At 41.0% G+C, this 132,500-nt stretch overlaps 3 protein-coding genes across 6 annotated transcripts in view; all 3 read right to left on the minus strand.

The window, feature by feature from the left end:
• Window positions 1-35,655: 35,655 nt before the first annotated feature.
• phf2 (PHD finger protein 2) lies at window positions 35,656-81,965 on the minus strand. 3 transcript variants are annotated; one of them, XM_085161073.1, is made up of 22 exons: window positions 81,316-81,965; window positions 66,397-66,482; window positions 66,151-66,265; window positions 64,001-64,161; window positions 61,723-61,864; window positions 61,423-61,609; window positions 61,127-61,289; window positions 59,587-59,674; window positions 59,197-59,303; window positions 57,943-58,034; window positions 57,753-57,842; window positions 53,363-53,707; window positions 52,792-52,908; window positions 51,309-51,424; window positions 50,924-51,102; window positions 49,188-49,255; window positions 45,540-45,706; window positions 44,444-44,730; window positions 40,936-41,031; window positions 40,737-40,846; window positions 40,348-40,660; window positions 35,656-37,995 (listed from the first exon to the last, which is right to left on the minus strand). In XM_085161073.1, the coding sequence occupies exons 1-22, from the start codon at window positions 81,411-81,413 to the stop codon at window positions 37,907-37,909; spliced, it is 3,216 nt and encodes a 1,071-aa protein (XP_085017199.1). In that variant the 5' UTR covers window positions 81,414-81,965; the 3' UTR covers window positions 35,656-37,906. The 3 variants fall into 3 exon arrangements, with proteins under 3 accessions (XP_085017199.1, XP_085017198.1, XP_085017200.1); XM_085161072.1 differs by having other exon boundaries at window positions 44,444-44,751; XM_085161074.1 differs by lacking the exon at window positions 35,656-37,995 and having other exon boundaries at window positions 40,547-40,653; window positions 40,729-40,846; window positions 44,444-44,751; window positions 81,316-81,964.
• Window positions 81,966-85,569: 3,604 nt separating this feature from the next.
• On the minus strand, window positions 85,570-116,684 carry LOC146519199 (constitutive coactivator of PPAR-gamma-like protein 1 homolog). Of its 2 annotated transcripts, none has more exons than XM_085161080.1 (17): window positions 115,818-116,684; window positions 114,456-114,702; window positions 114,289-114,371; window positions 110,501-110,629; window positions 108,739-108,829; window positions 107,920-108,008; window positions 107,592-107,842; window positions 105,534-105,621; window positions 105,220-105,441; window positions 104,942-105,113; window positions 100,635-100,884; window positions 100,391-100,505; window positions 99,607-99,816; window positions 94,590-94,788; window positions 94,339-94,477; window positions 93,890-93,986; window positions 85,570-87,361 (listed from the first exon to the last, which is right to left on the minus strand). In XM_085161080.1, the coding sequence occupies exons 1-17, from the start codon at window positions 116,289-116,291 to the stop codon at window positions 87,044-87,046; spliced, it is 3,174 nt and encodes a 1,057-aa protein (XP_085017206.1). In that variant the 5' UTR covers window positions 116,292-116,684; the 3' UTR covers window positions 85,570-87,043. The 2 variants fall into 2 exon arrangements, with proteins under 2 accessions (XP_085017206.1, XP_085017204.1); XM_085161078.1 differs by having other exon boundaries at window positions 85,570-87,364.
• Window positions 116,685-121,746: 5,062 nt separating this feature from the next.
• cass4 (Cas scaffold protein family member 4) overlaps window positions 121,747-132,500 on the minus strand; it is a 24,051-nt gene continuing 13,297 nt past the window's right edge. Inside the window, 7 exon segments of the mRNA XM_085161082.1 lie at window positions 121,747-123,817; window positions 123,950-124,030; window positions 125,056-125,799; window positions 125,801-126,349; window positions 127,494-127,592; window positions 127,689-127,772; window positions 128,429-128,836. Of these exon segments, the coding sequence (XP_085017208.1) occupies window positions 123,407-123,817; window positions 123,950-124,030; window positions 125,056-125,799; window positions 125,801-126,349; window positions 127,494-127,592; window positions 127,689-127,772; window positions 128,429-128,836 (2,376 nt within the window). The 3' untranslated portion in view covers window positions 121,747-123,406.

The following is a 132,500-nucleotide window of genomic DNA, read 5'->3' on the forward strand; positions in this document are numbered from 1 at the left end:
ATTCATAAATGTCAGCGCTATTTATTCAGGATCCCAACATTCACATATCATAAACGTATTAGCACGCAAACGTACAAACAGCGGTTCCGATGGTTAAACGAAAGATTTAATACGTAAACATAACGCCGCTTGTCCACATCATCATATTACGATATATAGTCTGGTTTTGAGAAAGCACATCATAAATTTATGAAAAATGTCTGTTTATAGTGAGTCATTCAGACAGCAATACCCCGACATGTGATTGCAGTCATGGTTTGTGTTTGTGCAAAATAAACAGGTCTGTGTTTGTTTCATTGTTTTTAGTGCTGCACACTTCGCTGACATCCATCAGCCCTGACCTCCTCATTAAGATGCTTTGCAGTGTTAGAACAACATCACACTCGGCCAGCTTTTGTTTCATCGATCATAAATCACACGGCTGTTATGTGTTCTTACTTGTCAGGTAAATCAAGGCAGGGATCTTTCCAGGATTTTTTAAATGGGGTATCACAGGAAGCCCCAAGAGCAAGGCAGGGTGATAAAAAAATATAATTATTAATTATGTTGCAGCTGAAGATTATTTTATTTACTTCTGTGTTACTGAGCACTTTATGTAGAATAATACTGCATTATGTACTGAATATAACAAGTTACTAAAGTTTTAAAAGCTTCAACATGAAGAAAGTGCAAATACTTTTCATGCTTGCACAATATTTTCAGTTCCTATTGTGACTTATCAACAGTGTTGGGAAGGTTACTTTTAAAATGTATTCCATTACAGAATACAGAATACATGCCCCAAATGTATTTTGTAAGGCTGCGGTCCCCAATCCCCGGGCCTCGGACTGGTACCGGTCCGTGAGTCGTTTGGTACCGGGCCGCGAGAGTTGAGGCTCAGCTGTGAAATGTATAGTTTTCAGGGGTTTTATCGGTTTTCAGCGTTATTTTGTTATCGTTTTTAGCGTTTACTCGGTTTTCCTTGGTCTTTTCATGTGTGTTATGAATAAATTTTCTTTTTTTCGGTACTGGTACTAGTTTTATTTTGTTGTATTTATCCGCGACACCTTAAAGGCCGGTCCATGAAAATATTGTCGGGCATAAACCGGTCCGTGGCGCAAAAAAGGTTGGAGACCGCCGCTGTAACGTATTCCGTTACGTTACTCAATGAAAGTAACGTATTCTGAATACTTTGGATTACTTAATATATTATCATGCTGTTTACAACTACATGAATGTACTATTGCTGTGATTTAATAGTATTACTGAAGGTCCGCGGCTCCGAACCGTAGTAAAGGGACCTCTGGCTAATACTGTGGGTTCTGTGTCGGGCTCGTAGCCGAAAACTAGCTTTACTTTGTTGTCTGGGTCAACTCTGCCAGCGAGAGACAGAGAGAGGCGTTGAAAGGCTGCTCCAACGGAGCTTATTGTTTTTGGAGGAAAACACGAACACGGTGTACAGTCGAGTCTTAATAGCTTACTTACAACTGGGCTCGTCAGGCTCTCTTCTTGGCTGCAGTGGTTATTATTATATTTACATGCTTCCAGCTCCCGTTTTTGCTCGATGACAGCTCGTACTTTTCCTTTTTCTCCCTCCCTCGCTCACAGACACATAACAGGTATGGCAGTCCATTCTCCCTGCAGCACGGACTACACTGCCTATGATGCTACATTCTTTAGAGCTATACCTGTAGCATTCTGCCTATTAGCTTAGCACAACAACAACAAAAAGGCCTCTCTCACCCAGGAAACACGCAGAGCAAGAGCGTAACACTGTAACCATGGCAACCGCAACGCTGCCGCCTGGAACAACAGAACGTAGCTGTCAAACAAAACCCAAACAGTCCTGACCCGCCACAATATGAAACAGGGAAGTACCGCCGTGTAATCCATTTATTTCAACAAAGTAACTGTATTCTAAATACCACCTTTTTAAACGGTAACTGTAACGGAATACAGTTACTCATATTTTGTATTTTAAATACGTAACGGCGGTACATGTATTCCGTTACTCCCCAACACTGCTTATTAACCATACATTTAGTACATAAATCGGGTTTGAGTAAAGACAATAAGTCTTGAGTGGTGCTTCAGTTGTGATTTGAATTCCAAATTAAAATCAAACTCTTGGAGAATAAGCGGGTAAAAAACAATGTTCCGCTTCAGCTGATTTAGCTTGTTTTACTTTTCTCTCTTTCATCTCACAGTCGCAACTTTAATTCAACCGCTGATGCCTGATGGATAAGTGCAACAGGCCTGATTATAGAGCTGACAGTCAGAAGAAGACATAATGAAGGCAGATCTCATAAGGCGAAAGGCTGTGCTCGCAGATGCAACTAATTAACTGTCCATCTCTCACAGTATTACAGTAACAGTCATAAGGTGGAACATGTTCACAGCTGCACCCAGTGCAATGCTCAAATTGCTCAAAGCTGCAGAGCATTTCTTATTGTCCTGCATGCAAACTGCAAAAATGCACTACATAAGTGTCCATGTCAGTCTGAAAACCTGATCAACAAGACAGAAATCCCACAAAGGCTCATAACTGCATCTTGTTAATCCAAGCGTGGAAAGCAAACACCGCATTAGCTACAGAAACTGCGGTCGTGCTAAATTAGCCGGCCTGACAATCACACGGCTGCATGGCAGACTGGGAAGATCCACGTGATTCTCCAGTTGACTTTGAGTCAAACGTTTAAAAGGGCAGAAAGATTTATTTTGATAAGTCGGCACATGTCAGATGGCAACAGCTTGCCTGGAATTGCACATTCAATACTGTCTAATAATGCGTGCAGGGGTTTGGTGAGCGAGGCTGGGTGGAGTTTGAGAAGGGGCATTCCAAGTTTTCAAGGCCTGATGAGACATTGTTAGCCTCAACATAGCTTCAAAGTGATATCACTTCTTTAAAAAGTTAAAAGCATAAATGATGATCTCAAATGAAATCATCACAAAACCTGCTTGCAAAGCTGTTGCATTTATCCCCACAAAAAACTGCTGGAGACGTGGAACAGATGCTTTTTCGCTGAGGATACTTATGAGTGTAAATCATAACATCTACACTGGCTTAATTCAATAATTTGATTTTATACGGTTTACTCACTGTCGTGGCTAAGCTGGACACCTGACGAGAAGAGAAGCATTTACACATCTTTAATGTCTGTTTTGTCAGTGGAGCTAAACTGATGACAGAATTTGCTTTGTGTATACCCAGCATCTATGTGAAACAAAAATTTAAGGGATGCAAATCTCTCTCTATGCTCTTTTCCTGGATAATTGATCATTTCTGACAACTAGTTTTTGTGTAATGGACCATTCTGCTACCTGCAGCTAGAGGCAAGGACATAAAGTGTAGCTATATAAGCCCCGGGGTGTCAGAAACATGTGAAAGTATATCCTGCCAGGGCTTCAGGACACTGACTCTACCTTAAAAAGGGAACAATGCACTTTCTGGAACCATTCCTCCTCTCTTACCGTACCACTGTATAACCTCCAAGATATTATGTGGTCCAGTGACCTTTTTGTTCAAGCGTAATATCACATCACTAAAATTACATCACCACACACGCCTCATTCATTCACCAAATCCTTACATAAATGCTAAGTGATGCGATAAATAAACTGTCTATTAGCGGTTTACACGCTGCTTTAGCTAACGACCTCGTGTCGCTAACATAGCATCTATTAGAATGAAAAAGGTGGCTCAAAGTGCAGCTTAGCATTTGCTACTATCTCTGTTTTATCTTTAGTAACTACATCACTGTCTTCACGTGTGTCAAAGATTTCATATCAGTTAAAACTTTCATTTCAGTCTTTTCTCCCTGATACTGGTTTAGCTCTATCACTACGGCCATTTTTCCTCTGCATGCCCACAACTACATGTCCAGTTGGTTAGAACTCAACAAGTTGTCCGTCTGTATTGGAAGTCCCACAGGATCTTAGCTTGACCATTCTCATCCATCATAGAGTGCGTATCCCATTTTGACCTCCTCTCTCCCCAACTGGTCACAGCAGATGGCCCCGCCCCTCCCTGAGCCTGGTTCCGCTGGAGGTTTCTTCCTGTTAAAAGGGAGTTTTTCCTTCCCACTGTTGCCAAAGTGCTTGCTCATAGGGGGTCAAATGATTGTTGGGTTTTTCTCTGTATGTATTATTGTGGGGTCTGCCTTATAGTATAAAGCGCCTTGAGGCAACTGTTGTTGTGATTTGGCGCTGTGCAGTTACATTGAATTCAATTGAACTTCCAGGCTATACTCTATATGGTTAGGCTACATGGTTTGGGAGATTCAGGCCTATGCAGAACAGCAGTGGATACAGAGCATCTCCTTGTGCAGTTGGCTTGAAGTTGGCCTTTAGTAGGCTCTTAGGATCCTGTTGATCTTGTATAGTTCTAGGCATCCCAGGATCCATGTGTGAGGCATTAAGTCAAAGGCCTTCTTGTAGTCAATCCAGGTGGTGCACATGTTGGCCAGTCTGGTCTCAACTGACTGCTCTATCTACCAGGCGCTGGCATTTTGCCCCTCTGGTGTTTGTGTCAATTCTTTTCTGGGCTTCTGTGTTTTGAGCCATGTGTTCGTCTTAGCTGGTATGATACCTGCCAGGAGCTTCCATGTGGTGCTGAGGCAGGCTATTGGGTGGTAGTTGGAGGGGATGAGTCACTTTTAGGGATCCTCGGGGGTCATGACTGTCCGGCCTTCAGTTAGGCATTTCCGATGTGCCTCATCTATTAGCAGTTGGTTCATTTGTGGTGTCAGGAGCTCATTTAATGTGGTTAGCTTCTTTAGCAAGCAGGTGTGAATCATGTCAGGGCCTGGTGCTGTCCAACTCTTCTTTCCTGAAACTCTTTCTTGGATGTCTGCCACTGCAATGTTTACTGAATCCTGTTCAGGAAGATTACTGTGGTGCGTTCTTAGGTCCACTAGCCACTGAGCATTGTTGCTATTTTATACAGCAGGTAAAACAAGTACTGATCATGTCACCAATTTCATACCCCACCAGCTGCATGTCTTTGGACTGTGGGAGGAAGCCGGAGTACCCGGAGAGAACCCACGCAAACACAGAGAGAACATGCAAACTCCACACAGAAAGGCCTGGTGGTGCAATCAAACTCTGGACCTTCTGTCACTGTGCCACCGTGCTGCCTATCACCAACTACCCAGTTCCATACTGCATGATTCTCATGGGGGTTATTGCAGAATGAATTTGGGGCCAAAGGGTCATCTGTTTGATAGTGTTATTTGTATTTAAGTGCCTACAAATGTTTACACCATCTTTACCAAAATATGCAATCAGTAGAGTGAAATCTCGACATATTGATGGAGACAAGATGTGATCAAACAGTGCTTCAAATAGGTCCATAACAGTCAAAAACCTTCAGTCATTTCAATTTGTCTGTTCTCTCTTTCAACTGCTCCACTTCCTCTCAGATAAAAGAGAATTTAGACCAGCTGAATGCTCATTATTTTCTAACATTTACGTGATTGTGGACCATGGATTTATTTCCCAGGCTAAGACTGTCAGAGTTCTGCTGTAAAGCCCTGACGCGTCTGAAGGAGAACATTTAGTGGGAACATGTGCCGTGCTACGTAAGCTAGGGATGTTTCTATTTAATGGATAGGGTTAAATATTCACTATTTAAGTTTAAGATTAACATCCTACAATATTCAAATGTTGTTTTAAATTTGGTGAAGTTTATAGGACTGCAGCGGGCCAAATGTAAATCTGGTTTTTAACTTTTTTGATCACCCCTCACATATATAAACTTTTCTACATCATTAAAATCACTGACAGGTAACATAATTAGACCCGATCATCACATTATAGTGTAACGTTCTGGAAGTTCTTTGGTTCAGTGCATCTTTAAATGAATACACAAAAACATATTTGCATGAAGAGAAAGAGACTGGAAATTTCCCCGAGGCTGTACTAGCCTAGATACTGTTGCAATACAGATCATTTCAACAAAGAGATTTTTCACCCATTGACCTCAAAAACAGACACACTAAAGCATTTTAGCAACAGGTTTGTGTTTGAATCGTGATTATTTCCTCATTCATCACTGGCGTGACAGGTTTATCCAAGGAGAGGATATGCCTTTTGAAATAGTCCTATTCACTGCTCGTGAATCATAACGACAGATACAACACAGTCGCTTCACGAATGATGGTGCTTGTGTGAAGCAAATGGCCCGTGGCGAAGTTCAAACACCGACACTGGAAAGAAACTGGTTTGTGAGTGTGTCATAAATCTCGGAGATACCGCGTGTGGTGACACTGTATCCACATTTCACACTTAAAGAAATCACAGGCGCTAAATAGCTGGTTATCATTCACCCTGTTCAGCAATTAACTCATTATTGGCTGTGTTTACCGAGGCTCTGGTGTGAAGGAATTCCCCTGGAAATAGTGATTTCTGTGCGCTCTGGGAATCATTGGAAGACTTTGTCCACCACAGTTAAGTTGTCTTCTGTCTTTTTTTGTTGGGGGGGATTTTAGCAGCTCTGCAAATAATATTTCATATGTGGCTTCAGATTGCATATAGCTTCCCACAGGGAGAGCAATACAAACACAGCAATTACAACTGCTCTAGAGAATCAACATTACAGCAAAAAAAAGGAAGCAGACTCTAGTCCCCACCGTGTAAGCAGTGCCAGAGGTTATTGTGTTCCCAAGCTTAATTATCCAAACTGCTGCTGAACTACACTGTAAAGCGTTTTGTCACTCAGATTTAAAGTTTGTGAGAACCTACAACGTCCCAGTGAAATCTACATGTGATGGAAAACAATGCAGCCTTGGCTTCCCCTGGTTATACGCTTACAAACTGGATGTCTTTTGTAATTTCCTAAAAGCATAAAATCTTATAACCACACTTGGAAACTTCACGCTGAGCTTTCGCTTGAAAAGAAGAAAGAAAAAAGTTTGTGTGTAATCATGTGTAGCTGCAGTAATTTCTTAAAGTCCTTCAGACTTGAAGCTGTCACTGCAGGCCGTATTATTAGCATACAGCAGGCATCTTGCCGCATGTTATTTTCCTGGTGGGTGGTCCGTGCTTTGCTCGATGTGGAAACTGAATTAGCGCCCGGCCAATTTTGTCTGCGATCTGGAAACATTCTTTACCTTCCAGAAATGAGCTTAATATAGAGCTGTAATAAAACACCTCCAGCCTCTGGCGTGTTGTTTTACCAAATAACATCTAACTGCCCATTACTCCCCATTAAGGCTAATGGTCACACTAATTAGGATAATTCCATAAAAGGCCCTGTGTTTAGACCAAACTGTGGATGAGTATTAACTTAATGACAACAGTGACCACTCTCAAACGCTGCCAGTATGCCCCTTTTGTTTTTTGTTTTTTCAAACCCTGCTTTTGGTCGAGTCAGTGTTGAGAAGCGCTCGCTCAGCTCTGTGAGGTTGTTGCTGCTCGTGAGGTCATGTTACACTTCATTTCTCTTCATAATGTAACAGTCAATTAAACTGGTTTTAAATGCTAATGATGTTTGTGTAAACAGCAGGATTGTCATGACAGGATCTTATTGAAGTGACAATAATGGGAACTGGTGCTCGAGATGTTTTGGCTGCTTGTTTGCTTTTTTTGCACATTTATGATGCATGTAGTGACAAAGTCACAGCTAGGTTTGTAAAGCGCCTCATTTTGCCTGACCATCTCACACCCTTCATCTGACATCTTGCAACTTGAATTTTTATTTCAATAGATGAACATTTGTTTATTTATTTTTACCAGTTTTGGTACAGTTCTCGAAGTACACTAGCTGTAAGTTTCCGTCCCCTTCCATGATCAAACTAGGGCTTTTTCACATGTTACCCATGATGCCACTGTGGTAGGATCCAAATTTGTCAAGTGACCAAAATGATTCCAAATGAAAAGTAAAATCGATGTGTAAGCACACAGTTTACTGATGTTCAGAACAATGTTGCGATGGAGGTTTCTTCCTGTTAAAAGGGAGTTTTTCCTCCCCACTGTCGCCAAAGTGCTTGCTCATAGGGGGTCATATGATTGTTGGGTTTTTCTCTGTATCTATGAAGCGCCTTGAGGTGACTTTTGTTGTGATTTGGCGCTATATAAATAAAATTGAATTGAATTGAATTGAATGGACAGGTGGGGTTGAAAATCTTGGTCGTGTAACCCGTTCTATCTGATGAGCCAACAACTCTTTTTTCTGAGGTCCTTGCTATGACTTAATTACTGTGACACTTAAATAAAAATAGGGTAGCCACTCACATCCTGTTTTGCATCCACTGATTGAAGACAACTGCAAATGACCTCCTGGTCCATGAGGTTCACATACAAATACCCGTGCAGATGCAGTCGTGCCCAAAAGCTTGAAATTTGTTGATTCAGGTTCTCTTAATCTATTCTTAAGATTGTACTTTAGGACCAGTGTTGGTCAAGTTACTTGAAAAGAGTAATTACTGATTACGTCTCCACTAAAGTAATCCTGTTACTTTACTGATTACTTATTTTCAGAAGTAATTAGTTACTTTATTACTTAGTTAATTTTAAAAAGCATGATACAAAATCTGAATGCGTAATAAAGCAACAGACATTTCAGCCGCGTTCTATTTTTTCTGCAGCGGTCATGTCAGTGGGAGGATCCGGGGTTTCTCTGTGAACGTCACATTCCCGTGGCAGCGTGCTCGGTATTTGCTCAGATTTGAAGTTTAATTTTTCGCTGTATAAAGAAGTTTTCTTCCCACGCAGAGTGAACAGTGGACGCTGATGTTTTTGTCACTTTTCACAGAGTCAAACTCGAAGTAATGTGAGTACTTCCAAGCTTTACAAGCTGCACAGTCGTACTCTCGCTGCACTCCATATTATCCATTGTTGATCTGCACACGTCTGTTGCTGCCACGGACGTCACACGCTTGTTTGTCATTGTCACGAGACACTCTCACAAACAAAATCCCGGTTTAGTAACACAGTGTGCTTACGGGAAAGTAACAATAATCTAATTACTTTTTTTGCAATAGTAATCCCTTACTTTACTTACTGGCAAAAGTAATCGGATTACAGTAACACGTTACTGCCCATCTCTGTTTAGGACTCATGATGTTTTCTGGTTATAAGTTAAATCAGCCCCGTCACAAATTTGACTCCAAGAATATTGTCACGGTAACGCAGAGGCTGAGGTCGTCCGTTAGCCGTGATGCCAAAATGCTACAATTAGCTGCTAACATCCTTAGACGCTTTTCTGCTCCCCACACTGTCTGTGTCACTCAGTTTGATCAGTTTGCCCAAAAGCCTCCTGCAGCGACGGTGTGACGGAGCGACCCTGAGCAAATTCCAGACGATGTGTTTTTGTCGAACTGAAACACAAGAAAGTAATTGACTACAGTGGAGCAAAGAATGCTTTTAACACTGTTTGGATTTACCCCCCTCTTTCATCCAGTTTCCATGCAAACTCTTTGAAATCCTTTTAGCAATCAAGGCGATTTTCTCTGGATGTGCAGCACAGTTTTCCCCAAATGTTTAGAGCAGTTTAACGCTGTAACTTTTTGTTTTCATAAGCGAAGCAGCATGAACACACAGAGAGCCAGCATACCGTATTAATTGTATTTTTGCGGGTAGTGCTGATTGCCAGTGTGCATTGCCACTCATTAACACTGGCTCTGGAATGGCCGCTGTTGTCCCAGGTGCTCTGTGTTTGGAGAGAGAAGGCTTCCAACATTAAATACTTCTCAGAGGAAGTCTCTCCCAGGGCCAAGGCTGCGCAGCCAGACCACATTGAAACACTTTCTGTGTGCTTTTACTTCCTCCGCTTTGTGTTGTTAAATGTTAGGATTTATGTAACGCTGATCACAGCAAGCACTGGGCTGAAGTCACAAGATAAATTTGAAGGCTGAGTCAAGAGCTGGAATCGGGAGGCAAGTCAGAACAATTAGCATTGTTTTTTTTTACCAGAGCATCCAAGGGTAGTGCAAGCGAAGCACGCTCCAGACATTTGTTTGGATCTCTGCTATGTAGCTTTCAACATACAAGATTAACCTGAATCGTTGTCAACTGATTGGATGGAAATTGTCGGATTAGTGCTTTGCTGTTTAGGCTACAATTGTCATATACAATAGACACAACAGCTGCTGCAGACTAACAGGCCCAGCAGAATAATGCGGCACCTCCCTCTCCTACAGCACGAGCAGATGATTTGCAAGAATCTCCAACAGTCTCGCCGTTTCCATGCTGTGCTCATTTCGACTCGTGTGAGGCTGTTAAATGTTGCTGGCAGCGCTCCAGCAGGCCTAATAAAATAAGTGTTATTATTTCTGACTGGACTTTTGAACGGCGGCCTGAGCCAATCGTGCTCGAGTGTATGTGTGTGCGTGTGCTCGCCAGGGCTCAGCGCGGCTCAGGTCTTCGCCAGCTGAGGAGCCGCTAAATGGAGTTGATTAGTGCAATTGGAGTATTCAAGAACAGAGCAGCTGCTTTGATTCGGCCTGATTGCTGTTTGAAGGAAATGGCCAAGAGAGGCACTGTTCTGTCAGGGACTGTTTGGAAGACTCCAGATGCCCCTCCCCTGCTCACACACTCACAAGGACACACACACACTGCTCGCAGACCTCCCACTCACATATTTTCACTTCATACTCCTCAGTCCGCTCAATTCAACTCGTGCCATTGGAATATTAGCCGTGTGTCAAACTAACCATGAAATAATGAGAGCAGTGCTCCGACATTAGCCCATCGACTCATGACTCATGCTGGCTCTGAGCGCTCCGCAACCAAAATGGCACAAAGAAACACACATGCTGTGGACTCAAACTTGCTTTTAAGTTCATTTATACTACTTTTGAAAGTTTACTGAGTTATCTGTACTTCTGCTGAACTTTTCTACCAATTTATAAAAACCAGTATTCCCAAAAATTGGAATCACTGTGTGTTAAACTGTAAGTATTGTTTGCAGCGAGTCTTGCAGTCCAGAGACTCCATGAAGTGGAAGATTTGGTTTTGCTTTGCAGCCACAGAACCTGTACATTGCAGTTGAGTCAAATGTGAGGCCATAAGCTAGAACGTGGTCATGCAACTGGACAATAATCCCAAATATACCAGCAAATCTACAACAGAATGGCTGAAAAAGAAAAGACTCAAGGTATTGCAATGACCCAGTCAAAGCACAAAGCTCAACCTGATTAGAATACTGTGGCAGGATTCTACAAAAGCTGTGCATAAACAAAAGCCCCGCGAACCGCAGTGTTGTAGAGAGCGGGCCAAAATTCCTCCACAACAATGTGAGACTCTGATAACGTCATGCAGAAAATGATTACTTCAAGTTATTGCTGCTAAATGGGTTTAGCTTTTCATGGGACTGCAGAGTTTTTGTTTTTAATGTGTTTAACTTAAAACAGTTCTTCTAATTTATTTAACAAATCCTTCTTTAGCACAGCGAGTAAAATCATATTGTTAGATGCAGATTGCAGATTTCAGCTGCATTCAGTTTTCTTAACCTTCCCAGTTCAAGTGCATCATCCCAGCTACGGTAGCCAGTGTAGGACAAACAAATATGCCAATATGCCAGGTATTCACATGTATTTACCTTGTAAATCTTTGTGAAAGGAGTCTTTTTGAGGCTTACTTGTGTCCAACGACAGCGATAATGAGTTATTGAGAATATCTTATTTAGTGTTACAGACCAATCAGTGTATATTTAAATACCACATTCTTTTTTTTCTATTAATAAACCTCAAAAAATTACTTAATGAACTTTTAAGTAGTTTGCACTCAAAATGGAAAAGTTCACCAAGTTAAGTTGATGTTACTTAAATTTACTGTATACACTTTAAATCAATCCAAATAACAACCTCACTTGATCTAAAGTGCCTCTAATTTGATTTGTATGATTTTTTAAAGTTTAATCAAAGTTGTGTATTCGTACCGGTGCAAACGAGAGCCTGCTTCCCTATTTCACATGTTCTGGGCATGTCCAAAACTGGGTAGCTTTTGGAAAAGCATATTTGAAACCATGTCCAACATATTTGGTGTTCCAATTGCACCCTGCCCGTTTATAGCTATTTTGGGGGTGACGCCTTGTGATGCCAGTCTTTCCAAATCACACTCTGATCTTCTGGCCTTTTGCACTCTTTTGGCCCGTAGAATGATATTATTGAAATGGAAAGAGCCACTTCCACCTGTATATGGGCAATGGGTTAAGGATGTCATGTACTATACTCAGCTGGACAAGATCCGCTACACTGTAAAAGGTTCGGTTCGGAGGTTTTATGACACATGGCAACCTTTTCTTACTTATTTTGAAAGATTAAGTCCAGGTTAATGTGCGTGTGAGTGGGTTTTTTTTTTTGTTGTTGTTGTTTTTTTCCCTTGCTGTTGTTCATTTATTTTATTATTTACTTTGTATCTGTAATTTTATTTTATTTTATCTCTTCTTTCCTCTCTGGCTGGGTTTTAGTTACACTGTTCTGGATGGGTGGGGGGTCACGACTGTTTGTTAATATTGCCGTAATTGTTGTTGGAAGCAATTCTTTGTTCAAAAAAAAAGTTGTGTATTTGTTGATTGCACAGAAGTGCATAGTTGTACTTGTTTCATTTAATAATTTGTAGTTGATTTTTCTGAATACAGAACACTTTTGGCTAGACTCATGGGACTGTTGGTTTAACTTTACATCCTCGGGTTAGTAGGGCTGTCATCCATACTTAGGGTATGTTGTGTTTAGAGTTGACGTTTTGTAGATATGTGCCAAAGAACAGTCCGACGGTTTAGCTAGCACTATGCCACCATGACTGAGACTCGGACTTCCAGTCAGTTTTCTTTGTCAAGATTGCTGTTCAGATGTAAACTGTCACTCTGAGGTTTTTTACACAGGACTGCCTCGTGGTTTTTAGCTTTCTGTCTCACTACATACGGTAAATACTACAAATAAGTACTTAGCTTTTTAAAAAGGCAGTCATAGTGATGTTTTCTGATATTACTGTTTATAAAATTCTTAAACTGAAGTTAACCTAAGGTTACTTTTAAGTAAAGTCAACTTTTTTTATACATTGCCACTCTGAGCTGTCTAAAATTGATTAAGCAACGTTAAGCTATAGCAGGGGTAGGCAACTCCAGGCCTCGAGTCCTGCAGGTTTTAGATCTCACCCTGGGTCAACACACCTGAATCAAATGATTAGTTCATTACCAGGCCTCTGGAGAACTTCAAGAAATGCTGAGGAGTCATTTAGCCCTTTAAATCAGCTGTGATGGATCATGGACACATCTAAAACCTGCAGGACACTGGCACTCGAGGCCTGGAGTTGCCTACCCCTGAGCTATAGAAATACATCCATGCATTTTAAATCATTAACACAACATTAAGTAAAAAATTTAAGGTAAACTTTATGGTTTCTATGGAAGAAGTGTTATTACACAAATTAAGTAATGTTTTGGTGCAATTTAAAAAATTTGAATTAATTAAGTTCAGCAACTCAAATCAACTAAACCGTATACGTGTACATTGTTTGCATGCACAGGGATGCACAGTATTCTTATATGCTTCCTAAAGCAGACACCTACATCAGCCACTATAGCAGTGACCCTCTCAGTCCTGTGATTTTCACCCGAGCAGATCTGTGCCAGCGCGGCTGGACAATATCAGTCAGGCATAGCGATAAGGATCACCTTCCAGATCTGCTGGGTAGATGCTCATTTTTCCCCTTTCTCACTGGCGCTAATTCTTAAGTGATGAATGCTACGCTCCCGATAAGCCATTTCAAAAGACGAGAGAAATGAAGCGAATGTGAAAAGAATCGGGTTGTGCTGTACTCAGGTGTGGCTGCTTCACTTTTCCCTGCTAACTGTTTTCTTAATCCTCAAAAAGTATCCCATAAAAGACATGGGAATTCATACACTGCGATGATTTTGTCACACAAAACTCTTGCTCAGACGTTTCCACCGACAGCCACAAACTCACCAGAGGCAACCGTGCAGCAGTGGAGCTGCAGTACTGTGGTACTTTGTTCTGGCAGTCACTCACCGAGCTCAAACACATTACTTCTCCAGCCATGCCAAGTCTGCAGGAATGAATGTACATACATGCTGCTGTTTCCTCTGCCTCCCCTGCTGCTGTTGAAACATGAATGACTCAAAAGCAGTTCGGCGCATATTTCACTAAGCTCGCTCCTTCTCTCAGAACCAATCAATCAAATGCCATTTATGTAGAAGGGTAACATACAGTGAGGTAAATGCAGTATTATTGTGTAATCACTTTTATCTGGAAATTACCCTCCAGTAAAGGGAATGTCAGGGGAGGAAACAGATTTGATATTCCAAAACTGACATTAATTTGCACTTAATAACAAAGTATCCGTTATATTTCTATTTATGTTTTCTAAAAGGTCAATAAGAAAAGATTTTATGTTCACATAAATTCTTTGTGAACTCACCAGGAGAAGTTTAAAGGACCATTAATGGAGCTCTACTTGTTCACTTCCTCTAAATACACTGCTATTTACAGGCCATTGCTGGTGACAGGCAGTACTGCTGGGTTAAATATGCCTTCCTTTATGCTCATTACATACATGTCAAGTGCACAGGACCTGCCTCTAATTTACATCATTAGGCCTAAAATTATTGCTTCCTTCAGTTATGGCAGGAACCAGATCTAGCAGGGAAAATGCAATTATCATGCTCAGAGTGATTCCAAGTGGAGAAAAAACATGGATTTCTGACAGCAGTCCTTTAACCTCACAGAATTTGAAGCTTTTCTGGATATTTTTCCGAGCTTTGGCTAAAATATAAAATCTGACTCAAAAGGTGTGGACTGTGGAGCGGCAAAGGAAAGCCAGACCTTCTTCAGGAGATCACAGAGTTAAATGGAGGCAAGACTGAAAAAAGTCTGGAGTAGGTTGTTAGGTGTGCAGGAAACAGGGGGCTGGGCACATCTGAGAGCAATCCCAGCATGTGACAAAACGCAGACATAACAGTCTGCTCAGACACTTGTTACCCCCACATAAACACTTGCCTGAGTGAGATAGCGGTGGAGGGTACAGCAGTGGAGGGCTTGTGTCAATCTGTCATTTATCAACCGCTAATTAACTGTTAATTTGCCAACCTTTGGGTTCAAGCATGCAGTCGATTTATTACTCCCAACAAACAGTCACTCCTGAGGGGTCTGCTCACACCGACCGTCTCACGGCCTTGGAGAGCCCTGCGTGAACCATCTGCTCCCTTTGTTCACCTCTGCTACGTCTTTTCAGTGATGGAGGTGATGGAGTTGTAAGGCTTGTTGTTATGTGTGTTTGTTTATTGCTACATTTAAAGCGATGGCTTTTCATTTCCAAAGATACAGCAAATACATAACACACAATGTAAACATAGCGTTAGACTCTATTTTTTTAAATAGAGTTCAAAAAGTTGAAAGCTCTCGTACAGCTGTTCCAGATGTTATCACGAAGATATAAGAGAGAGGTGGTTCTCTCAGAATAATACAATACAGAATAATAATCAATTAGCAAAGATATAAGGGCAATAAAAAAGGCTGAAGTAGTTCCAGTCTGCCCAGAAAAGAAAGATAAAAATGAGCTATACATGTTGTTGAACTCACCTGTGCTCACAACAGTTTTAGCTGTGTGGTGGTCCCATTATCCACGTAGAGACGGTAATATATGCGTCTTTGTGTTTTTTGTCTTACAGGATCCATAATGTACATCAACACATTATTGTTTAAGTGCTCAAACAGAATAAGCCAAAGATGTTAGCTTAGTCCTTTTCAAAATGAAAGCTTTTAAACTGTAAAATAACTACCCAAAGGCATTAAAATATTGGCTGTCACCAGATGATTTTGCTTTTCAGACTTGGCAAGCTAGCGAGGAAATATGTACTGTATGCTAACATGTTAGCACTTAGCATGTTAGCATGTAAAAATGTACATTTATATGCTAACATGTTAGCACTTAGCATGTTAGCATGTAAAAATGTACATGTTTATATGCTAACATGTTAACACTTATAATGTTAGCATGTACATGTTTATATGATAACATGTTAACACTTATTATGTTAGCATGTACATGTTTATATGCTAACATGTTAACACTTATTATGTTAGCATGTACATGTTTATATGCTAATATTTTTAGGACTTTGTGCTCTGTTACAGTAGCTATTAAATACTTAAATAACTAAAAGTATGCTAGCACCGGCCCTAATGGTAAATGCAGAAACATGCATGTACGTGTTACTTTTGCACTATTTTAAACATAGTTTATATTTATTTTTGGGTCCAAAGAAGGTTTACTTTGCATAACATAACAAATAATCAAATTAACTCTGAAGCTAGCATGATGCTTTTTTAATATTATTACTGCTATTTACTTATAAATTTGGTAATGTTACATATTAGAGTTAATGTGCCATGCATACATCATTTCCTTAGGGAGTATTCTGATTCATATTTTTGCTAAAGATTAACCCACGATCCCATAAGTCCCATTTTGATCACTTGTCAAACACAAGCATGAGCACATTTTGGGTAATCCTTTTCGTTCTGATACCTAGACTGACCAAAATTGATAAAACTGCCTAAACTGCTTATTCAGTCTGACCCAAAATTAGTGATTGAAACTACAAATTCAGCAGGAAAATGTTTACAAAGGTCAAGTGAGATCATCGTTTGTGGTTGCAAGTCTTTTTGCACCTCCCCCGGTAGCCTTTAAAAAGAATGCACTTAAAGAAGGCACTTCAGTGTTTTACTTGTCAGAGCCATCTGTTATACTGTAAATACCTGCCAGCTTGTCATGTGGCTGATGGTATTATGTCTCTCCCATCAGGTTACTTCTTTCATATTTACCATCCAAATGTTCATCAACAATATAAAGACACTGACAAGCTTGCACACTAACTGTAACATAAATATATAATACTGTCATATTGAAAGCTAAATACACTGTGCATGGCAGCAAAGAAAACACACTCTTGCCATTTAATAGTGATATGTGATGAAAAATGTCTTTGACTTTAGAGCCAAGTCTGTAAATTATTCTGGTGAAAAGCTGTCAGCGAGTGAAATATTCAGAATCCGGTCCATCCTGATCGTTTTCTTGGCAGACAGCAAAGGGGGGGTGTTGGTGATATCTGAGAGTGGGTGTTCTCCCGAGTGTGTGTGTGTGTGCCAGTGCAAGAGAGTAAAACAAACATGGGTCTGCCTGTGTCCATGTGTGTGTGTGCTGACAGCAAAGGCTATTAAGCCAGCAGATGGAAGCGCCTACCACACTGAGGTGACAGCACATGTCAGAACGACAGAGGAAATGCCCCCATAAAGCATCACTGTTGACAGCTACAGCTCGGGCTGCCCGACACCCGACATGAAGCTCTGCGCCTGGCCAGGTCACGTCTGCTAACACACACACGCACCCCTCACAGATCAAACCATTCTAGCGGGAGGACAGTTCAACAGGTCTCCTCAGAACCACCACAAAAGCCTCCAGCCTGCACAGGATGGTCGGTGTTAGCTTCAGCACATACATCATACATGACAGCAGGCCAACATTAGAATCCTCATTCTGTCTGCTGACAGCGAGAGGAGGGAGATACGCTCTTGCTTGTTGTGCAAATGGAAAATAATTCCAATAATAAAACCAACTCTCCACACGAATCTGTTCCTGAGCATGCTCCACTTAAACATAATTACAGTGAAACAGAATGCGTGGGGCTAATCCCTTTAAAATGAATCAGAAACTCAATGATAAATCTGCAGCTCATGTAAACAGAGGAGTCCAATGAGGGCTATTTGAAATCCTAATTTCTCAGGCTAATCACCTCTCGGAGCAAAGACAGACTGGGATTTCAGCGGTTATTACGGAAAGGTATGCCCAGAGATAGCAAACTCAAGATTGGATTCGGGTGCCCCTCCACACACACACACACTTTCACCCACTTCAGCAATTACGCTCACTCAAGCGCACAAGTTTGAAGCCTGGTGCCAAATGAGACCGTTTTGCAGGGATTTCACTTCCTTCTGCAAATCTCGGAGGCACTTTTGAGAAACGACAGACTATTTACTAACAGTCTGATTGCATGTGTTGTGGGGCAGAGGAGCAGCACACCTGTTGGACACACACACGCACGCACATACACAACGTGAATGACAACCTATGTGGAATCAAAATAAAGTAGCTGCAGTGAAAGCTCATAAATTTGATCCGCCCGTCCGTCCCGGCGTGAAGGCTTTGAACCTTTCCGCACTGTATTTGCCTCACCCTTACATTGCCATGTGATGATTAACATCTGCATAAGTAATTAATCCTCGTTCCATGTAATATTTGTGAACCAGGTAAATGAAGCCTCTTTTGCCTAACATATTTGTCTTGGGATTAAAGTGGCTGCATTTAGCGGCTGCTCAAACATACTGCCTCAGTGTGCTTACCATTAGACTGAGCATGCCTGATTGAAGGACAGGGCATGCTCAGTCTAATGCGCCCTCTCACAGTCCAACCAGAGGATTTCCTTACAGCAACACCCTGGCCGCCGCTCGCTTGATCAGACCCAGGACTCAGTGCATTCATCCCCTGAGCGTACGGAGGGGAGGGGGGCGTCAGCGTGTGAGAGCTCACCTCGGTGGTAATGACAGCCCACTGAAAGCAGACCTGCGGTGCGCTCGAGCTAGCCAGATCTTTTCAAGATGCCTGCAATCAGGTGCTCAGGACCGTGTCATTGCACTGGCACACAGCACCGGTTCGAGCCCACTGACGGGCGACGCTTCCTCAGACTGTGCCTCGGTGAAAGCGCGTGAGTGGGCGGCTTGGCTGATGGGGATTCAGAGTGATTCTTGTTCTACTCCTGGATTTTTTTGGCCTCTTTGCAGAACTCCCACTTTGCCAACCGTACTTTTCACATCCAGCTTAATTATAACTGAGAGCTGCTGGATATTGCTTTTTCTTTTTGAGTGTTCAAAGCTTTGAATGCTAACTGTTGTAAACATCAGAACCATTAAATGTGCTTTACATAATCTCACTCAGGGCAACGGTGAGGCGCATCTCTCTGAAGTTTATTTCCTGTAACACATCATTTAGGGCCAAGCGTTCCCAACAGGTCATTAAAATCCCTATATAAGGACAAAACTGCAAATGTTTGTGCCACAGGCTGGAAAAACAGCGTTCAATCAAAGCACTTTAATTTTAATCACTCATGTTTCCCTTGCAGTTTGGTGCCCACACTTTGAAACTGAAGAAACAAAAAATAAACACGGCGTTTCTGGTAAAGAAAACACGGACAAATTTACCCCACTTTGTCTTTCTGTCTGTGATTGTTCCATGTGCTGCCCACTCCAACACACCCACTTGTGCCAGCAGAAACATACCGCTCACCCACGCACACACATACAGGTCAGATATGGAGGGAAATAGTGCTACCATTTTCATATTTTCCCACATTTGTAAAAACAAAGTTAGATTTTGAGAAACCTTGACACACAGTTTTTCTCTGCCCTTCGAGATGACCCACAGGAATAATCTTTGATAACTTTAGGGAAAGTTCACGGTCTCCGTTCAGGTTAAAGCACCTTTGTCATAATGGTATAAGGTGTCCAGCATTTTCCTTCTATCCTGTCTTCCTTCTCTCACCCCAACCGGTCGCAGCAGATGGCCCCGCCCCTCCCTGAGCCTGGTTCTGCTGGAGGTTTCTTCCTGTTAAAAGGGAGTTTTTCCTTCCCACTGTCGCCAAAGTGCTGCTCATAGGGGGTCATCTGATTGTTGGGTTTTTCTCCGTATCTATGAAGCACCTTGAGGCGACTTTTGTTGTGATTTGGCGCTATATAAATAAAATTGAATTGAATTGAATAGCATTTGACTGACCCATCCATCCACCCGGATCGCCCTGAGGGGGTCGCAAGACGGAGTCATTCGACATTTCTTTTGCTGAAATGACTCAAGAAGCCACATTTCCTCACCTACATGCTCTAATCATGGATGTAGCTACAACACTCAGCCGTGCTTCTATTACTGGTCACTCTTTGTATTGCAGTCAAAAAAAATCTGTTTAAACCATCCTTAAATAATTCAGTTTTTATTTATGTAGCAACAGCAACACTCAGCCCAGGGAGCTTTATAGTACGAGCTAAAGAGTCGACAAATGTAAAAGTGTTAAACCTCTCTGGTCACAATATCAGAAGCTCTGGGCTGAGTGTTAGTGACGTGACGTTGTTTTCTGGGTTAAATCAAGACAGCAGCCAAAGCAAAGCTTTAAAAAGACTTCCCATTTATGTCCCAAAGGAAAGGAAGGAAACTTGTCTTTTTAAACTACAAAGACTAGTATGAAAAACAACCAGAACTTTTGAAAGTTTAGTCGACCAGATCAAACCAACAGTTCTTCCAAAACACGTTTTTGATGTATTTGACAGATTATAAATAATGTTGAGCTCACCTGTTCCCGAGGAGTTTACGAAAGTGTATTTTGGACAAGACTTAGACATAAAAGGTCTTTCCAACATAAGAAAACGTTTTATGCTTTAAGCCAATCTCAATGTTGTTTAGATGTCTGACAAAGTTGTGTTCAGTAAAGATGGCTGTGGCTCAGGAGGAAGAGCAGGTTTGCTACCGATCAGTGGTTCAAACCCTGACCTTCATGTTTCAGTTACCCTTGGGCAAGACATGCAACCCCAAGTTGTCCAAGTGCACGAGTGTGTCTATGAGTACAGAGTATTAGTGAATGAGGCTTATACTAAAACGTGCTTTGAGTTCCCAGTTTGTGACATGAAGACACATCTTTTTAGCAAATTAACCAACTAATATTTCAAATTGTACAAACCACCGATAATCCTTCTGAACTTCGACTTTTTTGTATTATACTTTTTTATCGAATAGAAGAAAAAGAAGATGAAATTCTCACCTGACTAACAAAGAAGAGTCGAACATGCTGACATCCATTTCTCCTCCTACTGAGCTCACGGTCTTCATCGACCTTACCCCATTAGGCAAAATCTCGTATGGAGATCCACACCGAGGGCGACTGATGGTCATTTTATTTTTCTACTATTTCCAACACCAACAACTGTCACCTTCTCACCAAGCTCCTTGCTGATGGTCTGGTAGCTCATTCCAGCCTTGCACAGGTCTTATTCATGAGTGGACATGTGCGCTTTTTACCTTGATTGATTGTAATCTGTGTGCCACATCCACATCCAGTCTGTGGGGGGCAGAATTCTGGTTCGGTCACCAAATACTTATTTCGCTCAATGACATGCAAATCAATTCGTAACTTATATTTTGTATCTCTCTCCATTGAAATGAAATTACCATAAAAATGACTGTTAATTTCATTGTAAGTGAGCAAACTTACAAATTCAGGTTCAGATACATTTGCCTTCTTTACTGGAATAATATGACCAACATAACTTGCATTGAGATGGTCGGACAGACATCTATTGTACGTGTACACAACTTTAACGTCTTTGTGATTGAAGAAGAGTTACACACGTGACCAGTTTTGACTGAGGAGATGACCTCAGTCATTCAGTTATGTTTTCTTGGTGTCCAGTTGTATGGAGGACAATATACGCACTATTTGTCCTCCATAGTTTTAGGTCTGCCATACGAGGTGTTGCCGTGAGCCATGTGCGGACACTGTGCAGGCTGCTCTGTGGTGCAGCCTGCTCTGCAGCCCTCTCTGTATTATTACAGCTGTAAGTGTGCCAGCCGGGGGAAATTTGTCTGCAATTCACCTGAATTAGAAGCGCTAACCCAGCTCTCCCGTGGCATGCTGTAATGGTTTGTTTATTTTTGAGGTTTTGCTTTTAGCAAATCATTCCTTATCTGTCATTTGCTTATTGTCCCATTGAGAAGCTCCAAAGGGGGCTTGACGTGGGGGCGGGAGGTCGTTAGCGCACGGCCCACGAAAAACCCCACCTTTACACTCTTTGGCTAAACAGAGCGACTCTGTATGGGTAACACATCCATCTAAGTGCCTACATGATGTTTTCTCTGCTCCACTCACCCTGGCTTTTTGTTTATCTGGCTTGTTTAAGATTTCCAACAAAGACAGACTTTGAATAAATGCCACTGTTATTCTAAATGAAAGATTCAACCTGCCTAAAAATAGATCTTGATTATAAAGAGTTTCTCTCTGCTCACGCTGACTGCAGCACACATTGTTTTAGCAGCGCAGCTTAGTCTGTAATCAGTGAGGCGGGCTCTGCAAATCCCCCTCAGTAAGCCACATGAATGAGGCCATCAAGATGTAAATTATCACATGATTGTCTATAAATCATGTCATATGGTGCACAAATATGGTAATGTGGTGAACATCTCAAATCACTGAAACGCTATATTTTCTTCAGACAGCTCAAATGAGCATGGGATAATGTTATGCTTATCAATTTTCCATTACGTGTTTCATTTTCTGGGGTCACTCAGAATTTGCTTGTTTCCATAAACAACGTTAAAAAAGAAGGATGAGGACGATGTGAAATCGCCCAAAGGGGAAGAATAATTAAGATACAAACAGCCGTTCTAAGAGGGTTTAACGGGAGTGACACAGCGGCCGAGTGCTCCTTGATGTGTGGCTAAGTGTGTGTGTAATGGTCCTGCAGATGTCTTTAGCTTTCCTGCCTATTGAGATGTGGTTGGTGTGGGATGTGGATTGTGTTGGGTTTTTCTTTTTTTTGTAGCCGGGTTGAGCCGGGCAGCTTTGCTGTTCTAAATCAGCGCGTCACACACCACTGCCTCCCTGTCAGAGGCCTATCTGCTACCACTTACTCAGAAATGCAACAAATTTTCTTATAATTGCTTAAAATGTTGTCGTGCTTGTAAATACTTGTGCTTTGACAGTTCATTTATTTTGTTTGATTGCTGCCGACTATATATAGCGCAGCGCCGCCTGCATGCAGATTCCATGTGTCATCCAAATTCTGCAATAAGACAAAAGCGGCTGTGATGATTATCCGCTGGTTTCGGGGTGTTTATTTACTCACTGAGGTCGAGGAGAATTCGGCTATAATTGACATGTGTTCGAGCTCGGGATGGCATCCCTTATGGCTTTCTATGGGAGTGTCTGACAGAAGCATAGAAAGCTCATTATCTTGCTTCTCGTCATTTTCTAACCCCATTTACTGTCAGATGCGATCAGGTTTGGGAGCTGGTGCACAAACGCAAACTAGTGGGACCTTTCAGACAGAGAAGTGTTAAGTACTGGATCTTTATCGAACCTCTGAGTTTAATCAGGACATTTTAATTTAAACCCACGTGTGCAGCTCATGTGACTCTCTGAGCTATGAAAACTCCAGAGCTGCATTAGTTGCTTTTGGGGTTTTTTTACACACTGATACTGAGTTTTAAACTTATTTTGGGCAGCTTTTATTTTCTGCGTGACAAGAATAAAATGTTCCGTTTTGTATTTTATTAAATTAAAGATGCCAGTGTAACAGGGTCATAAATCACATTGTTATAATTACACAAAATGTGTTCTAAACCCCCAAACCGTTCCTTTTATACCTGACTTTTAGGACCTCCAAGCCTGTAGTTATGTTCATTATCAGTTAGAGCCCCTCCTCATTCTTTTCTTCTTCTTCTTTGGTGCAACCCTATAAATACAGTGTACCCCTTTTGCCTCTCCCCTTTTCTACAATTCCCCTGTGGGAGAGGTGGGTGTCATTTCTTCCCAACACTGTAAAACACACATATAATGCATATTTAGCCACCTGGATGTTTCTGATTGTGATTTTAGTTCAATTATTGTCATCATTAAGCCTGTTTTTTGTTAGATGTTACAAGTGTGTAGTATGTGTGTATCATAAATGTGTTTTAGGCGCCATAAATGCTAGCATGAATATATACTTCTTGCTAGCTTGGAAGTTGTGGTGGGTTGAGCTAACCCTCTTCCCCACTGTTTGTATTTGGTCGTAGGAGCTGGAGTGGGCAAATGATTTACTTGGAGGCCTTTCTTTCTTTTACCTTTTTTTATCAGACACAACGCAGAATCACACCGGTTACACCACAAACAATATTTAGTATATAATTTAATTTGCTTCAACATAAAAATGTTTCATGGAGCATCTTTAAAATCAGTGGTGGATTTAGAACATTTTACATGGGGGAGGGTAGAGGAGGGACACGAGCTCTAGGCAGGGTGGCAGACAGCTCTTCAGGTAAGCATGTGGAAATCTGTTATGTGTAAATGTAAATCTTCTAAGAAAACAAAGCTTTTGGACAAAAAAGCAATTAGCAAATACAAGTATATTAAGGACATAATTTATTTTATTTTGGGGGGGGGGGAGGGGGCAGCTGGGGGAGGGCAAGCCCCTCCTTGCTCCCCTGTAGATCCGCCCCTGTTTGACAATAAAACATTATCCTGTGGACATGAACACTGTATAAAGTAAAAATAAATCCTGCAGTTCCCCTTTGCTCAGTCAAGTGTTTTGATGTCATGTACTTTCTTGATTTGCTTTTGTTGCTTTTATTGCCCATGTCATCAATCTTGTTTCCACCCACATAAAACTGGTTTTGGTGGGAAACCTCAGCGTGACCTGTGCTAAACAGCAGACAGACTGAGGCTGGTAACCAGCTGATGAACACGGTCGAGCTCGAGCGTTAAACATGGTAGAGATGCAAAAGTGAGCCAAAAGAATAATTTCCATTTAAGGTTAATTTTGACTTATTCGTTGAATCTGTGGCTACATAAGTAGCTGACGCCAGTATTTACACCCCTGTGGCTGTGTAGGTACATTTCTATGAAAGGCGCACGTTAGGGATGGACACACACACACAAAGCTGCCAACAAAGAGAAAAACATTGTGTTGTTTTTGTGTAAAATAAATGCAATGTTTATTCTGAACCAATTCAATTATTTGTCCATTTCCTAAAAGATCATTTAAAAAAAAACATGGGAACAAACATGTTTTTTATGATTTATTTTATTTAAAAATGAGTGAAACAAGATTACATTGTCACTAAATGACCTTTTAGAGGCTTTTTCTTCGAAGGCTCTTTACTCTCCGTCTATTTTCTGACACTTCTATCCAAGAATTTGTCCACCAGTGACACCAGCTGCATCTAAGCCTCATCTCTGCTTCTCCAGCACACGGACAATTAAGCACAAAGGAGTGACAATGTGGCTGCTGTCCATCCCGAGAGAGCCTCCAGCGGCTGCCACGCTCCATTTCAGCTCCACAAACACGCAGTAATGTTGTTCTGATTAAAGGCCTGATAGTGTGGCTGTGGATGAACAGCAACTGCTCTGCAGTCAAACAGGGTCACTGATTCTGTGGGAGTCAAGACTCCTTCAGATACAATCAAATATGTTTAAGGGATGCTTCACTGATTGCACTTTAGATGGATTACAAAGATGCCACTCGCTTTGACAGATCTCCACAACAACAAGCTCTAAGTTGTTACAAGTGATCCTAATGCAACACAGAGCCTCAGGGCTCAATCTCAACTATGGAAACGCCTAACGAAAGAAAAGTAAAAAACAAAATCTCTAAATGTGGGATCATTGGTCTGATGTAGGAGATCTAAAATGAAAAACGGTGGCAAAATTGGAAAAATAGTTATGAAAAAGTTATGAAATTAAAAAACAGTCTTTAAAAATTGTCACGTGAAAAAGTAGAAAGATTTGATGATTTATATTATGTAAACTATGTAAGGCAAAAAAAAAATTATTTGAGGCAAAAAAATTAAAATTATAAGAGAGAAAGTGTAAAAACATTTTTATTATGTAGTAAAATATGAAATCATGTTGAAAAATACATAAAAATATATTTTTAAACTTTGATTTTTTTAAATCAAATAAAAAAGATCAAAACTTAATATAATTACTGACCAGTGAAAAACATTTGGTCACATTCTCAGCTTAAATGTCACGTTAACGCTCAGTTTAAATATCAATGTTGTTATTATAAAAACAGGTCTCGTTAAACACAATCGACTGTAAAAAGAAAAAAACGACTCGTTCAGTCGTTTCCATGTCAGAGTCAGCAGGTTCATACAAACCTTTAAAAGTCATTTGAATGCATTTTCTCTCGTTGGCCTAGCATCACGTGGCGAGGTTGCACGCTGAATGCCTCTTAAACCATGGTGGCCTTCTCTCTTCTCTTAAACCAGTGCCTGCAAGATAACTGCACAGTATTCATCTTCATAATAAAGCCTGGCTGGATTTGTCCCCCATTTAGCCGGGCTAAAGGAAAGCATTACAGCCAGCAGGCATGTGACCACATAATTTCAGCCAGAGAGGCCTATGCTTCCTCTGTTTGCTGTCATTATGCCCTCTGTAAGCCACATAAAGGCCCAGCCATCCTGAGGAGATCGCTGCACTCCTCGCTGCTCGGCCTGATTGGCTATTATCTAAATGAACCAATGTTCTATATCAGGACTTCTGACTACATAACTACCCTGTTAATATTCAGAGGAAGTGCTGGAGGTCAGGGAGCTCTCAGTCGCTTGACCTCGGGGTCGCAGGAACCTGAGCTGCAGAGTGGCACATGGCAATGAATGAGCCCTAATGGTTTAGATGGTATCTGTTACACAGCCGGGAGAAAGCCAATCTCTCCGGGCAATCTGACTGTGGAGAAAAAGCAGAGGCTCGAAAATAAACCCCACTTGTTTCAAAGTAGGATAAAGCTGCTTCACCAGCGCCCCATTGAAATGCCCATCTAGAATGACGAATAATTACACACAGATGAGCGAACGGCGGCTTCAGATGCGGCGCGCCCGTACGCGCCGTGTGCAGCCGCAGTTGTTTCGAGAAACTCGTCCAGGAAAAGCAGTGACTGATTTGGATTGTTTGTTTGTTTGCTCAGTGCTTAAGTGACTTCAGCACCTTGTTAAGGAGGCCACATGCTGTCTGGGGGCCACTCTCAGGAGCCTGTCTGGAAGGATTAGGTGAGCATTTGCTTCGTTTGGGCTAAAAACCGGGCCTTTGTGCAGACGTTTAAGATACTTGTTGATGCGTGGCGGAGCTTTGAGTTCCCTTAAAATACTTTGGTAAACATTGGGCTTATCCGCAGCAGCAAAACCATAACCTTAAAGAGCGCTTTCAAAAGCAATTTCCCTCCCATACTATTGCGTGTAAACAGAGTAATTGTACTTAGGAGACTCCCACTGTCAGCTGAGTGTAATTTAAATCCACATCATCCACAATGAAATCAGAGCCACTTAAATAGAAATAGCAGTGTCACTCAGAAATATTCTTAGTACTGCTGCCACTGCTTATGTTAGAATGTATAGTAATGGTATTATTTAAGGTTTTTCTTAGTTTTCTACTAAAATTGCAAAATAAGCTACAATTTTCTTATTACAGATCCATGTGATACTTGGATAGCAGAACTTTTGAAGAAGAAAAATAAACAAAAAGAGCACTGAGACATGCTCAGATGCCTCAAGACAGTTCATATTTTAAGGTAAAGATCCTGCAATAGCAAAACCCAAACCCTCGGCGACAGCAGGGAGGAAGAACTCCTTTTTAACACCATATATCTCCAGCCAAGACATGTATAGAGACACCACAAATGACAAATATGATGTCAACAAAGCTTCTTTAAATATTTCTGTACTCTTTTGTTTACGGTGGCCCTGAGAGGCCAAATGGACTGCAACTTAAGAAAACACAAGCAACAAGAAAAACGCTGCAAAAGCCCACAAAACACAACGGAAACAGATTTCCAAAGCACAAGGGAAGTAACCCGACAGACCAGCTGCAGGAACCAAAATATGCTAAGAGTTGTGCTGGGAGACAAAAGAAGTGGAGGATCTGTCGGTTTTGTGAGGAAAGAAAAGATGAGCGGTAAGTGTGTTAGCCTAATATTAGCCTAAAAATCCGTCATCAGTATCATATGAATCATGATAAAACACACCTACCATGTTTTGGGTTCCTGCAACTGGTCCGTTGGGTTATTGTCTCCCCAGAAACACTTCCCTTGTGTTTTTTCCTATTCGGTTGTGTTTTGTGTGCTTTTGCAGTGTTTTTCTTGTTGCTGGTGTTTTCTCATGTTGCAGTCCGTTTGGTCTCTCAGGGCCACCGTAACTTTTTCTGTATAATATTTAAAAAGTGCAATACTGTAATTTTCTGCTGCTCATTCCTGTGCAACATCCCATCTGCCCTCCCGTCATATTTCTTTTCAAGATTTTCTTATTTAATCACTAGTGTACATATATTTATATTTAGAGATACATATATATTTAGTCATCTTTTCTCTTTTACCATGTCTCTCTAATATTTAGCTCCTTACTATTTTTCTATTTTTTCATTATTTTATTATATTTTATGATATTTTATTATATTTTCTCCTACTGTATCATGCTGCTGAGTGACTGCTGCTCGTCAAACACATTTCATTGCAATGTTGACCCTGTGCTAACTTGCATATGACAAATAAAAACTGAAAACTGATAATGACACATCTGTTATATTAAAGCTACTAAAACTACAACAACATTACCATTGTGTCTTGGTAATAATAACAACTACACTAACTATCTGTTTGCATTACAAGTCATTACCTCTAAGGATAATAATGAAGTGCTTGACTGAGCTGTTCCCAGCGAAGAAAAAAACCTCTAAAAACAACTGGTCAGCTTTGCTAACACATGTTTGCATTCATACATTTCAGAGCTAAACATGTCGCATGTGTTGTTTGGCTCCGCTGTTTACAGGGCATAGTGGCAGCGTATAACCTCGCCCACCCCCGTCCACATCCCACACACACACATAAAGTGTGTTAACCTCTGAATTTATTTACCATGTGCTGCTACATGTGTCCCGAGGTCGGAGTTGGATACAAATGATGTGGAATGAAAAAGACGCAGGAGGTCTTTTCATTAGAAGAGGAAAGGCGTTTATCCACGGTCCTGTGGAAAGATGTAAATGTGCTGCAGCTACCAAAATATGGATTTACAAAACGTGGCAATAACAAGAAAAATGTAAGAAGAAATTTCAACTCCATTTGTCATTCAGAAGGAGATAACTGTTTTTTATGCATTTTAAAAATATTTATTAAACTGAACTGGAGTTAATGGTTGAGCTTGTGTGGTCCCACCTGAGGAGTCATGATTGTGAGTATAACAGAATCACATAACCAGCTTAGTAAGAGTAGCTGGTTAGCACATGGTTAGCTGTAGCTGTTTCACAAAGCAGCTGCTCAGATATGCAGTTGTAACATATTTTTGTTTACCATTAGCGTCACCGCGGAAACAGGATCAGGATTTTTCCTTTGGCATTCTGGATTATTGGAGATAATAAATTGTAGGATACTTTAATAATAAATAAATAGACATGCTCAAATTTGGCATCATTTACTGTTTTTCACTGTAGCCGACCAGAATTTGCCGGAGCTTCTACCTAATTGAAATCATTTTAATATCTATAAAACTCACAGCCAGCTGTGTTTGAACAAGCCTACAAGCACATTATATTTATTTATTTATTTAATCAGGGGCCATTACTATTGCACCTGGCGCTTAAGTCAGTTGTTACAGCTGACGGGAAACCATCTTTGAATAATTTATAAAGACAAGAAAATATTTTCCCTTTCTGTCAACATCACACAAATTCAGTATCAAAAAAGTGGCACCTGCAGCTCAGCGTGGTTGTTTTTCATAGAAATAACCCACTGCTGCTTTATATAATGACATCTCACTCATATCTCGAGCGCTGAGTGTGTGGTGATATTTTAATAAGTACGATTCTTTAATGTGGCGCCGACTGAGACAAAAAAGCCAAATGAACCAAAACTGTCACGTCTCACTGAGACGGCTGCTGATAGACGCTGTGACCACTTAGTGAATAAAACAGGCTTTCTGCGGAGGCCTTGATCACGCTCACATTAATGATACTTTCCTTTGGGTGGGCTCTTGCTTCACTTGTGACAGTCATTTCCTTGATGGGCAACAAAAATTAGCGATGACGTGTTGTTTTCCAGGTCCAAGATTTTAGGCCTGCCAAAGGTTAAGGAAACACGCCGCCATAAACGTGAGCCTCTGTGTTTGTCTTGAAACTGGGCAGCGTTTGCTTGCACTTCTCGAGCTGTCGGACATTCGTCTGCTGCCGAGGCAATGCTGTGTTTTGTTTGACAACGGTTTTTACGTCTCAGCTTCCTCTCAGTGCTCGACTGCAGGAGAAGACTTTTACAGTGTGAGGCTTGTTGTTAGAGCAGGAGGATGCCAGCAAACCTCACCTGCTGAATCAAACATGTACCGTGATAATCACTGATGGTGAGTAATGAAGTATATCTGCTCAGGCTGCTCTGACATAGTTATACTTTGTTTGACAACTTTCGTTTTTTTCAGTTCTCCTGGGATGAATTGTATGAATCCGTGACATGTTAGAGGCACCGTTTTATTTATCTTCCAGTTTCAGGATCCTTTTCAATTAAAGCTTGTAACAATATTTGACATAAGAAAAAGATTATAATCTGAAAGACTGATTAAATCTGTGGTTTCGAAATAATACAAAAGATCTTTAGGCCTTTTTGGGTTGGCTCATATAAAGAAGGGCTGATCCATCCATTCTCTTCCACTTATCTGATTTAAGGATAGATAGATAGATAGTAGGGGTGCAACGATACACAAAATTTACGGTTCGGTTCGATACTTTGGTGTCACGGTTCGATATTTTTTCGATACAGAAAAAATGTGCATGCTTTTTTAATTTGTCATTTATTAAAATTATAAATATATATTTTAATTCAAAAGTACAGTTTTTAAATTTAATGTTGCTGAAACAACAAAGGGATAAAATAATAAAATAAATCTATCTGATTGAGAAATCACTCATCTTTGGAAAAGAGAGTTTATTACAGAGAAATGTCTCTTTCCAAAATAAAAGCTATACTATACGCTTCTTCTGGGCTATATTCTCAGCAGCATATTAAACATATCAGGTCCCCATAAGGAGAATCATGTGCTAACGGCTGTCTAAATGACTCGGGTAAAGTTTGCAGCATGCCTGCTTGTTGTTTTTGTCTGCTTCCACTTGTCTTTGCACTAGGATGCTGTCAGAGTAAATGTGCAGTCATATTCGTTGTGTTCCCACTAGTGCTGTCAGCGTTAATCTGAAATGACGTTAACGCCACAACGCGGCGAATCTCCGTTAACTAGCTACCGCTGATCGCCCCGTGCGTGGGGCTGGATGGCGTCAACACGTTAACAAGCTAACTGTGCTAACGCACTAGTTCCCACCCATGTAATTGAGCATTGCGTGGCACATCCAACATACTGTTTTACTTTAGTCCATGACGCGCTTACCTTCAGGGTCATACGTCACATGAAGACCAAAATAGTTCCAAACGCCAGATCTGAATGAGGGTGGGGGAGGTTCAATTTGCCATGTTGCAACGAGCTTAACTTGTCTTGCTAGCTTGCCCTGCGCTCAGTGAATCTGCGTTCGACTACTCCGCCTAGGCTGCACTGTCGAGCGCAGATCCACTGAGCGCTCAACACAGACAGCATCGTCCAAAGGAAAGTTGATAAAATAAATTAAAAATTATTTATTGTTCGATACATATGCGTACTGAACCGAAAGCACTGTATCGAACGGTTCAATATCGATACGAGTATTTTTGCACCCCTAATATATAGATAGACAGATAGATATAATAAAAATAATAACAGTAGTGCCCGACACATGCATGGACATGGGGAGGGTCTAACTGTAAAAAAATGATACAAAATGAGCACTAAACATTAATTTCACTAATATGTACTATCGTTAGACGGCCTGTCATATAAAACAAGAAAACACAAATATTTTAAATCCTTTAAAACCTTTTTTAAACCAAATGTTTATGTGACAAATAACAAAATGCATTCACGTTTGTACACCCAGATTTAAGCTGGCACACTGGAAATGAGTCAAGCATTCAGACCCTGTACAGAACTGTAATTTGCAGTCTTAACATATGAAAAACTATTAATGTGTGTTACTGTTTATCAGCTACAAACTGTAAACTTGGAAATGTATGGATGCTATGCTGCAATAGACAATGGCTGCTGCACTGAGCACCTCTACTCACGTCTTTGTTCATCGCTGCTGCATCCTGTTAACTTTTGTGTGTGTTTTGTCCTCGCCTCCCTGAGCCACAGGCAGATCGCTGCCTGCTTCTGTTGGGGTCTCTTCCTGTTAAAAGGGAGTTCTTCCTCCACACCGTCACCGCCAAGTGCTTGCTGATTTCGATGGGGTTGTCTCCCTAACATGAGCCTTGAGGTGATTCTTGCTATGAAGTGATGCTTTATGAATACAAGTGTATTAAATTGCAATAACATTAAAAATAAAAATCCATGTCTTAACATAGAACAGGCACTTAATTTTGATACTTTGTTATTTGCTGATGTTAGTCTTGGACTTATTTTGAGTTAATAGCCACAGGGGGTTGTCGTTCTTTCACTGTCAAGGTTAACTTGACAGATTGTTTTTTAGGAAGCGACCTAGAAAACCCAGGAAAACGGTGTATCTTTGTGCGTTTGGGTGTCAGCAGAAGCCAGACATCTCTCTGCACCTCTAAGCTTCCCGCCAGCAGAGGAGTTCCTGCTGGCTGACAGAGCGGTTAATCCACGCAGAAGGGAGCAGCTCCAAACAATTGCTGAAAATTGCAAGCGTTGAGTATGCCACTTCTCATCACGAAAACAGGCTCTGTAAGCTTTCCCAATGTGTTGGTAGAAGAATGACTGCACATTATTGCTAATGACAGGCCTGAACTGGGAAGAAAGGGATGAATAAAAGGCAAGAGGAAAAGTGTGGTCGCCGTGGTGTTTGAGGGGTGATCCTGCATCATTGCACGCCCAAACAAAAACAAAACTTAACCTGACATTCCTGCGTAATTTACACATCTGGCACATTTGTCTTGACCAACTGGGACTTCCGTACAGGACCGAGGGGGTGTTCAAAGCAGCGCAGGGCAGCACATTCACATCTGTGATCGCTAAGGCGCCGCGGCACGGCCGTGAGAGCAGTTACACTGTAACACTCTGCAGGCATTGTTTTTAATACGCTGACATTTAAATTGTGATCCCACTTGCCCTCTGGAGGGGACAGATTTTGGCAAAGAAACAAGTGAGGAGAGGTGTTCAGGGAGCCGAAATTAAACGAGGGAACTAAGATTTTTGAGCATGAACAAAGATGGTCTGGGTGCATTTGAAAAATCAGTTTTTCCTAATTCTACATTTCCTACAAGTGAATTGTTTCCTTTTGTATCAGCTACCCTTAACAATGACTAAATAATAGCTCAATACTGACTTGGTTCACTTTGTGCAAATAATCACTGCAGGTAAACAATCGTTTGAAAAACCTAATGGTAAAGTCAACTTGTTGCCCTGTCGTGTGCGCAGCTGTGGCCCGTAATCAGCGGGCTGATGATGCTCGGCGGCGCAGCACCGTCTTCTCCTCCCGTGTGCGAAAAAGATCCTGAGAGGACAAACTGTGCATGAGATGCTTTCATTTGTCAGAGCACTTTGGCATTTTTGTGTTAACAATTAGCTAACAATAACAACTCACTTTGATGCTAACCAGGGTGGAAACGGGGTCACGACCTTTAACAGCCGCCTTGCTTCGCTACACCCGCAGATCTCCTTCTCTCTCTCTCTCACACACACACACACACACACACACACACACACACACACACACACACACACACACACACACAAATCTAATGGACAAATTCAATAAAACACCAGTGTGGGGAAATGCAGATTCCCATGAAGGTTTAATTTTGATTAAATCAATTGTGTCCAGATGTGCTATTAGTCCGGCTTAAAACGGCAGGAAAGAAGCGACACAACGTACGAGGGCCCAACTTTCCTATTACTGCAATCAGCGTGTAATTACGCAAATGAAGAGTCCATTGACTTGTTTTTGTTGGAGACGCTTGTTTTAAATGTGCTGATTAATTTTCTTATGATGTCTTCATTCATGGTTACGTCGCTCCTTCTCTTTGAGATCGGCTTTCTTTCCTTCTCGGTGAGAAAAATTTGGTTAATATGAAGTTTGGTGCAGAATTTTTACGGTGAGAATCCAAAGAAAGGATCTTTAGGATAGGACACATTGTTAAAAAATGAGAAAATGTAAAAACTGTACAGCATGCAAAAACAAAACTCCACTGTCAGCGAAATGTGAAATGAAATGACAAATGTTTACCTTGAATGGTGAAGCCTTCAGATGAAGCACATCCTGTCATCTGCCAATCAACACTGCTGTGTTTTTATTTGAATCCTTCATTTTTCCAGCAGTAATTTTACTCCACTACATGTACTCGACTGCTTTAGTTACTTTTCTGTTTAACAGTGCAAATTTATTCTTAAAACAAAACCAGGCCAAAGTCCACAGCGATCACATCAGCTAACAGCCAATATTTTTCTAGTATTTTTACTGACCTTTACTCAGTTTAAGAATTCTTCTTACTTTTAAGTTGTAGTTTAACGATACAACGTTTTAAGATTTTACATTAAAATAAAATAACAGAATAACTGATTTTACTGCCCTACACACAAATAATCATTGTTGTTTCAGGGCTTCACTGCAACTTAACTATTAGTGTTTTTTCACATCTGTGGGGGAAATATCAGATGTAGATGGTTACCTTCAGGGGTTTCTTCCCGAAGGCAAAGCCACAGTTTTATTTTTTTTAGTTACAACACAAACTGTAACTAAGTGTTTTTTTTAATCAAGCAGAAAACTGAAAATAAAACAAACAAATAAACAAAAACATTTAGCTTCAAATCTCAAAACAATGAATCATAAAAGTCTATAGTTACTTTCAGATGTGGCACAGACATCAAGAAGTTCACCTTTAAATCCTCATCCTCAAGAAACAAACATCACATATATATATATATATGATGTATGATGTTTGTATAAATAAACAAGTATAAATAAATAAATATATATATATATATATAAAGATTTTCAGATTTCTTTAATTCTACAATAGGATTATTGCATCAATAATCCTATCATTATGAATTATCTAGACCTTTTTTTAATTGTATATATATTCTATAATTTGGAAAATACAAAAACATATTTTTTAAAAATTCCCACACATCTGCCTTACTGGCACAATATGAATATTGGATTTTTTTATATATATATATATATATTAAGCTTAATGTCAATGCATCAACGTAACCATTTTTACTAACATCCTCTCTGCTGGTAAAAATCTGCACCTATTTCTTGTATTTCTCCACGTGCTGGACTTGAAAGCTTCCTCTCCATAGACACATTTTTTGACACCATCTAGTGGCACAGACTCGCTGTTGCTCCACACAGTAAAGGTTTGATGTAGCTCTCTTCGCTGAGCACATTCTGCGTCTTCACTTCTTGCGCACAGCACATTTAACCGCAGCCACACCTGCTGTGAAAAAAGTCGAGCACTTTTTATGTTAATACAGTTTTAATGGTGTTGACTTTGGCCTGGTTTTAATTATTGACTCGGCTAGAGCTGTGGGAGGAGTCCGAGAGCCGTTAATCGATGATGTGCGTAGTGCTGGATTTGACTTTTAAGCAGGACAGTGTCAAGCAGGAAAGCATGTTTAGTGTTCACCACACAAACTGTCATAACGCAGGTGGGACAGGAACACATTACAAAGTCGGTTTTCCACAGTAACTGTATTGCAAAAGTAAACAAGGCGGACAATCATATCATTCAACAACAATATGTTTGTTCCTCGGAGTTGAAGTTGCCATTTCTCCATGTCTTAGAAAAGTGAGCTATGATCTCCAACAGAATCGTCTAAATACAGAAAAATATATTTCAGGTCAAAAAGGATTGTAAATACTTGGTAGTACTGTGAAGAACAGTAAGGGAAGACAGCTACAACAGGTATCATTCACTGTCCTGGCACAGTGGATGCATTTAATAGGTCGGACATACAAAAATAAACCACAACAAAGCAACACACGTATTGTACAAAAGAAAAACCTGAAAAGAGTGTTTGATCAGAGCGTTTCGGAGACGAAAGCAGAGCGCACTGAGACCGAAAATGTCCTGACCAAAAATAACGTGGAGAAAAAAAACACAACCCGAGGTGTGATGGAGGTGTGGACGCGGCTGCTTCGAACCATAATATCAACAACAGTAATGATAATCATGTCACATTGGAAATGGTTGGAGACAGGATGTAGATAAAAAAGTTTGCCAACGTGGGTTCTAGTGTGTCAAATGTCCGTGGTGCCCCCCCAAATACACAAACGCCTAAAAAAGAAAGCAACAAAAAGTAAAGGGTAAATTCACAACTTGATGAAATATTCAAAACCAAAAGAAAACAAAAACTCTTTAGAATTGTACAAGTATAAAAAAGCTACAAACATTAATAAATTACATCACTGACACATAAACACTTCACAAGGTGCTAGTAAAATAACTCCAAAACCCTTCAGGATACTAGAACTCGAACAAGAGGCTGGTCATAGAAACTTTAAGTGTTGCTTTTTTTAATCCTTTTATGTAATTTTCCCTCAAAGCTTCGTCTCTCGTTCGGACAGAATCACAATACAATTAGCTTTGTGTATGTAAGGCCATATGACAATAACATGTATCGTGTCTTCGATTGTTTTCCAGGCAACACCCTTTACGTCTAATGACAACATAATACTACTAATAATAAAAGTGAACCTCTGTTATTAAAAAAAAATACAAATAAAAATTAGGACTATAGTGTATATCCATATATATACTTTTACTCATTTATTCTTATTAGCAAAACCGGTAAAAATGCTGAATGAAGCCTTAAGGGGAAAGGATACAAAAAGTAGTAATTTAAAAGGCTATGTACAAGCTACATTCTATATACTGTGATGTGTGAAGCTATAAAAATGCAGAGATGTTGTCGGTGCTGCCTGGGAAAGCAAAAGAAGAGAGAAAGTATCCCCATGTAACCGCAGGCGTGACGTGGATGAGGCTTATCATCGGCGGCAGGGCACGATCTGATATCCTCGTGTTGGTGTTGTTCCCAGATCATCATACTAAAGGTTGTTCCCAGATCATCATTGCAAGTGACCAATCAGAATGTTGTGATGTCATACTTTTGCGACTTCGGGAAAAAACGGCGTAAAACAAAAAACTGTACTTAAGCTGCGAGAAACCGCCTTTGTCCGCCGATCAACGGACCCTAACCCTGACCCTTTAATAAACGCTAAGCAGAATTGATATTGTCCTTGCAACATTGGAATTTCATAAATGCGCGAATGGGTTGGTGCGCAAAAGAATAACGTCACAATAATGTGATTGGTCACTTGCAATGTTGAACCTGGAACAACATTTTCATGATGATCTGGGAACAACACCAACACGACGATATCAGATCATCCGGCGGCAGGTCCCGTGTAGTGTCAGCAATCCTATGGCCGATCCTCCTCCGTCTGACTGCGTTCACTTCGACAAACATCTGGACGGCGCTTTTTGTGCTTTATAGTCGCTCCTCATTTGCGATCCACGGCTCGGCACAAACGAACAAAGGTTCCCGCCGACAGAGACGCACGCGCGCTGATCGATTCTGATCAAACACGTTGGGAAAGGAGGAGGTGAATTTTCCCAGTTCAATCGAGCGTGGCAATGATAAGCCGCATCCATTTAGTAGGAAATAACCCCCACCCTCAAAAACAAACAAACAAACAAACAAAAATAAACCCTGACCCAAGCGCACATGCAACTGAATACATGCAAGGGATACTTTCAAATCTTGGAATGACTGCAATGTAATTCTACTTCATGTTTAGCAACCCCTGATAAACTCACAGCTGTAGTAAAATGAGACACGTTCTCTTAAAAAATATTTATAGTAGGTTCTGTACACTTTTAATATCTGAAAGTTATAAAGTATAAGTAGAGGCAAAAACCTATTTGACTGATGTTCTTCTTAGAAATTCAAAAATGCATGATTTTCTTCTTCTCCCATCTCGTTTCAGTCTTTTATCTCTTTTCCACGTCGTTGGCTTTAATCGGTGAACGGGGGGGGTGAGGTTGGGATGGGACCCAGCTCGTGAATTCCCAGTCCTACGACAGTCCGCTGCATGCTACAGAAGGAGCTTTCCATTTCGATGGATCTTTAAAATCTTTCCAAGTCTCTGTTTGGCTGTTGCCATGCCTTTCTTTAGCCGCTTAGCTGCAGGAAAGACAAGAAAAGCCAAGAGGTAAGACGCCGAGCCGGCTTACAACACTTTGGTGATGCATCCTGACATGTTCGCACCAATATTTGCTAGCTTAGTGGCCTTTATGCTGGAACATGTTCATTGGCCTAATAGCAAAAACATGTTTAACATACTCAGACCCAACTTTTGTTTTATTTCTACAGCGCCAAATCACAACAACAGCACCTCAGGCGCTTTATATTGTAAGGTAGACCCTACAATAACACAGACAACAATCATATGAGCACCTATGAGCACTTTGGCGAGAGTGGGAAGGAAAAACTCCCTTTAAACAGGAAGATTGTGATTTTTCATCAACAGTGTCTGAACATGTTGTACCAGACTTTTGCTTGTGTCCAACAGACAGTGGAAAGACTTACGCTCACCGCATACTTTGTTAGGAATGTCTGGTCCAGCTACGAAAGACAAATATCTAATTACACAGCCACATGTCACCACATGACCTTTTGAAGTTCAGTCCAAATAGAAAGGGGAAGGAAAGGTGATTTAAGTGCCTCTGAATGGACTGGTCTGAGAAACTGCTGACCTACTGGGATTTCCCCTCACAAGCATGCAACCATCATTAACACAGAAGGGCTCAAAACAGAGAAACCAGTTGGTGGCAGTTCTCTGGGTGAAAATGCAATTCAGTTCAATCTTATTTAAATAGCGCCAGATCACAACCACAATCGCTTCCAGGTGCTTTATATTTGACGGTAAAGACCCTACAATTATACTGATAATAATGCCTCGTTAAGGGCAGAGGTCAGAAAGGCCAGACTGCTCTGAGCGGACAGGACAGCAGCAGCAACTCAAATAACCATCTCTGAACCCACGCCATGTCAAACCTTGAAACAGATGGTTACAGCAGCAAAAGACCACATGTGGGTTAGTAATGGAGTCGATCAATAATGTCATGTTTGCATTATTGATTGATTGATCATACTTGTGAAAAATTGGGTTTATATCGGGCCAATGTTTATATTAAACATTATAACCGTTAAACACACAGGAGTGGCTGTAGCTCACGAGGTAAAGAGGTCATCATTGACTTTACCTCTGGGTGCTGCAGTCTACACACCAACTATACTTGATAAGATACTGACCCCGCGCTGTTCTCTGATGCTTGTTAGACACAAAGCGTAGCACAAAGTGCCTGCGTGAGTGAGACTAGTTTTACTGAGCGCTCAGGTAGAAAAGTGCTATATAAGCATTTGCATTTGTAATATTACTACTTTGCCAGTAACATTAGGCAGCATGCAAACTCATGCAGCTCGCTGCTGCGTTAAGTGTTTGTCTAATCAAGCCAAACTGGGCTGAATGGGACTTTGGCCACGAGGGGATAACTACAGTAAACAACAGGTGGGATCTGCAGCAGAGGGACTGTTTGTGCTTTGGCATCTTTCTTCTGGCTAATTTTAGTTAATGCCAGTGCTGCTATTTCTGACCAAATGGGCACTTTTAAAAGTTAATGCCAAATTGTAGCATGTTGTGCTGTGGCCAGCAGAGGGGAACAAGACAGATCGTTTAAAATTCTGTTAAATAACATGTCTAAATGTCATTTCAATACTGGCGGGAAATGCAAATGTAAGTTAAACAGCAATGCATTAACAAGAAGCAACCTAAAAGGATCCCTAGAAAACCTTTAAGTGAGACGCATTTCCTGGAGGAGGGAGTCACTCCCACTAAGTATCCATCATTGGCAGTTCACGGCAGTTCACACAACTGTCTCTCATTACAATAGCGTTGCACTTTGCATGCTCGAAGAGCAGCGGCCGCCAAACCAAACTGTTATTTGCTAATTATTATTGATTACTAGTACGGATGAAGCTTTAGAAATTCTAAAAAAAAAAAAATCCTGGAAAGAACTTTCATTTGGCACGATGGAAAACTTTCATTTCCCTGAAAAACTGCTCAATTTAAAAGCCATTAGATATTCATTCATTACTGCTCCATTACTGAAAAGCTGCTACAAGAATCTCTGCGTAAAGAAGTGATTCAAATTTATTCACAGGAAGTGAAATCTTAATCCCACAGATTACTAAAGCTTTAAAGACTTTACACGCAGCATTTGAAATTTTCTAATGAACAAATCGCCGTGCCTGTGCTTAAAGGGGACCTATTATGCTTTTCCTTTTCCCCTCTCTCGGAAACACACCGTTACATCGGCGTTAAATCGCTGATAATAAACACTGCAATGGTTTAAAGGGAGATATATTTACAAGTCATCTCTGTGAGGTCTTGTTTCTGACCAGTGACGGTTGCTCTGAGGATGACCATCTGTTGTGTATTTCCTTCTGCACACTCCACACTCTACACGTGCTCACCTTTGGCGTCTGCTGAGCCCACACGGTCACCCTTCGCCATGCCGCTGCTGTTGGTGCTTGTGGAGTTGGTGCTGTTGGGAGAGGACATGGACGGCCGTCTCTGGCTGAGGAAGACCCCCGGCGCCATGGGCTGCGGCCCTCCCGGTGACTTGACCGTTCCAGTGTTGAACTCGTGGTCTGTCAGGCTGCCGTCCTGGGAGTCCAGATTGTGCTCCGGCGAGCTACTGTCCTGAGAGATTTTCGGGGGCTCCTCTATTACTAGCGCCTTCTTTTTGGTGCTTTTCTTCTTCTTCTTGGTTTTTTGTTGTTCCTCCTTTTGACACATCGTTTTTTGTTTGAGCAAAATGATCAGAAATATCTGCTGTTGTGTAAGAGTGTAAGTAACTTACCTGGTGGGAAAGCTTCGCTGCAGCCGCAGCCAGGCCTGTTTCTATGGACGCCACCCGGGCTCCATCTCTGGCTGGCCGCTCGTGTCGGGGAACTGATGGTCCTACGCGGGCTGCCAGGACATCCATATTGGGGTTTAGAACATATTTCTTTCATAAAACTCTGAAGCCAAGATGCTTCTTAAACAATGCCAGTGTTCACCTGTGGGGCTGTACGGAGTGTCGTCGCTGCTTTTCCGTTTCTTTGATCTCGATTTGAACACAGGATTATCTTCTTCGGACTCCAGCGAGGGGTAAACTAAAATCGAAACGTGGAACAGATTACTCACATGTCATGCATGTTAGCTCATTGCTGAGAAGCTGCAAAGAAAAGCTGCAATTACTTCAGTTTTCTGTAAAACGGAGGAGGTGGCAGCGTGCGGTGCAGCTGCAAAGCAGCTGTTGACTGTCGGTTCACAGTGCAGCCATTCCAATCTAGACCTTTTAATATCTGATAATTGGATGATCAAGATAAAAAATGACCTGTTTATAAAAGCAGAGCAGAGAGCCAGTCTGCGGGAGAAGCTTCGGGATTTCAGAGCGAGAATGTTCGTGCTAAGAACAACTAATTGAACCAATTAGAAGTTCAAAAAGCTTGTAAAATAACAGTTTGGAACGCGTGTTAATCGCTTATTAACAAGCTAGGAGGTTTGGATGGGCTTCACAGGGAAAGCATTTTGCAGGAAAAAAAGATAAACTGGAGCAAAAAAACCAAAGAGACGCACGAAAAGTAAACACAAGCCCGTGTCACGTACACGTAATGAAGGGTTCCAGCCAAATTGAGAAATTAAGCTGCACAAGCAGATACAGAAGGGGCCAATGTGTTTTTAAAGCACCTGTTAGCAGTAGTGAGGATCAGACATGGCAGATACATTATTTTCTCATTCATATGCTTGAAAAATGACACCAGACTGAACTCACAGAGCTCAGATCATCTGCACTGTTTTTAGTTTTTGAATAAATCAGCTCTCCTGCGCATTCAACTTTGTTGATGTAAAAAACAAAACGAAACAAAAAAGCGCAATAAAATAATAGTGAACCACTAAAAGTACTGCGATTTAAAAAAAAATGTGTTTTAAGGTCCTTTAAGACCCAAATAAATATAAATGATAAAATATAAAAAGACATTGCAACTACTGTGTTTTAGATTTATGCATTTAGAAACAGCAAAACGTGAGAAATCTCAGTGAGGGAGTCTTTTCATTTTTAGTTTTTCCAACAAATCCTACAAAATATTTTTCAAAATGATTAAAGATTGCACTCTTAAAACTGTTCAACTGGTTTTGATGCCACGCACACGTCCTAAAATTGGCAGATTGGTCTAACAAAGAGCACCGTGTAGAGGCAGAGCTCCTTAATAGTAAAAAAGGGCAAAAAAATGCATCTTCAAATAGCTGAACAATTTCAGAATAATGTTCCTGAATGTAAAGATGACGATGTCATCGTGTGTCATCAGAAGAGTCGGATAATGTGAAGAAATCAGTGCTGATATCTGTGATCTTCAGGCTCTCGGGGAGCTCTGCAGTAAACATGGATGTGATTCTCTCACTGAAATAACTGCACAGGTTGGACATCCAAGTTTGTGATTGTGTAGATTTTTCAAATCAATACCATGGTTGCATCTACTGAAAATCTCTGTGAAGCTTAAATCTCAGTGACCTTGACTTCAAGGTCAGAGGTCAACTTTTGTGAAAATCGGAGGAGTTTCACATTTATAACACAGGTACGTCTACTAGGAGGCTGAAGGGTAGCACTATATATTTATAAACAATCAAAAACAACAATTTATTTCCAATTTGTATGGAATTTATTTCTGTAAACATGGTGTTTTAGGTCGGATTAAAGGACTGATGTGATGGGAAGGTGTCCGCTGCTCTGCTTTGAATATTGGTAGGCTTTTGGTTGTCTGTGAACACAGTCGCCTTTACTTTAGTTACTTTTAGGATCTTCTGATTCTAAATCCTTTGTATCAAAACTAAAGTAGGATTATGTCTGAATATCTGTTTTCCCACTTAGCCAAACAGTTATTCACTTCAAAGCAATTCTCGGTCTCTTGTGTGGAGCTACTTTTCATGTAATGCTTAAAGACAATTATTGGTGCATTAATATGAAGGTGAACAACAGAACAGTTCCAGTACAAACCTCCATGAAGCTCGTTTTTAAAGCGTGTGTTTGTTTACATTTTGTCAGATTAAGTACACAAACCATCTCTTTGAAGCTAACAGACGCAATGACAACATCCTGATACATTCCCATTCCTGATCCTGATTACAAGAACGTTTTTCCATAATTAAAGTTATCCCACTTCTAATTAGAGAAATCTCTTCACGTCTGCTCTCCACAGTCATTCATCCTACGCCCTTCAAAGCTGGTGGGTGTAATCGGGTGTAGCGCTGAGTGAGAGGTTGTTTGGATGAGCTGTTGTAATATTTTGGTTAAAAGGTGTTTTCTGTTAGAGTGACGGCTTCCTGCTCCACTCTGTGTGTAGGGGGAGGAGCACACGTAAACATGTTTTTTTGGAGACATTTTTAAGATTAATGCAATCCCAAGACTCCAGCATATGAAATGTTTACCTAGTTTCATCACTCTGATGGTCTAAGCTTAGAAAGACAGCCATCTTTATAATTACTGGGGAAATATATTTAAAGCATTATCTCATATCAGTGCGCAGAACTTAGTGCTTGATTTCCTCATTGGCATTTTTGGAGTTATGCCATCTCAATACAAAATGAGTAAATCTCAGGAAAATGCCATAGCATTTGCTACATTGCTTGCCCGTAGACTTATTCTATTCCACTGGAAGTCTGATAAGGCTCCTTCATACATACAATGGTTAAAGGAGGTGCTTTTCTTTTTACCACTGGAAAAACTTAGATACAAAGTTCTCCCATCACAACAAAAATTCTCTGCGACTTGGAACCCATTTATTGACTATATAAAAACGTATTTTCCAGATGTGTGACGTACATTTTTTGTTTGTTTTGTTTTGTTTCTCTTTACATGAGCCTCGGGTGGGGAGGGAGGGGGGGTTTCTTTTTTTGTTTTTGTTTTTGTTTGTTTTGTTTTGTTTTTGTGTATAATGGCAACGTTTCCATTATGTATTGTGACCCTGATTTGTGAAAAAAAAAAAAAATTTAAATAGAAGTTTAAAAAAAAAAAAAAGTATTTTGGTACTCCATATCCATAGTCTATATTCTTCTGTAAAACATGGCAGGGGCTCTGTCATGGTTTAAGGCTGGTTTAAGAAAAACAAGATCTCTCATGTTTAATAGTCAATGCAATAAAAATGTGTAATTTTATGCATTTGCAGGCAATCCAGAGCCTAGCACCTAACCTGCTCTGAATGACAAAATAAATGTGTTAAAAAAAAGAAAGAAAAGAAAGACAGCCATCCAAAAACACACTCTATCTTTTCGGTTCGTGTTTTTGTCTCATTTTCAGCATTTTCTTGGTTTCCTGTGGTTCTGCACAGGCACACAGACAATAGGTAGGTGTGACTTATAAATTCATAAAGTACACTGTAGCTGAAAAAACACAACCTGGGTACAATAGAGCAAAACAGGGAATGCTTTGGAACTTGACCAGCACCAGTATCATGGAAAAATGACACTCGTTACCCCACGATGACTGGAAAATAAGGAAACAACAACAAGTTGGCATTTGTCGCTTACCGTAATCCGAGTCCTTGAAACACGCATCCATGTGATCTTGGTCGTCGTCATAATCTAGGCTCTCAATACTGCTGCTCTTCCTGGGTTTCTTTGGGAGACGTTTAGTCGACCGCTTGCTGTTGCTTCCGCCTCCTCCTCTGCCGGCCTTCTTGCCGGCCTGCGAGCTGTGCGAGTTGTTCTTCGACTGGCCGTTGTTTTTGGCCTGGCTGTTGCTCCACGGCTGCTGCAAGCTCTCTGAAGACGACAGGTTGGCCATGGACAGCATGCCCTGAATGGCCTCCTGTGTGCTGGGAGATGCAGGTGGCTGACTGTAAGTATGTCAATAAGAAATACACAACAACACAGCCATTACATGGTGGTCAACATGCTGGCAGAGGTCAAAGAAAGAAAGGAAGAACTGAAGAAGGCTCTGAACCAGATCTCGGTGTCAGCTAGATTACAAACGGTGCCTCAGTGGAACAAAGAGGCAGGAAAACTGTCAAAAACAAATATCCTCTTTAAATGAATCCACACACCCATTAAGCTATCGCCTGCTGAGCTGCCACAAGAAACAAAGCGACTATCACACACCGCTGTAATGACGCTTCAATCCCTCTTCAAAGCACCAACGATGTGAGAAATTAACATATTTCATCAATGTTTTCTTTCTTTCTTTCATTGCTCATTTGTAGCTTTCAGTGTGGTGGAAATAGACCATCAAGAGCTCGCAAACAGCAAAAGGCAAAGGGAAGAGCCTGGAGCCACGCGGCGTTTGATAGATTAACACGGGATGAAACAAACACTGACTTAACACAAACTGCTGACAGAATCGGTGTAAACTGTTGCTCCAGCCGCTAGCTGATTTTTCAGCTCTGAGCGAAGCTGTAAAATTCAGCTTTTTCATCCAATTACGTCGCTGCCGAGTAGGCCATTTGTTTGTCAGTGCCTCGGTCCATTAAGAAGAGCTGAAATTCATTTACTGAAGGAAAAGGGGGCCCAGCGGGAGCCATTTAGAGATTAATGCTGCGCATGTACTCAAATGAGTTTAGAGGTCCAAGTTCTGTTGGTGTTGATGGGAATGCAGCAGAAAATTGACATCGGGGTTAGGTTAGTCTACCTGTTGGTGCCGTAGTCGATGCCACCCACTTGCTTGCTGGCCTGCAGCAGGTCCAGAATTCCTGCGGCGCTGCCGCTCTTTTTCTTCACCTTGGAATTGCGACTTTTGACCTCAGGCTTGGCCTCCGTGTCTATGTGCAGCGTCTCTTCATCTGAGGAGTCTGTGCTCTGGTGTTGAAGGAAGTGAACGTACAGGAAAGAGATATGAGAGAGACTTCAAGTTTCTTTTCTGGCAAAAAAAGGAAAATCCATGTTCGCTTTTCTTGTAACGGCTTCTTTACTGCAGTCTCACTGTTTATCATAGGACTGCCGCCAGAAAGTCTCAGTAGGAGGCCCCGGGGCACAAATGAGCCGTCAACCCCCTTTTTAGTTATTCACTTTAACATAAATGTTTTTAGAACGATGCAAAAACAGGCAATATTGATATTTGATTCTCCTGCTGTCGACTACGTTCTCATTTACTAACCCCACACAAAGACACTCTAAGCAAATGTAGAGCACTGGCAGCCCCTCGGGACTGGACCCCTGGGATATTTGCCCACTTTTTCCATCTGCTGATCCAGTATGGAACTACAACCTCGTTTCGAAGAATAGATTTGTGAATAAAAACCCCACATTTTAATGTTAATAGTGACAGTTTAGTTTTGATTGATAGAGTTACTGAATTTCACTTTTTGGGTGTAATAGTAGATGAAAATTTGACGTGGAAATCACATATTGAGTATATTAGAAAGAAGATGGTTAAAAACATTTATATTTTGGGAAATGTAAGAGATTTATTAGACTATAAAACAATCCGCATTTTATATTTCTCATTGTTTTTCTCATACTTTAGTTACTGTATTGAAGTCTGGGGGAATACATATGAGAATACTATAAAACCTCTAAACTTATTACAGAAGAAAGTGATACGAATGATTCATAGTGTTAAATATAGAGAACATACAAATAAATTATTTATAAAATCAAAATTATTAAAATTAGGAGATTTAGTGAAATTACAGACACTATTAATTATGTTTAAGGCTAAAAATAATATTTTGCCCTTTAAGTTACAAAGAGTATTTTTATTGTGTTCAGGGGGAGAAGATAGCAGAAGGAAATTTTATTTTAAGCATCAGTTAGCTAGGACTACACAAAGATTAATGAGTCCAACGGTTAGGGGTATACGACTGTGGAACTCACTTCATTATAATTTAAAGAATTGTATAAATTTACATTGTTTTAAAAAGTGCTACAACGATAACTCAATATGAAGAATGTGAATGAAATTGGAGTTCATTGAAAAAGGATCCATTATAATTTTTGTTTTATTTATTTTAATTTTAATTTTTCTCCTTGTTACTATGTGGAGTGGTATATTCTGATTGTAAATTTGTTGTTTGGTTTGGGTTAGGACCGGAGATAAATGTTAATGTTGGTTTGTTCCCTGATTTTTGGTGCCCACTTGTAATATAAATTGGATTGTAGATAGGGGGCGGGGTTTAATAAGAATATTTTCTTCTTCCTGCTGCTTTTCACACATGGTTGTAGTGTTTTTGATAGAAAGTGTGGTTGGTTTGTTTGATTTTTTTTGTACCAAGTGTGAAATAAATAAATAAATGAAATGAAGTTTATCTAACAGCTCTATTTTAATGCCGACGTGCTTTTTTAGTTGTGATGGGGCATTTTTTAAAATTTCAACTTTCTGTGTACAACACTACAGAGATTTAGAACGACACCAGTTGCTTTAGTGTTAAATTACAACATCTTTTGACATCATTTCATGAAATGCCAATTGTTAGTGGGGGACAACACCCAGCCACTTCGGGGCTCTTCTTCTGTGGTTCTGTTCTATTGGGATGTGTAAGTAAGTAGTTTGATACTGTCTTGCTAAAACATGTAAGGCTGAATATGTTGTTGCCTAAATGGCAGCATGTGCATTTATTAAACCTGAACATATAATTTAGTATTAATGGTGCCTTCACAGGTGCACTCATGCTTCTCATGCCATCAGAAGGCAGCATGAGCAACACTTTCCACTTTAGTCTTTTGGAGCTCAGACGCAGAAAAGAAGGCAGAGTTTCTGATTTCTTCGTTGTGTGGGGGTCTTTTAACTTCTTCTTAAAGCCTTGCTGCCTGAGGGCTTTCAGATAGTGATAATCTAACACTGGTATTCAGTCTTGTCCCTTTGCTACACAGATTATTTTATATTCTCTTAATCAAGAATTAATTGCATGAACCACAAAAAGAAGTCTTAAATCAAATGTCCTCCTCATCGTGATGAACCTCGTCATATCTTCTATTTTACCAGAAATGTTTAAGCTCCTTTCTTTGCACAGCTCTGTCACAGCAGGAATAGTATACTGTTACGCCCCCGTCTAGGGGTACGGGAACGCAACATAAGTTTGAAAAGATTGCCCCGCCCTGGTCCCCAAAACCATACACAGAGGGAAAACCAATTTCTTAGTGAATGGTGGTTTATTTTTCTACACTGCAAATTAAAGCTCCGGGGTGAACAAAGGCCAAAATAACAAACAAAACAAGCTAAGTTAGGAGAAGGTGCTATCTAAAACCCTATGTGAAATCAAACATCAAACAAAAGACAATACACACGCTTCATTTAACAGGTTTCATGCTCCCAGTGGATGGTGTCGTGTCTCCTCCCAGGATCAGGAGACCTGTTCACATGTTGTATGAACCACTACAATCATTATATTTACCTATATCAAGTGTGATTAAATAAAAATGTTCCTAATTAATCACATTAGAGCTAAAATGTTTTTTTCCTTTTTTCAGTCTTCTGTTTTCTCGTCCCAGCTTCTTTGAAACATGTTGTTAATTTTTTCATTAAAAAGACAAAATTCAGTTTTAACATCTATTTATAATCTTTCATGTTAATATGTATTTAAATGAGTTGCATGGCATCACAACAACACAGAACTTGAAATATCCGGGGAAACTGCAGCTCAAGGCTGTGATATGGTTTCTAGTGACCTCTCATTAGTAAACTTTTTCTTCCTCTTCCTCCATTCATGCCACAGCTATTCCTCTCATCAGTGTGTGTGGCTCCACAGCACAGGAAGTCTAAAGGAGCACTGCAGAATTTTCTCACAGTCTGTTTATGTATCACATTAACGTCATAACTGCTTAAGTTTTATGGATAAAACGCCAAAACATTAAATTCTCTGTTAAGTGCAAAAACTTTACATTTATCGAGTGTGTGCGCCTGTCCAAAGTGATTCCACCACACAGGTCGTGTGTTTGATTTTTTGGAATTATTAGTATGCTTCATCAGCACATAGCAGGCCTTGAACTTACTGTAGGTGGGCAGTGAAAGTTATTTTACAAATAATAAATAAGTATAAAATATACATTTTTACATTTTGTCATTCTGTTTGAATTTCTCATAAATACTGAAGTTCACATGTTAAAGCTTAGTTTAAAATGTCATCATATATAATAAAACAAAGGCGCAGAACTGGAGCTTACATCTTACTGCAGTTTGCAAAAGGACAACTGTTTATTGAGAATCAACCTAAACAAAGATTTAAGCACTAAATCCTAATTTTGTATTGATTATTTTTCTCATTAAAGGTGGGAGGCTGACGATTTTCAAGCTGGGCCTCAGTGTTCCAACGTTAGCAGATACAGGTGATGTCGTACGTACCTTAGTCACCGAGGGTTGAAACTTTGTTTTTTTGGCTGGCTGAATAGGTTCTCTGATGTCTGATAAGACTAGGGAAAAACAAATGTAACAATCAGCAACATAACATCAGAATTAGTAACATTTTAAGACTAGTCTTCCAATAAGACTAACAACTAGGGATGGGTACCGGTATCCGGTACCATTATGGCACCAGACCGAAAAGCAGCGCACATTTCGGTGCTTTTTTTTTCCTGAGATGTGATACACTTTGGATTCTAGCCAATCATTTTACCTTTGCAAGCGTAGTAGGCGAGGCCAGGTACGTACGTTCTTTTAGAGCAGAGCTACAGATTAAAAATGCCCAAGGCGAAGCGGTCAAAAGTCTGGCTGTACTTCACAGCAAAAGATGCAAACTCAGCAGCTGCAACAAGTGCTTTAAGCTGATACTGTGATACTGTCAAAGGAGGTAACACCTCGAATCTGATGAAACACCTGGCGACGCATAGCGGGTTTTTTTTTTAAAGCCGAGAAATGCACCGTATTTGATAGCTTGCTGCGAGACCTCACACCGAGCACATCTACTGCAGGTGTGGTGCCTGTTATCGACCCGGAGTTAGCAACATCCCCCAAAAACCCGAAGAGGAGAGTCCTGGCCCCTAGCCCTGCCAGTGTAGCAGAAATGATGAGGATGATGATGCAGCAGCAGCCGTTCTTCTCTGCGTGAGTAGCTTAATGTTGTTCGTGTGTAATTTACGTTGAGTAGGCTAACCACGTTATTACATTAATGCATGTAAGGTGAACTAGCAAACATCATCATAGCTACATGCGGCTGTCTTCTTGTTTGATGGCAGATACTCCCTTCACCCTGGCCAAAAAGGCTAAAATGACCAAAGAAAAAGTGGAAAACAGTTAAACATGAGAGGTTTTTGGACAAAGTTTGTGTTTTTTCCATTGTTTAAGCACCGGTTCGAGCACCGTTTAAGCACTGGCACCATTTCAAAAGTATCGGTTTGGTACTGGTATCGGATAAAACCTAAACGATACCCATCCCTACTAACAACAACAACGCTGTGGTAACTCGTGCTACCACAAGTTAGAGATTTTTAGAGTTAAAGTGGACACTTTTGTTAGTCATACTTCGTCTTTAGCTGAATTTCCTTCAGCTACAGTCACAAACGAGCTGTATATACCAACTCGTGACAAAACAGGGCTCGTTCTTCTTTAACATCACATTATGTAAATGCAAGTAACTCGACTTGAATTGCCGAGATTTTTTTTCTTTTTTGTAATTTTACTGAAAATTTAGTCGATCGTCTGATAATTATGTCATTAAAAAAGTAGTAATTTTACAGTCAGGTCAGCAATCAAAACAGCAGTGATGCTTTGTGTAGGCTGATGTTGTCACAGTTCTTAATCTCTCAAACAAAGATTTTTTTCCAGATGTTAAGCAAAAACTGAAATGTCAGAGTGGTTGAACAAAAGCCCGACTTTAACCGTTATTTATGTACAAAAACCGAACTGTTTAATGCATCTGCCTTAAAAAATCATTTTACAGCTAAAACATGCCCCTAAATGTGTTTTTAATTTAGAACAGGAAATACCAGATCAAGAGTATATCAACTTCAAGTCTAACGCTGAGTAAATCTTTGGCACTTTTCGATACATACACATTGAAGCTGATACTCTGAAAATTGCCCCGTCTAACTTGATAATTTAAACAAAGTGAAACACGAACCAAATAAGCCCAAAATACTCACAGGAAAGATCTCTCTTAACAGTGTTCTTTTTCCGCCTGATGGGGAATTCGTCAATCTTCAGCTCGCCTTCATCTGAGACGTACTCATACTCGTCTATCACTGGCTTGGTTTTGTCCTCTTTTAGGTTTTGTAATGATCCAAAAACACTTGAGTTGGTCTGAGGTTTCAGGGTCTTGGAGCTGAAAATGAAACCGCAGGAATATAAGGGAGCGATACGAGGCGCTCGCAGCGAGAAGTCCTTGAATTAGCTCTAATGGATATGCTGCTGATAGCCACATGGCTCTACAATCACCAAAACACACCACATGAGAAAGCCGGCGTGCTCGTCTCTTCAAAGACCTGAAGTCGAACACTTACGTGGCGATCGCAGCCGTTCCATACATACCTCAGCAGTTTCCTGTGAGACATAGTAAAGCTGAATCTGTCTTTATTGCTTGACAGCAGTGTTCTGTCAAACTTGCATTCCTCCTCCATCTTCAGCAGGGAATCGGGTTTACTATTCTGCAACATCCAAGGAAAATAATGTCAGAGAAGCTAAAAGTAATCAGCGTTATGTTAAAGAACAGAGAGGATGACAGATATCTTGGTGTCACTATTTCTGGTTCGCTGCATTAATGAGAACACTTCATGCCAGTTTAAACCGACTCTGTACTTTTATTTCAAAGGAAAGATTAATTGCATATAGCTACGTTCCCTCAGTTCTGCAGAGCATCTGAGCCTCTCTTAGCTCACTGTTTTGATTCTAGCTGAAGTTTAAAGGAAATCTGTCTCATGCCTTCATTTTTACACTTCAATGTAAATGTAGCTAAAAAAGTAATCGTATAAATGAAGAAATGATCTAAAACTTGGCACATAAAGATTCTCGGTCCTTGTGTACTTTAGGAAACCTGTTAAACAATCAGAATTAAAAAAAAGAAAAGACGCTGTCATTAACGGTTTCATCAACTCTTAAAATAAACCTTGCTGTTAAAAGAGTGAGTACCTCATGATGTCAAACCCAACAGGTCAAATTTTCTGACCCAATTTTCACTAAACCAAATCCACAAAGAGGAATGCAGAACGACTGCCATGAAAGTCCCCGCTGATCACGCTGTAATTAACTGAAACCCAAGAACATCCATTTTCACATTTTCAAATATTCACTCCTCAGCTGTTTTTGTTTCCTACGCGCTATAATCTGAAGCAGAAATTTCACACTGCCGCACGACACCGATGAGCTTTCTGGACCTAACAGAGAAGCTGCGAGCCGCTTCACAAACGAACAGCGATCGCAAGTGAAGATGTGGTCGTCGGTGACCTTGGTAAAGGTCTAACGGGGTCTCTTCCCCATCTGTAAATGTTTGGCCTGATGTGAACGAGCAGCAGGTCCTTGGAGGGGTTTAATACATTCCACAGCAGTTTGGCATTTTATTTTCCAAGAAACTAAAGCCCTCTAATGTCTTCCGTTCACCAAAATTACACTTTCTTTTTCTCCCCGCTAAAAACTTCCTCCTGTTGTTCTACAATAACGACACAACACGCTTTAAAAGGAGATGGGGGCATATGTAAATACTTAGATGGAATGCACTGGATATGGACATGGCGTAATTCCATTAGGTAAACTCTGGGAGGGCGGACGTTTCTGGAGAAGCCCTGATGAGGTGCAGGCCTCAAATGTGCGACTTGGGCCACATCATTACTTTGGCTGATTGCTTTGAAGTGAAGTGTTCAAATCCTTGTTGGATGGTCCTGCATTTTTTCTATTCAGCTGCTCAACTTGTAACCTTCAGAGCTTATTGCCTAAAGAATTTCAAACGCATTGGCTGTTGCAGGCCAAGGCAAAAGTCTTCACCGCCATTCGTTTAAAATAACAGCTCCGGTAAACTTACCTTGTACTTCCATTTCGCTTCAGTCTTGTTTTTATTCTGCTCTCTGATATCAAACTTTTCCACATTGTTCTGCTTTGACATTTCCTTCTCAGACATGCTCAGGACATTCTTAACAGCCTGGAAAATCAAAGCAATTACAGAGAAACAGAACAGAACGATCAATCGGTGAAACTGTTCTGCAAAGGCAGAAAGAGTTTAACTGAACTGTGTATCACATGTCTAATCTATAAAATCTTAATTCAATGCTTATACATACAATCATTTTCACAGATGTTATGTTACACCTCTGCAGTTAAAAAACGATGACCTGGTATATGACCGAGCGACGGCCACCCTTACGTAGACATAGACGTACTTCTTTGATTACAAAAAGCCTGTTTAACATGTGCACCAGTTAATGCATACTAGCAGGGAAAGCTGTGCAGCCAGTTATATATGCTAACACTTTACAGCTGCCTGCAGGCAGCAGCTGAACATTTCATAGCATAATCAGATACAGAACGGTTGACCTACAGTGAAACTAGAAACCATCATTTCTATAAAAAAAGTGCTAACATAACTAAATGCTCACCTTAGGCTTTTTTGGCTGGTCCATTTTACTCAAAATGTCCTTTGCATGGGACTCCAGCGCAGCAAAACTGGAGGGTTTAGGAGGTGGTGATGACTCCTTTGCTGACTTTGCTTTCTTCTTTCCTCCTTCCTTGACCTTTGGCACCTTTGAAGGCTTGGGCGTCTTTGAAGGTTTGGGAGGCTTGGGGGGTTTAGGGGGTTTTGAGCTTTTCTTTCTGGACTTCTCTCTGCTGGGTGAGGGGACATGTGCTGGAGAAGCGGCTTCTTCGGGCTCGGACTGGGTGGACAACGGTTCCTCAACTGGTACCTTAATTGGAGCTTCGCTTTTAATGGCTTTTGTTGTGTTCTGTAAAAGAAATCAAGGTCAACTTTTGACTTTGTAACCTCCCGTTAAACCTTCTGTGACTTCATTAAACCTAAATTAGGATTTTGTTTTTATTATTTAACTTTAACACTGGTGTGATCATTTACAACACAGACACACCTATGGGCAATTTAGAGCTACCAGTTAACCCAACCCCACTAACCGCATGTCTTTGCATGACAAACTCCACACAGAAAGACCCCAGCCTGATGGTGGAATTGAACTCTGAACCTTCTTGCTGTGAGGCAACAGTCCTAACCACTATGCTGCCCAAAGCTTACAGCACCTGGGATTCCCAGGCGGTCCAGGTGCTCAGGAAGTGTCATTTGATCAAATTTAAAGTCTATATGTAATGTTCTAATTCATTTCAAAGTTTTATTATTCAGATACTGGATCTATAGATGTGATAGATAGATATCTATAGATGATGTGTTGCTGACATAGGGATGTTTCATATTCCAACATGTTTTTAAATGACAATAATTCCATGTTCCTCAATATTTTACTAGATATTAAGAGCAGGTCGTTTGCAGTGTTGTGCTCTGGTTTTCAGTGATGAACTATGTTGGATTGATGCAGGGCAGACTGTGATATCCTTGGTCACTGGTGGGTTTTGTCCCGGTAAAATCTGAGACACTGTAAGAGAAAGATATGACCCTCAAGTCTAAACTGAAACCTATGAGAGAATTCTGGATAGAACGAAAGTTTTATGAATACCAGAGGAGAAGCTTTTAAAATCCCATCTGTGTGAAAAGACAGCAAACTCTCTGAATATTCGATGCATAAATTTTGTGTCCTGCTGACCTTTAACATGAAAGCTAATTTAAATAATGCTTCAAGGTAAATGCAAATATTAGTGTTCAGATGCTTTTTAATATGGCTGCTAAGTAGCTTGTAGATAGGGTTGCCAACTCCCTGAGAAATAAATAAGGGACACCTCGTGGCCAGGGCCGGGCGACCCAGTTGTCTTCACCCTTCCCAGTGTGGTGAATTTTTTAGCTCTTTTTTTGTGTGTGAAATTATTTTTTTTAACCATTTGACTTGAATTTGATTTAAGTAGATGCGTATTCTTTGTGATATCAACACATGGGAAACAAAAATCATTTAGCCATTTATTTTTAGCTCAAAATGACAACATTAACACAATAAAACAGGTCTCTTTCTTAAACAGAAGCCTGTCATGCTTAACTTTTGATAATAAAAGTAAATCTTTCTTTAAAAGAACTCTGTCCTGCTTAACTTAAAATTATATAAATTAATAGAAAACAATAGAAAGAAAAATATTCTTGTAACAGTGCACATTTAGTGCATTTAGTGCAATTGGCTTCAGCAGAGGCATTATTTCAGCTTTTGCTCCCGTTTGTAAACCCACTTGTTCCCATGATTACGCGTCATAACTCATCATCATTATTCATATATGTATTACTTTTATGTATTACTCATCTATTTGTTGTAATCATCTATCCTTGCAGTTGTTTATTACACAAAATAAATTATATTATCACACTTCTGGCCACATAGCGCTGCACATGCCCATTTTAACCTTAACCAGAGGGTTTAAAAACAAACAAACCAGTGTTTACCATATCTGGTTCTGCCATGGCCTGGTAGACAAAAATTGGTTAAGGGTTCCCCGAGCTTTCACGCCCCTCATGTTCTTCATGTGCCCACCATTAGAAGCACGCCTATGGAAAAAGTGCGCCGGCACACAGTGCAGTGCGCTTTATAGGTGTTATCGTGCACTTTTCCAGCCAGGTGTTTTCCTTTTCCCATTCTTCCCTGCACTTTTGCAGCCTTTTTTTCTTTCTCTGAGAGGAACAAACATTGCTGGTCTAATGCCTGGCTCACACTGTGCGATTTTTTGGCCCATTTTGAGCCGATTTTTGAGTCGTGCGACCAATTTGGTGATCGGCCCGATTTTGGCCTTCATCGTGCATCGTGTAGTATACGTGGGGTAACGAGAAGCGATTAACACCTCATGACCAGCTCCCGATCATCAATCGCTCGTGAGGGTGTCACCGCAGCCGCTCACACTGCTCACGCGCAAACACGTAAACGTCGGTGAAAAAGACGGAGCAGCACGGCTGTGCAGCGTGTGATCTGGACTCAAGCGATGGAGGCACAACTTGTAGAACTTTGGAAAGCTCATCCGAGCCTTTTCGATGTGGCATCACCAAATTATCACGACCACAACAACCGTGAAAATAGTTGGATTTACATTGCTGCTCAATCACAGCTGCCTGATCATGTTTGTCATTAGTAATTTAGCAAAGTTGATGGTGGTGTGTGTCTGTGTGAGTGAAAGACAAAGAGGGAGAGCGAGCGACAGATTTTCTGTTATAACATTCATTTTATGGAGGCACAGTGTGACTCAGGTCGCATCAGAGCATCGGGCGGTATAGTGTGAGACCTGCATCGTGACCTACGAACTTCTAACCCCTGCGAGCCAATCGTGCAGTTTGAAAATCGCAGTGTTTGCCCAGCTTCAGGTGTACTGTCGTCTGAGACTTGCACCGCAGTGTCGGCGTTTGTTTCCCTGTTGGCCATGCTTTTTGTTGTGGTCATCTGTTGTCTTCCGGTATTGTCTCCGCAAGCGACCTTTCCTCAACCAATGAGATGAGCGGTAATCTGAATTGTCATACTCGAATTGTCATAAGTGTGCTGTCAGCTCATTGGTCACAAAGCAGGGGCGGGGCTGGGAATTATGTTTTCAAACAAAGCGTTAATTACATTAAAACTTATAGACTACTTTTGATTCTCACTGTATTACGGGACAAAGTGCGTCCCTTATTAGCTCAATACGGGACGTGTACTTTTGTTTCTAAATACGGGACGATTCCGTTTTTTAAGGGACGGTTGGCAACCCTACTTGTAGAAGATGTCATTGATTTAAGTGTATCATGTTCTTTAGTAAAAACTGCAGAATTCCAGCTTTATACTGTCAAGAAGTTACAAAGCACCCGTAATGGCAAACGTAACAATAGCTTATATATATGTATAGGAGGATGTAGTTGTCTCTGCTACACCTGAACCTAGGGACCCCCACCTGGCAAATCCTACTTTAACCACTGGGCTAACTGTATGCTCAACTAAGACATCCAAACAAAACATAAAAACACATTCTTTCTATTCACCATTTGGTTGCAAACACAATGCCACTGTGTGTTGCAAGCTAATCTTTTAGTAACAAGTTATCTGAACAACAGCTATTCATAGCACTAACATGGTATTTAATGCTAGATAAGCTAGCTAAATGTTAGCTGTCAGCTAAATGTTAGCTGTCAGCTAAATGTTAGCTGTCAGCTAAATGTTAGCTGTCAGCTAAATGTTAGCTGTCAGCTAAATGTTAGCTAACATTTAGCTATCAGCTAAATTTAGCTATCAGCTAAATGTTAGCTAACATTTACTGGAAATTAATTACCAGTAGCAAGAACTAACTTAAGGGTTGTTTACTGTCATGCAGCATTTCTGAGACGCAAAGCAAGGCAGATATTGTGGTGGCAGATAATGTTAGCTAACATTTAGCTATCAGCTAAATGTCAGTCTAAGTGGAAAGGGTTAATTTAGCTATCAGCTAAATGTTAGCTGTCGGCTAAATGTTAGCTGCTAAGATTTGGTTTGCTTTTAGTTGCTACCACATGTAACAAAGGAATAACTTTTTGCCAAAATTAAGTTCCAATTTTAAAAGTAAAGAAAAATTTAGTAAAGTATTTTTTATCATTGAGATTAGCGGAAAGACGAGGGCTTCATAATCTGCAGAACATCAGCCTTCTTTGATGGCAATAAAATGTTCATTTTTTCTGCAAATCTGACATTTGAGAGTTTATGGAGAGGCCTGAGTGGAAAGGGTTAATTTGCAAAAACCAAATATGAATATTAAGCTTTTTGATTAGCAAAAATAAGGCATCGTCCTCTAGATTTTTGACAAACCTGGTCAATAAATATTAATGCTATATGGCATAATATGAAACATTAATTTCTCCTGGAGCCAAAAAACTATGAAATTACCACCTAGAAATAAAAATACCTCTGACAATCTGATCTCTTTGGCAAGATCCTTAATGAGTTGTGATGGCTTCATGTTCTCTGGAAGCTCATCTTCATGTTCCAGGAGAGCCTGTTACAAAAAACAAAACAAATACAGAAAAAGTTCCTAAGAAGATAGACAGACACATGACACTAGATACACTCTATTTTGTATTTAGTTGCCTCCATACCTGCTTTTTAGTCCAGGCTCTAAAGGCTCCATTGATGATTTTGGCACCGTGTATCAGGTATGGAGCTGGCTGCTTATTCGCTTTATGTAAACCTACAGAGCAAAGAATGCAAATTTTATCACTGAGTGAATCGTGGCCTTTGAACTGTGAGCAGCTGGGACTACTGTAGTTAAAATGAGCACGACGGACAGAGATTTACAGGATCTAACTGAAATAAGCCTTTTGATAAACAGGAGAACAGCTGAGAGAAGATAAAGCTACTGCACTCCTCAGTGTACAGAAGAGGGACTCCCATCAACAGGGCGACTTTGTGTTTAGACAACACTGTCCTGTTACCTTAATTCAGACGTGCAGATCAACCCCAACACAGCCAAGCGGCATGTTAAAGCTCTTAAGGTGCAAGCCACCATCATCTTGCTGCTTTACTCTGGATATTATCCTCTACTAGAAGCTTTTCATGACTCACAATCCCTATTTATCTCATGCTGAGCCTAGCGCAGCTCTGTGTGAAACAAGCCTCTCCCTTTAAGGCCACCGTTTCTGTAAACCAACTTTCCTGTGACTGGCTGCCCCTCACAAACAAAGGACTAGTGGGTGGGGCTTCTGAGATTACCATATTGGGGTGTACTTCCTATCTTTGAGGAGAGCAGAAAATCACTGCCTGAGAGAGCCGTCTGAAGGATTACATGCAAATACACTGAACTCTATATGTGTGTCCACGACTGAACCGTATACTACATATGACAGAAAATAAGGAAAAGCATAATAGGTGGCTTTTCAAAAGAATAATGGCATATTAATGACAGAGCTTTATAGTTTGGAGGTGCCGTGCACCACACAAAATCACAATCTGGATTTAACACATGAACATACACAGAAAATGCTGGAAACATAAACAGTTGGGCCACGCCAGCTGAAGGGAGTTTAAACACAGGCTTGTAATGGAGCAAGTGATTCTAGCTGGGCCAAACCTTTTGAAGCTAATCATCTGTGAACTCTGCGATTCACCGATTTAATGACTGAAATAATATTAGAGCATCCAGCTCCTCATCTGCGCTGCAGACATGCAGCCACATGCCGAATGTGCAGCCCAGAAAAAAAGATGCATTTCTGACAGTGTTTGTGTTTTCTCCGCATTCACGCATTCCTCTGGAGAAATATCGAGTGAAACGAGGATGAGTGTTGACATTAGAGTACCACACACCGGGGCAAAGCCGGAGTCTAAAACTACACCGACGCGATTTGAGACTTCACCTTTGAATCGTTCGAGGAGGTGTCGCCCCACATACCAGCACGCCGTCTCAAAGTTGGGGAAAGGAGTGAGAGTTTTGACCTTTAGCCGTTTTTCAATTTCATATGCCCTGAGGAAGATAAAAAAAAGTTTCAGCTAAACATCATCACGGATTACTAACAAAGGATGGAATTCACAAAGTACTTCCAAAGAGGGAGAATTCATAAACAGATTAGGTGGAATTTGGAGCAGGAAAGAATCGGAAACTACTGAATAATATCAACCGAGGCCTTTAAGGTCACACTAGATCGCCACAGGAATGTCTGCAGGTGGCACGGTGGATCACATTATAACCCAGTGCACTAAAAACAAGCGTAAAGAATAAATGTGTGTGAAAAAGAAGGTGCCCAAACCTCATCTGCATCTCCACACTGAGGTTGTGGACAAAGTGTCCAGAGAACGCCAGACAGTCGACAGGTGTCAGTATTGCATTGATCCAACCTGAAGGAACCAGATGAGACAAGATAATCATCCAGTATTTACAAGAATAACATCAATGCAGCATTCTGGATGCAAACAACAACAAACACATTTCTTGCATTTTCATTGTTAAGGAACTATTACCTATATACTAGAGCTGTCAGCGCTAATCTTGCTAAAATGACGTTAATGCCATAACCGCATTAACGCGGCAAATCTCTGTTAGTGAGTTAACGCAGATCGCCCTGTGGGAGGGGCTGCATGGCGCTAACGTGCTAACGAGCTAACCGCGCTGATGCGTTGATGCCGTGCAGCCCCTCGCACGGGGCGAGCCACGTTAACTTGCTAACAGAGATTGGCCGCGTTAATGCATCTATGGCGTTAACGTCATTTTAACGAGATTAACGCTGACAGCACCAGTATATGCATGTTTTATGACTAGCCACATGGCGATCTGTCCTCACCGGTTTTAAGTCAAGATAAGCGTAAAATAAGAGAGTCCAATTTTAGGCTACGTGGCAAAAATATTGGTCACTGCAGTTCAGTATCAGATCAGACCAAGTAACAACAAGTCCTAAACAACGTGAAAAGGAGAAGCTGCTGAAAGTGGACTGCAAAGCGGCTTGCAGTTTACTTTGGGAAGTGCAGCTTCTGAGAAATGTAACTACACGTCGGGGCTGACACAGTCTGCAGCTACTGTGATCGGCCTGTTCTGGACCACTGATTCCTCTTGTGCATTTCCAAATAATTATTTTTGAATTCATCAGTGAGAGAACAACAATAATCGTTTCAGTATAAAGAACAATAATCACAGCATCGATACAAGAATCACAACTGTCAGCAGATTCCTAGAGGGAGAATAGATGTGAGGGAATGTACAAACCTGAGGGACAATTATATTTGCTTCTGGGGAAAAACAAAAAACCCGAAGATACAGGCTCTACAAAGATTCTCCGCACAAGTGTAAATCAGGCCAACGTCATACATGATGCACCAGCTGAAGATAACAGCTGAGCTATGAGTAAAAAGGGGCTCATACTGACTATCTTATTAGCTGTTACTCAGCACTTAGCTAAGTTAGCTTCTTTTCCCACATGTTTGCACTGATTAGGAGATGCTCTGTATCTCATTTTACATCTGTATAGTGACAATAAAGGCATTCTATTCTATTCTATTCTATTCTATTCTATTCTATTCTAGCTGCTGCTCAGGAAGAAGAGCAGGTCGTCAGCAGATCAGAAGGTCGGTTGCTTGACGCTCAGCTACACCTCAAACTACCCTTGGGAAAGAAAAAAAACTGGCAGGCATGTCCGCATTGGCCTTTGTGCGACCAAAGTGGACTCACGGACACAGGAAGTGTGATTCCTGCTTGTGATTGAGTCAACAAGGCTTCTGTCTGTCCCGTTCATTCATGAGAACAGGAAAAGAGCGAAACATGTTCAGCTAGATTCATGAGAGGAGACCAGCTCTGACCTGATGGGATGAACAGGGACTGGCCTTGCTTCAATGTGCATTTGTAACACTTGTCCACCTGGTCAGCAAAGAACATTTCGCTGTGATTGGACGACGACCTCCAGCGCTCGTACAGAGACAGGTTGGCCGAGGTGGGCTTAATGAGGAAGAAGATCTTTTCTCCCTGCAAACATAATCACATTTTCCAGCGTCATCGCCATCATATGAGCAAAGGAGTGAAATAAATTCCTGTCAAAGACTCAGAATCAGTGCCGAATATATTTTGACTTCCCATCATCCCGACACACTTCTCTAACCTTGAGAACGTGGTACCAGACAGAGGCGCCACCGCACTCGATGTGGAAGTCTGTGTAGCTGTCTTTGACACAGATTAGACAGTATTTGGTGACTTTTGGCTTCCCGAGCAGAGCGTCATCGGGCCAGTAGTTTTCTACCCAAGATAACCGCCGCACAATCTGTGGACTCTCCACTATGCTGCTCATCCTGTCCCAGACAAACAGAAAAAGAAATCAGCACTGTGAGTTTTCCATGCAGCCGGCATCTTTAGAAGCCAGATCTCATTTTTCAAACGTTGCCTTCGGGCAGAGAGCTAGTACCTCGTGTCAGAGAACTCCAGGTTGATGATGTTTAATACTTTCTTTCTGTTTGTGCTGTAGTAATAGTCGACAAACTCTTTGAGCTTCATCTTGCTGTCTGTCTGCTTCGTGACATCCACCACATCCACGCTGACGTCGGGACCTGAGACAAAGGCCGGGGGTGAGGAAGACACAGTAAAACGAGCTGAAGGAAGAGTAACCACCTACAGGCTAAACATTTTCTTTAGGCGGAAAACTGTTTAACAGAAAATGTCTGCAGCACAAAGAAGACAAGAAGAACACACGCGCCCCCTACTGAAGCACAGAGAGCAGTGTACAGCTTTTTGTTTAATCATGTTATTTGTTTTAGTTGTAGGTCATCGACCAAAACAAATGACATTAGTCATTCGTTGTGCCAACATTTCCCTCTCATATTCACACACGTGCTGCATTTTAAAGCCACAGCCGGTGTTGGCTTCAATCGTGTTTGTAAATGAAGAAGCTCTTATGACTGTTAAAACAGGGGATCTGCACGCTTTGTAAAATGTTAAGAGTAGAAGAAGATCTAATGTCAGCAAACAAAACTTTTCTCAGCAGTGAAAAACGCAGAATTACAGCAAAAAACATTTATACTTGTTAATGGATTGGATTTATATAGCGCTTTTCAAGGCACCCAAAGCGCTTTACTATTCATTCCACTATTCATTCACTCTCACATTCACACACTGGTGGAGGCAGCTACAGTTGTAGCCACAGCTGCCCTGGGGCAGACTGACAGAAGCAAGGCTGCCATATCACGCCATCGGCCCCTCTGGCCAACACCAGCAGGCGGTAGGGTAAAGTGTCTTGCCCAAGGACACAACGACCAGGGCAGAGAGCTCGGGGATCGAACCAGCGACCTTCCGGTTACAGATACGCTTCCCAACCCCCTGAGCCACAGTCGCCAAGGCTGATTTGTTAAGACAAATCAGCCTTGGCCTTAAATCATCTTCGGACTGTGCAGAATGCTGCAGCACGTCTCTTAACAGGCACCAAGAGAAGATCGCATATCACTCCAGTCTTGGCCTCCCTTCACTGGTTGCCTGTAAATTTTAGGTTTCATTTTAAAATTTTAGTTCTAACCTTTAGGGCCCTACATGGTCAGGCTCCTCAATATTTATCTGACCTGCTGAAACCACATACATCTTCTCGGGCTTTAAGGTCATTAGATCAGAGACTGCTGGTGGTACCGCGCACTCGTTTTAAAACTCGTGGTGATCGGGCCTTTCAGACTGTGGCTGTCTCTTCGCTGCACGGACTCCATTGATTCTTTTAAGAAACAGCTGAAGACATTTTTTATTTAGAAAAGCATTTGATTAATTTCTTCTTATGCTGTTTTTATAGTTTTATTGTTTTACATTGTTTTATTTACTGTTATATTGTTTTTATATTTCCATTTCCTGTGTTGTAAAGCACTTTGCGATTTTTATCTGTGAAAAGCGCTATATAAATAAATTTTACTTACTTACTATAATATTAACATGGATCTCTTCCAATAATAATATGCATCTCCATCCAACAACAAGAAGCCAAATCACATTAAATTTTCTCAAAAGATAATAATCACAATGTTTCATGCAGTGAACTGTTTTGAACGTTTGGAAACAGCAGCTTTGAATGGCTAACAAATGCTATGAGCTACGCTTCAAGACGTTTGTTCTTCAGTTAAAGTGAGTGAAGTTCCAGTATTCTTTAGCTGTTACTTAGCACTTAGCTAAGTTAGCTAAGCTGTACATTAGCTAACATTAGCTGACAACTTAGCAGTCCACCTTCTTGTTCAAATGTCGATTCTGACATGTGTAACCTGGCGTCAGCTGAAAGGTTAACGCTCAGCCTACACGTTCAATATTACTGTTAAATTACCTTTAATTTTACTACACTACAGTTTTTTCTTAGCATATTTTTGTTTTGTTTCCCTTTCTCTTTCCCATTTGGTTTTAATCAAGTATTTTGCAAGTACTCACAGTAAGCTTTGTGTTTCCCTTCTCCTTCGTGGACTTGCACGTACTTGTCCTGAGCTGTTAGATATCTTTACTTATAATTCTTTTATATGACTTGCAGGACATACTGCAGTATGTCAGCAAGAGCAGATAAAGTAGTAACAAACAGATGCTGTTGTAATGCACCAGCAGCAGAAGTTAGAAGAGTAATAGAAAGAGCAATAGCGGCTGCCTCAGTAGAAGTAACTGTGAATGCAGTGGTTGTTATTAGTACTAGCTTCAGTCATAGTACTGTATGGTTTGGTGACAGATGTTCTTACCAACATAGTTCTCCACATCACTGATGTAGAAGGTGGGGGCGGGCATGGACATGCCCAAACCGTCTTTCTTCTGAACCAGGATTGGTTCGTTGAAGCCGTTCTCCTCCAGGTAATCCATGGACAGCTGACTGCCACTGAGCTTCACCACTATGTCATCAGCACTAATAAGCACACACAGCCAGATAAGGAGAGAACATCTTTAATGTGCTCTGAGCTGAAGAAACAGAACCACATCTGAGCTCTATGTGAGCAGCATGTGACCCTATCTGAATGCAGGTCTTTGAAATGTTACCAGGCAGTGCCCCCTAGTGGAGTTATTCAAACCCGGAACAACACACGCAATATTCCTTCATCAGTTTGAGTCATAAATATGATCACTTCAATTATAAAGAAAGCTTTACTTTCACCATTTTAGCTCATATTATTTAAGTCGAGCCACATATTTACAACAACCACCTGAGCACATCTGATGGTCTCAAACACATTAAAGCAAGAAAGTCAATTTGTTCTTTATAATAAACTGTACCAGGTGATGGTCTTATGAAGCTGTGGTTAAAATAAACATGACACACACTGACTTGTTTACTCTTTTCACATTGCAAAATCCCATGTGTGATGTTTTATAGGATGAATGCCTGGGTCAGTAGGGGTGTGGCCAGATACAGTCAAGGAATCAATTCAATTCTGTTTTGTTTATGCAGCGCTAAATCCCAACAACAGTCACCTCAAGGCACTTTATATTGTAAGGTAGACCCTACAACAATAGATACAGAGAAAAACCCAACAATCATATGACCCCCTATGAGCAAGCACTTTGGTGACAGTGGGAAGGAAAAACTCCCTTTTAACAGGAAGAAACCTCCGGCAGAACCAGACTCATCTGGTTTTAAGTTTTCATTTTTTTTTCATCTCTTAACGTCCACCAGTTGGTTTCACAGTTTCACTTCTAACCCTCCTTATGGAACTGTCCAGACCAGTGTTGGTCAAGTTACTTGAAAAAAGTAATCAGTAACTAATTACTGATTAACTAACTAGTATTAACTAGTTATTAACAGTAATTAACAGTAACTAATTACTGATTACTTCCCCCCAAAAGTAATCCCGTTACTTTACTGATTACTTATTTTCAAAAGTAATTAATTACTTAGTTACTCAGTTACTTTTTAAAAACACGATTTACAACCTGAATAGGTAATAAAGTGATAGATCTTTCAGCCCAATTCTACTTTTTCTGCATAATCATCATACAAAATGTAATCAAATGGAAAAGTCTCTTTTTAAAACTTGTTTTATTAGTTTTAATCTTTTAACTTTATGCATCAAGCAAAAATTTAATTATCTGCAACATTCTCTGACTGGAAGAAATTTGTTTAACATTTAAACCTATTTTCTGCACATTCCAGCACATAAAATATTTTTTGTGTTAACACTCAGTCTTTCAAATAGATGCAAGTAAAACACAGCAGAAAATAAATAAAGTCACAGACTAGCGGTCCTGTTGCTCTATTTTCACCTGTAAAGCAGGAGTGGGGTAGGCGGAGGGTTACCCTGGTGCAGGTGTGCAGCGGTCAGTGGAAGGATCTGCGAGTTTCTCTGTGAGTTTCTCATTACGTCGTAGCTACTCGGTGCTTGTTCGGAAGTTTAGGGTTTTTTTCGCTGTAAAAAGAAGTTTTCTTCCCACGCACAACGGACACTAATGTTTTTGTCACTTTTTATGGAATCAAACTCAAAGTAAGGTCCACGCTTTAAACGCTGCACGCTCATACTGTCTCTGCACTCGATATATGATCCATTGTTGATCTGCACACAGCTGTTGCCACGAACGTCACACTCGCTTACGTCACTGTCATGAGACATTCTCGCAAAAAATCACGGTTTTAGTAACACAGTAACGCAGCGTTCCTACGGGAAAGTAACGGTAATCTAATTACCGTTTTTGCAATAGTAATCCCTTACTTTACTCGTTACTTGAAAAAAGTAATCGGATTACAGTAACGCGTCTGTTTAACAAAGTGTAACCCAAAATAAATTTAAAAGATACAAAAAAGGAACTCACAGAGGCCTAAAGTTTTCTTACTGTAGAGGAAGAACATGAAAAAAGGAAGTGTAATGTGATTGTTCTCATGTCAGGAGTCGTTCTGTGTTTTTACCTCGGAAACGTTCTGCTGCGGAGCTCCTTGATGAAGACCTGACTGCCGTTCTGAACAGCTTTGATATCTGTGCTTTGGCCTGTGTCATGTTTGCTCCAGTTCTTTTTCTTTTTCACTAGAGAGCAAACAGAAAGAATCGGTCAGAACTTGACAGCAATCAAATCTAAATTGTTCCAGCAAATGAGAAGAGGTGGAACGATCACACCACAGCAAATTTCAATCATTTGAATCAGTGCAACTCCTCACGTGTGGATTTGCCGTGGGTCTTCTCGCAGTTTGGACAGTGATAAATGTCGATGTCTGGAGCATCGTCTTCATCAACATCGACGCAGCTGAAATGAGAGAGGAAATACTTTTTAATGGCGAGGAACAGCCTTCTGCACATGAACTAAAGTAAAAGTGTGATTGGCTGCGGCCAATGCCTGCGAGGACAAAGCTTGGGTAGATTATTCATCTTGGAAATGTAAATTTTAAGAATTAGGATTAAATCATCCTAATTCTTAAAATGAAGTACAATTTCAACAACTGGTCTGTTCTTCCACATTATAAAGAACTGCTTGTGCAGCAAATTTAGCTTTCAGCGTTTTCAACTGTAAAAAAAGAAAAGACGGGATAAAATAAATAGTAAATTAAAAAGGAAATTTTTTGCTATTTCATGAGATGTTAACATTAAAAAATGCCAGAATTCCTGATTATTTATCTATTACATACTTAGGTCTATGGGAGGTCATGACATCTCATGGTGGCGTCTTTTTCAGTAAAAAGACTAAAAGTGAAAAAAAAATTCCGTTAAAAGTAAAAAATTTGAAGCTGCCTTTTGAAAAAACCTTAAATTACTGAAAAATATTCAAAACTTTTCTTCTGGCTCTTTCTAACAGCATATGCATATAAATTGATTTTGTATACGTCTACAATAGAATTTGCAGTGACATGACAAGAACAGATGTCAGTGTCTGGACAGAGGAGGAAAGAAAAATCTAACTCCAGCGTGGTCACCAACCAAAGACCATCAGCATGGTCCTTTGAAGTGATGCATGGTCTACGCTGACAGACAGCAGAGGGCCATCAAGACCTCAGGACTGGTAGCCTATAAATATCCATCTACACAGATGCAGACGCAGTCTATATTGTAGTTCTGTGGTTTGTAGCACGACTGTAGTAAAAGGAAATGTTGGTTGAATTAGCACAAAGGCAAATTGCTAGTCGTGAGAAAACGACTGTTGCTGTTGCAAAAGTTGCACTTTTGAAGTGAAGAAAAAAACAAGATTTTTGCAGCTCAAATGCAGCGAAGGAAAAATCACCAAAACTGAAAGATATTTCAAGACAGCATTAGTGTGGTTTGTTATGATGACAGTGATGCGCAGCTCTTCCCTTCTCTCTCTAACTGCTGCTATCCCGGACTCCTGCAAGTCCAAATTCCTCCCGTTTGGAGCCGCTGTTCTCAAACTCGGTGAACTGGGAGTTTCTACACAATGTATTCTTTTGACTCTTTGTGGGAGCTCCACAGCTTTACTACCAGGCCCTCTCACGTCCACTAGAGTCACGCAGAAGAGTGGGTGGGTGTGTTTGGACAGAGGGACACTTGGCTCTTCATGACATTTTCACATCAGTGGCTTTAAATCCATACTAAATGTGAAAAGTGCACAATTTTCAGTAACAAGGGGAATTATAGACACGTCTCACAGTGACAGACTGAATTCATACTCGTGTTACCTGTTGCTGCCTCAGTTTACAAAGTGATTGTAACAGAGCAGGATGTATTTTTAAACCTGGGTCAGGTCTGGGCTACACCAAAGTTCTTTCATCTCTTTGTGAGTGCTGTATTTGAGCAGTTCTGAAACTGACTTTGACCTTTTACCCTCCTGTGTGAGGCACAGCACTGATGCTTACAATATCATTCTTCATTTTACCACAGGTTCACACAATTCAGTGCACAGTATGTATCTCACAGTGGTCAAGTGTATACTTAAGATAGAATATAAGACAACAAGGATTCCTGTGTAGTAGGGCTGGGCGATATGGCCTAAAATCCATATTGCGGTATCATTTGAAGCATGTGCGGTAACGATATATATCGTGATATATTCTTTTCTTCTGTATACCATATTTTCTGCACTATAAGGCGCACTTACAATTCTTTAATTTTCTCAAAAATCGACAGTGCGCCTTATTTATAAATTCTGATTTTATGTGGTACATGGCGCTCGAAAATCTGTCTAAAACTGTTTTAGTACGACTTTGCTAAGCTACGAAGCCGCACCGCTTGATGGATTGTCAGAGCATGACGGTAACGGAGTTAGAAGTTAGCAGGAAGTTAGCTCGCTAGTTTCCACCTAAACATGATATAGCATGTTATGACTGAGAGATTTCTGAAACAAATTAAACGTACAGCTCTGCTATCACTTCCAACATAAATGAAGACAGAAAACTAAACAGCAGTGACGTTTGTAAGGTTACTAAAGTTGGGCTAGCTGGTATATAATGATGTGCTACGTGATCGCTAGCGACACAGCTATGTTAGCGTAACATAAACACAGTGAAGCTGGAGGATGAGCGCTAACTTTTTTCCACTGATAAAAGTTAACATGAGAGTTCCTGATGGTTAGAGACAAATGCAATCGCATGGCAGGATGCTATACACGGACCAAACTTCAGTCAGGAGAACAACTGAGAAAATCCATCCACAATACGAGGTTAGTTATTAATATACTGCAACAACATGGGAATAGAGAGAGAATTCAGCATTAATGAATCAATGTTACGGAAGTGGAGGAAGCACAGTTTTTGGCTTTTCTCATATTCCAAAACGTGTTTCGTCTCTTTGCTTTTACTGTCGCCCGGCATTATTTGGAGATGATATTGTTTGCAGCTGCTGCAATGCTTTCGCCCAAAACAGGTGCAAAAACAGGCGCAGCTTGATGACACCATCAACATGCGCTATTGCGGTAGAGTGGTATAGTCAATATCTCTACCGCTGGCCAAATTCATACCGTTTATATCGCCCACCCCTACTGTGTAGTGTGATTAATGCAAAGCTATTTTAGTACAAACCTACTAAGGTTGGGCGATATGTAAAATTTTGCAAACAACAATGGTCAGTCCAATAGCCGACGATAGGTGATATATTCGTGCACGCGCAGACTTTTCGATGGGCAGAGTAATACAATCATGCATGGACTTTGTGCGTTTAGAACACAGAAGTCCAAACATGGACAAACTAATTACCAAATTGCACACTGGAGGAGAAATGGACTGTTATCTCAGCGAGATGGTCATAGATGGAGAAGACAATCAACTGGTTTGGTGGAAAATGAAAAACATTTCCCAATGATGTCACACATGGCACCAAAATATCTGCGTGTACCAGCCACAAGCACACTTTCAGAACGCGTCTTCAACACCGCTGGTAATGTTGTTAACCACCTGTGCACACTGCTAAAACCTGAGAAAGTAAACATGCTTGATTTCCTGTCAAAGAATTCATGCATTTTGTTTGGAGGGAATATTTGACCTTCTTTTCTTGTTTGTTTCAGTATTAATGTAGCTACTTTTTGGATTATTTATTTATTTGAGATGCGCCAAATCACACAAAAGACTTATGTTTATGTTGGAGGTTTTTTTTTTAAATGTTTGCTGGAAGAGACATTTTGATTTTTAGCTAATTTGTTGTTTGGCCGAGTGTGTGTCGAGTGACAGATACGTTTTAATTTAAATAAAAGGCTTTTTTTCTGAACACAGGCTACTGCTGGTCTTTTTTCTGCTATGAGTTTGAGTAAATGAATCACTGCTGCATTTGAGTGCACTCTGAGGAGGGTGCCGTTAAAACTGCGCTATTATTTATTTCTGTTGACTGCTTCTGTTGGCTTCAACCAACATTATCAAAAAAAATTACTCATGGACAAATAAATAAATAAATGGCCCTATCTATCTAAGACAGGGCAGCCCATCAATGATAGTTAATATATTGCCCAACCTTAAAACCTACAATAAGCAAACTGGAAATGAGCATAGGTTTCAGTAAAAAAGTATATGAGCTGCTTCTATAAAGTGCTTTTCTACTCTGAGCACTCAATACAATATGCCTCAGTCACCCTTTCACAATAGAACTTTTTTCTATGCGTTCAAACTGATATTCATACACATTCACTTGGGTTAGTATCTTGCCCGAGGATATTTGGCATGCAGTCAAGGATCAAACCACCCATGTTCCAACTAGGAAGCAACCTGCTCTACCTCTTGAGCTACAGCCACTTGTTATCAAAGTCCCAGACAAGTGAAATGTTCGAGCATTTAAATGGTTAGTAAGAAGAAAAAGACGGTTAGATAAAGAAATACAAAATAATACATTTGTTTATGATTATTTTGTCATGACTTTTTTTTAGTGTAACAAACAAAAGCGAGCTACTTTACAATGAACGACACTCTTGAAGAGGGTGTCCTGGCACAGATTCCAATCCAGCACACTGGAATTGGAAAACGTGAGCATAAATGGCATAAATGTTGGGTGTTTCCTACTGATAAGGACCTGACACATGGCCATTCATAAAAGATGAAAGTAATTAAGTTTTAAACAATTAAATAACAGAAACATTACTGGGTTTTATACAGCCCACATGAGACCAAAGCAGGGTGTATGTGGTTCAAGACTAGTTTGACATCCCCTTTGCTCTTCTGAGTTGCAGAGTAACCTTAAGAAATCAAGCTGAACATATTTAAAAAGCCAGTAATGTTCATTTTCTGAATACAAAATGCTTCCTCTCTGTTGTCTTAGTCTTATATATCTTCTAATACCAAGAAACTTTTGGATATCTTACTTTATGTGTAATACAGAATGTAGCTCTAGACCCAGCAGTCTTAGCTAATTATAGGCCAATCTCCAACCTTCCTTTCATATCAAAAATCCTTGAAAGAGTAGTTGTCAAACAGCTAACAGATCATCTGCAGAGGAATGGTTTATTTGAAGAGTTTCAGTCAGGTTTCAGAGTTCATCACAGCACAGAAACAGCTTTAGTGAAGGTTACAAATGATCTTCTTATGGCCTCTGACAGTGGACTCATCTCTGTGCTTGTCCTTCTTGACCTCAGTGCAGCATTCGATACTGTCGACCATAATATCCTATTAGAGCGATTAGAACATGCTGTAGGTATTACAGGTATTGCACTGCAGTGGTTTGTATCATATCTATCTAATAGACTCCAATCTGTTAGTTATGGAGTTCCACAGGGTTCCGTGCTAGGACCAATTCTCTTTACATTATACACAATTCCCTTAGACACTATTATTAGAAGGCAGAGCATACATTTCTACTGCTATGCAGATGACTCCCAACTTTAACTACTGTAATTCATTATTATCAAAAGTCCTAAAAACTCCCTGAAAAGCCTTCAGTTAATCCAAAATGCTGCAGCAAGAGTCCTGACAGGGACTAGAAAGAGAGAGCAGATTTCTCCTGCTTTGGCTTCCCTTCATTGGCTCCCTGTTAAATCCAGAATTGAATTCAAAATCCTGCTCCTCACATACAAGGTCTTGAATAGGAAGGCCCGGTCTTATCTTAATATCCATATCACCCCATTAGAGCTGCAGTCTGCTCTCAGACTGCAGCTTTACTTGTGATTCCTACTATATTTAACGGTAGAATTATAGGCATAGCTTGCAGCTGTCAGAGCCCTCTTCCAGGTTCCAATTTGGATTCAGGAGACAGACACTGTCTCTTTACTTTTAAGATCAGGCTTAAAACTTTCCTTTTTGCTGGAGGATATAGTTAGGGCTGGATCAGGTGACTGTGAATCCTCCCTTATTATGCTGGAATTGGTCTAGGCTGCTGGGGATTCCATTGAGTGTTTCTTCTCCAGTCACCTTTCTCACTATGTGTTTATACACCTCTCTGCATTTAATCATTAATTAATTATTTAATCATTCATCGTTGGCTCTCTTCCGCAGCATGTCGTTTGCTCTGTCTCCCTCCCCACACAGAGCACAGACGTCTGTGCTGTCAGAGCTGCAATTAAATCTTAAATGTTCTTCCACCTGCATGCTCAGCAAATTTCTTCAGGCTTTTATTGTGAAGCAGTTGCAGGATGTGTTGAATTCGGCTTGTGTTATGTGCAAGACTTGCTGACAACTGTTTCTGTACTATGCAAGTCCCCATACATCCAGCTATGTGAGCTTTAGTCCTGTTTTAAATCTTTGTTTAGCTTTAATAGTGCATTTATTTTACCACAGTCAATCCAGCAGTAAGAAGTTCATATAAACCTATTGTACAGCAACTCCCCAGTACCCAGTGTGGTCAAAGGGGGCCTTCCCCCGTGGCTAGTGTGGGAATGACACATAATGCAACTGTGGTTCTAAGCAATGACCACACCACAAGCTTTTTAGTTAAAGCTTTAACACAGTCAACCCAAGGATGCACTGATGAAGCCATTCTGTGAAAGAAGACGTTATAAAGCAAACGTTTACAGGTGGCATGTTCTTGAAATCAAGTCTCCATCACCAGCTCGCAGAATCTGTTTTCTTACAGTACATCAAAATATATAAACATTAGGGGTGCAATGATACAGTGCTTTCGGTTCGGTACGCATATGTATCGGACAATACAAAATTTTTAATTTATTTTATCAACTTTTCTTCTGACGGTGCTGTCTGTGTTGAGCGCTCAGTGGATCTGCGTTCGACTACTCCGCCTAGGCTGCACTGTCGAGTGCAGATCTACTGAGCGCAGCGCAAGCTAGCAAGACAGAAGTTAAGCTCATTGCAACATGGCAAATTGAACCTCCCCCACCCTCATTCAGATCTGGCATTTGGAACTATTTTGGTTTTCATGTGAAGTATGACCCTGAAGGTAAGCGCGTCATGGACAAAAGTAAAACAGTATGTTGGATGTGCCACGCAATGCTCAATTACATTGGTGGGAACTAGTGCGTTAGCGCAGTTAGCTCGTTAACGTGTTGACGCTGTCCAGCCCCACGCACGGGGCGATCCGCGGTAGCTCGTTAACAGAGATTTGCCGTGTTGTGGCGTTAACGTCATTTCAGATTAACGCTGACAGCACTAGTGGGAACACAATGAATATGACTGCACATTTACCCCGACATCATCCTAGTGCAAAGACAAGTGGAAGCAGACAAAAACAACAAGCGCGCATGCTACAAACTTTACCCGAGTCATTTAGACAGCCGTTAGCACATGATTCTCCTTATGGGGATGTGATATGTTTAATATGCTGCTGAGAATATAGCCCAGAAGAAGCGTATAGTATAGCTTTTATTTTGGAAAGAGACATTTCTCTGTAATAAACTCTCTTTTCCAAAGATGAGTGATTCCTCAATCAGATAGATTTATTATTTTATTACTTTGTTGTTTCAGCAACATTAAATTTAAAAACTGTACTTTTGAGTTAAAATATATATTTATAATTTTAATAAATGACAAATTAAAAAAGCATGAACATTTTTTTGTATCGAAAAAATATCAAACCGTGAATTTTGTGTATCGTTGCACCCCTAATAAACATATATTTTTATTAGGTAAAGTGTCTGCCGCTGTGAGGATAACATCTATCTAATAAGCAGAAAAAAGTTTTGTATCTTGTTCCATATAATAAGTCACACTGAACATCGTCCAACAAAGTGCAGATTTGCTGCAGGGCATATTATATATTTCAATAAGTTAAACAAAGCTCAAAGTCATCAAAACTTGCTTTTAGTGTTGAGACTTGTTTGCTCTGAGGAAAATTGCAACCATTTGGACACCAGTTTAGCTTAGTGGGTCAGCAGGCTGCTACCACATGACCAGAGTCTGACCCAGCGCTGCATCTTCCCCACTATCTCTCTCCGCTTTCCTGTCTATCTCCATTATTCCTACACCAGGGGAATGTGTGTGTGCCAGGGCAGGGAGGAATGATTAAATACAATAAGTACATGTTTATACAATCATGTTGGCTAATATGTAATTGCTATTAATTCATCAGATTTCAAAAAGCTGCCAGATAATTGCTAAATTATCAAGTTGCCATACATTCTTTATTTAATTTATGATGTTACTTTATGCTGAAGACTGCTGAAGCTCCTAACTCATTTCAATGCTCTGTGTTCAATGACAATAAAGATCTAATCAGAAAATGTTTTTTAAAAAGTGGGGACATAATTATTTGATGTCCTGCTCAATTTGTAAATTTGCTCACTTTGAAATGAACAAAGTGAGCAAATTAAAAAGTAGACTGTTCAAAGAAATGAACAGTCTACTTTTTATTGTGGCTTTATTTGAATGGAGAGAGACAAAATATCCACTTAAAAATCCATAAAAACACATTACAGAAAAGTTATAAAATGATTTGTATGTCAGGTATTTGAGTAATTGGTGAAAAAGCCCTTGTTGGCAAGAACAACAGTAAGAACATGTCTTGTAGTCGTCATCGGGCTTCTACACATCTGTGGAAGGATTTCGCTGCTCTCCTCCTGCGTCAGACTCTCTAAATCCTTTAGGTTGCTTGGCTGCTGCTTGGCAACTCAAAGCTTCGACTCCCTCCATAGATTGTCTATAGGATTGAGGTCTGCAGACTAGCTACGCTACTCTGTGACCATCTACGACCCATCTTCAGTGCAGAGGGAAGGAGGTGCATGTCCAGGACTGAATACTACATTGACTCGTCCACAGACTTCTTAATGCGGTGAACTCATCCTGTACCCTAAGCAGAAAAACAGCCCCAAAGCACTTGACAGTAGGTTTAGTGTTCTTTACGTCATACTCTGCATTTCTCTTCTTCCAAAGCTGATGGGCTCAGTTAGTTTCATCTAACCATTTCATTCATAGCATTCAATCATTGTGAATCACTGGCACAGGTTCAATGGCACAGGTTCACAGGTGTGTACATGGGCCTTCTTGAGTGAGGGGAACCTTGCAGGCACCGAGAGACTTCAGTCCATCCTCATGAGGCAAGATCTTGTATGGCACTCCAGACTGAGGGCAATAGATGGTCATTTCATATTCCTTCCACTGTCAAATAATCGCACCAACACTTGTTGGTCGTGCTTCCAGGCTCGTGCAGGTCTACATCTTGTCCCTGATGTCCTTTGATAGCTCTTTGGTCTTGAGCTGGTGGTGGAGAGGTTGGAATGGAAGAAACTGATTCTGTGGACAGGTGTGCTTTATACACATCAGCTGAGATCAGGAGTATCTGTAATTGATTGATTGATTGTAATCTGTGTGCCCATGTGGCATACAACCAATCCTTTGGGATCAAATACTTATTTCACTCAATTGCATGAAAATCAATTTATAACTTTGTGACGTTTGTTCTGGATTTTTGGTTGCTAGTCTGTCTCTTTCCATTAAAATGACATTACTATAAAATTTGAGACTTTGTGTTTATAAGTGACCAAACTTACAAAGCTGTTTCCGCCAATGTAAACACAAACACATGATATCCCCTTTCCTGATTTCTTTCCATATTTGTTAAGATTGTCATACTAATTTAAACATACGCACAACGATAACACAAGTAAATACAAAATGCATTTTAAAGGAAAAATAATATCCAAATCTACCTGGTCCTGTGTGATAACGTAAATGCCTTACATATATCTAATCATCATTGATAGCGAGAACTCTAATCAAGCATTTGCAGTGACTGGCAATGAGTCTTTCACAACGCTTTGCCTCACTTATATTTGTAGAATTGGTTTAATTCAGCCACATTGGAGGGTTTTCAAGCATGAAGGACCTATTTAAGGTCATGGCAAAGCATGTCGACAGGACTTAAGTTGGACTTTTACTAAGCCACTGTGTATTTTGGATCTTTGTCCTGCTGCACAACCCAGTTGAGCTGATGACATTCTCCTTCTAGATTTTCTGGTAAAGAGCAGAACACATGGATCTATTAATTACGGCAAGTTGTCCAGATCCTGAAGCAGTGAAGCAGCTTCAGGCCATCACACTACCACCACTATGACTGATAGGATGTTCGCATGATGTTCTTTTTATGAAATGCTGTGTTAGTTTTATGCCAAACATCCAAAACCCGAACTTTTATCTTTTCACTCCACTGACACTAACTGAGGTAACTGACCTTCTGGATGAGCTGTCGATACACTTATGGAGAAATTCTGGTAGGCCAAAGATACACATGTGTTACGGATGTTCCTGCTGATTGCTTTGCTACTTGTTTAAACATACTTTAAATAGACAAAGTTCAACATTGTCCAAACAAATACACTGTGTGCATTTTAGTGAACTGTATGAAACCATTAATTATCTTCCCTGTTAAACAATTCATGTTTTAAATGTCGCTCAGTTATGTAACACTTCGCGCTGTGTATAACTTTGCAAACGCACACAGTGTCAGATTAGTTTTCAAAGTCTGCTAGCTAAGTAAGTAAGTAAAAGTTATTTATATAGCACATTTCACAGATAAAAATCACAAAGTGCTTCACAATAAGATCAGACATACAAGTTAAAATTAATTAAAAGCCCGTTTGTATAAAAATGTCTTCAGCTGCTTTTTAAAGGAGTCAGTAGAGTCTAGACAGCGTAAAGACAACAGCAGAGAGTCCCACAGCCTCGGTGCCTGAAAAGCTCGATCCCCACGTGTTTTAAACCCAGTACGTGGACCACCAGTAGCCTCTGACCTGAAGACCTAAGTGCTCGGGATGAAGCATGAGGTTTCAACAGGTCAGAGATATACTGGGGAGCTTCACCGTGCAGAGCTCTAAAAGTTACAACTAAAATTTTAAAATGAACCCTAAAATTTACAGGCAACCAATGAAGAGAAGCCAAAACTGGAGTAATGTGTGACCTCTTATTTGTACCAGTTAAAAGTCTTGCCGCTGCAATCTGTACAGACTGAAGGCGATCCAGAGCTGATTTGTTGAGACACGTAAAAAGACCGTTACAATAATCCAAACGAGAAGAGATAAAAGCACGAATCATCTCAGGTTCTGCCTTTGACACCAGTCTGAGTTTAGAAATGTTTCTTAGATGATAAAAACAGTTCCGGACAAGTTGTTTAGAGTTTCTCAAGAGACATCGAACTGTCAAATATAACACCCAAGTTTCTGAGACTCGACTGAAATGAAGGGTCTAAAAAACTGATATGCTGCCTAATTTCTGAGATCATGTGATCAGGTGCAATAATCAAAGTTTCTGTTTTATCTGCATTTAACTGAAGGAAACTGTCATTTAACCATTGTTTGATTTCTGACAGACAATTATTTAAACAAGACAATTTATACAACTCAGAAGCTTTGAAAGAACAGTACAACTGAATGTCATCAGCATAGAGATGATAAGAAATATTATTGTAATGTCTGATAATGTGGCCTAGAGGGAGTATATACAGCAAAAAGAGAATAGGACCTAAAACAGATCCTTGAGGTACCCCAGAAGGCAGAACTGATGTTTCCGACAGCACATGATTTATACAGACAGTAAAGGATCTCTCAGACAGATACGACATAAACCATTTTAAAACAACACCAGTAATCCCAAACAAGTCTAACCCCAGCAATGCTAGCAGTCCTAGCCTTGGCTTCTTCAGTGCTGGTGTCCACACATCTTAGTGCAGAATGTGGTTACACCTGGTTTCAGTTGCTTGGTTTTATTCCAGTTTGACAGCCGTTTGTTTAAGTAGAATAGAACAGCGCCAGTTAAGACACTGTCCTCTGTTTACTTTCCCTCTGCTCATTTACAACTTCACTACACCATGTAAATGCAGAGCATGGTTAATGCCAGTGTTTCACTCATTCACACGCATTAACTCACCGTGGCTGCTGGTCAACGCACAAATTCAAAGTAAAGAACATTTTTGTTACTAATTACCACAAGCATAAAGTGAATTCATGCAGCGCCAAAATAACTGCAAACATCAAGTGGGAAGAACAATTGCTCAAAATTGTAATAAGGTAATATATAATATGTATTACAGTATTAGTTTAAACATTATTTACCAATACCTGATAACAAGTCACATCACAGCCATGTTCAAACACTCTTCTCTTGAAATACATATTAACATGTTGTATTTTAATAAAGAATTATCCAGAAATATTTGGTTAAGACAGCTTTTGTTACAATTTGACAAACTTTAAATACATAAATGTTGGTGTTAAGTAACATATCAGTTGTCTTGGACAGGAATGGCCTTGTATAGCATTTTTCAGTCTTACTGACTCAGAATGTCACAACATCAAACATTTTGTAGTCAGCGCCAGTACGAAGAAAATTAGATGATTTCAGCCATAATTATTTATTAAAATGTGATTTAAGCCACTGACATGGTGTTGGTGGACCATTTGTTTAAACATTATACTCAGTTGACAGAACATAGACTGAGATGTTAGGATGACTGACAGGCAGCCTACTGACAATCCTATAAGACATAACATTAGTTATGTCATGTTAGCTTCAGCATATATAATGTTAACCACGGAAAACATTTTAGCCTTTGGATCATAACTGATTTTACAAAAGCAATGACAAGTGTCTCAGACAAAGTGGTAAAATGTATTTCATGATAACAACACAAACTACTTCCTGATATAACTCTTACAGCCCTTCTTATCAATAGGTCAGGGCAGAGTTGTTGTGGCAGCTGCACTAGTTGCGATCTTCAGCTTATAGTTTTTGCTGTTCAATGTGTTGTTTTTTTCTGTGCTGGTGGGCATGTTGCATTTTCAGAATTTTGGTATTCTTTTATTCTACGTGAACACCCGTCCAGCTCACATCCATGGGTAAGAAGATCCATGGGTGGGCAGAGTGCAAACATGCAAACTAAACAGAAAGGACCTAGCTGAGGTCTGAACCAGTTATTTTTCACTGTAACAACGTGCTCTAAATCCTTATTTTTACTTTTTTTCTTTTATCTAACAACTGGTCACCACCTCCTGAGAAAAATATTCCAACTACTGCTTTTTGGATAAGCCATCACCAGCTAGCTTTGTCACTAATTGTGTGTTTATTGTAGCTTATTTGTTGAAAACAGCTGCTTGCTTTTTGTATCAAGGGTTGATAAGTGCAGTGAGACTGAAGCCAGGTGGTAAACTGAACTCCCACGAGTATCAATAATGAACTAAAACAGACTAAAGCAGTGGCTAAAAAAGCAGCCTTCCTCAATAAAGACACTTTTATTATAAGGTTGATTTTTTTTTTTTTTAAAAAGTTGCCATTTTAAAAATTCAACAAGTCCGAGGCCAACTCGCTTGGTTTTGTTCATTTAACATGAAGATAAAACAGAAATGTACAGTGAAAACCAGACAGTGTGGTTTTAGGAGCAGTTAGCGTTTGAACTGTTTCCTGATCAACAACAGCTGGGTGCCATGACTGCAAGCAGCATCTCCAAAGCGCTGTCCTGAACACTGCAGTGACTCAACTGTGGCCCAAACCAAAATGACTACAGGATATAAAAGCGAATGCATAAAGGTTGTAGGAAAGTAGAGTGTTGTCAGACATGGCAAAGCTAGGCTGCTGCAGCTCTTTGTAGAACGATTGTTTCTGACTCTAACAGCCAATGTATATGTGATACCCACACATGTATGGATCAACATGTGTATAAGTCCCAGAGGATTCAGTGATCACTTAGATGATGATGATTAGATTTTGTTCAAGTTTCTGTTACACTGGATCATCGTGTGTGGACTCGTGCTAAGACTGTGAATCATAATTATATTGATGATACGTGTGAACTTAACACATCCGCTCCTAACAACTGAACATGTACATGAATATTATTTTCAAATGCAAGTATTTATCAGTGGTCTATCGCTAATATTAATTTGAGAAGAAATGCATAACTCGGTCCAACATTTGTTAAATTTTTTTTTAAGGGACCCTGATGTTAGTAACCTGATTTATTCCTCATGATGGTCCACCTCAGGGGCCTGAATAATTGGAGCGCCAATGTACGGTGTGTGCAAATCCACTTTAAATATACTTATGGTTTGAAAAATGCAGTTGCTCTATTTTTATCAGGATCATAAACTTACAGAATGTGACAGGTAAGTTAAAATGTGTGATGCAGGTAATAACACAAGCAGAAATACGATGTTCCGGGCCGGGGGGGGGGGGGACATGTATTTTGCTGGTGGTTTGGCTCGTAGGTCTTGGACTATTCACATCCCTTAATTCTCGAATGATTTAGACAGTGTGATACAGACAGCGGGCAGCCGGCCGGCGGAGGAACATTAAAGGGTTAACGTTCAGGCGCGTAAATACTGTTCAATGCTCTGAAGGGCTTGTTCACCGAAAGAAACGCGATTAACAAATGACGGGTTAACAAAAAGACAGGCAGTGAGCAGCCGAACAGCTCTAAACACCCCAAAGCAAAGGCCAGTCCAGACACAGACTCGTGTAAGAACAGATATAACGACAGCAGGCAAAAACGAAAAGATGATAACTGGGATTTGGTTGAGACCATTACAGTGTGTGTACAGCAGGGAAAGTGATGAGCAGCGGCGGGCGATACGTTTCGCACTATGCTCGGGGAGACGTATGAGCTAACAGTCGTAGTCTACACTAGTGACAAACCAGTCAAACCAATACTAATAATTATTTCCCCTCCGCTGCTGAAGCTTAGGACATCCAGTACGGGCTATTGTCAGCCATAGCTGCCGCCTGGCAGGAAGGCTGCGGGGCTGAGTTCGGGAAGCTCGGACTCGAGTCGTGATTTTCCACCGCGCTCGGTTAACACGGCCGGTGAAAACTGGAAGAGCGACTCGAATGTGACAATATTTCCCGGCAATACGCACGAAATGTTGCCCTTAACGTGTCTGTAAGGACGAGCATTTGTCACAAAAATGAGCGGCGAGTTTGCGGAGGCTTCCCCCGCTGTCGCCCGCTCCTTACAGCGGGAAGGCAGGCTGGGGCTATGCGGGGATGTTAAAGAGCCGTTAAGTGCAATTAATAGCCGAAGCTCACACCGAAATCCTCCCATTAACCACCGTATTTATTCCAATAAGGGAAATCTGTTTTGTGTTATTCGCGAAAAAATGTCACAACCCCGGTCGGCTATATATAACTCCGCCTTCTTCTTCTTCTCCAAGCGGCCTCTCTTCAGATGTAGACGGGCGACTGAGAGCCACAAAGCTGTCAAACGCAACCGAGACCTCGCCATTTTTGTTTGTTTCCCACAAATGCAAACCGCCCCAAAATACAGTACGGCGAACAATCGACACTTACCTGCCGTGGAACCAGTCCTTGCAAGCATCGCACTCGATCATAAACTGGGTCACGTCGTAAGGTAATCTGCAGATGCAATATACTGGTACAGTCGCCATGTTCAATTCACAACTACGTCGGGATAGACTGGGGGGGCTGCAGGAGGAACAACGTCCTGCAAACAATATGATCCAATATGATCTTCCCCAGAAAAAAAGCCAGGGGCAGTCCCGCCGGACACATGAACCTAAGCGCACAGCTCCATCACGCCGCGGCCGGGCTGGCGTTTGTGCGGGGAGCTAGAAACGATGGAGGCTCGTCGTAGCAGGCTTTCCTCAAATGCATTATTATTGTTATTATTACTATGTGCATGCCCCCTGGTGACTGCGCGGCACCGAAGCGCTCATATTAGGAGCCACAAGAAAATGTAGTCTCGATGTCGCTGCGAGGTAAATAAATAAACAAATGTAAGTTACGTCAGGGAGCAGCTTTAGATCCGATGAATGAGCGTAAAGATCGATCTAAAATGGACTTGCGGATTTTTTTTTCCCCTGTGGTGGAGCGCTCAAATGCCGAGAAATAAACGCTTTCTGTTCCCAGATAGTTTATTGTTAATCGATGAATACAATTTAAATGCTGCGTTCTTAGCCGCCATTAGGAAAGATATAATTGTTTAATTATTACATAATCTGTTATTACGAAATTACACACTATTTCCCTACATTATGATATCCTCTCTATAAATACAGTTGTTATTATTATTGTTGTTATTATTATTATTACTACATTTCATGTATTTGGAACTTAACAATAATAATAATAATAATAATAATAATAATAATAATAATACAATCATAAAAATATTTCAACATCATCTCAGCAAAACAGAATCGAAATCAAATGACATTTTGTAATAAGGTAATTGAACTATAAACTTGCAAGAACAGATGATTCCCTGTCAGACACATGTTGCATTCTTCACAAGTCCACTGCCCTTCCTGGCTGACTGATTATAAACCAGCATGAGGTTTTGTCCATGACACCAAATGGTAAATGGTAAATGGACTGGTTCTTATATAGCGCTTTTCTGCTCTTTCTGAGCACTCAAAGCGCTTTATACAACTAATTCATTCACCCAATCACACCCATTCACACAAGCACTTTTTTCTGAGGTCTTTAGCGCTAAGTATCTACCATTCATACACATTCACACTCCGATGGATGCATCGGAGAGCAACATGGGGTTAGTATCTTGCCCAAGGATATTTGGACTGGAGCAGCCTGGGATCAAACCACCAACCTTCTGGTTAGTGGCTGATCTGCTCTGCCACCTGAGCTACAGCCACCCCACCCACAAATCTCACTCTGCACCTTTTTATGTATTAAACAAGCCATTTTACAGTGGTGTGAAAAAGAGTTTTCTCTATGCAGCCTCACCTCTATGAAAGCAGAAGAAATTCACCCCCAATCAAACCATGTAATCTTCAGGGAAACTGCAAAACCCCCGCTACAGTTAGCATGTTAAACATGTTACATTTAGAAAAAGACCAAACAACTATGGCTTGTCTGAAAGCCTTTTGTCTCTAAAGAAAACATGGCAACATGGCTTTGGTTTGCAAAGTTGCTTCTGAAGAAACCAAAAGATTACTGAAATAATGTCCTTTGGATAGACAAGACCAAGGCGAAGACGTTTGCCCAAAACCCCAACACAGCATATCAGCATAAATACTGCATACCATCTGTAAAGCACAGTGGTGGAGATGGGGTGATGATTTGAGCTCGTTGTGCAGCCACAGGAACTGGGTACCTTGAAGACATTGAGTTGACCATAAACTCCTCTGTCTACCAAAGTGCTTGAGCATCAAATATGAGGCCATCTGTCCAACACCTAAAGCTCGGTTGAAGCCGAGTCATGCAACAATACAGTGATGTCAAGCACAAATCTGCAACAGAATGGCTGGAAAACAAAAGAATCAAGGTGTTGCAGTCACCCAAAGTCAAGAACTGAAATGCTGTGATGGCACCCTAAGAGGGATGATCTGATATCGTCGTGTTGGTGTTGTTCCCAGATCATCATGAAAATGTTGTTCCAGGTTCAACATTGCAAGTGACCAATCACATTATTGTGACGTTATTCTTTTGCGCACCAACCCATTCGTGCATTTATGAAATTCCAATGTTGCAAGGACAATATCAATTCTGCTTAGCGTTTATTAAAGGGTTAGGGTTAGGGTCAGGGTTAGGGTCCGTTGATCGGCGGACAAAGGCGGTTTCTCGCAGCTTAAGTACAGTTTTTTGTTTTACGCCGGTTTTTCCCGAAGTCGCAAAAGTATGACATCACAACATTGTGATTGGTCACTTGCAATGTTGATCCTGGAACAACCTTTAGTATGATGATCTGGGAACAACACCAACACGAGGATATCAGATCGTGCCCCTAAGAGAGCGGTATATAAATGAATGACATCAAACGTCAATGAAATGAAGCAAGGTTGAAATGAAGAGTGGGGCAAAATTTCTCAAGAACGATGTGAGAGACTGATAATGGCAAATGGAAAATAATTACTTCAAGTTTTTGCTGAAGTGCTTCTACGAGCTATTAAATCATGGGATGTGTACTAAGGTTTTCCCATAGAGTGAGGGTTCCCGATGGTTAGGGACAAATGCAATCGCATGGCAGGAAGCTGTAAACGGACCAAACTTCAGTCAGGAGAACAACTGAGATAATCCATCCACAATACGAGGTTAGTCATTCATATACTGCTGCATGGGCTGGGCTGTAGTTACATGTAAGGTTTTAAAAACTGAGCTTTAAAACATGCTGCAGATGAATAGTGATAATAGAAACCGAGAGAGGCCGACAGTGATCACTGACTTTTTTTAGGGGCTTGTTCAGATTAAATAGAAGAAGATACAAAGCATTAACACATGTTAAAAACACAACAGCCTTAATAAATGCAGAGTAGGAAACAGAGTTCATCAGGTCATCACTTAAAGACCGGATGACAACTTTGTTTGACACAGAGCTGTGTGGGAGATGACCACAGTGTGTGGTCTCTTCTCTTTCACCCAACAAGTAGTTACAGCATACGGCTGCACCTCCCCAGGTGTAGTTCTGACACAGGTTTCTTCCTGTTAAAAGGGAGTTCTTCCTCCCCACAGTTGCCAGGTGCTCGCTCTCTGTTCAGTCTCTAATATTGTGGGCATTTTTGGATCACATGGTAAATACACTGACCTTATTATCTGAAACTTTGGCCATGCTTAATATGATCATCCACTCCTGGACAGTTTATGTATGATAGACAGTGTTGGGGAGTAACGGAATACATGTACCGCCGTTACGTATTTAAAATACAAAATATGAGTAACTGTATTCCGTTACAGTTACCGTTTAAAAAGGTGGTATTTAGAATACAGTTACTTTGTTGAAATAAATGGATTACACGGCGGTACTTTCCTGTTTCATATTGTGGCGGGTCAGGACTGTTTGGGTTTTGTTTGACAGCTACGTTCTGTTGTTCCAGGCGGCAGCGTTGCGGTTGCCATGGTTACAGGGTGACGCTCTCTCTCTGCGTGTTTCCTGGGTGAGAGAGTGCCTGTTGTTGTTGTTGTGCTAAGCTAATAGGCAGAATGCTACAGGTATAGCTCTAAAGAATGTAGCATCATGGGCAGTGTAGTCCGTGCTGCAGGGAGAATGGACTGTCATACACGTTATGTGTCTGTGAGCGAGGGAGGGAGAAAAAGGAAAAGAACGAGCTGTCATCGAGCAAAAACGGGAGCTGGAAGCATGTAAATATAATAATAACCGCTGCAGCCAAGAAGAGAGCCTGACAGCCCAGTTGTAAGTAAGCTATTAAGACTCGACAGTACACCGTGTTCGTGTTTTCCTCCAAAAACAATAAGCTCTGTTGGAGCAGCCTTTCAACGCCTCTCTCTGTCTCTCGCTAGCAAAGTTGACCCAGACAACAAAGTAAAGCTAGTTTTCGGCTACGAGCAGAACCCACCGTATTAGCCAGAGGTCCCTTTACTACGGTTCGGAGCCGCGGACCTTCAGTAACAGTAATAAATCACATTCATGTAGTTGTAAACAGCATGATAATATATTAAGTAATCCAAAGTATTCCGAATATGTTACTCTCATTGAGTAACGTAACGAAATACGTTACAGAATACATTTTAGGGCATGTATTCTGTAATCTGTAATGGAATACATTTTAAAAGTAACCTTTCCAACACTGATGATAGATAATAAGGTAAAGTACAATAGGCAGCTTCATCCTGGGCATCATTTATTCTCCCTGGGGTACGCAGCTCTCTTCCCTCCTATGATGTTGGGAGGTGGGGGAGTAAAAAGTGTGATTTCTTGTGCCAGTAGCTTGCTAGCTTTTGCAGTGTATCTGCTTAGCCTCGTGGAAGACGGGCAATGGGTGTAGGTGCAGAATCTTTCTTTTGACTGTCTCTTGGATATAAAAAAATAAAACTTTGTGTAAACTTAGCAGCCCACCACAGTGTGATGACGACATGTCCCAGTGTTAAGAGAGATCAATAAACCACCAACAGTGTGTACTAAAAGAATATAGTTTTATTAAGCATTGTAGCTAAGTTGCCTTCAAGTACACCACACCAAAATCCACGAACATTCAACCAAACCTCTCAGCAGTTCATTCTTTTACAATCCAAGAGTTAGGCGGAAACTCTGATCAACTTACACAGAAGGTAACTCATTTAGCTCTTGCGAGGGGGACGGGGGTAGGAGATTACACCATCTCTCCAATCACTAGTGGTAGATGAAAAGCTTTGGCAGTATTAAGTGAAAACATGAAATGATGATTCTGGTGAAGAGGAATTACAAGTGTATAAATAACACTAAAGGAAATCTCCCTAATGATTACTGGTTAATGGCTAAAGTTTTGATTTAAAGGTGGAGCACGCTGCCTTTTAGCTACACAAAGGGTGAGTTTCATTTCTTTGACTAAAACAGGAAACAGTAACAGAACAATATAGCATGAATACACTACTCCAAAGTGGCTAAATAACCTTTTTTTAATGCAACAGGTCAATATCACAAGAAGATTCCAGGTTAGAACAACTACTTTTTGGGACTTTTGTTGGTATTAGATGTTTCATTAATTTGTAATTGGGCACCGGGAAGAATGGAAGAAAAAGGACATCATGCATAATAACTACACACTGGTTAGACTGCGAACCATGCAGAAGATTTCTATCAAAGTGGTAACACGACAGCTCTACATCTTCGAGTACAGCTCAAAACCCAGATTCAAGCTTTCTTTTTTTGCGTGTGATTCGAGAGCTGTTTCTCGAGGCGTTACTTACAGTTAAATAAGCGAAACAGCGTGGAGGGACAGAGCTGTTTAAACATGAACACAACTCAAAGTGGTGACGGAAGCACAACATTATGCCTCACTTGTTTCACTGAGCGGTTACAATGACAACACAAAATCCATACCTGCAACACGGTAAGTACTAGAAGCAGATCAAACATAGATGAACTCATATTTTCAAATTAAAGCGTCTTCGAGCAGTAACCTTCTGATTTGAAGTGACGAGGGAGCGAGTGACTCCAGGTTACCGGTGTTAGGATCTCGTGTGTTTAGAGAGAGGGATCCGAATTACATCTCGTTTCTTTGTTTGAAAAGAAAAAAGTACAATGAATGTAAGCTTTCCATATTTCCTCGTGTTCCTAACCTTGCTCCATGTTTCATCCTTCACCCTCTCTAGAAAAATAGGTTTAATCTTCTGTTGAGACAGTGACCTCTAGACCTTCATCTCTATGGCAGCCACTGTCTACATTTAGTGCATTTAAGTGAGGATTAGTATTGCACGTCTTGGAGTCACTGCTAAAGGCACTTTCAGGTTGAATGAGAGCCCCACATCCCTCTCTCTCTCCGTTCAGCTGCTCTGGCTCCTTGTCCTCCACACCGTTCTCCATGGCTAAGCTCTCACCGTGCTGTGCAGGGGAGGATTTCTTTTCCTCCTGCTTGGGCTTCTTTTGGTCCTTCACTAGGTTGTTTCCAGATGTTTGAGCAGGCTTGTAAGCAGGCTTGCTCTGCTAGACAGACAGAAAAAATGACGGTGAGGGTTCTTCAGAGAAATCCTGAGAATGCAGACTTTATCATCCACCCATTTTTTTCTATTTATTGCCTTTTGGACACGCTGCCTATGCAACATGTCCAAAAGGCGAAGCTCTAAACAGGTGAAGTGTAGGGATAAAATGCATGGATTACACGCCATCTCAAAGGTGACACTGTCTGTTACTTAAACTAGTTATGCTAGAGGAGAAAGCTCAGCAGCATGCAGTCATGTAGCTTGCCTAAAATATAGCAAAGCTCGAAAGGGAACACGATTGGCTACAGTGACTTAAAATCTTTTAGGAAAAAAGATCAAAGAACCCATTTGGCTCTTTGATCTTTAGACTCTTATAGACTAAATAGATAGAAATAACCGAGGGACATAATTTGCTTCAAAAGTGAAGTCACCCCTGTTTATTTACTGTATTTTGCCTAATGTGTTGTCAATGATGCACATTGACACTTGTGAAATGAAGCAAGCTGTTAAGTTTTGCACAGTTAACATCTCCATATTGAGAAAGGTTTAAACACTATAAAACTGCTTTCATATAGATTAAGCAAGTAGAGCCTGTGGTGTGATGGTCATCAGCTATAATATGATATTTTTAAAAAGCTGTAGATTTCTGAGTTTGGTAGGTTAAAAAAAATCTCACCATTGTTGTTTATACTGCATTTATATAGTGCCTGTTCACACCAATGGTCATCTAAAGAAGAGGCTGTAATATTAAGAGAGGGAGAGAGCCCCGGCAATCTAATGATCACTTGCACATGGCAAAGATGTGCAGTAGGGCTGGGCCATATCATACCGTTCACGGTAATACCCGTATAATGTTGGGCAACGATAAGAAAATGAAATATCGCGATAGAATATGGGTAAAACACGCATGCGCAGTGCCTTTGTTTTCATACGCACATGCCAGAGAAAGCATGACGGCGACGGAGAATGAGGAGGGCGAAAGCGGATTGTTGAATGAAACAGATGAACCAGAACTGGTTTGTTAAAATGCTGCAACCTCAGTGGTGTGGAACTGGTTTAGCTTTCGTCCGTCAGATACACAACAAAGCACTATTTTTGGTAGAGCATGCTAGCGGGCCGTCGTTATTACCGTGTTGTTTGGAAAATACGGCGCACTTAAAATCAATCCTTTGATTTTTCTGAAAATCGACAGAGCCCCTTATAATCCCGTGTGCCTTATGTATGAATTCTGGTTGTGTTTACTGACCTTGAAACGATTTTATGTACACGGGGCTCGAAAATCTGTCAAATGTTTCAGTACGACTTTGCTAAGCTACGAAGCCGCACCGCTTGATGGATTGTCGGAGCATTACGTCTATCGTAGGCGGAGCCTCGCGGAGTGATACGTACTGTGCTTCAACATAATATTACCGTATTGTGTGTGTATAACCTCTTTTTAAGTTTTGTGGATATTATACATGGTTATGCTGAGGATGTGTCGGCCAATTTTCCACTTGGTTAAACTGTCAGCAGGGAATTTGCATTTGCACTGTTAAATTTTTATATAACTTTAATGCACATAAACAGCTGCTTGTTTAAGTGAAAATACATTGATTTTTTTTTTTGCACTAATAAAATTGTGGAGTTGTAAATTATTTTGTCTCGTGTCAATTATATCGTCAGTTATATCGTTATCACAAATTTTCACATGTATATCGTGATAAATATTTTTGGTCATACTGCCCTGCTCTAGTGGGGAGGAAGAACTCCCTTTTAACAGAAAGTGGTCTCTAACAGAACGAGACCGCAGACAAACAGCCATCTGCCACGGCTGGAGAGAGAAATATGGAGTATAGAGGGACCAAGCGAGGTGAAGAAGATCGATTTTGGAGACAGTGGCACTGACAAAGACACAGGAGGCTAAGCTGAAGACAGCATGGAGACAAAGTTAGAGGCAAGGCTGAGATGGCTTAGACATCAACAGGGACAGTGAATGTACTGGACAAAGCAGACCTCAGAGAAGAGTTATGGACGCAGTGAAGGAGGACATACAGCGCGGTGGTGCGACAGGAGCAGAATGATACGGACAGGCTGAGATGGAAGCAGGTGATCCGCTATGGCGCCCCCTAAAGGGAGCAGCCAAAAGAGAGACCAACAGCAAAACGCAAGCTATAAGATAGAGAAGATATCTAAAAGAAATGAGCAGTTTTTGTGAGTACTTGGACTACATGCATAAAATTCAACACCAGAAGAGCTGAAAACAGAGCTGTGGGTCTTCAGAAGATTGTCATTTTATATCAGCATTTTTCTACTCTTTACTCAGAAAATATCAGACAGAAAATATCACTCTCATTGTTTCTTTTAGATGATAACAGTCAAATACAGCCATTTTTATACTGGTAGAAATGATGGTAGTAGATGTTAGATGCATGCTATGTCCACATGTACCCAGGGAATTTTTGAAAACGGAGATTTTCTGTTTTCGTTTTAAAAAATAATCCCGTCCACACGTAAAGGCAGAAATGAAGCGCTGCTAGGAACATGCCAAAGCAACAGGTGGCGCTATATTCCTAACCGTAAAGAAATGTTGGCCAATCAGAAGTCTAGAAGCCTCGGTGGGAAATAAACAAAGCTGGAGCATAGAAGCAGAACTGAGTCGTATGTGTGGAGGGACTAGTGATGGTAAATTTGATTCCTTTTACTGAATCGAGTTTTAATGAGTCACTCACCAAAGTGAATCGGGTTTTTTGAGTCATTTGATTCACTGAGTCAGTTGACCAGAAAGTGCAAAAAATTTACATTTTCACTCAAACTTAATTTGTTTCTCTTTACATGTAAATCCCACTGCTAAGATGAACGATTCTAAAAAAACAACAACTATTTTATAGAGCAAAAAAAAGCAAAAACATTTCTAAAATTAAGCAATTTCCTATCAAAATTGCTTAATAAACATTTATTTTGTTTATTTGTATTTTATTAGTATTTTCCTTAAATGTGTTAAATATATATTTTCTCATCTAAATGTCCACTGAGCTGTGAGCCAGGGGGCGGTAATGCACCTTAACATTGGTTGCCAACCAAGAAGAAGAAGAAGCTGTGAGCCAGGAGGGAGGGGGTGAGTGAGTGATTCGTTCGCTCGCTCTATGATTCAGCACAGGAGGGAGGGGGTGAGCGAGTCCTGAGTGATTCGCTTACGCTTACGATTCAGCACAGGAGGGAGGGGGTTAGTGAGTCCTGAGTGATTCGTTCGCTCTATGATTCAGCACAGGAGGTAGGGGGTTAGTGAGTCCTGAGTGATTCGTTCGCTCTATGATTCAGCACAGGAGGGAGGGGGTTAGTGAGTCCTGAGTGATTCGTTCGCTCTATGATTCAGCACAGGAGGGAGGGGGTGAGCGAGTCCTGAGTGATTTGCTTACGCTTACGATTCAGCACAGGAAGGGAGGGGGTGAGTAGCTCAAATGTGCTGTTAGCATGTTAGCAGAGCGATGCTACTGTGAACCAAGGAGCTATTTTCTTGATGTGAGCTTCTACTCAGGGTTTTTTCTTCCAGTTCAGAGCAGAAATGCTTTTGTTAAGAAACTGGCTGTTGTTTTTTCCCCCCCACAATTTTAATTATAAGCTAGATATATTTCTACTAAGCGAATTAGTTTGCTAACAGAAACAGGGATGAGTCAGTGAGTCAGTTGGGCTTGTGAATCATGATTCACGAGTCAGTAAAGTGATTCTCGAGTATTGAACGATTCGTTCACGAATCGAACATCACTAGGAGGGACAGTAACTATGTGTGTATATGTAAGTATTTAAACACTGCAGAGACAATTAACAGTAACAGTATTGTAGAAATTCATTTCACCGAAACAATAACGTGGCGTACAGTGTGACGTCAAAAAAGGCGCACACCTTTGACGCTGCGTTTTCTCCGTTTTTCTCGTCCACACATAAATGCAAAAACGGAGTTTTAGAAAATATCCACCCTGGCCGGAGTTTTTAGAAATCTCCGTTTTCAGTGACCGAAAACGCCGTTTACGTGTGGACGAAAGGAGCAAACGCATAGAAAAATCTGTGTTTTCAAAAATACCCAGGTACATGTGGACATAGCCGCAACCAGTCAAAGACCCAGAAGGCACTGTGCACTGTGATGACCTTCATAGGTCAGAAAATGTCAGAAACATTTAGAAACACAGAAACAATGAAAATGTGTGTTTTCAATGGTGTGATACAGTAGAAGAGGATATTTAGAGCTTATTAAGGCCCACATGTTACAAAAGTCAGGACTCCATTGAAAATCATGTGCAGCACAGAAAAATGCATTTGTGGGTTGGAAGTCCTGCCAACAAACAAAAGGACTCAAGAGTTATTTGGAAGTTAATTAGCAGCAAAAGGAAGCCCAGAGACATGCAGGGAGCCTGTTTAGTTCCCTCTCATGTTCCCATGCTGAAAGCTCACACAATGGTTGTGTTCTGGTTTTGCACCGTAATTAAACAGTGGAAAAACCAACAGCTGCATCGGGATTTTTGTGAGGTACCTTCCTGGGAAAGCAAACTACAGGCTGAGCTTCAATTTAGGAATTATTCATTTCTCTGGTACCAAAATCCACATGTGACAAACACTGTGAGAATTACAGACACTAATGATCGTCTTGAAGATTAAAGCTTCAAATGGTCGATGATGGTCAATAAGCAATGATGGCAAAAGTACGGTCACTATTGCTTTGGTCAGTATTTTAAACTAGATTAACACAATTACTTATTAATATAAGCATTCAGGTTTCAAACCTATAAACAAGCTTTTACACTGGACTGTAGTGCACTGTGTCCTTCAAAGAGATGAGAAAACTGACAGCAGACAGAGATCTAGCAGTGGCCTGACAGAACGGCACTAATTCATAAATAACACATTCATCTGTTGTTCTTAAAGAAAACAGAACGAAACGCTGGGATTTGCCACACAAGAGCTGGACTGAAAATGTGGCAACAGGTCTGATAGAGCGATGAATGAAATGTGAAATTTGGCCTCAAATCGCTGCCTGAATGTTTGGAGGTCAGTGGGGTACAGTTAGGTCCATACATATTTGGACAGACATTGTGGTTCTGTACATTACCACAATGATGAAGTGCTGACCTTCAGCTTTAATTCAGTGGGTTGAACAAAAAGTACAGAATCCTTTCATTTCAGGGGCTCAAAAGCAACAGGACAGATTAAATAAGTGAAAATAAAAAGTTCATTTCTAACACTTGTATGAAAACTCTTTGCTGGCAATGACAGCCTGAGGTCTTGAACTCATGGATGAACTCAGATGTTGGGCTTCTTCCTTTTTAATGCTAGTAAACACTAGTTTATCTTAATGACCTTGTAGTACCATATCACCCTATTAGAGCACTTCGCTCTCGCTCTGCAGGCCTACTTGTTGTTCCTAGAGTATTTAAAAGTAGAATGGGAGGGCAGAGCCTTCAGTTTTCAGGCCCCTCTTCTGTGGAACCAGCTTCCAGTTTGGATTCAGGAGACAGACACTATCTCTACTTTTAAGATTAGGCTTCAAACTTTCCTTTTTGCTAAAGCATATAGTTAGGGCTGGACCAGGTGACCCTGAATCCTCCCTTAGTTATGCTGCAATAGATGTAGGCTGCCGGGGATTCCCATGATGCATTGAGTTTTTCCTTTCCAGTCACCTTTCTCACTCACTATGTATTAACAGACCTCTCTGCATTGAATCATATCTGTTATTAACCTCTGTCTCTCTTCCACAGCATGTCTTTATCCTGTCTTCCTTCTCTCACCCCAACCAATCACAGCAGATGGCCCCGCCCCTCCCTGAGCCTGGTTCTGCTGGAGGTTTCTTCCTGTTAAAAGGGAGTTTTTCCTTCCCACTGTCGCCAAAGTGCCTGCTCATAGGGGTTCATATGATTGTTGGGTTTTTCTCTGTATCTATGAAGCGCCTTGAGGCGACTTTTGTTGTGATTTGGCGCTATATAAATAAAATTGAATTGAATTGAATTGAATTGAATTGAATAGTGTCCCAGTGCCGCTGACAGCCATCACACTGCCTCTGCTGTGTTTTACAGATCATGTGGTATGCTTTGGATCATGAGCTGCACACCTTCTCCACACTTTTGCTTTTTTTCTTCAACTCCTGGCCTTTTATCTGCTTAACTGATAATGACATAACAAAGGAAATGCCCACACCTGCCAGTGAAATAGCACTTTGAGTAAACTGTCCAATTACTTTTGTTCCCTTTAAAAAGAGGGTGCCACATGTTAAGTAGCTGAAACTCTTAAACCCTTCATCCAGTTTGAATGTGGATCCCCTCAAATGAAAGCTGAGAGTCTGCACATTATGTCCAGAGTATAACTATAACTGGAACATGTTTCAGTAAACAGGTAAAAATATATATGGACCTAACTGCACAACAGTTAGTGTTTATCTGTTGTGCTGGGGATCCTGTCTGGATCGATGGAATTATAAATCCAGAGCAGTGTTATTGTTTCTTTCATAGATAATGTTTTTTTCTGCACAGTCCCTCCAAATAAAATGAAATCATGACTGACTTACCAGGTACGTTCCCTGGCTCTTGAAGGTTCGGGCGTGGTACAGTCCTCCCCGACCAAACGTCCTTATGAGCGGTGTAGAAATCACGCCTCTTGGACGGCTGCAAGAAACAGACAGATTTCCACTGTAGATTCATTTTAATCTGCTGTTTTTGCCACATTTTGAATCTCTACATGAAAAACAAGTAGTTTTTATATGAGCTTATAGACAGGAAGGCTTAGACCATGACATGACATTACAAAGAAACCTGATTGTTTTACACATAAAGTTCAGATCCGAAAAGCCTAGAAAAATGTGTGAGTTCATGCATCGAGCCGTATTACTTCACTATGGGCGCGATATGCTGATGTTGTAAAAAGAAGAAAGTGGTGTTTTCTTAGTTTGCGTAACGTAAATGATGGAAAAGTCTGTTCTCAAAGTAATATGAGCGAGACGTTCGATCTTTCTGTTACCCTCTGTTTGGTCCACCGACAGACACCACCTGCAGAGGGATGCCTCCTCTTCCTCGGCTGCGTCGTGTACCAGACCACTGACCCACCACAGTGCCGGCGATCTCCAGCTTCCCACCTTGTGTTTGGACTGCTTCCAATCCTTACAGAAACAGCGAGAAGTTGGCATCAAATGTTAAGAGCACACTTTGTTTCTGAAGACTTGTGAGAAATGACCTTAAACTGGGCTACATGTTTTAAAGAGCAGAACTCACCGGGCACCCCCCTGCCTCTCCCTGCAGGAGGCGTCATTGGAGGCGGGTTGTAGAAATAACCAGTGGGAGGATAGAAAGGCATCCCGTGAGGAGGCAGAGGTGGCGGTGGGGGGAAAGGAGGCAGATGAGGTGGCCGAGCAAAGTTGAGACCTTCCAGGATACTCTGACGCATCTTTTCCACCCGGGTCGCCAGCTCAACCTGAAGAGAGAGATATCAGAGAGCTCTTTTTTTGTCTGTGCAGTCATCAGCCTCTTGAATCAGCAGCTATAAAATCAATATCACACTGCTGTCAGTTAAACACGGTGCCTCCCTTTAACAGCTTCATTAGATCAGTTGCGCTGCTCGCCGTCTGACAAGAAAATGTTCAGTGTCTGATTAAATCACGGTAAAATGAAACTGGCCTTTCGCCTCGATTCATGAGATCTGCGACAACAGGTGCTCAACAGTAGTTTCAACAAAACAACAGGAACAGCCTTAAAATTTTTAAGAATGCGTTAAAGATTAGTGATATGTTTGCAGACTACCTTTAATCTCAGGCATCTTCAGTCAGTTCCCTATTTTCAGGCACTGAAGAGACGACCCCCACACTCTAAAGCTGCTGTGCTGTGGTGCCTGTCGAGGCCGTTTGAGTGCAGTGAACTCATCATCATGTTCAAGAAACCAGTTTGGGATTATAGGAGCTTTGTGACACTGGTGCTTATGCTGCTCGAAGGAGCCATCAAAGATACGCACACTATGGTCATAAAGGGACGAACGTAGTCAGCAACAATACTCAGGAAGGCCGCGATATTTAAATGATGCTGAAAATATGTCCACACACCACCAGCAGCTGCCTCAACTGCTAATACAGGCAGGATGGATCCATGCTTTCATGCTGCTAACACCAAATACTGATTTTAGCATCCAAAATGTCACAACAGACATCGAGGCTCAAACCAGGCACAAGCTGCTCAATATTCTCATCCAATTCTTATGAGCCAGTGAAAACTGGAGCCTCAGTTTTCTGTTGTTAGCTGATAGAAGTGAACCAGTGTGGTTCTCCGTCTCTGTAGTGCATCTGCTTAGATTTGTGCGTTCTCCTGCAGACCTCGTCTGTGACAAGTGCTTATTTGAAAACATTTCCCTTTAGCTTTTAGCCTTCTAGTCATTCTCCTCTAACAACAGACATAAATAAGGCCTTTCCATCAAGAGAACTTTTTTTGGACCGTTCTCCGTAAAACCTAGAGATAGTTTTCAGAAACTTCCCACACAACTAAGACCAGCCTGTCTGGAACTGATAACCGTGTCCTGTTTAAAGTCACTTAAAACAACTTTGTTTCTCATTCTGAGTAGTTACATTTATCGCTACATATGTAGCTACTAGGGCTGCCACGATTACGTTGACTATCAAAATCGTCAACGACTGATTTAATAGTCGACGCGTCGTTTGAAGCTTTGTAAGATCACAAAAGACGCAGGAATAAGTAGTAGGATTTAAGAGTGTAATAACGGACTGAAACAGAAGATGGCAGCACTGCATGTACAAGGATGCCAGCTGCCGTTAAACCCCGAAGAAGAAGAAGAAGCTGTGTCCCAGAATTCATAGCGCAGCCCAGCTCAGTTTCCAACAATGGCGGCAGCTAGTTAGTTTTAATGTTACTCTTATTATTCTTTCTGGGTCACAAAATAAACGTTTAACATATTTTCAGGCGAGAATGTAGCTGTGTAAACCTCAAATATCTGCTCAGTTTATCAAGACACCACATATTTTCAAAAGCGCTCCGACGTTTTCGGAGACGTCTGTTAGCCACTAGCTCGATAGCTAGCCGGGGGCTAGGCTCACTAGAGCAGTGAGAACACCGGACTCCCGGGAAATCGTTTTCAAACCCACCGCTGTCTTTCGCTACTCAGGTTAAACATGATATATAAGTCACTTAGATAACTTAAAAATGTTATTGTTTGGCTTTTTTTAGTATTTTATTTGTTCCTGAGTAAATCGGTTTGGCTGAGATTAAAGTTATAGTTTTTACACAGCTGAATAAACGTCAAGCAGACAGCTGATTATCAGAAGTGTGAGATGCTCGAGAATATACTCCGGTGTCCTGTTATATTTTAGATAGCAAGGAGTTTATTAAACTTCACCAAAACAATCTGAAAATTTCATTAAAATTTAATAAACTATCATCTTGTCTTTATTTTTAGTTAGCACAGACCTTAAACACTTAAAGCTGTAAGCTAATGATAGTTATATAAGAGCAGATGCTGCTGGTGCAATAAGCTGTATGTTGTACGTCCAATGGATGATGATCTGATTAGTCAACTATCAAAATAATCGTTTGTGTAAGCCCTAGTAGCTACTCTTCTGAGTAGCTACTGCTTTGCTGAAGAGACCCTGCCCTCTATGGTCAGTTTTAGGAACTTCATCACCAGTGTGGAAATCGCTCTTCCTTTCTCAGACACATTTCAGAGCTAATAAAATATAGCAGAACGCTTTTCTAGGAAAGATGTTGGAATATTGTCAGCTGTTCGTTGCCATTGTTTAATAGCAGGTTGTACCCATTTTTTACACTCCTTCATTTCCAGTTGTGGTCGGAAGTTTACATACACTCGTGGCGTGAATGTTACAGCAATTTTAATGATTCTTTTGAACTGTTCTGTTTCCAGGGTGGAACAACTGTACAGCACACATCTTTAATGATTAAAAAAAAAACTGGGCAATGCAAAGGTTTGAATTGATTATATATACAGACCTTCACAGTAATATCCAGTTAAATACCCATTACCAAGTTGTACCTTATCCAGGTGCTTTTGTTACCAACAAGCTAGAACTGTATGATGTTTGATGTGTTTCCTGTTAGAACAACCAACCGTGTCCATGTTTCACAGTTTCCCAAGCGTTCTCGGAGCCTTGGTGGGTTGTTCCTGAAAATCCAAACCAATTTTCTCTCATCTGAGGATCACAGTTTAGACCTTCTTCTTTGGCATAATGGTGACAACTTTAAATAACTTGTACTTACATACACTGAGAAACCTTTCTACAATTTCTTCACTGAGCTCCTTGGACTTCCCCACTGTTCTGAGTACTGCTCCGTCTAATGAATGCTGTCAAACAAACACTATTTATGCTGGAGAGAAACAACCTGTTGTAGTCGATCATAATCACTAACGAGACGTTAATAGGCCTTGGCCTTCTCTCTTATTAAAACAGTGAGAAAATGTAAATATCTGAGCTTTTCTTTATATTTTTGACCCTGTGTGGATTACAGAAAATTCTAAATTGTGCACCTTTTTTTAAAGTCATTAAAGCAGCTATGCAATTATTCCACCCTGGAGAGAGAACAGTTCAAAGACATCATTAAAGGCCCAAATTACCACGGCACCCATGCTCACGATGAGTTAATGCAAACCATAACTGTGAGTCTTTGAATCATTTTTACATGTAAGTAGGTCCAAATAGGAAAAGATGGCTCTGCACACACACCACAGTCAGTTGTTGGACTGAAGATGGTCAGCTGGAAAATTAGAACGTATTACCCAACTCTAATGTGAGCATGAAGGTAAATAACCAATAGCAGCACTCGGGGATGTATATACTTATCCCTCTGGGTTTGTTCAAAATCACCTTTCAGCTTGTTTGTGGCCAAAAGTGTCCACCGACAGATTAGGGCTGTAAGTTTTATTATTTTTATGTTTTTTTTGCCATTTTTTCTGCATAAAGCTTTTAACTAACTTCAGTTCTTTTCATAAATATAAAATAATTATTACTTTTTACATTTTTAACCCTTTAAATACCAGTTTGTTTGTCCACTGCACTAGCTGAAAGACAACATCACATCTCACAATTTTCTATAATTGCATTGCTACTGAAATTTCTTGTATTGTTAATAGTAGAGTCTGGGACATATAATTGATTCACATCAACATTGATTATAATGCATTGTTATTTTTGTGCAGGGAGAGCAAAAACATAAAAACTCCCTCTCAGCTTGTTCGTGGCCAAAAATGGCCACCCTTTGTTTACGTTTACAAAATGTTATAAAATTCATATATATTAAGAAAAATTTCCACTTTTTTTGACTTGATTTTTTAGATTAGCATCAGTGCTGTTCATGAAAATCAAAATTTCATTCAAATTCAGAATTTTAACCCTTTAAATACCAGTTAAATCAAATAATCCTAGGAACTCATAAATGGAAAAAATCGTAAAACCCCAATTTTTTTCCAAATAAAACATGTCGTCTGATTTATTTTCTAACCATGGTGGAGGTTAGATGTATAGCAATAATTAACAGTATCAATGACTTTTATGCATCTTTGTTTTTTGTGCAGTGACAGAAAAACATAAAAACTCCCTCTCAGCTTGTTCGTGGCCAAAAATGGCCACCCCTTGTTTACGTTTACAAAATGTTATAAAATTCGTATATATTAAGAAAAATTTCCACTTTTTTTGACTTAATTTTTTAGATTAGCACCAGTGCTGTTCATGAAAATCAAAATTTCATTCAAATTCAGAATTTTAACCCTTTAAACACCAGTTTGTTTGTCCACTGTACTAGCTGAAAGACAACCTCAAATCTCACAATTTTCTATAATTGCATTGCTACTGAAATTTCTTGTATTATTAATAGTAGAGTCTGGGACATATAATTGATTCACATCAACATTGATTATAATGCATTGTTATTTTTGTGCAAAGAGAGCAAAAACATAAAAACTCCCTCTCAGCTTGTCCATGGCCACAAATGGCCACCATAGAGCCCAGAGGGTTGATTTTTGGGCAAATGGTATTCTGTTTATATAAGTTTTGAACCCCATATAGGACACAGTTTAGGGTTTGTTTTGTTCAACTGTTTGATTCCCTGAATGTCTACAGCACAGCTTTGAGAGTGTAAAGTTAGCATCACTCATTAAGCTACAACAACAATATTAATGGAAAATACAGCAGGCTCAAGTACACCAGAAGCATGTGAGAACCCGATCCCAACCTTCATACTGGAGCGTATTTTGCTGACGTGAGACTGGTGCGGCCGAATCTACCTGACCGTCACAGAGGTCGATGAGCTGGGCCTTCTCCCTGCTGGCCCTGACGAGTTTATTCTGAAGCAGCTTGCCATCAAAGTACATCCACGGGCAGCAGTGCTCCCAGGGAATCGGCTGCCCGCATGCGTCATTGGCGAACAGAGCCATGTCAACGCCGCTCATGAACAGAGCAGCCAGCTGGACTCCCCTAGGGTCCAGGTTGTCAATCTGTGGAGGCAAAATATGAAAAACCTCTAAAGTGCTGAAATGAAAATAAAAAACTACCAACCCCTAACAGCCCTACTGACCATTCAGATTGAAACGGGGGAACTGCGAAGCAAAGCACAGAGCGGGTGTAAGCAGCCCATTCACACTCAGCTGCTAAAACACAGCGACGAACAAGCTAATCGAGCCAAGACAGAAAGCCAGCACACACAACCCAGATGTTCTGACACAGGCTGAGGGGAGCTACACACACAGAGACCACAAAGAGGAAAGCGCACAGCTTGTGTGGATGGTTTCATTAAAACGGGTCAAATAAAGAGATCCAGCTTCTCTTGTATTTATAAACCATCCACACACGTCACTGAAATCCCGCAAAGCTCTACAAATACATCTCTTAACACAAAGCTACAGCTTCAGCAGCAACAAGCTTGTTTTTAGGAATATGAGGAGTGTCCAGAGAAGAGAAAGAGGTGCAATACAAAGCAAGGGAACGGCTGACTGAGCAGCAGATTATAGCTGAGATATTCCCGGATGCAGTTCTCAGACACTCCTCATATAATCAAGACTATAAAATCACCTTAAGTTCCTGCAGCTGGTCAGGTTCATAAAGTTTAGGAGAAAGTGCTTGAGCTAGGAAAGCGTCAAGTTCGTAACGACGCAAAATTCTTACTCCTGGCCAATGTAACATAAACCTGAAGCAAAACACAGAAGATTAACAGTGTTACAGAAAGCGGGAACCGATCGAGCCCGTCCTCATCAATCCTCACTCCCTTAAACTTTAGCATCGCACTGCTTCCGGCTGTCAGACTGTGGCTACTCACCGGAGCACACAACACAGCACTAAGAGGGGCGTGGGGACGTTGTTGGGGTTCAGCATGGCCGGGGTGTCAGAGCGCATGCAGGCCAGGAACGCCCTCATCCTGCGGTTCTTGTCCTCCACAGCTTTCCCCAACCACAGCTTCTTGAGGTTGGGACATGTCCACTCCCTAAAGGACAGAGCCTCCACCAGCTCTGGAGTGTGGGGAGATTTGCCTTTGCAGGCAGCCCACTCTTTAACCATGACATGTGTGTCTGCAGGAGGACAAAAAATAGTGAACGATTCGTACTTTTATAGCATGTAAAAAAAGATGTTTAAAAGCCAGCTTTATATCAGTATTAGTAGGGATGCAACGATACCAATTTTTTCAAACCGATACGATACCGATACTTGGATCTGAGTACTTGCCGATACAGAGTACAAAAACCGATACTTCTACCACACACACACACACACACACAAATGCAATGAATTGGAAGACAGATTTTATGTTCTCTGCCAATAAAAAATAAAATCTTAATAAAAATGACCACAAAATAATTTCAAGTGAAAAATAAGCACTTCTGTTAAATTATTGCAGAGTCTCCACATTGTAATTTAACAAAATATCACTGAACTATTGGGCACTGTCTCGAGCTTTCAGAATAATAAATAAACACTTCTGTTTGGAATAAAATAAATACAAATTAGGTTTGAGAATAAAATAAACTTATTGCAGGGTGTCCAATTTCATATCGCAGCTCGAGTATGCTGAGAAGACGGTGCAATCCTATGCTTTCCACGACCGGCATTGGCTGGTCATCCAGAGCGATAAAATGAGTCAGAGCCTCTGTTATTTTAACTGCCCGTGGATTTTCTCTTGACATTTTTCTTCGCTTTTCCAAAACCTGAGTTAAAGTTGGCTGTTCCACACTGCTGACATTTTGTTTAGCCTAGCTACAGCAGCCTCCAGTTTCTCTTTTTTATCTGGAGCCGCCAGTCTCACTCGCCTAACCCTGTGCCTGTTTAGTGCGGGATGTCCCCCTAGTGGCCAATCTAAAAAACTACAACAGAAATGACAAGCCACCCTCTGATTAATGAAATAAGTTCGTATCGGTTCATGGTATCGGTTAACTTTTACGAGTATGAGTACACACACATTTTACAGTATCGGCCCTGATACCCGATACCAGTATCGGTATCAGGTGCATCCCTAACTATTAGGGCTCAATAGCTGTTATTTAAAAGTTGATCATGAGTCAAAGGTTCCAGTCAAACCTAAAGACATAACAGGTATCAACAGTGGTCGAACGGACCGAAACCAGAATCGGATGATTTTCACCGATCTTGGCCTAGACCGGTGACGAGTCAATCGCTCAAATCTGATTATATGCTGGTCCCTTCCATGCACAGCGGTCACTCGCACACACTCACAGCCAGATGTGGTTAGCATGTGGCTGTAATCGAGTTCTTAACTTTGAATGAAGAAGACACAAAGCTCACCAAAGTAAACCTAAATCAACAATACAGATTGTAAGCTCGTCTGGGCAGGCAGGTAAAAATAATATTTAGAGTTTTCCAAGGTGAGGAGTTTATTTACAGTGTTCTCTGTGACATGTGAAAGTTAGACCTCCATATTAAACAAACCAACACAAAAAAGAAGCAGCACACATCATCTCCTCACCGGAAACAACCTCTGACTGACTCCATGTAGGCTGTCAAGTCACAGCTAATTAGTCTACCCGGTAACAACAGCTCAAACCTGTAAATCTAACGTGTACATATGAAAATCTCATAACAGTCACTAAACAATCACAGCTCATTAACACAGCTAAATGGGTCCCTATAAAAGAAAAATACACATTAAAAGAAACAAAAGAAAACAATTCTACAAGTAGAGCACCCTTCTAGTTTAGCCCAGTGATGTCAACAATGACATCACTGTCAACAATGACATCACCAGCACTATAGGTCAGGAAACACCTGACCTGCATGGTGGCTCAGAACAAACAAACACAATGCCAAGTGGTTAGCGCTGTTGCCTCACAGACTCCACACAGAAAGACCCGGTCTTCCTGTGTGGAGTCTGTATGTTGTCCCTGTGTTTGTGTGGCTCCTCTCCGGCTTCCTCCCACAGTCCAGAGACATGCAGTTAGTGGTGTTATGTTCAGTAGTGATTCTAAATTTCCCATAGGTGTGAATGTGAGTGTGAAAGGTTGTCTGTCTCCCTGCGTTAGCTCTGTGACCTGTCCAGGCTTTACCCTGCCTCTCGCCCCGTGGTAGCTGGGATAGGTTCCAGCCCCGCGTGGCCTGATGTGGATAATTGGACGAGAATGGATGAGCAATACTTATAACAATATAATACTATAATTATGACTTGTACATGCTCTGATATTAACTGCAACATAATGCTAACACAAACAAACCAAGTTTAGTATGTGAAGCTATAGCAAGTACGCACATGTATGGTAGAAAAAACAACATGATGGACAGTGGTCCCTCGCTGTAACGCCGTTCATCTTTCGTGGGCTCACTGTTTCGTGGATTTTCTTTTGTGCAATTTTGCATTTTTTTATTTTTTTCGCATTGTGTTCTGCGTCCTGATTGGCTGTACAGTACAGAATGCGTTCAGCTTGTCAAATTTACATAAATCTTCGATCCTAGCAGTAGCATGTCAACCAAACGTTTTGCACGGTCAAAGGCAGCTGCGGTAGCACCCAGCAGGCACAGGAAGATGCTAACCATCGCACAAAAAGTTGGATTTCTGGACATGCTAAAGGAAGGTGAAGTTACCATAATTTTCAGATTATAAGGCGCATCAAGCGAAACAAAACAGTCAGATAAGTCAAACTTTACTCAGCTCATTCTTCTTGCTTCCTCTACTTCCGTACCATTGATTAGTTTATGTTGAATTCTCTGGCAGCTGCTCTGTTCCCTTGTTCTGGACCTAAAACAGGGTTTGATCTTTGGTTTCATTCTATAATACTGGACTGAGAGTTTAAACAAGAGAGAAACGTGTGAGAATGTTCATGCATGTCTGAGAAAAGTGTATAAAGTGTGTAGTGACGTGTTTTACAGCCTTAAATCATCTATAATAATTGTAAAAAATAAAGCTGGCTACTTCGCAGATTTCACCTATCGCTGGTTATTTTTGGAACATAACTCCTGCATCCTCCGGGTCGGGGATGAGTTCCTGCCCCAAGTGGAGGAGTTCAAGTATCTCGGGGTCTTGTTCGCGAGTGATGGGAGAAGGGAGCCGGAGATCGACAGACGGATTGGTGCTGCAGCTGCAGTGATGTGGACGCTGCACCGGTCCGTCGTGGTGAAGAGGGAGCTGAGTGTAAAAGCGAAGCTCTCAATTTACCGGTCGATCTACGTCCCTACCCTCACCTATGGCCACGAGCTGTGGGTAGTGACCGAAAGAACGAGATCGTAGATACAAGCGGCAGAAATGAGCTTCCTCCGAAGGGTGGCTGGCCTCTCCCTTAGAGATAGGGTGAGAAGTTCGGCCATCCGGGAGGGGCTCAGAGTAGAGCCGCTGCTGCTCCACATTGAAAGGAGCCAGCTGAGGTGGTTCGGGCATCTGACAAGGATGTCCCCTGGGCGCCTCCTGGGTGAGGTGTTCCAGGCATGTCCCACCGGGAGGAGGCCCCGGGGCAGACCCAGGACACGCTGGAGAGATTATATCTCTTGGCTGGCCTGGGAACGCCTTGGTGTTCCCCCAGATAAGCTGGAGGAGGTGGCTGGGGAGAGGGAGGTCTGGGCCTCTTTGCTTAGGCTGCTGCCCCCGCGACCCGGCCTCGGATAAAGGGGATGAAGATGGATGGATGGAACTCCCGCAATAAACGAAGGACCTCTGTAGTGTGGAAAATGAACTTGTAATGAAATTATAAAAGTGTGACAGCTGCTCACCCACTTTGTCACAGAGAACCACAAAATGGTTTGTAGCAACAAACTTAACAAGACACTTGAATCACTTTCATGCAGCTGACGTTGGATATTCTAAACACGCTGACAAAGTAAAAGTGTCTGAAGTTGTTTGGAGCTCAGCTCTCAAGGTCCCAGTGACTATTTTCTAAGGGCCCTGGCTGCTGTGGCCCCAAGTGGGCACACCCGCTTGGGCCTGTGTGGGTTTGCCTTGTGCACACAGCCCCACAGTGAGCCCGCACGGGCATGTTTGTTGGGACATTTCACACCAGCCTCATTATTCGAAACTTGAAACCAGTTGGAAGTGTAGAGCCCTGCTCTCAGTCTTGCTCTAATCTCAAAACCCTCGCCCGTGAGTTTTTACTACAGTGTTAAACACAAAGGAGCTGTTTGATCATAACTCACACTCAGGGAGGCAGTTCTTCCTCATGGCGAGTCTCTCCGCCTTCTTTCTGGCCTCTGACAGGCTGAAGAGCACTCCGTAAACATACTGACGGATCGGTCGAAACAGTTGCACTGCTGAAGGCAGGTCTTTGTTGGCTTCATCTTCAATGGTGACAGACAGCTTAACCTCTCCCTGCAGAGGCACACTGTTAGATCAACACAGGCACTTCACATTCGACCAACATGCAGAGTTTGTATATGAAATACAACACGTCACAGATAAAAGCAGTCGAGATGACCTTAGTGAGGACGTGGTAGACGTAGGGGTACATCAGGCCCTTCTTGTGTCTGTGCTCGGCAACCCGCAGGACCTCGGGGGCCGCGGCAGGGAGAGGTGGGATGGTAATGTCCATATGGTTCCTGGTGGGCATGGAGAGCAGGGAGGGGATTTGTGCATTCAAGCCTTGGAGATCTCCATCCTGTGACCCCAGGTTCACAGCAGAGGTCCCACACAGGTCAGTCTGAGGACACAAGGGGGTGTGAGGATGTTCAATCAAGTCTATTGTCAGATTCCCCATCAACCAATATGTAGTACTGGTCAAGCTAGACTCACTTTCGCCCCTTGACCTCTCTCTGGTGTGGTGGAAGCGTGAGCAGCACGTCCATTTTTGTGCCGTTCTTCAGTGTGCTTGCTCACGTGACTAGAACAGGAAACAGGTTTGTTGCAGTTACAGGTAAGTGTTCAGCAATCAGCCACAAGTCAAATAAACCGGCGTTCACAATGACTAGAATCTTTTTGGTACAACATCATACTAAGAAACCTTTGACCCTTTACTTTGTCATGTGCTACCGGTCTACGCTTCATTTCCAACAAAGCGTAGCGGTTCTTGATCTTGGAACCAGTCCAAGGAGGAAACCTGAGCTGGTGACAAAGTCATGCCAGTCAAAGGCTCAGTGATATGTGCCAAAGGGAGGCTTATGTGTTCTGATCGCATGAAAAAGCTACTGTGTCAAAAACTTGAAATGTGTCTGTTTACTGCAGTTTGTGGCTATTTAAGCACAGAGCAGACAGAGCGCCCAGAGTCCACTGGCAAAAGAAGCCACAATCTGACTGAGTGCCCGAACAATCTGCTCTGGGCTGATGAATAATATTTGTGTTTCTCTGATACAGATGGCAGCAGGATTGTTTATAGGAAGAAAGAGCGAGCCAGCCGAGACCGTCCACCGCTCTGTGGATTACTCTGCTGTTGAATCTTTTGCTTCCATCTATAAAGGTCACAAAACCCAAACATGAGGTCACTCTAACCCTAACTATCCCTGACCTTCCAGCCCACACCCAGACTGGTAGAGCAGGTTCTTCAAAAGCTGCAAACCAACTCTACGCTGGCTCCTGCTGGTGTCTGTCTTAATGTGATATCTGTCACCGATGCATCTTTCTATGCTGCGCTCACGCTGCTGTTCTACTGAATTTCTACATGTTCACATAAAAGAGCCAAAAGCAAATTTACTGTATTTTTAGGCCAGTGTTGGTCAAGTTACTTGAAAAAAGTAATCAGTAACTAATTACTGATTACTTCCCCAAAAAAGTAATCCCGTTACTTTACTGATTACTTATTTTCAAAAGTAATTAATTACTTAGTTACTTAGTTACTTTTTAAAAACACGATTTACAACCTGAATAGGTGATAAAGTGATAGATCTTTCAGCCCAATTCTACTTTTTCTGCATAATCATCATACAAAATGTAATCAAATGGAAAAGTCTCTTTTTAAAACTTGTTTTATTAGTTTTAATCTTTTAACTTTATGCATCAAGCAAAAATTTAATTATATGCAACATTTTCTGACTTGAAGAAATTAGTTTAACATTTAAACCTATTTTCTGCACATTCCAGCACATGAAATAAAATATTTTTTGTGTTTACACTCAGTCTTTCAAATAGATGCAAGTAAAACACAGCAGAAAATAAATAAAGTCAAAGACTAGCGGTCCTGTTGCTCTAGTTTCACCAGTAAAGCAGGAGTGGGGTAGGCGGAGGGTTACCCTGGTGCAGGTGTGCAGCGGTCAGTGGAAGAATCCACGAGTTTCTCTGTGAGTTTCCCATTACCTCGTAGCTACTCGGCGCTTGCTCGGAAGTTTAGGGGTTTTTTTCGCTGTAAAAATACGTTTTCTTCCCACGCACAACGGACACTAATGTTTTTGTCGCTTTTTATGGAATCAAACTCAAAGTAAGGTCAGTACTTCCACGCTTTAAACGCTGCACGCTCATACTCTCTCTGCACTCGATATATGATCCATTGTTGATCTGCACACAGCTGTTGCCACGAACGTCGCACTCGCTTACGTCACTGTCATGAGACATTCTCGCAAAAAATCACGGTTTTAGTAACGCAGCGTTCCTACGGGAAAGTAACGGTAATCTAATTACCGTTTTTGCAAAAGTAATCCCTTACTTTACTCGTTACTTGAAAAAAAGTAATCGGATTACAGTAACGCGTTAGGCCCATCTCTGGTCCTGACTGAATAAAGCACAAACTAACTTTAGCTGATCATGAACAGCATACAGCTACCTTCACCTTTGACCTCTCCCACTGCTGCTGATCTCAGACAGTCAGTGTAGCCGCTGATGAGTCGGCACACCATCAGCGAGGACATGCTGCACTCTACTCACTTGGCAGTTGTGCCAGAGCTCTCGTCGTTCTCTGAGGAAGACGACGTGGAGGAGGCATTGAAGAAAGGAGCCTCTATGTGGTTGGGGCTGCCGGCTCGCCTGGGGTTAATGGGAGAGGATCTCTCATAGAGTGGAGTGTGCCTCCCTTCAGGAGAAATGCTGCTGAAGCTCTTTTGCTCCGGGAGAGCTTTCTCAACCGAGTCCACAGACTGGCTGCCCTCCACCACAGCGTCTGTGTGCGAGTGCTGGACCTGAAGGCAGGGGAGACACAGAAGCATCAGCTGAGGCAGCTGGAGCAGGTTGCTGTAGTACCGGCTGGATTTCTTACCCCGTGTTTGTCAGGCTGTGGCGCCTGTGGAATGGCGAGTAGTTTAGGAGATGGCACTGCGGCTGGCACCCCCGTGTGTTTTGGTCTAACTGTGAAACAAACACAAAACCTCTAGTTCAGATGAAAAGTAACTTCTACACTTACAAACGTAGATATTTTATTCAGCGAGGCTCTGTGCTTCATCACATTCACACTGAAATTTGATAGTGGTTACTATGTGCCAAAGAACCGTGTAGGAGCAGTGCTTCATTTGAAGAGCTTCAAATAGAACCGAACACAGAGCCAAAGAAAATGCACCTGAGCAGGTGGACTGCAGGAGAAGCTCTTTCACTGTTAAAATGATCAAATGTAGTCCAGTGAGTTTTTTACATCTATCTGAATATGAGTAACAGACTGTATAAAAAGATGGAAAACACTCCTTTACATTTGTTCAGTGCGTTTGACCTGCTGCTTCAGTCAGCAGTGAAATGTCCAATCAACTCAGTTTAGTTTGATGTTTTTTACCTCTAAACTTTGAACACTTTGTGTTAAACTCCCCATAAATAACATTTACAGTTACTGTACATCCCCCTCACAGCAGCGAGTCTCCGAACAGACAGAACTTTTAAGCCCCTAAAAGTAGTTTAATGGAAACTTTAAAAAAAGCATCATCTCCGACACAATTTTGATGTAAACTCAAGTTAAAGCAGAAACTCTGCACGTTAATATCATAAATGATATATTAAAGTGTTGAATCTCAGCGCCGCGTCTCGACGGATCAGTGCTGTCGACCCGAACTCCAGAGTTTTCAGTTTATGGTGAGATGAGGCGAAAACCCACCCAACTGTAGAGGTAAATGTTGGGGCTGGTTGGCCACTGAGTAGTACTCCACTGCCTTCTTGAAGCGGAAGATTTTGTCATCAGTGCAAGACTAAAAGAAAAAAATGAGAGAACAGAGTATTTCTTTGTCTAAAATAAAAAAATCTCCAAATTCTTTATTCCTCTTATCCTGATTTTGACCACTTTCTACTAAAACATGCAGTAAAAATAATATACATAGCTTAGGTAACTCAAATGGAATCAATCACTGCACGCTCAATAATGTGTTTAGACCACTTCATCATCTTCCCATTTTCTGAGCATCCCGCTGGATCCTCTGCGACTACATATTTATCACCACAGCTGAGATCTAATAATAATAATAATGGATTGCATTTATATAGCGCTTTTCGGGACCCCTCAAAGCGCTATACAATACCACTATTCATTCACTCTCACATTCACACACTGGTGGAGGCAGCTACAGTTGTAGCCACAGCTGCCCTGACAGAAGCGAGGCTGCCATATCGCACCATCTGCCTTTCTGGCCAACACCAGTAGGCGGTAGGTGAAGTGTCTTGCCCAAGGACACAACAACCGAGACTGTTCGAGCCGGGGCTCGAACCGGCAACCTTCCGATTACAAGACGAACTCCCAACTCTTGAACCACGATCGCCCCATAGATCTCACTCTGATCACTTATGTGTCGGTGTCACCAAAATAAAGGAGTAAAGGACAGAAACTGGCCATACAACTAGATTTAATACAGAACTGAAGCCATAATGAAGAGAAACCACCTGTCAGAACCTGTTTCATAATCAATTTTCCCAAAGCTTTCTATTGTTTGTGGTGTAGTGTATGCTAAAGGAGGCACGCGCATGCAGTCTAACTGCACATCTGGCAGATCAACAGATTTTATTTAGAGCACGGAAGTTCTGCATCTTTAATCAACAGGACTACATCTGAAAACTGTCACATGATCATTTTAGCTGGCTCTCGCTCCATGACCCGTTCACGGCTGTTTTTTCTTGCTCAGTCAATTCAAAGTCACAAAGAATCACTTTAACATGATGTGAACTTTTATTAAAGAATGATCAGGATCAACTGTGACACAGAGACTGTGACTGCCTGAAAATCAAAGGGATTTTTAGCTCACTGACGGGATTAAATGTCGTCACTTCACAATAAATCGAATCTGTTTCACTAGAGTGTCGCGTTTCATAACCACATATAAGCAAAACTTGATAAACACAGGTTCAGTCCCACATGCTTTCAAATTAGTGTTTGTGGAGCAGTTTCACTGATCCATCATCGATTGGTAGAAAACAGAAGAATGATATTTCTGCCTGGTTTGAGGTTAATGTGACTGCACTGGGAGAACCGCTCATTTATCTCATCTATATCATTTCTTTCCCCCGAGCACTGGCTGTGTATGAAGAAGGGCGAACTACATGAGGACGAATTTTAAACATATGAAACTGCCACTGCTACCCTCCAGCTTCCAATCAGATACACCTACGGTATGAATGTCAAAATCCTACGTTATTGCATTCACAAGATTTTCAGAAAAGGTGAGTAACAGAACTATAGCTCTGAGGTGAAAATAAGTCAAATGCGTTGTCAAGCATAATGTTTTAGCTGGTCCAACCACTTACTGTAAAGCTAAATCATTTATCATATGAATTTGTAAATACTCACTGTTAGCATTACCAAGGGTAGAGGGGATGACAGGGTGGAGCAAAACATTCAAACTTTGTTCAAAGGGCTTTTGGAAAGTTCATACCTGTGAATTCTTGAAGATGTCCTTGCCAATGGTCTCCAGGTCAGTGATGTCGGGGATGCTGCGGACATAGTCGGCCACGGCCTTGATTACGACATCACAGGGAGGAAGCACGAGCTGATGGGCACGCACCTGTGACAGACAGATTGTCCTGAACGCAGCCAAAGCTTATATAACCCTTCACGGTTACGAATCAATAAGCACAAATGATTTAAGTCAAAAGTAAAAGTGTCTTCTTCCTCTGTAAGTAAAGTACATCTGAGAAGGATTCAGGCTCAGCAGTGTCTGCTGGTTTGTGAACATGTTCAGATGTGTCTAGGGCTGCCACGATTAGTCGACTAGTCACGATTACGTCGACTATTAAAATCATCGACGACTGATTTAATAGTCGACGCGTCGTTTGAAGCTTTGTAAGATCCCAAAAGACGCAGGAATAAGTAGTAGGATTTAAGAGTGTAATAACGGACTGAAACAGAAGATGGCAGCACTGCATGTACAAGGATGCCAGCTGCCGTTAAACCCCGAAGAAGAAGAAGCTGTGTCCCAGAATTCATAGCGCAGCCCAGCTCAGTTTACAACAATGGCGCCAGCTAGTTAGTTTTAATGTTACTCTTATTATTCTTTCTGGGTCACAAAATAAACGTTTAACGTGCTTTCAGGCGAGAATGTAGCTGTGTAAACCTCAAATATCTCCTCAGTTTATCAAGACGCCACATATTTTCAAAAGCGCTCCGACGTTTTCGGAGACGTCTGTTACCCACTAGCTCGATAGCTAGCCGGGGGCTAGGCTCACTAGAGCAGTGAGAACACCGGACTCCCGGTGGCAAATCGTTTTCAAATCCACCGCCGTCTTTCGCTACTCAGGTTAAACATGATATATAAGTCACTTAGATAACTTAAAAATGTTATTGTTTGGCTTTTTTTAGTATTTTATTTGTTCCTGAGTAAATCGCTTTTACTGAGATTAAAGTTATAGTTTTTACACAGCTGAATAAACGTCAAGCAGACAGCTGATTATCAGAAGTGTGAGATGCTCGAGAATTTACTCCGGTGTCCTGTTATATTTTAGATAGCAAGGAGTTTATTAAACTTCACCGAAACAATCTGCAAATTTCATTAAAATTTAATAAACTATCATCTTGTCTTTATTTTTAGTTAGCACATACCTTAAACACTTAAAGCTGTAAGCTAATGATAGTTATATAAGAGCAGATGCTGCTGGTGCAATAAGCTGTATGTTTTACGTCCAATGGATGATGATCTGATTAGTCGACTAATCACAAAAATAATCGGTGACTAGTCGACTATCAAAATAATCGTTTGTGGCAGCCCTACATGTGTCTGCAGTATGTCCACATCAAACTGAAATGTTGACTACTGTAACACTCGTGTACAAAAAGCTTAGATTGTGCTTTATGTGGGGAATCATTCCACCGTAACAGTGTCAAGTGAACTTTATTCATTAGACTCTCTGGTGCCACGACAATGAACTCACTTAAGTTGGAATTAATGAAAGTGAGGCTGCTTACATTTATGTGTCAAACAAAGAGGAGAACTTTGCATGTCATCTTTTATCATGTGCACATCCATACACGTCCAAGTGAACTCGCCCATCCGCAGCACCACAAACAGAATCTGAATCTTGTGCTGTCAACTTGAGAGCATTTTGACAGCTTCATTACTATATGAAAGAGAAGACTGTTATTTTGAGCAAAGAGGTTTTGTCCGTGTCAAACTGTGCATGGACTGAAGATTTCCAATCCTGCAAAACATGGCTCTGAAACACTCTGTGGGATCTGGACGGTCACACAGACGCCATCAGAATCAATACAACAAGCTTTGTGACAGAACAGATATAAAACTCATGAAGCACATGCCTGTTTGAATGTGAATGCTCTGGATATTTCTACACAGCACTGTGGTTCCTGTGACTTTCATGGACCCGGGTATGCAGATTATGAGGTTTATCCGAGCTCATATACGCGAAACGCTGTTTACACGGAAAACAGATGTCTGGGTTCTGCATGTGTACATAATAAATACTAGTATCCTGGTAACTGTGTGATGTTAGTTTAGGCAGGTGTGATATGTCGAGAAACACAAACAAATAGGTAGATGTACCTATAACTATTACCTGAGTGCAGCTGCTGATACTTGCTGGTACTAATACCAGGATAGCATCATAAAAGGGAGCCTAAGTGCGCTTTTCCTTATGACAGCAGTGATGTTAAACACGGCGAGTAGCTGTGGCTCAGAGCGGGTTGATCACTGGCTCCTCCAGTCCACGAGTTGAACAGTCCTTGGGCAAGATGGTGAACCCAGAATTGCCTCTGGTGTGAGTGTAAGTGCTAGATAAAAACACTGCATGAATGCGTGTCTGACTGGGTTCATTTGACTTGTAGTAGAAGTTTTAGTTAATTTATATTAAACATAAAGGTCAGCGTATGTACAATAATCTGAGAGCCAAACGCTCAAATTAAAGCCGACTTACAGGGACGGAGATTGGACCTGGAGTCCTGTTACCAAATCCAGGTTTAACAAAACCAAAAAAGAACGATTAAAGTTTTTAAATAATCTGATCATGTTTACATGTGCTAACGAAACAACTACATACTTCAAAAACTTTATTATAACCAGGACACGAGTCCATGCAAACACAACTAGAATAGCCTTTATAGAATAGAATAGAATAGAATAGAATAGAATAGAATAGAATAGCCTTTATTGTCATTGTACAAAGTACAATGAAATTGGAGTGCCACTCCCTTGGTGCAATAAAATGCAATAATAAATATAAATGTAAAATATAAAAAGTACAATAAAACAACCGAAGTACTCAGACAATAATAAGTACGATATATACAGGATAGCAGCATAATATAATGATAGTATGAATAGCAGCATAATATAGTGACAATGGCAAGTATGGTATAGTTAAGCAGGCTCAATTGTTTTGTGCTTATTTACTACGGTGATAGCTCTGGGAAAGAAGCTATCCCTGAATCTGTTTGTCCTGGTTTTATGTGACCTGTACCGTCAGCCTGACGGTAATAGTTCAAACAGTTGATTACTGGGGTGAGAGTAGTCCTTAATGATATTGCCAGCTCTGCTGAGGTATCGGGAGTTTGCAATGGCCTCCAGACTGGGCAGAGAGCAGCCAGTGATCTTCTGGGCTGTGTTGATGACCCTCTGCAGTCCTTTCCTGTCTGCAACTGAGCACCCTGCATACCATGTTGTTATGCCGTACGTTAGGATGCTCTCTATGGTGGCTCTATAGAATGTCACCAGCAGCCTCTCCTCCAGGTTGTTCCTCCTGAGCACTCTCAAAAAATGGAGACGCTGCTGGGCCTTTTTTACCACCGCCGTGTTATTTGCAGTCTAGGAGAGATCATCAGAGATCTGCACGCCCAGAAACCTCATGGAGTGTACCCTCTACACTACTACTCTACTGGTCTGAAGTGGGGGTGCGCTCAAATGGGTGGTGTCACATAGACGCGAATACCAATAAAGACGAACTAATAACTGGTGATTAAAATTTGGGTCCAGTTGCCTAGGTAACGCCTCTATTTTCTACCAGGTCATATGTCAATCAATGAGATCCTGCGCTGTTGCTGGTAGCTACTTCAGTCTAGGCGTCGCTGGCGCTTGCTACCATATCTTTGAATGCAAAACGTGCACTTTTCCTTCCCATCAGTCAAGGATGTGCACTGCACGAGCAAACAAATGACCAGTAACCATAATATTTAAGCACAAGGCCGACAACTCTCGCAGCTCTCAGAGAAAGTCCTTACCTTCAAAGATGCTAAGGGATGCTCTGGACCCAGTAAGCTCCAGTGAAAGGCAGCCAAGTCTTCATCAGGCAGTAAGTGATTCCCTGTTAAAAAGAAAACGTGTATCAGTCAGCCTCACCGGGGCAAACGCTCCCACCAACATTACTTGCTCAAACTACAACACTAACCTAAAAGCGATGCAAAAATGACAAAACGATTGGGGCTGAGATCGAGCTGCCGTGCCACTTCGTGCATCAGGTACTGGCTGGTGGTGAGGTTTTTGCCGTTGCGGCTCAATTTGAGGATGTGGGCGTTGAAGTAGTATGGGATATTGCTCAGGGCGTAATCCGAGTCGTAAGCCACCAGACCATGGAAGCCACTCTTCCTGCATAAGGCTATCACTTCCAGGTGGTGGTCCTCCACACTCTGGACAACCTGAGGAGAGCCACAGACAGGAATTGAGCTAACGCCTCAAAACAAACCTCCTTACAGACGCCAGTGTGCTAAAGCACTCAAAGAATATGCACAGGAAGAAAACTACAATCGAGGAGCACATTCGTGTGAGCTGCTTGGTGAGTCTGCTCATAAGTTTTCACACTGGAGTTCCTCATTCCTAGTTAGTTTTTATTATTTCACTGTTATCATCCTGTAGGCAGACCAAAAATTACAATACGAAACACAACTTGATTACTTTTTGTCATGTTACAGCCTTATAATAAACGTGTACCGTGTCTGTATTCACTGTTACAGCAGAATCACTGTAACCACAACACTTTCACGTTCACTTTGCTGCCTGCTTTGTGGTCACGCTTGAACAGGCTACTAAAAGAAAGATCCATATTGTCAACACATCACTTAGTGCAATGATTAAATAAGCTATCATTGCTCTGAAGAGCCAGAAAACATGTTTCTGACCTCAACGACCTACAGGTCTGTGCCTCAGGTAAAATTAGGGCTTTATTTTTGGTGTGTGTGTTAAAAAGAACACACACTACAAGTCTTAAATGTAAGTGTGAAGTTGTGGCGTACTGCATTAATTTACCAGATTCCAACAAATCGAGCAGCTGTGACAGGAATCACAGCTGAGGTGGAGGCAGAGACACTGTCACAACTTTCTACTTCATCTCATCAGCTCATCGTTTTATTAACTGAGCCGAATGTATCTTTACAGTTAGTAGTTTTTGTTTTAAGATTATTTAAACCTCAGCCATGAAGTGACGTTCTTCCAGTGAAACAGGGACTTGTTTGTTTATGCCAAACCTGTCTGGACATCTTTTTGTTCACTCTGTTTACTTCTGTCAGAGGACAAACAGTGATCGCTGACAGAGCGGGGCAGCATCTGAACTGGGACTCAGACCAGCAACCTGTTGGATACCAGTCAACCACCGCAGTTGCCCACTTGCACAGCAGGTTAGAACGTGTCTAAGTGTGGGAACAGCATCGTATCGTGGGTCAGGATGCTGTGGTGACATGGTGGGCAGCTAGCAGGCTAACTCGGGCTGTGTCCACAGCTCAACAGGCAGACACTGCCGGGCCGAGTTTCCACTCACCCCGACGCGGAACTTGAGGAGAGCAAGTCGGATGCAGTGGGCCATACACACGGGAGGCAGGAACCAGACTTTGGGCGGTGGGGTGCCTTTATTCTGGACGTGGCTGATGATCTGCTGAGCGGTCTGCCTCTCGTTCACCTGCCGCTTGACCCACTCGTGAAGACGGCCTTTCTCCAGGGCGCCATTGAAGCACACCAGGAGCTCAATGTTCCCGTTGAAGCAGGCCTGGGAGAGGGCGGCCAAGTAGCCCAGCATGTGGTTCCACTGGCCCCCGCAGACCCAGTCGGTGTAGAAGCCCCCGTAGAGTCGATGGAGGCAGTTCTCGGCGTCCACCAGCAACCTAAGCGGACTCTGAGGGGGTTTCTGCCGGCCACCTCCAACCAAACTCCCCCGGGCCAACCTCTGGAGGTCCACCGGCACCACAGCGTTGGGACAGTGCTTCTCAATATACTCCAGGAAACCTTGCACACCCATGTCGAGCTTCTCTTAGAAAAGACGGAAACTTAAAAGTGACGGTAAAGAAAGCTGACTATCATAGGAAAATAAACCGGGGGAGGTTGCAGTGCGCCTCTCCCCCAGTGTGACTGACTGCTAGCTGTAGATATTACCGGAGTTGCTGTAATTACAAATGAAATCAAACACGCCTGCTATTTAAATGTGTCCGCTTTCCGGTGAGTTGTTGTTGTTGTTTGTTGTGTTTATTAATTTGGTTCATGGCTTCAAGATGCCATGTGTCGCTTCACGGAGCCATGACTGCGATCCTTAGTCTGTACCGGAGGAGAGCGAGAGGGAAAGCACGTGACGATATGACGCACAGGTACGTAGGCTCGAGAGGCCCACGTGAGAAGCAAGAGAGTACACTGTCGGTGCTTCGCTGTTTGTTTGTTATTATTGTTGTTGTTATTGTTTGCCTGAATTAAAAAATAAATAAAATAAAATCAGAAAATTAAAGATCTTTTATACAGAGACTGTATATGAAACATGACCGTTAGCTCTGTAGTTTTGTGATCAGATTTGGTCAAGAAGTGAAAAATATGGATGTGGAAGGTAGTTCTGTTTTATTAAAAAAAAAAAAAAAGCGATATCAATCCAAATATATTGATGGCTATTTTATTTCATGACTCTGTGGCTGTTGCTCCAGACTGCAGTTTGTCTGTTTCATTATCTTGTGACTTTAGGGTAGAGATCGATGTTATGTTAAGGTTACCGCTCCAGTTTTTAGATGAGTGTGGCTATTTTTTTTAGTATAAAAGCTAGAAGCAGTGAGATTGGGAATCAACATTTCACATTTTTAAAACCTACTGCTGAAATGTGTTGAGTTAAAGACTCAACACAATGGTTGGTGTTGAGCTGCATAAGCTAATGGGACAGAAGCTAGCCTTGAGAACTGTCTCAAGGTTGGATGTGAACTATCTTGGCAAGTTTTCACTCTTTGGGTGTAAAAACGTTCCTTCCTGATTTGTGGAGGGAGGGGTGAGCGAAGGTGCAAAGTTGAGTCTCTGTACAATGTGCAAAAATAGTGTTCTGCTACATGGAAACATGTTAGAAGTAACAACCGATCTAGAAATGACAGCTATTTTCATATTCAGAGCTCATTATCGACAAGTCCACCACCACCAGCTTGTTATAACAATGCATTAATAAATGAGTTAATGAATGATACAACAGGGTTTAATGACATTGTTTTACGAAGCCTTGTGAACTACTTGGTTTAACTTAACAGTTGTTACACAGGTGTTACAGCAAAGGTTTACAAGAAGCAGAGAACTTACAGCATTACATGCTTTTAAATGATGTTTCAATGATTCGGAAATGTATAAATACAGATGTTCACAACACATCAGCTTGGTTAAGAGTGAAAAAGCAGCCAAAATATGGGAATAAAGTCATTTCCGTTCAGTGTCAACAGAGGGCGGCATCCAATCAGTAACTGCACGTGTGAGCAGTCTAATACACTCTTATTTGTCATAAACACGCATGAGAATTTCACTTGCATTTCCAAGTAAATAATACTCATTTATCTATCGATGAGCTGGAAACGTTTGTGAGCCCCCTCCCCCTTAGTCTCTTAACCAGGTAACTAGGTGACCAGCAACAGGTTAGGGTTAGGGTCTTGGTGGCCATAATCCTTAGAGGTTACAACGTTAACTGGTTAACATGTGGCTCTGCTTTAGCCACATGTTAAACAGGCATTTTATTAGAATCTGCACATTACATTTCAGAAAGGTTCAAATACTGTAGAAACAGGTGGTTAACTAAACTCAACCCTGGGTTTCCAGCGACCTGGTGGATGTTAAGAGGTTTTATCCTGGTATTCTTTTATATTGTATGTTGTAAGTTTTATAATAGAGTGAATATAAATACTCTTCCTTTTTGCTCAGCACTTTTTGATATTGACCCCACTGATTCCAGGCCCAGTCATTTCTGTGTTTGGCTGAGACTTTTGTCTTTTCTGCGTATCACAAGTCTAAAAACTACAAAGTTATTATGTTTGCAACCCTTTGTGGCTTTTCACGTGGTCCTTTAAAATCTCACAGTGTAAACTACAATCGCTGCACTTACAGTATCCTGGACGGCAATGTTTTTGCCAAACTAAGTCTTCAGTGTGACGGTTAAGAATATGAATTAGTAGTAAAATTCAAACCGTACAACAATATATTAAAACTGAAACTTGTGTTGAGCCTGATGTACTCCCCATTAGCAAACCTTCGGGCTGAAGCTGAAGCCAGTGTCAGAGTACCAAAAACTGCAGTTCCTCTAATGGCTCCAAGAGGCTTGTTTGGAAAGGCTGCTGGGAGAAAACAACTGGACTTCTGGAACTATGGACCGCATTTACTAATATGTGCTCAGCAATGTTGCTAAACTGCACAAAAAACCAAAGTGTGAAAGCAAAATGACTCTTTGATCTGTCCTATATTGTTCTTACCACCATTAACATGTTAATAAATCAGAGTCATTCTGAACCAATAGCCCTGTACCTGTTTACCAATTGCATACAATCTGCACAACCACAATCTGCTCTCTATGAGCAAATTCATTTACCTTCAGATGAAGCAAATGAAGCAGTGACGATGTTGTAAGACAGAAGCACGCACCTCTAAATGGAAAGTCATAGAAAGTCCTGACTGAAAAAACCTGAAATAATTGTCCGAAGAGGAAGCCAGAAAAGGAACAACTTTTGAGTGTTTCGAGGCTCTGGTTAAAATAATGAAGGTTGTGAATGCTGTTTCCCCTGAAGCACTCACAGTGATGTGTGAACCTGTCTAAACTACAAGAAAAAGAAGAAGCCAACATCAATCATGATATAAACAATGTGAATTTAAGATAAGATCAAATGAGATAAGCAATACTGGAATATCTTTAGACTGAAAAGGCTCAAGCTGACACCCTTCACTCTACCAGGCCATCATTGGTTGATCTAGATGGTCAGAGGAACTTCTAATTTTGTTCATAAAGTACAAATCTAAACACATTTAGGTACATAAATATTGATAAATCACTGATTTGCATTCACATGCATGCACGCGGTTAGTAAGGCAGGACCTTTGAGCTGACCATGAGGTCCTCCTCATCCATGCACACTCCAATGAACTGAAGCAACGATGTAAATACGAGAGGGACAAAATTCCTTCACAAAAACATTCGACACAAAACACTTCAAGTTATTGTTGCTAAAGGTAGCTCTACATTCAGTTTTCCATTTTAGTTTAGTTTTTGTTACACAATGACACAGTGTCTTGTGTTCCATGTGGTTAAATTATTTCAGAACCTATAAGGTTTCTGGTGTAATACGATGCACACATAGCTCTAGATTTGTCCACCATATACTAGACGTGATACAATCACTGGTTTCTAGGGAAATGTGTATTCCCCGACGGCTTGGCAGTTGTTTCTGGAGGTTGTTGGCACTCGGTGGGTGAGATCAGCTGATCAGTGATTGCTTTGTTTGCTAGCAGATTTCTATGGTTGCCTGTAGTTTTTCATGTCTGGAACCACTTGCTAACTCCCAGCCAAATGATCAAAAGAAAAAGTGCAATGCAAACTGGAAGAAGAGAATAGAGAAGGTAAAAGTGCCTCAGAGGAAAAGCCAGCAGGTATCAAAAGAATCAAAAATTATTGTAGCTATGCATCAAATTTGAATGAACATCTCATAATTTGTGAGAAAATCTGCCAGAACTGTTGCTCGCCCAACTTCATAGACAAAACAAAAGCTTACAGGGATGTAAAACATGTATTGATTGAAAATAATCTTCCCCATCTTTTGAACAGTGGCCTCTCTAAAGGTCTTTTTGTTCATTCATTTCATTGCAGTGCTGTGTTTTTCATCACAGACATTATATACTACCAGCAGCTTTAAAGGGAAGGTTTAAAATGCTGAAGAGTGGGTGGTAAAAGGTTAACTATTGTGCACAGTCCACAGTTAGGAAAGACAGCATACCACCCTAAAGCCAGTTCCTGTTCTGTGATGACTCGGATGTCTAACAATCACTTCAGGGTGTAAAAATGTTTTTACGCTTCAGTGACAGAAATATAACGATTACGCCATTAACAGTAGTATTTCACTGTAACGCAAACGGAACGAAAAGAAACTCAAAATAGATTTTTCAAATAAGGTCCAGTATTGAAGCAGCAGAGACTGAAATATCCTGATGTTTAATCTCCAGTGTGGGTTAAACACCGGCTTCAACTATCCTAAAATGCAGCCAGGAGGATTTTTTGTGACTTTGCTTCTCTGGTAAACACTCATGTCTAATTAACAAGTTTAATTTTATATTTTCTTGTAGCCTCTTAGTCTTTTTTCTTTTTAAAACAACTAAACTTTTCTGTTTAATTGGGCCTTTATTCTTTTGATATTGTGTTTGAATTGTTTGTGACTGTTATGTCTGTGAAAAGCACCACATAAAAGAACTACTTACTACTTACCGTCAATTATAGATGATCCATGTTGTTCTAAAAGTCATGATAACCACTTCAATAAAAGTTTGAATTTAAAATAACAAAACATACGTCATCCAGTCATTTTCCTTATCTTATCTGAAGTCAGGTCACGGGGGCAGCAGGCAAAGCAGGGAAGTACAGAGCTCCCTCTCCCCACCTCCAGCTTATCCGGAAAAACATCAAGTGGTTCCCCGGCCATCCGACAGATGCGATCTCTTACCCAGGAGGTGACAGCCTCAGACGGCTCCTTTCGATGTGGAGGAGAAGCAGCTCTACTCTGTCGCTCCCAAATGACTGACCTCCTCACGCTAAGGGAGAGCCCGTCCATGATTCAGAAAAAGCTCATTTCCATCACCCAAAATCTAATTTTATTAGTGTTAATGGAAAATGCCTGTATAACATATAGGAGATAAGAATTTACTGGCTTTTGGTCATTTATGTGCGACTAGTCCAGTTGTCCTTTAACATGAGGCCAGGCAGGTCTGGATGGCTTTTTCCTTTAATAAATGAAATCATTTAAAAACTGGATTTTTATTTGCTCCGGTTATCTTTGTCTAATATTAAAATTTGAAACACTTAAATGTGACAAATATGCAAAAAAACAAACAAACAAAGTAACTAAGAAATCAGGAAGTGGGAAAAAATACGTTTTAATGGCAGTGCAGCTGATTTTGAGTTTGTTGCAGTTCCTCTGAGCATTGCAGCGTCTGATTTTGAGCTGAATTAGCTGGGATGATACTTATAGGAAAATTGTGTAACACATTCACAGAGAGGGCAAGTAATGGAGTACAAATACTTTGTTACTGTACTTAGGTAGAATTTTCTGAATTATCTTTGGTTGAGTTTTTATTCACTTCTAAACTTTTTTACTTCACTCACTACATTTTTAAACAAATATCTTTACTTTCTACTCCCCACATTTTCACAACAAGCTTGTTACTTTAGGTTTAACCCATTACAGGGAAGCTTTTATTTGCCATCACTGGAAGCCTGCAAACATCAAACTGATTTATGACACCATCCTGAGGATTAAAGTGGATCTGGAACCTCGTTTTTGGAGCAGATTTCTAGAATTTGTGGTTTCCATATGTCAGCATCTAGCCAGTGCTACAGATAGGAGAGAGCATAAATGGAGTAAGTGCCAGGTCATTTCAAATGTAACCTTTCTATCTGCTAACAGCAAACACACAAACTGTTTGTGTGCAGTTTGTTGCTGCTGTGTTTCACAGGGAAAGAGAAGAAAGAGAGCTAACTTCACTCTGGCGTCAAGAGAGGGGAAAGACAGGACGGAAGAAGAGAGGTTAGATTTGGTAAAGTAAGGACTGCTCAGTGATATTTGATAAAGTGGAAATTTAAAGCTTTTGTGTAATGTCCTGATGTTTTAAATCAGATAACAGATCTGTGCATGATGTGAAGTTGTTTTCATATTGTGAACTGTCCTGCAGAAAACAAACTGAGGCCTTACTCAGCAGTCGCATGAAAACGCTCGGCGGTTTCGTGAAGGAGTAACAGGTTAGCTTGGTGTATGCGTACGTTTTCAGTAAAGAACTGTGGTGGGCTGGTGCTCAGTGGCTGTGGTGCTCATGGTTAGAGTTATATTTGAATCTGAATTTAAGCTAATGATATTTATCACATATAAATGATATTCATGTATTTAATTTCACCTTTACACTAACTGTATACCATTAAACTTTTTGACATTTATTTCATGCTTTAAAGGGCTAATGCATGGCCGGTAAATCCCCCTCACAGTGTTTTGTTGCGTGCTTGGCCCTGCAGGAATTTCTGCTGACTGAATGACAGAATACCACAGAAATTGAAAACAGAGAAAACAGAGGCGAACTGGCTCACAGAAAGCGAGTGAAAAAAATAAATAAAACAGAAGTACTGAAAAGAACATCCAGGCAAACAGGTAGAAACAATACAAATCTTCCCCTTTGATCTCATGCAAAAGCATCATTTCAATACCAAGAACTAAGATAGCCAGCAGAACAGTTTGTAGGGGTGCAGTGTTCTCATTTCCAGGCCCTTTTTTAAAAATCTATTTTCTATAACATATTAACAAAGCAGAAAAATAAAGTTTTCAGTTGTGTGTGTCTGTGTTTTTATTCCAATATCAACAGAACTTCAATGTTGTACTCAGTCTTTTGTCAAGTAAATTTTGGGAATGCATAACAAATGTTTTTTTGAAATATTTACATAGATATTAACAAAAAGACTGTAACAACATGCTACTCTGAAGAATATATTCCATACACAATATAGTAAAAAAAAAAACAATGAAGAAAAACACAGATAACCAACAAAACTCAAAGAATATACATTTCCCATAAGTCTAGAAAAAAATACTTTATACTCTGTACTTAAAATGCATTTTAACATTGGCTTAATTACAGCATCTTAAATGTGCAATTTATATTGATACTGCCTTTTAGTACAAATGCAATACCTTTTTGAAATATCCTGTGTCGGCGGCTTTTTTCTACAGTTGTTAATATGTAAAGAGCAACCTGCATTCATCAGCAACAGCAACAGTTAGGCTCAGATGTTGTACACTATAAACATGATTAAAAAAAGAAATAGCTACATGACTGATGAATAAAACCTTCCTCTTCACATAGATCTGTACGCTTGATACCGTGGGCTCACCTTCACAGATCAAGCGATAGCCGAAAGTGCTGCGCTCTCTGGGCCAGCTGCGTTGCGAACTCTTGAGCTTCGTGAAGAGCTTGCTTATCAGGAAAGTGCAGTGCCGCCTTCTTGGTGGCCACAGCTAGCTGCTTCAGGAGAGCGCACAGGTGGTTGCTCTTACACAGGAGACTTTGGTTCGACCCTTTACGATGGGCTTCCCTGTACAAAGTGTCTACCAGTCTCTGGCCCACCATAATCACCAGCTTACTTTGTGAGATGAATTTCTCTGGTGGCTGGCCATCCTGAAGGCTTCCCACAAATCCACCAATGGCCTTTTGGAGGGCGCCAAAGTAAAGTCTACAGTGCTCTGACATGGAAGATAATTGCTTTTCTTCGGTGCCACTGCCAGAGTCAGAGGAGTGTTGCTTGGCCTGGGCAGGGGAGAAACAGAATAAAGGTAAATAAAAGCCTTCTAGACTGGTTTGTCTGCTTCAGACTAAAAATCCTTTTATAAATTAAAAGGTCTGTTGTACAGGAGTGTGTCGGTTAATGAGGAGACATACCTTCGTCGTCTCTGTTCTTGGTGTGACATTCTCTTTAGGTTCCTTCTGCACTTCCCGCTGTTTGTTTTCCTCTTTCTTAGTCTGAGGAAAATTCAAAGGCAATATATTAATAAGTATGCAGCATGGGTTTCTTGTGGCTAAAAAGTAGGGCTGCTCAATTAATCGAATTTTAATCTCGATTACGATCTGGGCTTTCAACGATCATTAAAAATGACTGAGCCAATTATTAGCCCCTCCCTCGTGCTTTACTCTCGCGCTGCTCCGTGTGGCAAATCGAGCGCACCTCTCTGCATTTCAAACACGCGTCACAACAATTAAGAGCAGCGGTCTCCAACCTTTTTGTGCCACGGACCGGTTTATGCCCGACAATATTTTCACGGACCGGCCTTTAAGGTGTCGCGGATAAATACAACAAAATAAAACTAGTACCGGTACCGAAAAAAAGAAGATTTATTCATAACACACGTGAAAAGACCAAGGAAAACAGAGTTAACGATAAAAACGATAACAAAATAACGCTGAAAACCGATAAAAACCCTGAAAACTATACATTTCACATCTGAGCCTCAACTCTCGCGGCCCGGTACCAAACGACTCACGGACCGGTACCGGTCCGAGGCCCGGGGGTTGGGGACCGCTGATTAAGAGGACCGAGGGAAGCTCGGAAAGCTCAGCAGAAGTTATTTGGAGAGGAGAGTGACTGCTGCTGGTTGAAAAGAGGTAAAAAAACTTCAGTGGTGTGGAAACATTATGGGTTCGTGGAGTCAGACGTGGATCAAGTAGACATAGTGTGTAAACTTTGCTACAGTGTCGCAGCTGCACCACAGAGCAACACTGCAAAGTTCACTAAACACAGATGTTTACATTTTTCATTTATTTTTTATATTGCAAACATTTGCACTGTTATCAGTATTTGCACTATTTTATATTATTTTTGACAATCTTTAAAGTCATTATTCAATACATTGTTATTGTTAAATAAATATCGTCAAATAATCGAGATCTCAATTTCAGTGAAAATAATCGTGATTATCATTTTTGCCATAATCGAGCAGCCCTACTAAAAAGTCATCTTTATATTATGACAGAGGAGCAGAAGTTGATACCTGCAGCTCCACGTAATCATTGTCATCCTCAGCTAAGTCCCCTTCTTGTTTGGTTTTGTCAGGACATTTTTTTTCTGGAGGATCCGTGGTGTTTACAGACTCTTGATCTCTCTGAGGAGTTCGGAACAGAAGCTTGCCATTGGCGTTGATGATCGATACTAGGCGCTTTACATCGTCTGGAATAGTTCTTGCCACCATAACAAAGCGCTCCAATTGGTCAGGTGTCTGGACCTTCCCCGGTTCCTGACTGAGCTTATTTAGAGGCCATTTGGCCTCATTCAGATTACTCACTGTTTGTTGTAAAATCACACCTGAATCCTCTATGATGGAAAGGTGTTTAAAGAGCCTGGTCTGCAGGTTGGCGTCAGTCAAACGACGGGCATTTCCTTTAACATCTAGGGCAAAGTTTAGGAAGCCTGTCAGAGAACAAACAATCAGCTCTGCTGCTTCTTTGATCTCCTTGAGATGTTTCTCCAGATGTTCCTTACACCTCCAATGACTGCTGACAAAATGCATGAGTTTGGGCACAGCTTCACAAATGGACTCCTGCAAGTCCAGCAGTTTGCGGCACGCCTCATCCTGACCGAGTGTTACTTCTCGCAGAAGCTCGGGGGAAGAGGAGCTCAGGGCCAGAGAGTCACAGGAGCTGTTGGAAGAGCTGGAGGCCGTGCTGATTCTTTGATTATCTGCTGCAGACAGATGCTTGTTTCGACCTTGCTCATCTTCACGCAATGCAGTTTGCCCTGCTTTCTTGAATGCCGTGAAAGGTTGTATAGGCCAGAAAGTTCCTCATCCGCTGCAGACGCACTCTTTGGAGCTCAAAATCATTGCTTGAGTTACCTCTGCACTCTATGGGGTTTTGATCATTGGGCTGATCGGTGACACCTTGGATGAGGTGGTCCTCCTTGGCTGGAACCACATATACAGACTCTTCTGATGGCTTCAGGGTTGGAAGTTTGTTGTAATCTTTTGGTGATACTTTTGTTGTAATTTGGATATCGGGAGATTTTGGTTTGGGTATATCATAAAGCAATATAGGTGGACTTTCTTTTCGATGTGCTGGAAGAGTGTCATACATCTGCCTGGAAATTGATTTGCTGGACAAGGTATCAGAGATGCCACGGGATGGACTTTGTTTCTCAGGTCCCACTGGCACATCATAGATCAACTCAGGTTTGCGAGAACTGGGAAGGGTGTTGTATCCATCTATCATTTTATTTCGGGATTCTGTGGCCGATGGAATGGGGATGTCATAATTTGGGTCCTGAGAAGGGGGTGGTGGGACTGGATACACCTGTGAACAAGAACAAAGTTGTTCAACACTTAAAGTGATTCTACAAGTTCTACATCTGTTTTGCGGGAAACCTGACAGTTGAGTTAGTGCCCTGGGACTTCTGTTTCCCAAACTCGATCCAATGAAGCATCTTTTGGATGTTCAGGAACAAACTTGACTCATAAAGGCCCAAATTAGCACTTCTATGTCCTTACCCTGATAATCAGCAGTACTTTGTTAGACAAAGGAGTAACAGACAGGTTAATTTTGATGTTTTGACTGATTTTCTGTATTTAAAAATAATAACAGACCACATTTATAAAAGGCACCAATCCTTGCTTCATTAACCTTTCAACATCTACCTTGCTAGTTTTGTTTTGGCCAAATGCCAAAGGAAAAAAAATGTTACAAAATATTATATCATACATTTTTACATCTCTGTTTTTTTTTTTGGTAAAAGGCTTCATGTTCCAAACAGGTGAAATTTTTATAGAAAGGATGGACATTAACCAAATCTAAACCATGTTAACCTTTGAAAGATCTTACAAAATGAATGACTTGGTAGAGAAATTTATGGAAGAGGATTAGGGCCACTGGAAAAAAGTGGGCACGTCTTTTTTTTCCCTTTTCTAGAATTCTGAGAAAAAAGTCAGAATTCTGACTTTAATCTCGGAATTCTGACTTTAATCCCGGAATTCTAACTTCAATCTCGGAATTCTGACCTTTTTTTTTTCAGAATTCTGGAAAAGAAAAAAAAAAGATGTGCTCACGTTTTTTCTCAGTGGCCCTAACAATCAAAACTGCTCCCAGCATTCATAGATGTTTACATCTGAGCTGTAACTGCAATAATTGAATCAACCGAATCGCACTGCAACCTGGGTTTGCCTCTTATCTGTAGTTAATTTTAGTTATTTAATAACTGTACAGTACTCTGTTTATAGTAACCATTGTCCTTGATGTAAATATGTAAGAAAAATTGTGTATGTTTCTGTTCTGTGTCCTGTGTACTGTTTGTTTGTATATGTGTCTTTCTGGCTGCTGTTACAACCAAATTTCCCCTTGTGGGACAATTAAAGGATTATTCTATTCTATTCTATTCTATTCTATTCTATTCTATTCTATCCTCTTCTGTGGAAATTCATCCTCTAAAACATCTGAAACTTACATAAGAGTCTTCTGGACTGCTACACATTAAAGTCTCCGGAGAGTTAAGGCCCTTCTCCAGAACTTGCTTTCGTGGCATCGGTGTAGGAGGCGTTGTCTTCTGCGAATAGCACATTAGAAAGAAAATGAAGCTGTCGGACCAAAGCCCAATCAAATAGTATCATCTAAAGTTATCTTGACTTTGAGACATTCTTACAGTGTAAAGGGAAGCTCGTTTTGGTTGGTTCGGCACATCGTACACCTTCCCATTTGGACTGGATGCTGTACTGAAGGATGAAGGCTGCAGACAAAACAGTCAGGCTGTAATATTGGAGTGGACTGGCAGCATTTGCTCTGCTTTGATCAAAGCCACTTTCCCCCCACTGACACATGCGTTAACACGTTTATGGGGACAGTGTTTGCTCTGAAGCCTGTTGAGAGTGCTATTATTCATACACCTTGCCAATTAATGCAGCTCTGTAATGAAAACCATGCTGTTCAGCGACAATTAGGTAGCTACTGTAGAGAGAAACAGGACTTCCCTGGAGCAGGAGAGGAAATGGTGAACATGCGGGAATATATCCCCCCTCCTTCTGCTGCAGAGGCAGCCGTACAGACACTTCTGTTTTTCTGGGGTCCCTGTCAGCATGTGCTGCTGTTTGCAGTTAAAAGTGTCTGAAGTCTGTGTCTGTTTGGCTTTTACAGGCCCATAAAGACCCCAGTGCTGCATGCCTGTCCCCATGGAGAGGCCCCTGGTCTCCATCTGCAAGCTCTTTTGTCAGCAGGGGTTTCATTTCTACAACATTTCTACCTCTCTAATCATGAGCATTAACACTTCCTAAGAAGCATGAATGACTTTGACCTTGGACAAACACACTGGCTATCAGCTACAACGAGCTCCTTTCCAAAAACTGCAAAATAATCATTTTCTAAATATAGAAAAAAAACGACTTGTACCTTGTGTGCTTCGGGTCCTGCTGTGCTGGGCATAAATCCTGGTGCTTCTGGACCTTTTGAAGCCAATAAGTGAGCAGAGGGGACCTTGTAGATCACATCCATGCGTTCATAAGCAGGACTGCTGGTGGTTCTGGGGATGCTGGGTGTCTGGTAGATATTTTGCACACTGTCATCAGTTTTACCATGAGTCGACCTGAGCACTTCATGCACTGCTGGTGTCACCATCTGCGGTAAGAGCTTTAGTCTGTTTGCAGGTGCCAGGCCATGTCGTCCATACAGAGAGCACATCCACCACCCGCTGGTTCCAGCCACGTTTGGATTTATCACTGTGAGGATGTCGCCCTTTCTAAAGGCCAGTTCATCTGGACACTCTGCTGTGTTGTCATACAGAGCCTTTGCTAATTGGTTCTAAACAACAACAAAAAAAGAGAGACAAATGAAATAAGGGTTAGAAGGTTGCATGTGGTACTACCACACAGGAAATAGGCTGTGGTCACGCATAATGGTATTTCCTCTTGCAAAATGTTAGTCGAACTCAGTCGTCAGACTCACAGGGAAAAAAATCATAACCCGATTGAAGGTCTAATTCTTCAGTGGCAACAATGCCAAGCTCAGCTGCAAACCCTACGCTAGCCATAGTCCTGCGTTTTAGGAATAAGCAAAAAATACTGTTAACAGCTTCTGATATGCAGCACTTATACGTGCGTTTTGTTTCCCGATTACCAAGAGTTGGAAAAGAAACTAAGATGACTTATTATGATGGAAATGGTGAAGGTCAGGATTATTACCTGTAATAACTTAGACTTCAGAGATAAATTAACTTGTTAACTTCTTTCAGTGACTTATTTCTTTGCTTTCACTTCCAGATTGCACTTCCTATCGAGAGAAAAATAGAAAAGCTTCCTCTTGTGGGCGATAGATTTTGCTAAACTTGTTTTGAATCCCAGTTGCGCTTTCTAAAAGAAGAAGGGCTGCTGGGTGTTGTGAACGTTTTGTAGTTAAAACACTGCTAAGCATTGGTAAGCATCGTTAGCCATCGTTAGTTCTCGATTCCATAAAAGCACACAGCTCTTCTATGTGTGACATGTGCATATATAACATGTGGTGTGTGAGAGTTTCTTGCAGCTTAAGCCTTGTTTTCTGTGGTAGCCGTGTTGTGGGGAGACATTCAGTATGAGAACACAGATGTGACACACACACACACACACACACACACACACACACACACACACACCTAAACCAAAACCAGTGGGCAGTGTTGAATGCATAGCAAATAGTGGTATGGTGCAGCCACCAACACAAAAGAGGACAGAGAGTGCAGGCACTAACTTAGCTCATAACTCTGTTTTCAGTTCTTGTGAATATCGTGCATATCAAAGGTTTTTTCATCTATAAATTTAATTCACTTCGACAATTTTGAAAGGAGCATGGAGAGCCAAACCACTTATTTATAAGCAAAGACGGGGACGTTGCTGCTGACATTATTGGGTTGTGTCTTAAATCACGTTTTTAAGACTCGAAGATTTTAAGCTGAAAGATTTTTTTAAAAAGACGTGTGAACAGTGTTGGGAAGGTTACTTTTAAAATGTATTCCACTACAGATTACAGAATACATGCCCCAAAATGTATTCTGTAACGTATTCCGTTACGTTACTCAATGAGAGTAACGTATTCTGAATACTTTGGATTACTTAATATATTATCATGCTGTTTACAACTACATGAATGTACTATTGCTGTGATTTATTACTGTTACTGAAGGTCCCCGGTTCCGAACCGTAGTAAAGGGACCTCTGACTAATACGGTGGGTTCTGTGTCGGGCTCATAGCCAAAAACTAGCTTTACTTTGTTGTCTGGGTCAACTTTGCTAGCGAGAGACATAGAGAGGCGCTGAAAGGCTGCTCCAAAGGAACTTATTGTTTTTGGAGGAAAACACGAACACGGTGTACAGTCGAGTCTTAATAGCTTACTTACAACTGGGCTCGTCAGGCATCTCTTCTTGGCTGCAGTGGTTATTATTATATTTACATGCTTCCAGCTCCCGTTTTTGCTCGATGACAACTAGTACTTTTCGACTCCCCTTTTTCTCCCACCTGGCGCTCACAGACACATAATGAGTATGGCAGTGCATTCTCCTTGCAGCACGGACTACACTACCCATGATGATACATTCTGCATTCTGCCTATTAGCTTAGCACAACAACAACAAAAAGGCCTCTCTCACCCAGGAAACACGCAGAGCGAGAGTGTCGCCCTGTAACCATGGCAACCGTAACGCTGCCGCCTGGAACTACAGACAGTGTTGCCAACTTAGCGACTTTGTCGCTATATTTAGCGAGTTTTCAGACCCCCTAGCGACTTTTTTTCTAGAAAAAGTCGCTAAAAAAAGACGTGAAAGCGCATATCGCTTGTACTCTCAACAAGCAGCGGGTGCTGTAACGCAGTCAGTTCTTATTTTACTCTTATGCTGTTTTGTGGATCAGGTTTAAAACTACTTATAAACACACACACACAAAGTAACTCCACCAGAGTGCCTATTTCGGGTCACTTTTGCCGGTCAAAGCCCGGGTAAAGAAGCAGGGTTGGAATTGTGACATTACAAAAAACAATAATTGCTAAAAGAAATTTAATTTGTAGTTCTAAATAAATTCTAAATGCATTTAGGACTTTTTTGCTCACTTTATGTCTCGTCCACGATGTTATTTCTCTCTCCAGCAGCGTAGGTTACAATTACATTAGCATGACCAATTATGCAAATTAGGTGATGACGTCATTTGGCGACTTCTAGCGACTTTTAGGACAGCCAATAGCGATTTTCCTTACTGAGGAGTTGGCAACACTGACTACAGAACGTAGCTGTCAAACAAACCCAAACAGTCCTGACCCGCCACAATATGAAACAGGGAAGTACCTCCGTGTAATCCATTTATTTCAACAAAGTAACTGTATTCTAAATACCACCTTTTTAAACGGTAACTGTAACGGAATACAGTTACTCATATTTAGTATTTTAAATACGTAACGGCGGTACATGTATTCCGTTACTCCCCAACACTGCGTGTGACATGTCTCTCACAAGTCATTAACTAATTATCAAACCATAGATAAACCTTTTTAAAGTGTTATCATGCAGAATTTGTGATTTAGCCCATAAACTCAGGAGCGTTGATGGCCGTATATACAGCAGTGCTTAAAATATTTTAACCATCATATCAGGCTCTAGTTAACACTGACTTGAGTGCTAAACAAAAATAGAGAACAACTTTTTTCTGGTGGTCATGCAGGTTGTGCATAAACTTCTGGGTTTCCATGGTAAACTGGTGGGAGACCAGCATGTGAGGCAGGATGCTGCTGGATCAGCCTTTACTTTGAGATCAGCTGTGATCTGAGCTTCACAGCTAGCATTAGCAAGTAGATAAGCTTCAGTGATGGGTAAGAGATGACTTTTCTCTCACTTAACAGCTCGGTCAGCATATGTGATGCAGAGAAGATCAGTCGTTAACTTCTTTAGCATTTCAACAAGGAAAGCTGTTGGTCTAGTGTAATAAACAGGCACCTTCAGATTAGCTGACTGAATGAGACACGATTCACCAGCCCACACTTTACCTTCATTTTCCAATAATATTCACTGTAGACATTGACAGTTAAGCATGTCACAAACTGCTCGAGCCTTTTAATTCAGCTGAGTTAATTTTTTTTATTTGTATATTTTCATTTACTGTTTTTAAACAGTAAATCAGGCCTGTGTTTCTGTTTATTTTCAGAGATACATGATGCCCACAGGTCAGCCATTACAAACAGATGATTTATTGAATATAATGCTGGACACTAAACAGAATATAAAGTATTTAAAATGAGCTTATGGTCTGAAACATACGCAGCAGTAATATTCATCCTTTTATTTATTTTTTCATATTTTTATTGAGAGACAAGTGTACATTAGTTTACAATGACAATACAATCTGTTCCCCTCACATATTTTTTAGTTTTTCTTACATGAACAGATACGATAATACACACCCACACACACGCTTAAATAAAATTGAAAAAACAAACAAACAAAACAAAACC

Source organism: Neolamprologus multifasciatus, chromosome 5 (assembly GCF_963576455.1).
Source record: "Neolamprologus multifasciatus chromosome 5, fNeoMul1.2, whole genome shotgun sequence".
Taxonomy (NCBI): Eukaryota; Metazoa; Chordata; class Actinopteri; order Cichliformes; family Cichlidae; genus Neolamprologus; species Neolamprologus multifasciatus.

Bases quoted from the DNA above. Each gene is read 5' to 3' on its own strand.
- phf2 (XM_085161072.1), bottom strand. From the start codon at position 81,413: ATGGCGACTGTACCAGTATATTGCATCTGCAGATTACCTTACGACGTG. The intron at 66,266-66,396 runs GTGAGGAGTTGC...TTTGCTCTCTAG, and splicing joins GACCCACGGCAAATCCACAC to TGAAAAAGAAAAAGAACTGG. The intron at 57,843-57,942 runs GTATGGAGGCAA...TTTTTGTAACAG, and splicing joins GAGCCTGGACTAAAAAGCAG to GCTCTCCTGGAACATGAAGA.
- LOC146519199 (XM_085161078.1), bottom strand. From the start codon at position 116,291: ATGGGTGTGCAAGGTTTCCTGGAGTATATTGAGAAGCACTGTCCCAAC. The intron at 110,630-114,288 runs GTAAGGACTTTC...TGTCTGTCACAG, and splicing joins ATCCCTTAGCATCTTTGAAG to GTGCGTGCCCATCAGCTCGT. The intron at 105,622-107,591 runs GTGAGTAGAGTG...TTCCTGTTCTAG, and splicing joins AGCTCTGGCACAACTGCCAA to TCACGTGAGCAAGCACACTG.